This window comes from Carcharhinus amblyrhynchos, chromosome 26, assembly GCF_965287045.1.
Source record: "Carcharhinus amblyrhynchos chromosome 26, sCarAmb.v2.hapA, whole genome shotgun sequence".
Classification (NCBI taxonomy): Eukaryota; Metazoa; Chordata; class Chondrichthyes; order Carcharhiniformes; family Carcharhinidae; genus Carcharhinus; species Carcharhinus amblyrhynchos.
Genome location: NC_137349.1, coordinates 42364387 through 42492065, shown reverse-complemented (window position 1 = coordinate 42492065; position 127679 = coordinate 42364387). Strand labels below are relative to the sequence as shown.

At 48.3% G+C, this 127679-nt stretch overlaps 2 protein-coding genes across 3 annotated transcripts in view; both read right to left on the bottom strand.

Annotated features, from left to right (window-relative positions):
* The window catches only part of LOC145358616 (solute carrier family 46 member 2-like), a 21914-nt gene extending 10179 nt beyond the window's left edge, over positions 1 to 11735 (bottom strand). The window contains exon 1 of the mRNA XM_080212825.1: positions 10680 to 11735. Within this exon, the coding sequence (XP_080068951.1) occupies positions 10680 to 11715 (1036 nt within the window). The 5' untranslated portion in view covers positions 11716 to 11735. The remainder of the gene's footprint in view (positions 1 to 10679) is intronic.
* A 20272-nt stretch (positions 11736 to 32007) lies between these two features.
* LOC145358495 (PALM2-AKAP2 fusion protein-like) lies at positions 32008 to 118644 on the bottom strand. Of its 2 annotated transcripts, XM_080212609.1 has the most exons (5): positions 118406 to 118644; positions 44821 to 46993; positions 42029 to 42117; positions 35134 to 35172; positions 32008 to 32581 (listed from the first exon to the last, which is right to left on the bottom strand). In XM_080212609.1, exons 1-5 carry the CDS (start codon positions 118463 to 118465, stop codon positions 32492 to 32494), a joined length of 2451 nt encoding a protein of 816 aa, XP_080068735.1. In that variant the 5' UTR covers positions 118466 to 118644; the 3' UTR covers positions 32008 to 32491. The 2 variants fall into 2 exon arrangements, with proteins under 2 accessions (XP_080068735.1, XP_080068736.1); XM_080212610.1 differs by lacking the exon at positions 35134 to 35172.
* Between the last annotated feature and the right edge of the window lie 9035 nt (positions 118645 to 127679).

Sequence of the window (127679 nt, the reverse complement as noted above, 5' to 3'; positions counted from 1 at the left end):
TGGGTGCAATGCCCCGTCCCACTGCGCTGGCCAATTGCATAGCGGGGCAGGAAAATTCAGCAGGAGGCAAAAAATCAGGATTGTGTCTGGGCCCAGCCAGTCTCAATCTCCCTGTTTCCTGGCTTCACCAGCCCCGCGCAGGGGGTGGGTATGAGACTAATTTAAATATTTATAACTTCAGCACGCAATCGTGCAGCCTCACTTCCCTCAGCTGCCTCGCTGGGGTGGGGTCGGGGGGGGGAACCAGAAGCCAGAGAGACTTCCCCAGAAGATCCAGGGATGGGGGAGGGTTCGCCTCAGGCAGTGACAGCCTGGCACCCTGACACTGCCCACCAGGCATGTGTAGTACTAAGGCGGTGGGGCCTGGGGTCCTCACAGGGGGTGGTCACTCAGGGGTGGGGCCACACAGGGGAGGGGGGAGCCAGCGATCGGGGGTTGGGGCTGGTGATCAGGTGTTGGGGGGGGGGGCTCTGTTGGAGGGAGTGTGTTTGGGAGTGGTGTGTGGGCGGCTTTGAGGGGTGTTGTGGGTGTGGAGGGAGGGCACTGTCTGTGTGGGGGGGGGGGGGGGAGTGGTTGATGTATCTCCTGTATATGATATAGACTGGTGTGCAGTATAGGGGTGATCAGGGCGTGTGCCCAGCAATCTACAGCAGATTTACCCCCCACCATCAAAACATCCAGAGAGTCTGGGGGAAATTGCATGGCTAACTCGCTGGGAAAACCAGAGTGAGACTCTGCGGCTTTCAGACGGGAATGTTTGGGGGTGAACTCCTCCGTATGTCCCAGGGCTCAAACCCACCAACACCTCCCAGTGCTGGAGGAAACACCAGTGGGACTCTGTGCAGTTACACATGGTCCTGAGGCCAAGGCTGGGGGTGGGGCCACGGGGACAGGACTGACTACAATCCTCACCTTATCCTCATTGCTGTTTAACAGCCGCTGCCATGGGAACGATGCAATGTTGTAATGTTGGTAACCACAGAAACAGCCCTTCCCTTAACCACACTCTGGGCACCGGGAAACTCCGTTCCAACGTTCAAACTCGGATCAAGTTCCAATCTTTCCGAGGTGGAGTTTGATTCCGGATTGCGGGGATTGTGGGGATGAGCAGAGCTGGATATTCGGGGAGGAGTTTGATGGAGACGGAGAAAATTCCCCATCGAGCCTGTGGGAGCAGAGAAACCCTCACCCCCCTCACCCCCCTCACCCCCCTCACCCCCTCACCCTCACCCCCCTCACCCCCCTCACCCCCTCACCCTCACCCCCTCACCCCCCTCACCCCCCACCCCCTCACCCCCACCCCCTCACCCTCACCCCCCCTCACCCCCCTCACCCCCCTCACCCCCCACCCTCACCCCCCTCACCCTCACCCCCCTCACCCCCCTCACCCCCCTCACCCTCACCCCCTCACCCCCTCACCCCCACCCCCCTCACCCTCACCCCCACCCCCCCCCTCACCCCCCACCCCCCTCACCCCCCACCCTCACCCCCCTCACCCCCCACCCCCCCCCCCTCACCCCCCCTCACCCTCACCCCCCTCACCCCCCTCACCCTCACCCCCCTCACCCCCCTCACCCTCACCCCCCTCACCCCCTCACCCTCACCCCCCTCACCCTCACCCCCCTCACCCCCCTCACCCTCACCCCCCTCACCCTCACCCTCACCCCCTCACCCTCACACCCCCTCACCCTCACACCCCGCCTCACCCTCAACCCCCTCACCCTCACACCCCCTCACCCTCACCCTCAACCCCCTCACCCTCACCCCCCCACCCTCACCCCCCTCACCCTCACCCCCTCATCCCCCACCTCCACACCCCTTCACCCTCACCCCCTCACCCCCACCCCCTCACTGTCCACTCCCTCCAACCTCCTCAACCCCTCACCCCCACCCCCCTCACTCCCACCCCCCCACTCCCAATCTCCTCATCCCACCCCCTCACCCCACCCCCTCACTGTCCAACCCCACCTCCCTCACCCCCATCCCCTCACCCCCCTCACTCACACCCCCCCTCACCCCACCCTCCTCTCAACCACCCCCTCACCTCCCTGACTCTCCAAACCCCCATCCCTCCACCCCCCTCACCCTCCAACACCCCCCACCCCCTCACACTCCAACACCCCCACCTCCCTCACCCTCCAACACCCCCCACCCCCTCACCCTCCAATCTCCCCAACCCACCCCCACTTTCACTCACTCACTCAGTCACACCCACACACATTCGCACTCAGTCTCTCTCTCTTTCTCACACACACTCCCACACTCACTCTCACTCTTACACTCACTCACCCTCTTTCTTTCTCACACTCACTCATTCACTCACTCTCACACTCACTCACGCACACATTCACTCACACACATGGGACAGCACAGTGGCAGAGTGGTTAGCACTGCTGCCTCACAGCGCCAGGGATCTGGGTTCGATTCCCAGCTCGGGTCACTGTCTGTGTGGAGTTTGCACATTCTCCCCATGTCTGCATGGGTTTCCTCCAGGCGCTCCTGTTTCCCCCCACAGTCTGAAAGACGTGCTGGTTAGGGTTCATTGGCCGTATTAAAGTCACCCTCAGTGTACCCAAACAGGCACCAAAGTCTGGCAGCTAGGGGATTCTCACAGTAACGTCATTGCAGTGTTAATGTGAGCCTAGTGGTGACACTGGTAATAAATAAACTTTACGCTCACTCACACTCGCTCAGGATGAACTCCCACGTCCTTCCAATCACTTGGTAATTCTGACTGAGTCAGAGTGACTTTGCAGAGAGTCAGAGAGATATTTAATACACTGATTATAAACAGAGGCTGCTCCCCCCACCTCCCCACTGCAAACCCCCTACCTCCCCCTCCCCCGTCCCCCCTCCCCACTGCAAACCCCCGCCTCCCTCTCACCACTCCGCCTCACTCCCACTCCCCACTCTCCCCTCTCCCCCTCCCAGCTCCCGCAGGCTGGTTTCTGGGTTGTAGGTACGTGTAGATATAAATTGTTGATGTTATTCTCGTCCTTGTGTTTAAAACCTTGCTTCTGTAACCTTCAGCCTCACAACCTCTCCGAACTCTGACCTTTTGTACAATACCCATAAGAACATAAGAAATAGGAGCAGGAGTCGGCCATCTGGCCCTTCGAGCCTGCCCCACCATTCAATAAGATCATGGCTGATCTGCCGTGGCTCAGTTCCACTTTCCCGCCCTCTCCCCATAACCCTTAATCCCCTCTCTTATCAAAAACCCATCAACCCGCGTCTTAAAAATATTTAGCGAGGCAGCCTCCACCACTTCAACAGGCAGAGAATTCCAGAGATTCACCACCCTTTGAGTGAAGAAGTTCCTCCTCAACTCCATTCTAAACCGCCTCCCCTTTATCTTGAGGCTGTGCCCCCTAGTCCTACTGTCTTTTTTGAGCGGGAAGAGTCTCTCCACCTCTATCCTATCCATCCCATTCATCATCTTATACGTCTCAATGAGATCTCCCCTCATTCTTCTAAACTCTAACGAGTACAAGCCTAGTTTATTCAGCCTCTCCTCATAGCTCAACCCCCTCAACGCCGGTATCAGCCTAGTAAACCTCCTCTGCACTCCCTCCAAGGCCAAAATATCCTTGCGCAGGTGCGGCGCCCAAAACTGCACACAGTACTCCAGCTGCGGCCTCACCAATGCCCTATACAGCTGCAGCAAGACCTCCCTACTTTTATATTCAATCCCCCTCGCTATGAAGGCCAGCATCCCATTCGCCTTCCTGACCACCTGCTACCCAGACCCCCCCTCCTCATTTCTCAGACCCCCAGCACCTATCGGGGAAAATCTACACTGAGAGTGGCCTTCCTGGGTATGGGGGTGTGAGGCAGTGGGGGGGTACAAAACTGTGTGCCACAGAATCATCCCTGAACCCCAATCAATCCCAAAACTGCTGTCCTTGGGGAAGAGAGGCTGAGAGGAGAATTGATCGAGGAATGCAATGCCACGAGGAGAAATTGCTAAGGTGTGAGCATTGAGCTTGAGATTCAGGGTCATTGGCAAAACAAACACAGGAACACAAGGAGAATCTTCTTCACACAGCAAATGATTAGGATTTGGGATGCACTGCCTGAGAGATTGGGGCAAGACGGACAAATAGAAGCTTTCAACAGAGAATTGAAACAGAATCGGGAATGTGCAGAGTAGGGAGAAGGAAGTGGGGCGGGGAGCAGTGGGAATGACACGAGTTGAGTTGTTCATTCAGAGAGCTAGTATAGAGATGATAGGCCAAATGACCTCCTTCAGCGCTGTACATAAGAACATAAGAAATAGGAGCAGGAGTAGGCCATCTAGCCCTTCGAGCCTGCCCTGCCATTCAATAAGATCATGGCTGATCTGTCGTGGCTCAGTTCCACATTCCCGCCCTCTCCCCATAACCCTTAATCCCCTCGCTTATCAAAAACCCATCAACCCGCGTCTTAAAAATATTTAGCGAGGCAGCCTCCACCACTTCAACGGGCAGAGAATTCCAGAGATTCACCACCCTTTGAGTGAAGAAGTTCCTCCTCAACTCCGTTCTAAACTGCACCCCCTTTATCTTGAGGCTGTGCCCCCTAGTCCTACTGTCCTTTCTGAGCCGGAAGAGTCTCTCCACCTCTATCCTATCCATCCCATTCATCATCTTATACGTCTCAATGAGATCTCCCCTCATTCTTCTAAACTCTAACGAGTACAAGCCTAGTTTATTCAGCCTCTCCTCATAGCTCAACCCCCTCAACTCCGGTATCAGCCTAGTAAACCTCCTCTGCACTCCCTCCAAGGCCAAAATATCCTTGCGTAAGTGCGGCAACCAAAACTGCACACAGTACTCCAGCTGCGGCCTCACCAATGCCCTATACAGCCGCAGCAAGACCTCCCTACTTTTATATTCAATCCCCCTCGCTATGAAGGCTGTAACAATTCTGTAATTCAGTAAATTGACCCTACAAGTCTATTCAACGAGATCACAGCTCAATTATCTCAATTTCATCTGGTCAAACTCCCCGTATCCCTTAATGTCTAAAAATCTAGTAGTCTCCATCCTGAATCGATACGATGACCGAGCGTCAGCAACTCCCTGGGGTGGGGAATTCACAACCCTTCACCTGAAGACACCCCTCCTCATCTCAATCCTAGATCACCTGCTATTCTGAGCATTTTAGATTCCCCAGTGAGAGGAATGCATCTGCCCACCATCAGCCCTGTCAAACTAGAATGAATAAGAAGTCTCACAACACCAGGTTAAAGTCCAAACAGTTTATTTGATAGTAATCCCACAAGTCTTCGGAAACGATGTCCCTTCAGAACCTTCCACACACCTGACGAAGGATTTGGACTGTGGGAGGAAACAGAAATACCCGGAAGAAACCCGTGCAGACACGAGGAGAATGTGCAAACTCCACACAGACAGTGACCCGAGCCAAGGGCTACTATCAAATAAACTTGTTGGACTTTAACCTGGTGTTGTGAGACTTCTTACTGAGTTTACCCCAGTCCAATGCCGGCAACTCCACATCAAGATTAGAATGAGGCCACCTCTCACCCAAACAATGTTGACCTCGTCCGCTCAATCCCTCTGCCTCGGGAATCAGTCTAATGTATTCCTCCCAGAACAAGTTCTTTCTCATAAGGAGAGCATAATTTAACACAGTGCTCTGAAGTTGCAATAAGATATCTTTATTCTTAAACTCCAATCCCCAATGGTTCTTACAAAAGCTAACTCACCATCTGTGTCCCTAATTGCTGGCTGTATGTTAACTTTCTGTGATTCATGTACAAGGGCACACAGGTCCCCTCTGAATGACTCCTCTTACAATTCAAACAAAAATTTCTTTTAATTTTCCTGATAATTTCACACCTTTGCCACATTTTATTCCATCTACCATGTTCCACCCACCCACACAACCTGTTTCTTCACAGCCTCCTTCTGTCCCCCTCACCACTTACTTTCTGACATCGCGTTATCTTGTGAGTAGACTAGGATACGTTAGACACAGCCCACTCACCTCAACTCATTTCAACATTGGTAGATTGTAAATAGCTGAGGGCCAGAACTGATCTTTGCGACACTCCTAATCTTCCCGACCTGAGACTGCCCTGATTATTCCTACTCTCCTCTTCCTATCCATTAACCAATTCTCAGGCCATATTTCCCCCCCATTCCATCGGTCAGAATTTTGCACAATAACCTCTTGTGTGGCACTTTATCGAATATTTATTTGAAAATTTCACTACATCCACTGGTGGCTACCCTGCTAGTTCAACCCTCAAAAAAACACAACCATTTATCAAACAGAATTGTCCTTTCTCAAATTCCTTCTGTTTTTCCTTAATCATATAACGATTTTCTAAATGCTGCATTATCACATCCCCAGTTACAGATTCTCACATAATTCCTGTTGCTGCTGTCAGGGTATCTGGCCCAGAGTTCCCTATTTTCCCTCTCCCTTCAACAGCGAGGTTACACTTCCAACCCATTGGAAACATTCCTTCCCAGATCCCGGATTCATTTACTTCTTTATCCACCTCTTCGGAAATTTGGACGGCACAGTGGGTTAGCACTGCTGCTTCACAGCTCCAGGGTCCTGGGTTCGATTCCCGGCTCGGGTCACTGTCTGTGTGGAGTTTGCACATTCTCCTCGTGTCTGTGTGGGTTTCCTTTGGGCGCTCCAATTTCCTCCCACAGTCCAAAGATGTGTGGGTTAGGTCGATTGGCCGTGCGAAGAAATTGCCCCTTAGTGTCCAGGGATGTGTAGGTTAGAGGGATTAGTGGGTATAATATGTAGGGATATGGGGGTAGGGCCTGGGTGGGATTGTGTTCGGTGCAGACTCGATGGGCCGAAGGGCCTCTTTCTGCACTGTAGGGTTCGATGATCCCTGGATACAGAGGGGACAGTTTTTCTATCCCAGCTGCCACCAAAACTCCTGTGGGTGAGGGGTGGGCCATGCAAAGGTCCATGACCCTGGAGGGAATTTTCTGGGTGAACTTGGCCCTGCCCTCTAGAACGTCCAGGGGATTTGATAGCTTTTATTCCCATTAATTTGTCCAGTTTTTCTCTTTATCCCAACACTGATTTCCTCCTTCTCGCTAAACCTTTCGCTGCTCATTTCTGAATTTTATTTTCAACCATGAGGACAGAGGTACAAGTATTTGTTTAACGTCTCTGTCATTTCCATACTCCCCGTTTCCCCCGGAATCATAGAATCCCTACAGCCCTGAAGGAGGCCATTCAGCCCATTGAGTCTGTACTGACCACAATCCCACCCGGGCCTTATTCCTGTAACCCCTCATATTTACCCTGCTAACCCCCCTAACACTAAGGGGCAATTTAGCACGGCCAATCAACCTAACCCACACATCTTTGGAGTGTGGGAGGAAACCGGAGCACCCAGAGGAAACCCACGCAGACACGGGGAGAATGTGCAAACTCCACACAGTGACCCTGAGACTGGAATTGAACCTGGGCCCCTGATGCTGTGATCCTGGCTGCTTTTGTTTTACAATGTCACATTTTATCCGTTGTGTATAGAATGATGAAGGGCTGAGATTAGGGAGGTGTGGGAGCTTTTATTTCACTTGGCAAGTCAATAGCCAAGGGAATCCTTCTCCTTATTGAGATGAGGGGAGACCTGATAGACGTCTACAAGATTGAGTGAGATAGAACATAGAACATAGAACATAGAACATTACAGCGCGGAACAGGCCCTTCGGCCCACAATGTTGCGCAGACCAGTCTTATTTTTAAAAAAAAACATTGACCCACTAATCTAAACCAATCCCTTTTCGTCCATAAACCTATCCACCAATCTCTTAAACGCCCCCAAACTAGGCGCATTTACAACTGCAGCAGATGGACAGAGTGGATAGTCAGAGGCTCTTTCCTAGGGTAGAAAAGTCAAGGACTTGGGGGCACAGGTTTAAGCTGCTTGGGGAAAAGTTTAGAGGAGACGTAAGGGACAAGCTTTTTACACAGAGGGTGGTGAATGTCTGGAACCCGCTGCCCAGGGAGGGGGTGGGAGCGGGTACAATAGCAGTGTTTAAGGGGCAACCAGACAAATACATGAATAGGATGGGGATGGAAGGATACGGACTCTCTGTACGGTTTTGGTTTGGTAAGGAGTCTCACTACATCACTTCTTACTGTGTTTACCCCAGTCCAACACCAGCATCTCTATATCAGTTTTAGTTTAGGCAGACGTCATGATTGGTGCAGGTTTGGAGGGCCGAAGGGCCTGTTCTTTTTCCTTTGCTCTCATTCTTTCATGCGGATGTGGGCATCGCTAACAAGGCCAGCATCTTTGCCCATTCCTAATTGCCCCTGGACTGAGTGGGTTGCTCGGACATTTCAGAGGACAGATAAGAGTCACCCACATTCAGTCTGGAGTCACGAGTGGTTTATTAATTAGTGTCGTAATTCCATTAACAAGGCAATGAGGCCATTCAGCCCATTGAGTCTGCACCAACCACAATCTCGCCCAGGCCCTATCCTCATAACCCCATGCATTTACCCTAGCTAGTCCCCCTGATACTAAGGGGCAATTTAGCGTGGACAATCCGCCTAACCCGCACATCTTTGGACTGTGGGAAGAAACCAGAGCACCCAGAGGAAACCCACACAGACACGGGGAGAATGTGCAAACTCTACACAGACAGCTGGGGATTGAATCTGGGTCTCTGGTGGTCTAAGGCAGCAGTGCTAATCACTGTGCCAGCATGCCGCCCACTAAATAAATTTTAAAAGTTTATTTATTTTGTCACAAGTAAGGCTTACATTAACACTGCAATGAAGTTACTGTGAAAATCCCCGAGTCGCCACACTCCAGTGTCTGTTCGGGTACACTGAGGGGGAATTTAGCACGGCCAATGCACTTAAGCAGCACATCTTTTGGACTGTAGGAGGAAACCGGAGCACCCGGAGGAAACCCATGCAGACACAGGGAGAACGTGCAAACTCCACACAGACAGTGACCAAGCTGGGAATTGAACCTGGGTCCCTGGCGCTGTGAGATAGCAGTGCTAACCCACTGTGCTACTGTGCTGTCCCCCAGTCAGACTAGGTAAGGATGGCATATTTGAATGTGATGCGTTGTTACAACAATCGACAATGGTTTCACTGTTACTTTTATTGCGACTAATTTTTTATTCCAGATTAATTAATTGAATTTAAATTCCACCAGCTGCCACGATGAACCCTAGTCTCCAGTACATGAACCTGGGGATAACAAGTCCAGTGACATTGCCACAACACCACTTCCCTCCAAAATAGTTTCACAGGATATTTAATGAGGGAAAGACAGGCTTTCTGTTTCTGAGGCTTGTTCTGCAAGGTTTAGGTGGAAATTATTAAATGCCATCACAAAATGACTTCAGATTTTGAAACTGTGTTGGAGTTTTTAAACTCTGAGTTTCCTTGTCGCTGGTAGTTCCAGACCTGTAATTAGTGACTGTTTTAGGAATATTGAACTAATTCTGCAAGATCTGAATCTACTCGAAATACCTCTCAAAATCCCAAAACCTCAGCCAGATAATGACTCAGCCAAATGATGACCATTTGACCAACATGTGAAGCTGTGATCTCACATTGGTTTTCTGATTTATTCTCTGAGTGTGTGAACGTACAGAAAGTCCAACTCCCAGTGGCTGATATTACAAATCAGCTGTGTGAAATAACCTCCTCAAGACATAGAACATAGAACATAGAAAAATTACAGCACAAACAGGCCCTTCGGCCCACAAGTTGTGCTGATCATACCCTACCTACTAGGCCTACCTATAACCCTCTATCCCATTAAATCCCATGTACTCATCCAGAAGTCTTTTAAAACATCTGGAAACAATTCCCAAACCACTGCAAGACTTTGGAACTAATCTCACTCATTCAGTGAGGAAGAATATCACGAGAGACAGGAGCGCCTCGTCACCACTCGAACATAGGAGAGGTAGATTCTCAGCTCTGAAGAACATCTGTTGGATTTTGACAATATTCCAGCTGTGTCTCACTGCTAACCCACAAATTACACAATTCACTGACCTCAGTGCGGATGTACACATAGTAACGTAAGCACTTTGCCAGTAAAGCATATCTGTGGTTCAGATATTCCCATGTTTTGAACCCAGGCAAGTATACAAATTATCCACTGTTCCCGATCTTGTTATTTCAAAATATTTGAACGGGGTTGGTGCTGCTGCCTCACAGCACCAGGGACCCAGGTTCAGTTCCAGCCATTCCCGACGTCACTGTCTGTGTGAAATTTGCACATTCTCCCCATGTCTGTGTGGGTTTCCTCTGGATGCTCTGGTCTCCTCCCACAGAAGTCATGATGTGGAGATGCCGGCGTTGGACTGGGGTAAACACAGTAAGGAGTCTGAGACCGTCCTTGTGAGTTTACTATCAAATAAATCGGTTGGACTTAAACCTGGTGTTGTCAGACGTCTTACTGTCTCCTCCCACAGTCCAAAGATGTGCTGGTTGGATGGATTGGCTGTGCTAAATTGCCCCTTAGTGTTGGGGGATTAGTGGGGTGAACACATGGACTTACGGGGATAGGGCCTGTGTGGGATTGTTGTCGGCTTGATGGGCCTGTTTCTACACTGTCGGGATTCGATGGAATGGAGACTTTAGCAGGCCCTGGACGAAAGCAGAATCAGGAGAGATTTAGCAGTGGGATCATTAGAATGAAGTCAGTCACTTACCAATGAAATACAAGGAGCTTTGCTTCACAAAGACCATGGTGATGAACCCAGATGTGTTGGAGACGATTCCCATCAGTATCAGGGAGATGTCAGTCATGCATTTGGAGAGGACCAGGACTCCCAGGAAGCTGGTCAGAAACATGACGTAACAAGCTGCTTTTCCATAGCCCACCCAGACTGCGTCCCAGCTCAGCGGGGGCTTCAGGACAAAGATGGAGATGATATTCTCCCCACCAGTTACTCCAAAATCATACAGCAGGTAGCAGATAAAAAGCAGGACCATCTGGGTGCTGTACCTCCTCGGGCTGAGATTCCTCACTCCCGGGAGAAGCTGGCTTTGTGGGCAGACTGTGGGGTATCTGAGGATGAAAGCTGAGTACAGCAAACTCAGTGAATACAGAGCTAGACACAAGGAGATCGGCAGGAGCCCATGCTGATTGTTCACCTTCACCAGGAAGAAGTGACCAGAGACCAGACTCCCCAACAATCCAGCCATTCCCGACGCCACCTCCAACATGTTTAACCTCAGACTGCGCTTTCCTGCTTCAGACCGCAAGGCAGTGATAGCATTAATACCACTCCAATAAGCTGGGAACCCTCCAGTCAATCCATTGATCAGGGCTGACCCGTACATCACACTGACAGGCAGCTGGAAAAGATGTGTGAACAGCAGCAAGGATCTTCCCAGTAAGTAACCCAGTAACGGCACCACCAACAGAATCTTCTGTCCTCTGCGATCTGCCCAGCAGCCCAACAGCACAGTGCTCAGTAAGGGAGTCAGCGAGTAGATCATATTGTAGATCATATAAAACTGGGCTATTTTCTTCTGAGCTAGGTCACTGTTAACCAGCGAGCTCCCGTTTAACCGGTCAGACACCACCATCAACAGAGCTGTGTCAAACAAAGCATTGGCCACATTGGTCACAACCACCACTGGCTCCACATAGCTCAACACAACATCCATGCCTCCACTGATCCGGGTCAGACTGTCTGGAGCAGTCCCTGTGTGGAGCAGTCTCTGTCTGGAGCAGTCCATCTGCAATAGTCTCTGTCTGGAGCAGTCTCTGTCTGGAGCCGTCCCTGTCTGGAGCAGTCCGTCTGCAATAGTCTCTGTCTGGAGCAGTCTCTGTCTGGAGCCGTCCCTGTCTGGAGCAGTCCGTCTGCAATAGTCTCTGTCTGGAGCAGTCTCTGTCTGGAGCAGCCTTTGTCTGGAGCCGTCCCTGTCTGGAGCAGTCTGTCTGCAATAGTCTCTGTCTGGAGTAGTCTCTGTCTGGAGCAGTCAGCCTGGAGCAGTCCCTGTTTCTAACTCTCAGTGACAGAGCTGTAACTCAAGTTTTATTGAATTTTGCAAGTGAGGGAACTCCCACTTGTCAATTTAATTTAGTCACGGATGAGGAACAGGTTTGGTATGAGGAATTGTGAGACTGAAAAAGGAACTTGTACCAAACTCCACAAAAACCCTCAGGGAGGTTTCGAGAGTGAATTTACCAAGCTTGGTAAACTAGATACTTTTACTGATCAGATGTGAGAGACTTTTCACATTCTCAGTAAGAGTGCTGTAATTATTTATTAATTGTTAGAATCCCAGTAGAGATCGATAACTTTCACAGATAATTTTCCCAAATGGAATAACCAAAGGGGAGGATTTTACATTTGCGAACTACTGGAACAAACACGCTGAAATCCACCTTGATCACAAATATCCCTGAACAGGGAAATGACTCATTGAGAAGAAGCAAAGGGAGTTTTTATTTAATGAATGTGATAGAGATACACCTACAGCCCCTATATCAGTGCTGACCGGTATGATGTCCAGTGTTATTCTGGCTCTTCCACAGGCTCACTCTCATGGACACACAGTGTCCTTCCAAAATCCTTCCTCTCAGCCTAACACTTCCAGAACTGACTCCCAGCGGCAAGGTCCACCTCAGCCACTTCTTATCCCTTCAATCTCAAATAGAAAACAAAATCCTACAAATCTCTACCAGAGCAGCTGCTTTGGTCTTCCACACAGCAACTTTGTGGCTCTTGTTCTCCCAAAGCTTTGCTGTGAGTTATTGTGTACATCACGGAGATGGGGATGAAGAGGAGGAGGAGTTTCATCCCTCAGATGGTTGCTGGTGTTTGGAATTCTCTCCCTCAGGGAACAGTGAATGCTGGGTCATCAGACAGATAGTTGATTGTCAAGGGATTACTACAATCCATTATTATTTGATTTATTATTGTTACATGTATTAACATAGAACATAGAACATAGAACATAGAACACTACAGCACAAACAGGCCCTTCGGCCCACAAGTTGCGCCGATGACATCTATACCTACCGAGCCATAGGCCTCTCTATAACCCCCAATCCCATTAGATCCCATATATTCATCCAGAAGTCCCTTAAAAGACCCCAGCGAGTTTGCCTCTACCACCACCGAAGGCAGCCGATTCCATTCACTCACCACCCTCTGAGTGAAAAACTTACCCCTAACATCTCCTCTGTACCTGCTTCCCAGCACCTTAAACCTGTGTCCTCTCGTAGCGACCATTTCAGCCCTGGGAAATAGCCTCTGAGAATCCACCCCATCTATTCCTCTCAACCTCTATCAGGTCGCCTCTCAACCTTTGTCTCTCCAGGGAGAAGAGTCCCAGCTCCCTCAACCTATCTTCATAAGGCATGCCTCCCAATCCAGGCAACATCCTTCTGTTCCTCAACACAGCTAAGACTCCTACCCTTGATATTGTATTCCTTCATCCCATTGGTCCTGCCAAAATGGACCACTACACATTTATCCGTGTTGAAGTCCATCTGCCACTTCTCCGCCCAGTCTTGCATCCTATCTATGTCCTGCTGCAACTTCTGACATCTCTCCAGACCATCCACAACACCACCAACCTTCATATCATCTACGAACTTACTAACCCATCCCTCCACTTCCTCATCCAGGTCATTTATGAAAATGACAAACAGCAAGGGTCCTAGAACAGATCCCTGGGGCACTCCACTGGTGACCGACCTCTATGCAGAAAAAGACCCATCCACAACCACACTCTGCCTTCTGCAGGCAAGCCAGTTCTGGATCCACAAGGCCAAAGCCCCCTGGATCCCATGCCCCCTCTCCTTCTCAAGAAGTCTTGCATGGGGGACCTTATCAAACGCCTTGCTGAAGTCCATGTAAACCATGTCCACCGCTCTTCCTTCGTCAATGTGTTCAGTCACATTCTCAAAGAACTCAACTAGGCTCGTAAGGCACGACCTGCCCTTGACAAAACCATGTTGACTATTTCTGATCATTCTAAACTTCTCTAAATGCTCATAAATCTTGTCCCTCAGAATCCTCTCCATCAACTTACCGACCACTGAGGTCAGACTCACCGGTCGGTAATTTCCCGGGCTATCCCTGTTCCCTTTCTTGAAAATAGGAACCACATCCTCAATCCTCCAATCCTCCGGAACCTCTCCCGTCTCCATCGACGATGCAAAGATCATCGCCAGGGGCTCTGCAATCACTTCCCTCACCTCCCACAGAAACCTGGGGTACATCCCATCCGGTCCCGGTGACTTGTCTATCTTGATAGAGTTTAAAAGTTCCAACACATCCTCTTGCTTAACATCCACATACTCAATCTTTTCAGTCAGCCGCAAACCTGTAGTACAACCTCCCAGATCACTTTCCACCGTGAATACTGAGGCAAAGTACTCATTAAGCACCTCTGCCATTTCTCCTGGTTCCACACAGACTTTTCCCCCTTCACCTTTTATAGGTCCTATCCCTTCTCTTCTCATCCTTTTACTCTTCACATATTTGTAGAACACTTTGGGATTCTCCTTAATCTTACCCGCCAAGGCCTTCTCATGACCCCTTCCTGCTCTCCTAATTTCCTTTTTAAGCTCCTTTCTACAAGCCTTATACTCCTCTAGATCCTTAACATCTCTTAGCTCTCTGAACCTTTTATACGCCTTTCCTTTCTTCCTGACTAGGTTCACCACAGCCTTCGTGCACCACGGTTCCTGCGCCCTACCAAAACCTCCTTGTCTCATCGGAACGTTATCGTGCAGAGCTCCAGTCAAACATTCCTTGAAAATCCCCCACCTTCCTTCGGTACTTTTCCCCAAGAACGCCTCCTTCAGTTTACTCGTCCAATTATCTGCCTGATGTCTTCATATTTCCCCTTACTCCAGACAAACACCTTCCTAGCCTGCCTGATCCTATCTCTTTCCAATGCTATCGTGAAGGAGATAGAATTATGATCTCCATCCCCGAGATGCTCTCCCACCGAGAGATCCGACACCTGTCCTGGTTCATTAGCCAGCACCAGGTCAAGTACAGCCTCTCCTCTCGTAGGCTTATCCACGTACTGTGTCAGGAAACCCTCCTGAACACACCTAACAACCTCCTCCCCATCCAAACCCCTTACCCTAGGGATATTCCAGTCGAGGTTTGGGAAATTAAAGTCTCCCATCACGACAACTCTGTTATTACTACATCTCTCTAGGATCTGTTTCCCTATCTGCACCTCCACTTCCCTGTCACTATTGGACGGCCTATAGAATACACCCAGCAAAGTTATCGACCCTTTGCTGTTCCTAACTTCCACCCACAGAGACTCTGTAGACAGTCCCTCCACGGCATCCTCCTTCTCTGCAGCCATGACACTGTCCCTGATCAACAGTGCCACTCCACCACCTCTTTTGCTTCCCTCCCTGTCCTTCCTGAAGCATCTGAATCCTGGCACCTGAAGTACCCAGTCCTGTCCCTGAGACATCCAAGTCTCTGTAATGGCCACCACATCACATTCCCAAGCAGCAATCCACACCCTGAGCTCATCTACCTTATTCACTACACTCCTGGCGTTAAAATAGATGCTGTGACAAGTATTGTTTCTTTGTGTTATACAGACAAAGCATACCGTACATAGAGAAGGAAACGAGAGGTTGCTGAATGTACTGTTACAGACACGGCAAGAGTGTAGAGAAAGATCAACTTAATGCGAGGTGGGTCCATTCAAAAGTCTGGTGGCAGCAGGGAAGAAGCTGTTCTTGAGTCAGTTGGTACGGGACCTCAGGTTTTTATATCTTTTTCCCAATAGAAGAATGTAGAAGAGAGAATGTCCGGAATGCGTTGGATCTTTGATTATGCTGGCTGCTTTTCCGAGCAATGGGAAGTGTAGACAGAGTTAATGGATGGGAGTTTGGTTTGCGTGATAGACAAGGCTACGTTCAATACTCTTTGTAGCTTCTTGCGGTCTTGGGCAGAGCAGGAGCTCAGACCAAGCTGTGATACAACCAGAAAGAATGCTTTCTATGGGGCATCTGTAAAAGTTGGTGAGAGTCAGAGCTAACATGCCAAATTTCCTTAATTTTCTGAGAAAGTAGAAGCCTTCGTGGGGAGATTATAGCAGAATCTTTAGTAAGTTATAATGAGATACGGCAGATTCAACATAGTTTTGTGGTTAACTTGTGGTTTCAGAATAGAACATAGAACATACAGGCCCTTCGGCCCTCAATGTTGTGCCGAGCTATGTCCAAACCCAAGATCAAGCTATCCCACTCCCTATCATTCTGGAGTGCTCCATGTGCCTATCCAATAACCGTTTGAAAGTTCCTAAAGTGTCCGACTCCACTATCACAGCAGGCAGTGCATTCCACACCCCAACCACTCTCTGAGTGAAGAATCTACCTCGGACATCCCTCCTATATCTCACACCATCAACCTTATAGTTATGCCCCCTAATAACAGCTACATCCACCCGAGGAAATAGTCTCAGAACGTCCGCTCTATCAATCCCCCTCATCATCTTATAAACCTCTATTAAGTCGCCTCTCATCCTCCTCCGCTCCAAAGAGAAAAGCCCCAGCTCCCTCAACCTTTCCTCATAAGACCTACCCTCCAAACCAGGCAGCATCCTGGTAAATCTCCTCTGCACTCTCTCCAATGCTTCCACATCCTTCTTATAGTGAGGTGACCAGAACTGAACACAATATTCCAAATGTGGTCTCACCAAGGTCCGGTATAGTTGCAGCATAACCCCACGGCTCTAAAACTCAAACCCCCTGTTAATAAACGCTAACACACTATAAGCCTTCTTCACGGCTCTATCCACTTGAGTGGCAACCTTCAGAGATGTGTGGATATGAACCCCTTCCACCACCACCCTCTGTCTTCTATGAGACAGCCAGTTACTTATTTAATCGGCCAAATTTCCTTTGATCCCACACCTCCTCACTTTCTCCATGAGCCTACCATGGGGAACCTTATCAAACGCCTTACTAAAATCCATGTATACAACATCAACTGCTCTACCTTCATCTACACACTTAGTTACCTGCTCAAAGAATTCAACCAAATTTGAGAGACAGGACTTACCCCTCACAAAACCGTGCTGACTATCCCGGATTAAGCTGCATCTTTCCAAACGGTCATAAATCCTATCTCTCAGAACCCTTTCCATTAACTTACCGACCACCAAAGTAAGACTAACTGGTCTATAATTACCAGGGTCATTCCTATTTCCTTTCTTGAAGAGAGGAACAACATTCGTCACTCTCCAATCCTCTGGCACTATCCCCATGGACAGTGAGGACCCAAAGATCAAATCTAAAGGCTCCGCAATCTCATCCCTTGCCTCCCAAAGTATCCTAGGATGTATCCCATCTGGCCAAGGGGACTTATCGATCCTCAGGTTTTTCAAAATTGCTAATACATCTTCCCTCAGAACATAGAACATAGAACATTACAGCGCAGAACAGGCCCTTCGGCCCACGATGTTGCGCCGACCAGTTACAAAAACAATGACCCACTAGCCTATACCAATCCCTTTTCGTCCATAAACCTATAATTTGGAGGAAAAAGGCTATCACTATCCACCCTATCTAAACCTCTAATCATCTTATATGTTTCAATAAGATCCCCTCTTAGCCGCCTTCTTTCCAACGAAAACAACCCTAAATCCCTCAGTCTCTCCTCATAGGACCTCCCCACCATACCAGGCAACATCCTAGTAAACCTCCTCTGCACCCTCTCCAACGCCTCCACATCCTTCTTGTAATGCGGGGACCAGAACTGCACACAGTACTCCAAGTGCGGCCGCACTAGAGTAGTGTACAGTAGTGTACATCTACCTCCTTGATCCTATCAGCCTGTATCACACACTCATCCTCAAAAACATGGCCTCTCCTTAGTGAACACTGAAGAAAAGTATTCATTCAATGCCTCACCTATCTCTTCTGACTCCATGCACAAGTTCCCACTACTATCCTTGACCGGCCCTAACCTCACCCTGGACATTCTTTTATTTCTCACATAAGAGTAAAAAGCCTTGGGGTTTTCTTTTATCCGACCCACCAAGGACTTCTCATGCCCCCTCCTAGCTCTCCTAAGCCCTTTGTATCAAGCAAGGTGGGGAGAGGGGAAGCTGTAGATGTGGATTTCCAAAATGCTTCTGATAAGGTGCCACATTGTAGTCTCTACACAAGACAGGAGCTCATAGTGTCAGGGGTAACATATTAGCATGGATAAAGGATTGATGGTGGCGCGGTGACACAGTGGTTCGCACTGCTGCCTCACAGCGCCAGGAACCCTGGGTAAGATGTTCTTTTGGAGCAGCTTTGATGGGCTGAATGGCCTCCTTCTACACAGTAGGGATTCTGCTAACAGGGAGCAGAGGGTAGGGATTAATGGATCTTTTTGGAATTAGCACGTTGTAACCAACGGGGTGCCACGAGAATCATTGCTGGACTCTCAACTATTTCCAATTTCTATCAATGATGTGGATAAGGAATCGAAGTTTGGTACCAAGGCAGTTCAGCGAGCGTCTCACAACGAGGTACATTCCCCAGCAACAGGCGTCATGGCAACTGGAACAGGAAAAGTTATTGGTTGTCCAGCAATCGGTTCCCCATTGGTGATGAAGCAGACTGTGATTGGCTGCTCCTGATGTTAATAGGCGGCTCAGAGAGGCTGCTGGGAGCTTCGTTTGCCTGAATTTAAATATCCGCATCCTCATTGAAAGGTCAACCCACCAGAATCACACCAGACCAAAAGGGCACAGGGTGGACAGTGAGACTTGGCAGCGTTCAGGGTCAGGACGTGACGGGGAGATGGTGACCTGAGCTTCTCTCGTGGCCATGAGCCCCATCCTTCATGGCATCGTGCCCACAGCCACTCCGACTCCCCACCCAGCTGCTCAGGCAAATTCCCACTTAGCTGCTAACGGATCCCATCCATGCCTATAGCCATGGAGTGTAACTCTGATGCTCATCAGGCCCAGTGTCCTGCACTACCGTCTTCACAACAACCACCATCTTTCCAGCGTTCAACCCTGTCCGAATCCCACCAGACCGTGATCTCGAGTCTCCTCTCGAACTCAAGGCGTGTGTCTGTGTGCTGGCGGAGGGTGTGGGTGATGACACTACACCCAGCGGGTACTCAGATCCGAGGGGCTGCTGCCATTCCCCACCGCTATCTACCAGACACATTAGAGGGTGAAGGACAGGTTCTCATTGGCTTGGGGGACACTGGGCTCCCCCAGGTAAACGGTGCCGTTATGGTCTGAGCCAGCCAGCTGTGCTGCATGGCCCTCAAAACTGCTCCAAAATTCCTCTGAGTTCTGGGTAATGGGGGACAGGCAGGAAATTGGAGTTCCAATAGCGTCAGGCAAGCCCAGTGTACTGAGTGGGAGAGCAGGTTTGAGGGGCTGAATTCCTGCTTCTTTTTCTTATGTTCTGCCGTTAGATTTTTAAAGGTTTCAGTTTGAGTTCCACTTTTAAGACAACCAAGGCGTGTCACTGAGTTGGAATTCTGAATTTAACCTTAAATTAAAGGAGACATTTTAAAACATAACCATCTGGTAGAGTCCAGTGTTTACAATATAATCTGCTGCTTACAACATCTGTATCTTTGTTGCCCATTTCCAGCTGCCTTGGTGAATCTGAACAGCTGGAAGCCGTGTTGATGTAATGCCAGATGTGTCAGCAGTGACCCTTGGTGAGCGACTGTCACACCCCAGTCAAACTGGGGGGAGCTGCTCCGTTCCTTCCCTAAACCAGTTGGGTTTTTCCAACAATCTGGTGACTCTCGCCCACACCACCTTCTTCGTTCCACAGTTTCAAACTGGTTCGTAATCTACCTCGCTGAGATTTGAACTCCTGGTCTCAAGGTTAGCCTGGTAACATAATCACCGAGCTACCCGCACATCTGTAATACTACAGTCAGGTAAACACAGCCCAAAATCTCCCTGGGATCAGGAAAACAAGATCTTGGGAAAATTCTTCCCGTTGTCTTTGGCAGGAAATGGGACACAGGAACAGGAAGAGGAGGCCATTCAGCCCCTCGAGTTGTTCCGACATTTCATTAGATCAGGGATGCTCTGTAGCTGAACATGGTTTACTTATTCGAGTTGTGTAGCCCTTGAAATATCTGACTAGCAAATTTCAATCAATTCCAGTTTTAAAATGTTTCAAACTGAGCAGTTTTTTCAGAAGAGAGCTGTAGACATCCCCCAGCGGAACTGCTGATTTTCAGCTTGTTCCAACACTAACCACCCAAAAGAGGAAATAGTTTCTCTTGGAAATTTATCGGCTGTTCCTTCACTGTCACTGGGTCAAAACCTGAAACTCCCTGACAGCACTGTGGGTGTACCTACACCACGCGGACTGCAGCGATTCTAGCAGAGAGCTCACCACCACCTTCTCAAGGGCAACTAGGGGTGGACAATAAATGCTGACCCAAACCACATCCCATAACGGAGTTTCAGAAAGGAAGAGGATTGGGTTACAGATATAGACACAAGTTGTGGGTTTTGACGTTTGGACTGAGTTGGGAGTGAGGAAGGGAGTGGAGGGGGACGGGGGACGGGGGGGGGTGGCGAGAGAGAGTGACCTGGGGTCAGGGTGTGAATCACGTCAATTCCACAGCCAGTGGAGTGACTCTGTTAAAAAATAACCTGTGAAAGAAATGACCCGGGGAGGAGCCGGGGAACATCTGGGCCGACTGTGGGAGGAGCTGGGGAACATCTGGGCCGGTTGTGGGAGGAGCTGGAGAACATCTGGGCCGGTTGTGGGAGGAGCTGGGGAACATCTGGGCCGGTTGTGGGAGGAGCTGGGGAACATCTGGGCCGGTTGTGGGAGGAGCTGGGGAACATCTGGGCCGGTTGTGGGAGGAGCTGGGGAACATCTGGGCCGGTTGTGGGAGGAGCTGGGGAACATCTGGGCCGGTTGTGGGAGGAGCTGGAGAACATCTGGGCCGGCTGTGGGAGGAGCTGGGGAACATCTGGGCCGACTGTGGGAGGAGCTGGGGAACATCTGGGCCGGTTGTGGGAGGAGCTGGGGAACATCTGGGCCGGCTGTGGGAGGAGCTGGGGAACATCTGGGCCGACTGTGGGAGGAGCTGGGGAACATCTGGGCCGGTTGTGGGAGGAGCTGGGGAACATCTGGGCCGGCTGTGGGAGGAGCTGGGGAACATCTGGGCCGACTGTGGGAGGAGCCGGGGAACATCTGGGCCGACTGTGGGAGGAGCTGGGGAACATCTGGGCCAGTTGTGGGAGGAGCTGGGGAACATCTGGGCCGACTGTGGGAGGAGCTGGGGAACATCTGGGCCGACTGTGGGAGGAGCTGAGGAACATCTGGGCCGACTGTGGGAGGAGCTGGGGAACATCTGGGCCGACTGTGGGAGGAGCTGGGGAACATCTGGGCTGGTTGAAGGACCTGGGGTGAGACGCTGAGCTGGGACATGTTAGAAAGAATCAAAATCCCAACTGACAAATCAAATCCCACTGCACCATTCCTGGATTTTGTTGCATCCCAGGATTAGCAAAAAGCTGTCTCATTCCAATATATTTAACACAAGAGTCTTTAAACAGAAGTTATGTCGGGGAGCTGAATCCTGCTGATACACCAGCTACAACTGGGCATTGGTAAAAGTGAGTGAGTGTAGAGTGAGTGAGTGGGGTTGTTTTCGTTAGAAAGAGGGGATCTTATTGAAACATATAAGATGATTAGAGGTTTAGATAGGGTGGACAGTGATAGCCTTTTTCCTCGGATGGAGAAAGCTAGCACGAGGGGGCATGGCTTTAAATTAAGGGGGGGTAGTTATAGGACTGATGTCAGGGGTAGGTTCTTTACCCAGAGGGTGGTGAGGGATTGGAATGCCCTGCCTGCTGCAGTTGTAAATGCGCCTAGTTTGGGGGCGTTAGAGATCCGTGGATAGGTTTATGGACGAAAAGGGATTGGTTTAGGTTAGAGGGTCATTGTTTTTTTAACTGGTCGGCGCAACATCGTGGGCCGAAGGGCCTGTTCTGCGCTGTAATGTTCTATGTTCTATGAAGTGAGTGAGTGAAATGAGTGAGTGAGTGAGTGAGTGAGTGAGTGAGTGAGTGAGTGAGTGAGTGAGTGAGTGAGTGAGTGAGTGAGCGAGCGAGCGAGCGAGCGAGCGAGTGAGTGAGTGAGTGAGCGAGCGAGTGAGTGAGTGAGCGAGTGAGCGAGTGAGTGAGTGAGTGAGTGAGTGAAGTGAGTGAGTGAGTGAGTGAAGGGCCCTCCGTGAAGTTGGCGATGTGGTGTTGAGCAGTGAGGATGCTGGGTGTGTGAGGCTCTGCACTGGGGACTCATTCACCGCTTCCCCATGGCCCAGATTGAGTGATGAAGCTCCTCCTCCCTGTGTCCCTCGCCATGGTGACTGGGATGTCCCTCGCCATGGCGACTGGGATGTCCCTCGCCATGGCGACTGGGATGTCCCTCGCCATGGCGACTGGGATGTCCCTCGCCATGGCGACTGGGATGCCCCTCGCCATGGTGACTGGGATGAGTTGCTGGCAGGTCAGGAAAATGGTGCCCTAACTGGATAATTCGGGATCCAGGGTTAAAACAGGCATCTGCTGCTCCCATCACCCAGTCCTCTCCTCTCACTCACCCCCTCACACCCCCTCCTCCCCTGACCCCTCCCTGCCAGCCCCTAACCCTCTCCCACCCCTCCCTTCCCCCACCCCCACCCCACCCCTCCCTTCCCCCACCCCCACCCCACCCCTCCCTTCCCCCACCCCCACCCCACCCCTCCCTTCCCCCATCACCATCACCAACCCCTCCCTTCCCCTATCCTCTCCCCTCCCTCACCCTCTCCCTCTTCCCCACCCCAATCCCCGCCTCCACCCCACCTCTCCTCCCCCTCCCCCTCCCCATCCCTCACTTTCTCCAGACCCCTGGTGATTTGGAATATCCTCCCCAAGGCCAGGTCCCCCCCCGGGCCTACCTGACCCAAACCAACAATGTTAAAGCTAATTGGTTGTGAGGAGTGGGCGAAGTTTCATTGACCAATCCCAGGATTGCTCCGGAATCTCCCGGTGAAAGTCAGAGAGCCAGTGCAGTCTCGATGGGCCGAGTGGCCCCCTCCTGCACTCCCGGGGTTAACGGGTTCACTCTGCGTTGCCCCACTGACCCTCACCCCCCCACAATACCTGGAGACCATCCCCGGCCTGGGGGACACTGACCCCCACTGGGCCAGCCTCAGTACTGCAGCTGCCCGTCTCCAGCGTCCACAACACTGGACGGTCAACTTGGCAGCGTGGCACGTTCCACACCGAGACAGAGTGAGTTCAATCGTCACCCAGTCCGGCGTAAACCACTGCAGGTGAACTGATTGTATCAGGTGGACAAGCTCACACTGCAGGAGAGAAGAATCAGAATGATTTAATTCTAGAGAGAGAGAACTAATGTCCAGCAGAACTGACCCATTCACTTTGTGGAGATGCCGGTGTTGGACTGGGGTAAACACAGTAAGAAATCTGACAACACCAGGTTAGAGTCCAACAGGTTTATTTGATAGTAAACCCACAAGCTTTGCCCCTTCATCAGGTGGCCAAGAAGCCAGAACTCTCCATTCACCTGGCGAAGGGGCAAAGCTTGTGGGTTTACTATCAAATAAACCTGTTGGACTTTAACCTGGTGTTGTCAGACTTCTTACTGTGTTCACTTTGATTAGAGCCCAGTAAGCAGGAACACAGCCTGGGCTGCAAGCACAGACTCACAGGTTTGTGTGAGTGAAGGCAGGAGCTGTTAAAATTGAGTTACAAACAGTACAAGCCCGATTCATTCTAAGGTAACTTTGAGAGACTCTTTTCTGGGGATGAGACTCATGTCATCAGGGGCAGGAGGGGGCCGTTCAGCCCTTTTGAGTCTGAGTAAATCCAGATGTGTGGCGTCTATGACGGGAAATGATGAATCTTTCGGTCACACAGCTCTCCACCCAGCCACAGAAGAGAGAGACGGAATGAGAGAGTAACGGAAAAGAAGATGATAGCGGGCAGGCTCAGAATTTCCTCCCGGGAGCAGCAGGAATGTGTCTGATCTCCTCACTGCATCAGTAAACACGATAGTAACTTCGAAATTCAATCTCCAAGAAGCAGAACTCTTGGGCTAAAGGGAAAGTATGGGGTGAAGCCCAGGACAGTTGGATGAACAGCAATGATCATTACGAATGGCCTCGAAGGACTGGATGACCTCCTCCTGCACCCGTTGCTCAGGGTGGGGTGAGCCACTTCTCCAGATCTGGTTTACAGAGTGCTGGATAATCGGTGAGAGGATCCAGCTAATCGGCTGGCGAGCTACTTACTGGCTCCTTGTCTCAGCTCGTACTCTGCAGAGAACTGGAAATTCCACAGATCATCCCTGCAGGGAACTCCAGTAAGAGTGAACGGTTACAAAGAAAGCAGTGAGACTGCACAGAAGGAATGTGGAAGAAAACTTGTAATAAACCTCCTGATGTTAACAGGAAGAGTTTTTAACGTTAGAGATAAGGGATGTGAAATGGAACTGTGGAATCTTTTGAAAATTGTTACAGGTGAGGCTATCATTGATCAGAAGGATATTGTAGAATAGAACCATACAATCCTCACAGTGCAGAAAGAGGCCACTCAGCCCATCGAGACTGCACCAAATCTCTAAATCAGCAAAACACCCCACTGTCCTATCCCCAACACCCCAAGCATTTTGCATCGTAATCTACCTAACCTGGTACATCTCTGAACAGTCACAAGAAAACTTTATCTCTGTTTTCACACTGGAGGAAGCAAAAATATCAATAGTACAAACCGAGAACAAATTTAGCGAAAGTGACGTAGGGAAGCACAGGATGTTGGAAATGCCGGCAGGCTTTAATAGTGGATAAATCTCCAGGTCCGGATGAATTGTGCTCTAGACTGCTGTGGGAGGCAAGAGAGATTGCAGGGGCGCTGACCCAAGTTTTTAACTCCTCTCTGGCCATCGGGGAGGTCATGGTGTGGAGATGCCGGTGTTGGATTGGGGTAAACGCCGTAAGAAGTCTCACAACATCAGGTTAAAGAACAAGTTTATTTGGTAGCAAACGCCACCAAATAAACCTGTTGGACTTTATCCTGGATACAAAGATACAAAGATACAAAGAACAACACAGCACGGGAAACAGGCCCTTCGGCCCAACGAGCCCGCGCCGCCGTCCCATTGTCTCAGTGACCTATTCATGATTTTAGTCTACGCCTAATGTGCGAGGATCAGGGAGGTCCAATATAGGGACAATTTGTTACCCAATCAATCAGCCTAAAAGCACATCTTTGGGATGTGGGAGGAAACCGGAGCACCCGGAGGAAACCCACGCAACCACGGGGAGAACGCGCAAACTCCCACAGACACAGGCCCAAATCCATGTGTCCGCACAGCAACAGAGATAGTCTCTGAGCTGTCATGTTGCCCTCGAGATGGTCCAGTTTAAGCACACTAACGACATGAAGCAATAGGCAACTCCCGAAGCAACATCCAAGAGCAGCCCACTACAACCTGCCGCATGCATGCCCCTTGCTGGTCAACAAGGTGGACTTAAATGCCTGTGGAGACAAAAAATTCATTATTAAACAGGCAAAGACTGTAACATCCCTGGGGCAAAAACGGAATCCCAAGCCTACAATGTTTAGTAAGGCCTGCTATATCCCCCTATATGTAGACCGCTCACGTGGCTGTCTAAGTGACTCTTAAACAACCCTAGCGTGCCTGCTTCCACCACCTTACTCGGCAGTGCATTCCACACCCCCACTACCCTTTGCGTGAAAAACTGCCCTCTAATATTTGTCTTATACCTAGCCCCCCTCACCCTAAGCCCGTGACCCCTCGTTCTATCCATTTCTAATAGCGGAAAAAGCTTACCACCATTTACTCTATCTATCCCCTTCATAATCTTATAAACCTCTATTAGATCCCCCCTCAGCCGACGTCTCTCAAGGGAAAACAGCCCAAGTTCGTTCAATCTTTCCTCGTAAGACAGCCCTTCCATACCAGGCAGCATCCTGGTAAATCTCCTCTGCACTCTCTGGAGTTGTGAGACTTCTTATCGGGGAAATGCCAGAGGACTGGAAAACAGCTAATGTGGTTCTGCTATTTAAGAAAGACTGTAGAAATAAACAAGAGAACTACAGACCAGTGAGCTTCATGTCAATGATAGGGAAACTGTTAGAGAAACTTCTGAAGAAGGGCATCTATCGCCACTTAGAGAGGCAAGGCTTGATCAGGGATAGTCAGCACGGCTTCATCAGAGGGAGGTCATGCTTAACAAATTTGATTGAATTTTTTTGAGGTGGTGACCAAGTGTGTAGATGAGGCTAGTGCAGTTGATATCGTCTATATGGATTTCAGCAGAGGCTTTGACAAGGTCCCACATGGGAGACTTGTAAAGAAGGTAAATGCACATGGAATACAGGATAATTTGATAAAGTGGATTCAAAATTGGCTCAGTTTTATGAGTCAGAGGGTGATGACAGAAGGCTGCTTTAGTGACTAGAAGCCAGTGTTCAGTGGCGTATCACAGGGATCTGTGCTGAGTCCCCTATTATTCGCCATTTATATAAATAACATAGCTGACTGTGTAGGGGTGGGGGGTAGGATTAGTAAGTTTGCAGATGACAAAGATTTGCTGGGTGGTTAACAGTGAGGTTGAGTGCCTTGGGCTACAAGAAGATATAGACAGAATGGTCAAATGGGCAGATAAGTAGCAGATGGAATTTAACCCTGAGAAGTGTGAGATGATGCACTTTGGAAGGAACATTTTGACAATAAAGCTCTCAATGAATAGCATGACACTAGGAAGCTCTGTGGAGCAAAAGGGACCTTGGTGTGTTTGTCCGTAGGTCTCTGAAGGCAGGAGGGCACGTTAGGGTGGTGGGACACTTGTCTTTATCAATCGGGATGTAGATTACAAAAACAGGGAAGTCATGTTGGAGTTGTATAGAATTTTGGTGAGGCTGCAGCTGGAGAACTGGGTGCAGTTCTGGTCTCCACATTAATAGGAAGGATGTGATTGGACTGGAGGCAGTGCAGAGGAGATTGACCGGGGTGCTGCCTGGGATAGAGCATTTTTATATCGTTTAGGGAAGGAAATCTGCCATCCTTACCTGGTCTGGCCTACATGTGACTCCAGAACCACAGCGATGTGGCCTAGCAAGTCACTCAGTTCGAGGGCAACTAGGGATGGGTAATAAATGCTGACCCAGCCAGCAATGCCCACCTCCGTGAATGAATTTAAAAAGTTACGAAGAGAGGTTGCGTCGGCTTGGGTAGTTTTCGTTGGACCAGAGAAGACTGAAGCTGACCTGATAAAGGTGTACAAGGCAATGAGAGACATGGACAGTGGATAAGGAGTAACTACTCCCTTAGTTGAAGGGTAGGTCACAGGGGGACTCGGTTCAAGGTGAGGGGCAGGAGGTTTGGGGGGGGAATGTGAAAAAAATCTTTTTACCCAGAGGGTGGTGATGGTCTGGAAGGTGCTGCCTGGGAGAATCCCCTTTAAAAAGTGCTCGGATGAGAGCTCGGCACACCACAACATTCAGGGCTATGGCCAAGTGCTGACAGATGGGATTAGGTGGGAGTTCAGGTGTTGGTACAGACTCGATGGGCTGAAGGGTCTCTTCTACACTGTACGATTCTACAATTATCAATAAAAGTAACAGTTTCTAACTCAAGGGTTAAAAGGAGCAGTTGAGATGATTGTAAATGCCGTGGTCATCTCTAGATTCAGCGATTGTGCCTCTGGATTGTAAAATTGACCGTTTAAGCACACAATCCCACAGGAGTCAGAAAAGGAGAGCCTCGCCAGAGAGATCCCCATTTTCCAATTCTCCCACCAGTGACATAACACGGGAATATTGGGGTTTGATAAGGTGGACATTGAACACACGTTCCCCCTTGTGATACAGTTAGGAACAAGAGGTCATAGCTATAGAGTAAGAGGAGGGAGGTTCAAAACTCACTGACCCCAGTGGAGGCAGAATCAATAGATTCAAGATAGAAAAGTGAGATAAAGGGAGCAGACAGGAAAGTGGAATCGAGACCAGAATAAGATCAATTATGTTCATGTAATTGGGCACTGGTTCATGGACACTGGTGAGGCCGCAGCTGGAGTACTGTGTGCAGTTTTGGGCGCCGCACTTACGCAAGGATATTTTGGCCTTGGAGGGAGTGCAGAGGAGGTTTACTAGGCTGATGCCGGAGTTGAGGGAGTTGAGTTATGAGGAGAGGCTGAATAAACTAGGCTTGTACTCGTTAGAGTTTAGAAGAACGAGGGGAGATCTCATTGAGACGTATAAGATGATGAATGGGATAGAACATAGAACATAGAACACTACAGCGCAGAACAGGCCCTTCGGCCCACGATGTTGCGCCGACCAGTTACAAAACAATGACCCACTAACCTAAACCAATCCCTTTCCATCCATAAACCTATCCACGGATCTCTTAAACGCCCTCAAACTAGGCGCATTTACAACTGCAGCAGGCAGGGCATTCCAATCCCTCACCACCCTCTGGGTAAAGAACCTACCCCTGACATCCGTCCTATAACTACCACCCCTTAATTTAAAGCCATGCCCCCTCGTGCTAGCTTTCTCCATCAGAGGAAAAAGGCTATCACTATCCACCCTATCTAAACCTCTAATCATCTTATATGTTTCAATAAGATCCCCTCTTAGCCACCTTCTTTCCAGCGAAAACAACCCCAAATCCCTCAGCCTCTCCTCATAGGACCTCCCCTCCATACCAGGCAACATCCTGGTAAACCTCCTCTGCACCCTCTCCAAAGCCTCCACATCCTTCCTGTAATGTGGGGACCAGAACTGCACACAATACTCCAAGTGCGGCCGCACCAGAGTTGTGTACAGTTGCAACATGACGCTGCGGCTCCTAAATTCAATCCCCCTACCAATAAACACCAAGACACCGTACGCCTTCTTAACAACCTTATCTACTTGACTCCCAACTTTCAGGGATCTATGTACACATACACCTAGATCCCTCTGCTCCTCCACACTATTCAAAGTCCTCCCGTTAGCCCTATACTCGACACATCTGTTGCTCCTACCAAAGTGAATTACCTCAGAAAGGACAGTAGGACTAGGGGGCACAGCCTCAAGATAAAGGGGGGGCGGTTTAGAACGGAGTTGAGGAGGAACTTCACTCAAAGGGTGGTGAATCTCTGGAATTCTCTGCCCGTTGAAGTGGTGGAGGCTGCCTCGCTAAATATTTTTAAGACGCGGGTTGATGGGTTCTTGATAAGAGAGGGGATTAAGGGTTATGGGGAGAGGGCCGGAAGGTGGAACTGAGCCACGACAGATCAGCCATGATCTTATTGAATGGCGGGGCAGGCTCGAAGGGCTAGATGGCCTACTCCTGCTCCTATTTCTTATGTTGTTATGTTGAATGGCAGAGCAGGCTCGGAGGGCTGGATTACCAACCCCTGCTCCTAATTCCCTGTTCCTCCCCATGAGCATCTGGAATGTGGCCTCTCTAATTGAGTAATCAGAGGCTAGTCCAATGAGAAGCGGAGTTTCTAAACCTGCTGTAAACTCTACCCTGTTCCCAAAACTTCACCTCGGTTGTATCCTTTGACATTGCTCACAGTAATCTATCATCTGGTAACTACACCTTCCCGGTTCTCTAATGCTGCCTCTCCCTGACTCTCTGGTATGACAGTAAGGTTCCTGTATCAGAAGGGACCCTTTAACACAAGCACTCTCCATTGAGGACTGATCACACAAGGCCCCTCCTCCTAGTTGGATATTGTTGCCCCCTGTAGCTCCTGAGCCCCTTTTCCTGCCTTCTCAAGTGTTAAGGCCACCTCAACATCTTTTTAAAGTCCAAATTGGGTTCTGCCAACAGCTTCTTTTGGATGGTTGGGTCATTTATGCCACACACCAATCTGTCTCGCAACATTTCATTTCAAGGTGGCCCAAATTCACAGTATTCAATTTCTGCATCCCAGCCAAGAACTCAGTGACAGGTTCCCGAGGGATTCTCCCAGCCATGTTGGAGGGGTATTGCTGGAGGAGATTGATAGGCTGGTGGATCGGGCAGATACGTGGCAAATGGAGTTTAATCCGGATAAATGTGAGGTGATGCATTTTGGCCGGAATAACGTAGGGGGAAGTTATATGATAAAGGGTAAGCCCGTAAGGAGTATAGAATCGCAGTGAGACCTGGGGGTGCAAGTGCACAAGTCTTTGAAGGTGGCAGTGTAAGTGGAGAGTGTGGTGAAGAAAGCCAATGGTATGTCAGCCTTTATAGGAAGGGGTATAGAATATAAGAGCTGGAGTCAGATGTTGCAGTTGTATAGAATGTTGGTTAGGCCGCATTTGGAGTACTGTGTACAGTTCTGGTCACCTTACTACCGGAAGGACGTGGAGACCCTGGAGACAGTGCAGAGGAGGTTTACCAGGATGTTGCCTGGTATGGAAGGACTGGGGTATGAGGAAAGATTGAAGAAATTGGGGCTGTTTTCCCTTGAAAGACGGCGACTGAGGGGGGATCTAATAGAGGTATATAAGATTATGAAGGGTATAGATAGAGTAAACAGAGGTAAGCTATTTCCTATGTTAGGGGGACACAGTATGAGGGGCCATGGACTTAAGGTGAGGGGGGAGAGGTATAACACGGATATTAGAGGGAGGTTTTTCACACAGAGGGTAGTGGGGGTATGGAATGCTCTGCCAAGTAAGGTGGTGGAGGCAAACACGCTAGAGTCATTTAAGAGTAACTTAGATAGGCACATGAGTGGGTTGGAGATGGGTGGATATAGGAGATTGTTTTAAATAAGGGTCATTAGCATTGGGGCGTCCCTGGTAAGGTAAATGGATATGATACAATAATAATGTTTTTTTTCCTTTTCATTCACAGGTTTTAAGTTGGTCCACCTCGTGTCCAACGAGGGGCATACAGACAATGGGTCGTACTGGGGCTGCTCTTGGTTGTTCGAGATTGGCCTTATGCTTCATGTCGTTAGTGTGTGCCTAAACTGGACCAGATACTGGGCAAGACGACAGCTCAGTGACTATCACTGATTGCTGTGCAGACACATGGATTTGGGCCGGTGTCTGTGGGAGTTTGTGCATTCTCCCCGTGCTTGCGTGGGTTTTCTCCGGGCGCTCCGGTTTCCTCCCACACCCCAAAGATGTGCTGTTAGGCTGATTGGCAGGAATAAATTGTCCCTAAATTAGATTCTCTCAACGTGGATGGCCATAAAACATTAGATAGGGGTCGTGGGTGGAGAGGGGGACTGGTGGCGTTGAGATGGCGGCGCGGGCTCGTTGGGCCTGTTTCCCAGGCTGTTTTTGTTCTTTGATTACAGAGCGCGATGGACGATAGTTGTTTCTCACCAGGTCTACTAGCTCATTAATAGTTTGGCATCGGGGCATGTGGATTGGCCAGGCTTTTTATCATGCTGAAAGTTGGAGCCCTGTGTGCCGTCAAAATATGACTTCATGTTTTTCTCCTCCTTCAGTGTTGTTAGTCTGGAAGAAATGATGTGTGAGCTCAATGTATTGGCCCAGTCTTCCCCACAGTGTCACAAGGCTCAAGTTTACCAGAGTAGATTCTTATGGAGATTGTCCAGAGGGAGAGAAGAGAAGGAGATAAAAAAAACCATTTTCTCCTTGAAACCAATGTAGTAATTTAACCAATGACCCTTCATTATATTCCACAGGTCTACTTGTTTTAACTTTCCAAAATTCTTTCAATGCCAAAGACTGCGAATCAGCAAACATAACCCCACCAATTAGCAGGGAGAGAGAAAGAGAGAGCGAGCAGGTAACAACAGGTCAGTGAACTGAACATCAGTCACTGGCAAAATGCTAGAATCTATTGTGCGGGACACATTAATGTGATTGAGGATGTGAGGGCTGATATGAGATGGGGGAAATCGAAGGGAAATTAAGTCTGACAATCCTGGGAGGATTTTTCAAGATGCAACAATTAAGATTGGTAAGGGAACCCCAGAGGATGTGAATTTTTTTGCTACCTCACACACACACACACAAACACAGTGTGAATATGTCCAGCAAGTGCACTTTATTGCAGATACTGATTTTTTGATGAGATTCTGTTTTAAATAATGGCACACAAGCAAAATTTTGCTTCGCTGCGAAGAACTGATATTGGAACGGTTAGCAAAAGATTTTCACTGATCATTTTCATCAAGCAACCCAGGCCTCGGGCCTACTTTTCAAGTACATTTATTATTACACTCATTTCAACAAAAGAAAGGCAACTGAGATCCACGATGTCAGGGAACTAGTGAGGAAAGCCAGCCAAACAGTAACCCACCATCTCATTCACAGCTACCAGAGTCATCATCTTATCAAGGCTGGAAGCAAAGGAAGGCTGTGGTCTGAGCTCAAATCCACAGCCAGGGAATCTATACAATTGTATATACAAATATTCAGAGTCAAATCAGTCCAGAGTGCAAGAGAGAACTTCATTTCTATTCACCAGGCAGTGCTTTTCAGAATATTATTATAGATCTATCTACAGTGGGAAAACTTCAGGTCATTCCTCCAGGTGGTTGTAGAACACTCCTGCCTCCCAGCGCTGTGCCATCGCACTCTTGCGCCGAGTTACTCTGGTAGATTCCAGCACCTGGAGCCAAAAAAAAAACACAAGTCAGAGAACTGGAAATTATCAGAAAACTGACACCCATCATAGAACATAGAACACTACAGCACAAACAGGCCAGTCAGCCCACAAGCTTTGCTGATCATATCCATACCTACCTGGCCTATCTATAATCCCCAATCCCATTAGATCCCATATACTCATCCAGAAGTCCCTTAAAAGACCCCAGCGAGTTTGCCTCTACCACCACCGACAGCAGCCGATTCCACTCACTCACCACCCTCTGAGTGAAAAACTTACCCCTGACATCTCCTCTGTACCTGCTCCCCAGCACCTTAAACCTGTGTCTTCTCGTAGCGATCATTTCAGCCCTGGGAAATAGCCTCCGAGAATCCACCCTTTCTATTCCTCTCAACATTTTATAAACCTCTATCAGGTCGCCTCTCAACCTTCGTCTCTCCAGGGAGAAGAGTCCCAGCTCCCTCAACCTATCTTCATAAGGCATGCCTCCCAATCCAGGCAACATCATGAGTCCAAACAGACAAAGCCAATAAATGTAATGATTATCCCTCTGTGAAAGAGACAACATTACACAGGCTGTGGAGTGTGTGAGTGAGAGATTGGGCTGGATTTCCCCTATTGAGGCAGGTGCTTCACGTTGGGAAGTGTTCAGTTTGCTGCCAACTCAGAGATAGATCACAGGCTCTTACAGGGGGGCAGCTGAGTGCTAAGACGGCCTGGTTCATTGGCCTGCCTTGGTCCTCTCAGACTTTGCCCCAGTTACGTGAAAAGTGGTTGGGATCTCCAGCCTCACCCGGACACCCTCTCACCTCCCAACCCTTTCCCACACCACCTCATGGTCCTTCAAGCTCACTCACACAACATGCTCTAGGTACACAACCAATGAGGCAGATAATAATTACTGGAAATGTTGAAATACTGAGAGAAAAAAAAAACACTTTCAAGAAAACACTGCCACTCATATAACCACATGAAAGTGTCAATCAGGATTGTTATAGTCACAGTAACAGAAGCTATACCTATTTCATTGCTCCTTACCTTGTCCAAATACAGACATTAACAAAATAAATCACAGAAACGTATTATAACTTTGTGAAATGTCAATCAAGCAAAGGAAATATTCCACTTCAGTTTGACCAAGCAGACAGCATTGTGTTAGAGCTCAGCCAAGCATTCATAATGCACCCCACTGAGAACTATATCGCCAGAAACAGATGGCCAGACATCTGCTTTTCCTTCAATGTTCATGATAACATTTCAAAGCCATGAGCTCTATCTAGGTGAACAAGTGTAGCAGGTGGAGGAAATGAAGGAATATCACACCCTGTAATTCCACTCTGCGTCACACATTATCCTGACCTGGGATCACATAAGAACATAAGAAATAGGAGTAGGAGTAGGCCATCTAGCCCCTCGAGCCTGCCCCGCCATTCAATAAGATCATGGCTGATCTGAAGTGGCTCAGTTCCACTTTCCCACTTTCTCCCCATAACCCTTAATCCCCTTGCCTACCAAAAACCTATCTACCCGCGTCTTAAATATATTTAGCGAGGCAGCCTCCACCACTTCAACGGGCAGAGAATTCCAGAGATTTCTTTCAGTGAAGAAGTTCCTCCTCAACTCTGTTCTAAACTGCACCCCCCCCTTATCTTGAGGCTGTGCCCTCTAGTCCTGCTGTCCTTTCTGAGCGGGAAGAATCTCTCTACCTCTATCCTATCCATCCCATTCATCATCTTATACGTCTCAATGAGATCTCCCCTCATCCTTCTAAACTCTAACGAGTACAAGCCTAGTTTATTCAGCCTCTCCTCATAGCTCAACCCCCTCAACTCCGGTATCAGCCTAGTAAACCTCCTCTGCACTCCCTCCAGGGCCAAAATATCCTTGCGTAAGTGTGGTGACCAAAACTGCACACAGTACTCCAGCTGCGGCCTCACCAATGCCCTATACAGCCGCAGCAAGACCTCCCTACTTTTATATTCAATCCCCCTCGCTATGAAGGCCAGCATCCCATTCGCCTTCCTGACCACCTGCTGCACCTGCAAGCTGGGTTTTTGTGACTCATGCACAAGGACCCCGAGGTCCCTCTGCACCGTAGCATGCTGCAGCTTTTCACCCTGTAAGTAATAGTCCTTCCTACCATTCTTCCTACCAAAGTGGACCACCTCACACTTGCCAACATTAAATTCCATTGCCAGGTCCTCGCCCACTCGCTCAGCCTATCCAGATCCCTCTGCAGACATCCTTCACTGCCGCTGGGTGAAAACCGGGAATTTTCTTTCTAACGTCACCGTGAGTTTACTTACACTGAACGACAGCTTCCTAGGGGAAGTTGAGGATGGGGAACAAATGTTGGCCTGGTCGAGGCTCAGGAAGGAATGAAAAAGCCAAAACTATCGCCATTGCGGATGGTCTAGTAAAAGCAGCAATGTTAGTGAGACAATCCTCTACTCAGAGTTTCAATCCACTCCTCAAAGCAACAGCCAAGCAGTTAGTAACATGGAGTTAAAACAGCCAGCTGCAGCTGCTAAAACACAAGAACAGAAGGTGACTACCTCAATGTTGATTTCATCAGAGGCCTCGATACCAGCGTACTGGAGTTGGAAACAAAACTTGCATCAGGAATAAAGTAATATAAATCAAACAAACTGTTAACCCCTGCTGCCTGAATTCATTTCACAATTCTCATTCCTGACGATGATTTATCTTCATCTTGGCCACCAGGTCTGTCGCTATTCTGCTGTCTCAGTGAGACTGTCACTCAGTCGCTAACCTCTGCACTCAGCACCATTCAGTTTGACCTGGTGATCATTACAAGAACACAAGGTGATGGTGCTAGCTACTGTACAGCATGTGAGGTTTTACACTTAAAAATATCAGCGCTAAGTTATAATGTAGGCCAATTTTACTCAAGGGAGAGAGAGGGAGTCAAGAAAGAGATACAGACCAGAGGAGGACGGAGAAGGGGTGACACAGCGCAGATCTCAGAGGGGTAAAGGTGTCAACACTGATTTCTAACCGAGGACCAATCCTTCACAAACGAGGCTGGCAGGTTATTCACGAGAAACATTATCAATCAACGTTGATAATGTTCACATTTGTTTCCCCAGTTCGGAGCAGGAGAACTGACCATTACGATCTCTTAATGAAATGTCAGAATTACACCAGTATTCACAGCACATGCACAGATGGAAATTACAGAAGTGCTGGCCACAATCTCCCAATCTCCACCAGGGAGGTACCAGAGAACTGGAGAATGAGACAAAAGAACAAAGAACAATACAGCACAAGAAACAGGCCCTTCGGCCCTCCAATCCTGCACCGCTCATTGGTCCAACTAGACCATTCATTTGTATCCCTCCATTCCCAGTCTGCTCATGTGACTATCCGGGTAAGTCTCAAACGATCCCAGCGTGTCCGCCTCCACCACCCTGCCTGGCAGCGCATTCCAGGCCCCCACCACCCTCTGTGTAAAATACATCCCCCTGATATCAGAGTTATACCTCACCCCCCTCACCCTGACCCTGTGACCCCTCGTGTTCGTCACCTCCGACCTGGGAAAAAGCTTCCCACTGTTCACCCTTTCCATACCCTTCATAATTTTATACACCTCGATTAGGTCGCCCCTCATTCTCTGTCTTTGGTGTCATCAGCAAATTTACTAATCCACCCAACTATACCCTCATCCAGATCATTTATAAAAATTACAAACAGCAGTGGCCCCAAAACAGATCCCTGAGGCACACCACTCGTAACTGAACTCCATGATGAATACTTTCCATCAACCACCACCCTCTGTCTCCTATCTGATAGCCAATTCCTGATCCAATTACCTAAATCACCCTCAATCCCATACATCTGCATTTTCTGCAGAAGCCTTCCATGGTGAACCTTATCAAACGCCTTACTAAAATCCATATACACCACGTCCACTGCCTTACCCCCATCCACCTCTTTGGTCACTTTTTCAAAAAACTCAATAAGGTTAGTAAGGCACGACCTACCCTCCACAAAACGCTGCTGACTATCTCCACTCAATTCATTACTCTCTAAGTAACTATAAATCCTATCCCTAATAATTTTTTCTAATACTTTGCCCACAACAGAAGTAAGACTCACTGGTCTATAATTCCCGGGGAAGTCTCTGTTCCCCTTCTTAAACAATGGGACAACACTCACTATCCTCCAATCTTCTGGCACTATACCCGTGACCAACGACGACCTGAAGATCAGAGCCAGAGGCTCTACAATCGCCTCTCTTGCCTCCCAGAAAATCCTAGGGTTAATCCCGTCTGGCCCAGGGGACTTATCTATTTTCAAACCCTCAAGAATATCTAGCACATCCTCCTTATCTACTACAATACTATCCAGTTTACAACCCTGTAACCCAGTGTTCTCCACAACTACATTTACGTCTCCCTGCGTGAACACTGAAGATAAATATTTGTTCAGTGCCTCTCCAATCTCTTCCGGTTCCACACATAACTTCCCACTGCTGTCTCTAACTGGCCCTAATCTTGCCCTAACCAATCTTCTATTCTTAACATATCTAAAGAAAGCCTTAGGATTCTCCTTAATCCTATCAGCCAAAGTCTTCTCATGTCCTCTTTTAGCCCTTCTTAATTCCCTCTTTAACTCCCTCCTGGCTAATCTATAGCTTTCCAGTGCACTACCTGAGCCCTCAAGCCTCATCCTGACATAAGCCTCCTTTTCCCTTTTAACTAGCGAATCAACTTTTTCAGTGCACCACGGTTCCCTTACTCGACCATTTCCTCCTTGCCTGACAGGGACATACATATCAAGGACTCGCAGTAGCTGCTCCTTGAATAAACTCCACATTTCGGATGTTCCCAGCCCCTGTAGTTTCCTAGTCCAACCTATGCTCCCTAATTCACTCCTAATAGCCTCATAATTACCCTTCCCCCAGCTAAAACTACTGACCCGAGGTTCATGCCTATCCCTTTCCATCACTAAGGTGAACGTAACCGAATTGTGGTCACTATCACCAAAATGCACACCAACTTCCAAGTCTAGCACCTGGTCTGGCTCATTTCCCAGCACCAAATCCAATATAGCCTCACCTCTAGTTGGCCTATCAACATACTGAGTCAAAAAACCTTCCTGCACGCTTTGTGTAAAAACTGACCCCTCTAACGAGCTAGAGCTATAACAATTCCAATCAATATTAGTAAAGTTAAAATCCCCCATAACAATTACCCTATTACTTTCACTCCTGTCCAGGATCGTCTCCGCAATCCTTTCCTCTACCTCTTTTAGGAGGTCTATAAAAGACTCCCAACAGGGTGACCTCTCCTCTCCTATTTCTAATCTCAGCCCATACTACCTCAACAGACAAGTCCTTATCAAACTTCCTCTCTGACACCATGATACAATCCTTGACTAATAATGCTACTCCTCCCAATTTTTCAGCCTATCTATATCCTGCTGTATTGTCTTCTTCGTGTCCTCCGCAAACTTGCTGATCACACCAGTTACACCTTCTTCCAGATCATTGATATACATCACAAGTAGCAGAGGTCCCAGTACGGAGCCCTGCGGAACATCACTGGTCACAGACCTCCAGCCAGAAAAAGACCCTTCCACTGCTACCCTCTGTCTCCTGTCGCCAAGCCAGTTCTCTACCCATCTAACCACCTCTCCTTGTATCCAATGAGCCTTAACCTTCTTCACCAACCTGCCATGAGGGACTTTGTCAAATGCCTTACTGAAATCCATATAGATGACATCCACGACCCTTCCTTCATCAACCGTTTTTGTCACCTCCTCAAAAAACTTCACCAAATTTGTGAGGCACGACCTCCCTCTTACAAAACCATGCTGTCTGTCACTAATGAGATTGTTCCATTCTAAACGTGCAAGTCCTATCTCTAAGAATCCTCTCCAACAACTTCCCTATCACGGACGGCGAGCTCACCGGCCTATAATTACCCGGGTTATCCTTGCTACCCTTCTTAAATAACGGGACCACATTCGCTATCCTCTAATCCTCAGGGACCTCACCCGTGTCCAATGAAGAGACAAAGATTTCAGTCAAAGGCCCAGCAATTTCATCTCTTGTCTCCCTGAGCAGTCTAGGATAGATGCCATCAGGCCCTGGGGATTTGTCAGTTTTAATGTTCCCTAAAAAACCCAACACTTCCTCCCTTGTAATGGAAATTCTCTCTAATGGGTCAACACCTCCCTCTGAGACACTCCCAGTCAACACGACCCTCTCCTTTGTGAATACTGATGCAAAATACTGATCTCCCCTATTCCCTTGGGTTCTAAGCATAATTCCCTCCTTTGTCCCTGAGAGATCTGATTTTTTCCTTGACAACACTTATGTTCCTAACGTATGAATAAAATGCCTTAGGATTCTCCTTAATCCTGTCTGCCAAGGACATTTTGTGACCCCTTTTTGCCCTTCTAACTCCCCATCTGAGTTCTTTCCTACTTTCTCTGTATTCCTCCAGAGCTCCATCTGTTTACAGCTGCCTGGACCTAACGTACGCCTCTCTTTTCTTTTTGATCAGACCCTCAATTTCCCTGGTTATCCACGGCTCCCGAATCCTACCTTTCCTATCCTTCCTTTTGACAGGCACCTGCCTGTCCTACACTCCTATCAACTGCTCCTTAAAAGACTCCCACATGCCAGATGTGGATTTACCCTCAAACAGCCTCTCCCAATCAACGGCCACCAAATCCTGCGATAGTTAGCCTTCCCCCAATTCAGCACCTTACCCGTTGGACAGCACTCATCCTTGTCCATTACTATCCTAAAGTTAACAGAATTGTGATCACTATTTGCCGCATGTTCCCCTATTGAAACTTTGACGACCTGACTGAGCTTATTCCCCAGTACTAGGTCCAGTATAGCCCCCTCTCTAGTCGGGCTAACTACATACTGTTCCAAAGAACCTTCCAGTACACATTTTACAAAGTCCTCCCTGTCCAGACTCCCAACCCTAAGCACTTTCCAGTCTATCTGAGGGAAATTAAAGTCTCCCACTACAACAACCCTACTTTTTCTGCAGCTATCCAGAACCTCCTTACATATCCGTTCCTCCACTTCCCACAGGCTGTTGGGAGGCCTGTAGTACACCCCCAGCGTAGTGACTGCACACTTCCTGTTTCTGAGTTCTACCCACAGTGACTCGCTACATGACCCCTCTAACTTGTCCACCCTCTGCACCGCTGTGATATGCTCCCTAACTAATATCCCCCACCTCTTTTAGCCCCTCCTCTGTCTCGCCTAAAACACTTATATGCCGGAATATTCAATTGGAAGCGTTGGGCTTTGGTTCAAAAAAAAAGGTTGTAAAGGTCAGTCTCCAAAATCACACGGCAGCCAGTGAAACGTCAGCAGTTTCTAAAAACAGTTATAATTCAGGACAGAATGAGTCAGATCAAAAAATGTGGGTTTCTAAAGGGGAAAAATGAAAGGGTCAATGAGGATGTTGCTAATAATGTGGTGGTGTACGTGGAGTTTCAGAAGGTATTTGATCTAGTGCCTCACAACAGATTTACGAGAAAAGTTATAGCTCACGGTATATAAGGGGGAATAGAACATAGAACATTACAGCGCAGAACAGGCCCTTCGGCCCACGATGTTGCACTGACCAATTAAGAGAAAAGCAATGACCCTCTAACCTAAACCAATCCCTTTCCATCCATAAACCTATCCACGGATCTCTTAAACGCCCCCAAACTAGGCGCATCTACAACTGCAGCAGGCAGGGCATTCCAATCCCTCACCACCCTCTGGGTAAAGAACCTACCCCTGACATCCGTCCTATAACTACCCCCCCTTAATTTAAAGCCATGCCCCCTCGTGCTAGCTTTCTCCATCCAAGGAAAAAGGCTATCACTGTCCACCCTATCTAAACCTCTAATCATCTTATATGTTTCAATAAGATCCCCTCTTAGCCGCCTTCTTCCTAACGAAAACAACCCCAAATCCCTCAGTCTCTCCTCATAGGACCTCCCCTGCATACCAGGCAACATCCTGGTAAACCTCCTCTGCACCCTCTCCAAAGCCTCCACATCCTTCCTATAATGTGGGGACCAGAACTGCACACAATACTCCAAGTGCGGCCGCACCAGAGTTTTGTACAGTTGCAACATGACGCTGCGGCTCCTAAATTCAATCTCCCTACCAATAAACGCCAAGACACCATATGCCTCCCTAACAACCTTATTGACTTGATTTCCAACTTTCAGGGATCTATGCACACATACACCTAGATCCCTCTGTTTGTCAACACTATTCAGAGTCCTCCCGTTAGCCCTATAATAGCAACATGGATACAAAATTGGCTGAATGATAGGAAGCAGAGAGTAACGACCAATGGATATTTTTCAGACGGGAGGACGGTTTGTAATGGAGTTCCCCAGGGATTGGCATTGGGATCTTGCTTTTCCTGATATATATTAATGACCTAGATCTTGGTGTCAGGGGACAATTTTAAAGCTTGTGGATGACACAAAACTTGGAAGTAAACTAAACTGTGAGGAGGACAATATAGAACTTCAAAAGGACACAGACAAGGTTATGGACTGGGCAGATAGGTGGCAGATGAAGTTCAATGTGGAGAAGTGTGAGGTGGTGCATTTTGATGGGAAGAACGTGGAGGACACAGTGTAAAATAAAGGGTAAAATTCGTAAAGGAGAGTCAGTGAGTGGTTTGGGGTCTGGAATGCCCTGAGGAGCAAATCACACCAACTAGGTTGTACACCTCAGAATGCAGATTAAGGGGATCTGTGATGCACAGAACCATTTCGGAAAGACAGGACTCTAGGATTAGAGATCAGTCTAAAAACCAGAGCCAGGCTTTCTGGGGAGGCGGGGGGGGGGATCATTTCTCACACAAAGAGGGGGAGAGATTTGGAATTCTTCTGCAAAAGGAAATGATGGCAAATCAAATGGTAATTTAAAATGTCAGGTTTTTGTCAACGATATAGAGAGGTATGGGGGTAAAGACAAATATACGGGGCTACGTCACAGAGAAATCATGATCTTACTGAAACATTGAACAGATTCAAGGGGCTGAGTGGCCTACTTCTGTTCCTATGTATTTAAACCACAATCATAGAATATCTACAGTGCAGAAAAGGCTATTCGGTCCATCGAGTCTATACTGGCCCTCCAAAAGAGTATTGTATCTGGGCCCAATCCCCTCCCTCATCACCCTGCACACTGATCAGATTTTGGAGTGACACAAACGGAAGCAATCTCACTCTATCCTCTTCACCACCACCAGTTACTTCTAGTGTGAAGGAAATGGGTTCCTCCAGACCTTATCTCCAATCACAGGTCTCCCTCAGCATCTGCCCTCTGAACATTTATTGATGTTTGGAATTATATTCCTAGCTGTTCCATCAAACCAGGGCCACGAACGCCTTTTCAATTTGAAATATCTGCACGAGTTTCCACCTCCACTTTCAACTTACTGACGAGTCGTCCTTTTTCACCGACGATTTGGCTTTTTGCTGTCCCTGTTTCTGAAGCGTTCCCAGGAGGTTGGGGGATTGTTCTCCATCTGAAACCACATCAAACGGTAATTTAAAATGTTAGATTGATAGATTTTATTAAAGATGTAAAGGGGTTTGGGGGTAAAGGCAAATATATAGGGCCAGGTCACAGGGTAATCACACTGGCTGTCCAGGAAACACTGGATTGCAAGTGGAATTTAGACTGTCTGCTCTGGAGGCTCTGGCTGCAGAGAGTTCGAATAAAAGTGAAAATACACCACGTGGAAATAACAACAAGCAACACAGGTACACACACACCCAACACGGGTACATGCCAGTACACGCACCCAACACGGGCACACGCCAGTACACGCATCCAACACGAGTACACGCACCCAACACGGGCACACGCCAGTACGCACACACACACGCCCAACACGGGTACACGCCAGTACACGCATCCAACACGAGTACACGCCAGTACACGCACCCAACACGGGCACACGCCAGTACACACACACACACCCAACACGAGTACACGCCAGTACACACACCCAACACGAGTACACGCCAGTACACGCACCCAACATGGGCACACGCCAGTACACACACACACACCCAACACGGGTACACGCCAGTACACGCATCCAACACGAGTACACACCAGTACACGCACCCAACACGGGCACACGCCAGTACACACACACACACACCCAACACGGGTACATGCCAGTACACGCACGCACCCAACACGGGCACACACCAGTACACACATCCAACACAAGTACACGCCAGTACATGCACCCAACACGGGCACACGCCAGTACATGCACGCACCCAACACGGGCACACACCAGTACACGCACGCACCCAACACAGGCACACGCCAGTACACACATGCACGCAACACGGGCACACGCCAGTACACCCACACACCCAACATGAGTACACGCCAGTACATGCACACACCCAACATGAGTACACGCCAGTACACCCACACACCGAACATGAGTACACGCCAGTACATGCACACACCCAACATGAGTACACGCCAGTACACCCACACACCCAACATGAGTACACGCCAGTACACCCACACACCCAACATGAGTACACGCCAGTACACCCACACACCCAACATGAGTACATGCCAGTACACGCACACACCCAACATGAGTACACGCCAGTACACCCACACACACAACACGAGTACACGCCAGTACACCCACACACCCAACACGAGTACACGCCAGTACAAAGCTCGCTGCTGGGGCTGGCCAGCGACTGGGAGGCTGGCAGTGTGGGGCAATTGCATTGATGCCAATATCCACTCTGACAGATTGGCACATGCGCAGTGGCCACTCAGTGCTGTGTTGCCAGTCTCTCCAGAGGGAATAGATCGTGCCCACTGATTTTCAGTGTGATTCACGCTAGGGCACTCCGCAGTGCACAGAGTGTGGGAGATTCATTTTGAAAATCCTGCGGAAAAACCCCAGTGTATTTACTCCAGCTTTTATGCAAATATGGTACTTTTTTGGGGAGAATCTCAGGCACAATCTCTCACTAAAGATAACAACCTTAATCCCAAAATTAAACTAAAGTCAGAAATGGATAAATGAAGCAGTCAGTTGGGACAAGAGCTGCTTGGAGATGTGACAAAGCCCCGTGTGGAAACCCAGTGTGGAGTTTTGGGGGGGGGGGGTTTTGCACCTTGTTACTGAGCACCCTTTCACAGAACTTCCCTCTAGTCCTTCCCGGCTTGCTGCTGCCCCAGTGGGGCAAAAACTACCCATAAAAATCTAGTGATCCCATCGCGGGAATTTCTCTTTGACCAATCACAGTTCAAATCCCAGTGGCTAGCAGCCAATCACATTGAAGGATTCTAACAGACAGCAACTGAACTTTTAACTTAAATTTTAGGTAAGTAAATAAAAATTTGGACTGGGTTAGGAAAGAAACTAAAATAAAGGAGAGCAAAATCATACACTGATGGGCAGATTTGATTTTCCACAAGTATAAATTAGCTTTGTATGGTCAGTGTGTTTTTAGCAGTAATTATATAGTTACTCTGGTTACAACGCCATTACTAGCTACACCTCATTCAACAAGGTGCAGCTGGGTTGGGGTGGAGCCAGGGAGAGTTTCATTCCTGTGGGTTTATTGCTTTTTTTAAAAATATTGGGGCTCCCTTTAAAAAGTGTCATAAACTTGGTGGGAAACACCAGCGTGCAGCTGGAGAGCTACATCCTGCTATTCCTGTCCCAGGGCGGCACGTTAGCACAGTGGGTTAGCACTGCTGCTTCACAGCTCCAGGGTCCTGGGTTCGATTCCCAACTCAGGTCACTGTGTGTGTGTGTGTGTGTGTGTGTGTGTGTGTGTGTGTGTGTGTGGAGTTTGCACATTCTCCTCATGTCTGCGTGGGTTTCCTCCCACAGTCCAAAGATGTGTGGGTTAGGTTGATTGGACATGCTAAGAAATTGCCCCTTAGTGTCCAGGGATGTGTAGGTTAGAGGGATTAGTGGGTATAATATGTAGGGATATGGGGGTAGGGCCTGGGTGGGATTGTGTTCCGTGCAGACTCGATGGGCCGAAGGGCCTCTTTCTGCCCTGTAGGGTTCTATGATTCAACTGATACTTAATCAAAAAAATTGGCATTTCCACCCATAGAAATCACAAACAGCAACCTCTGCGTTCCAGGAGCTGCCGTCAGTTTCACTGCAATAATAACATTGACAGTTTCCCCATCGCGAGATCCACGCCAATACACTTACTCGAAGGAAGGCTCCCAGCAGACTGCTCCCTCAGTCTCCGAGCCCGGAGCTCCTCTTCCCGACGCTGTTCTTCCTCAATTTCCCGCTCAATCAGGAAGGTAATCTGGCTCTTCAAAGGTCGCATGATGTAGGGTTCTTCATTGAGAGTTGCCCGGTTTTCTGGTGGCTTAGTCGCTGTACTCCACGTGGCAGGTTCTGGCGTGGAACTGCTTTTACTAAAGAGCTGATATTCCGGACTCTCCCGTAGGATGACTTTACACTCTGCTGGATTGACTTGGATCGTGTTCCTTTCTTCTGGAAGATCGCACACATCAAGAGATTCCTGTGAGACGGAAGCGGTCACCTTGAGCTGCCTGCCTTGCTGTGGCACAACCGGCACATCATCCACCTGTTGCTCAAAGACCATCTTGCGTTTTTCCACCTCCTCGGGGATTCCTTTATCGTACAGGCCTTTAACCTTCCCCTCCTGTTTCAGCTTCTCTTCCCGCTTGGAATCCATTTCAATTTCTCTCTGAACAAAGAACATCATTCGGTTTTTGTCTTTCGATTTGGAGAAAGGAGATGTTGGCGGTAGCGGAGATAATAGCGGTTTGGTTCTAATGGGCACCATTTCCTCAGAGCCTCCCAGCTTCCTGATTCCTCTCTCTTTGCGAAGACTCTCTTCCCTTTCCATTGCCAGTCGGATTTCCCTCTCAATGGGGGTTTCAAGCATAACTTTCTGCTCAGAGGGTTCAGAAGTGCCGCTGTTATCAGTTCCGGTGTTTAGCATCTCAGCTGACGCTCCTCCGTCACTGGTGTAGCCACAACTGTAGTCGTTGCACTTTTCCCCCAATCCAGAATCCAGGTCATCTATTGATGAGTGCACAGAGAGATTCCGCTGGCTCTCACCATTTTCCAAAGCTGCAACCTTTTCAGCGATGAAGGTGCTCTTACCGGCAGTGGAAGGACCCCTCTCTCGGTCAGGTAGCTCATTGACTGTGACAGCCTTTACACTGACCACTGGGTTTGTGTCCAAGGTGCGGCTGTCCTTGGAGGGAAGAGATTGACTTGACTGAGACAGTCTGGAAGAATGGTCCCAGGCTCTGGAGGGTTGGCCAGTCAGCCTTGGACTCATGGGGACGTCTTGCCATGACTTTTCCATGGCGAGGAACTGTTGCCGAGCTGCTGTGAAGTTTATCTGTTCAGTGTTGATGTCTTCGTGATGAGTGACGGAGGACTCATTGGGGGAAGAGGATGCGCTAGTTTCTGTCTCTGACGTACAAGTTTCATCTTGTTTGTGTGCGGAATCCCCCCCAGAGTGTTTCTCCTCCGTATCTAATCGTTCTGCCGAGCCCCAGCGCTCTGCAATGGTGGCGTTCTTCTTCATGGCTTGATTTCTAATGATCTGCCTCCTCTCCTTTGCAAGCACTTCATCATCAGCTGTGTCTTGAGTGATTACCGCCTGGTATTTACCTTCCTCATCGTCAGGGAACAGTCTGGTTGGCTTTTTCTCCGCATGGTAGGTTCGAAGGTCGTAGTTGGCTTCTCTCTTTATGGTGGCTAATGTTGTGGTGGGAGTCTGTCCTTCCTCGCCCTCTGCCTGGGTGCAAATCATCGTACCCACTCCACCATTAACCAAAACGTCCTGTTTATTGGGGTCTGGGTGCTGGATAACAGAAACTTTCTGTGCGTGAATTGTAACATCACTGTTACACTCAACCTCAGGTACAGAATCTTCTGCGTTCACCATTTCTATCAGTCTGACTGGACTGTGAGAAAGTAAACGTGTGCTATTTTCGCAGCTTGGAGAAGAGTAGTCAACTTTAACACTGGGCCCGTTCCTCTGCCTTCCCTCCATTTCTCCCAGTGACCCCTGAGTTTCAGTAAGCTCCTGGGGCTCCTCGGGAAGAACAGGTTCCTCCTCCTCTCCCTCCTTCAACACAAACCCATTCTCCGTCTGCTCCTCCGGCCAATCGCTGACTCCTGCGGGAACCGGGCTTGTATCTGTGGGAGGAGCTCCGTCTTGCCCCGAATCCTTGTCCTGCACGGGAAGAACTTCCGGAGTTTGACCTGGCTCAGTATCGGAATTTGACAGACTCCCGTGCAGGGGGTCCTCGGAGACTGTGGCTCTTGGCTCAGACTCGACACTGGTCACCTCAGTCACTTCCACTGGGATCTCCAAAGCTGGTGGCTTCTGTTAAAGAGAAAAAGGGTATTTCACACTGAGGGGTCGTACAGACAGCCTATCACAACACTGAATCAGGAAGAGAAGTGTGTGGAATCACAGCATGGACAACAGTGAAACCAAATATTATTAAATATGTATTAGGGAGCTGCTGTAACATAATTCCCATAATGATAGCACCTGATAGTAGGAGTTAAACCACCAGGGGTACTTGACTGACGGAACTGAGCCTGTCCAGAATGGAGTACACTAAACGTACCGGGTTGATTGGGGGGATATTTCCTGTGATGTAACAGCAGGAAAGCTCTGGGTTTGATCATGGCTCTGCGCTAAGAGACAGGTTACATAGACAGGTTACATTACAGTGCAGTACAGGCCCTTCGGCCCTCGATGTTGCGCCGACCAGTGGAACCAATCTAATGACCCTCTAACCTGAACTATTCCAATGTTATCCATATGCCTATCCACTGACCATTTGAATGCCCTTAAAGTTGGCGAGTCCACAACTGCTGCAGACAGGGCCCTTACTACCCTCTGAGTAAAGAACCTACCTCTGACATCCATCCTATAATTACCACCCCTCAATTTAAAGCTATGTCCCCTCGTGTTAGCCATCACCATCCGAGGTAAAAGGCTCTCACTGTCCACCCTATCTAACCCTCTGATCATCCTGTATGCCTCAATCAGGTCACCTTGTAACCTTCTTCTCTCTAACGAAAATAACCTTTTTTGGTTGAAGGTTGAAATGTAAGTAAGTGTGGTGTCCGTGCACACGTGCATCTCCATCACCGACCCCCTCAGCCGACACCAATGGCCACTCACTTACTGGTGGCAACATCTGAGTTCCGCAGTGCCACTGGTTCAAGGCCTCGAGAAGGTACACTGTCTGCTGTGGCCTAAGCCAGCACTTCCTCCAACCTCCAGGCAGAGGGACAGAAACAAACAGAACGAGCTTCAACTGGCACCAGGGTCAGTGTGGGCACACGTACACAGCAAGTAGGGACCGTGATGGGACCCACACAGGGACCTGCCCAACATTCAGCCTCAACAGGTTAAGTGAAACTGTTGGAGAATCTTCACTGAATAGATTATTTACAAAACAAAGCAAATCATTGAATATTTCCCGAGCTCCATCACTAACGGACATTGCAACTCAAATATACACACAGGGAGATAATGGAAACTCAATAAGAAAGCCACCTTGACAGAAATTTGTATATTTTAATTTCAATACTGCCTCAGCAATAATTTAAATTGAGAGTGACTAGCTGTGGCTTATTTACAGTTGTTAAAACACACACGAGGGACAGGATGCTTTGGTATGTTTAGGGAACGGTGGCATCAGGGTAATATCACTGGATGAATAATCCAGAAGCCCAATGTCAGGTTCTGGGGACACAGGTTCAAATCTCACCCAACAGCGAGTGGAATTTAAATTCAATTAATGAATAATTCTGGAATTGAAAAGCTCATCTCGGTGACGGTGACTATAAAGTGACCAGATTGTCAGAAAATAAAACACATGGTTTCTCTTTTGAGGGAGTTTCCATCCTTACCGAGTCTGGCATCGCAGCCACAGCAACGTCCTGTGAAACAATCTCACAAACCACTCCGTCCGAGGGACAGTTATAAAGAACATAAGAAATAGGAGCAGGAGTCGGCCATCTAGCCCTTCGAGCCTGCCCCGCCATTCAATAAGATCATGGCTGATCTGAAGTGGATCAGTTCCACTTTCCCACTTTCTCCCCATAACCCTTAATTCCCCTGTCTATCAGAAACCTATCTACCCATGACTTAAATATATTCAGCGAGGTAGCCTCCACCACTTCAACGGGCAGAGAATTCCAGAGATTCACCACCCTTTGAGTGAAGAAGTTCCTCCTCAACTCTGTTCTAAACTGCACCCCCTTTATCTTGAGGCTGTGCCCTCTAGTCCTGCTATCCTTTCTAAGCGGGAAGAATCTCTCTACCTCTACCCTATCCATCCCCTTCATCATCTTATACGTCTCTATAAGATCCCCCCTCATCCTTCTAAACTCCAATGAGTACACACCCAGTCTATTTAGTCTCTCTTCACAGTCCAACCCCCTCATCTCCGGTATCAGCCTAGTGAACCTCCTCTGCACTCCCTCCAAGGCCAATATATCCTTGCGCAAGTGCGGCGACCAAAACCGCACACAGTACTCCAGCTCCAGCTGCAGTTGGGGATGGTAATGAATCCAGCAGCACCTACATCCCAACAGTTCATTAACAATCAGCTGGCAGGCTCAGATGAAGTCTTTCCACACAGGTCATCACAGAGCCTGTCGCTGTGTGTTGTCGCTGTGACTACCAACAGCCCAAACCCAGCAGTGAAGAGCCAGCTCCAGACTCACCGACAGGCAGTGAAATAGCAACGGGCAGTTTCAGCTGCGAGGGAAGGGCCAACTGGCTGGACTCATCTCATTTACAAAGAGAAATTTAACTGAGGAAATGATTGAAGGGTGAAACTGTCTGGATATCATTCATTGCCCATCCCTAATTGCCCAGAGGCAGTGGTGAGTCAACCACATTGCTGTGGGTCTGGAGTCACATGTAGGCCAGACCAGGCAATGACGGTAGGTCCTTAGAGCCCAGGCAGGGTAGTGGTTAGCACTGCTGCTTTACAGTAAGAAGTCTCACAACACCAGGTTAAAGTCCAACGGGTTTATTTGGTAGCAAAAGCCACTAGCTTTCGGAGCGCTGCCCCTTCATCAGGTAAGTGGGAGTTCTGTTCACAAACAGGACATATAAACACAAACTCAATTTACAGAATAATGATTGGAATGTGAATCTTTACAGGTAATCAAGTCTTAAAGGCACAAACAATGTGAGTGGAGAGAGGGTTAAGCACAGGTTACAGAGATGTGTGTTGTCTCCAGACAGGACAGTTAGTGAGATTTTGCAAACCCAGGCAAGTCGTGGGGGTTACAGATAGTGTGACATGAATCCAAGATCCCGGGTGAGGCCGTCCTCATGTGTGCGGAACTTGGCTTCACAACGCCAGGGACCCGGGTTTGAGTCCCAGTTTGGGTGACTGTCTGTTCTCCCCGTCTCTGCGTGGGTTTCCTCCAGATGCTCCGGTTTAATCCCACAGTCCAAAGATGTGCAGATTAGGTGGATTGACCATGCTAGATTACCCCTTGGTGTCAGGGGATTAGTTAGGATAAATGTATGGGGTTGAGGGGATAGGGCCAGGTCGGTGTAGACTCGATGGACTGAATGGCCTCCTTCTAGGGGTTCTATGGTCACCTTCCCTAAAGGACATTAGTGAACCAGATGGGTTTTTTCCGACAATTAACAATGGTCATCAGCAGATTCTTAATTCCAGATTTTTTTTATAGAATTCAAATTCCACCGTGACAGGATTCGAACCCAGATCCCCAGAATATCAGCTGAGTTTCTGGACTAGTCTAGTGACATTACCACTAGGCCATTGCTTCCCCCGAAATGGAAAGGAAGGTCAGTAGACCACATCAAAGTAATTGGTAGAAAGATTCGAGAAGATTGGAGGAGCATTTCTTCCCCCCAGAGGGATCTAGAAGTCGTTGCCTGTAGGGACGGTGTAGATTGAAACTTGCATCTTATTGAAATAACACTCGGATATACACATGTACACAGTGGCTTAATGGTTACAATGCTGCCTCACAGCGCCAGGAATCCGGGTTTGATTCCCGGCTCGGATCCCTGTCCATGGGGAATCTGTACAGGTTTCCTTTGGCTGCTCCGGTTTCCTCCCACAGTCTGAAAGATGTGCTGGTTAGGGTGCATCGGCCGTGCTAAATTCTCCCTCAGTGTTACCCGAACAGGTGCCAGAGTGTGGCGACTAGGGGATTTTCACAGTGACTTCATTGCAGAGTTAACGTAAGCCTTACTGTGACTAATAAATACACTTTATCAGAGAGCTCCAGACAAAAGGCTTTGGAGAGGGTGCAGAGGAGGTTTACCAGGATGTTGCCTGGTATGGAGGGGAGGTCCTATGAGGAGAGACTGAGGGATTTGGGGTTGTTTTCACTGGAAAGAAGGCGGCTAAGAGGGGATCTTATAGAAACATATAAGATGATTAGAGGTTTAGATAGGGTGGATAGTGATAGCCTTTTTCCTCGGATGGAGAAAGCTAGCACGAGGGGGCATGGCTTTAAATTAAGGGGGGGTAGCTACAGGACGGATGTCAGGGGTAGGTTCTTTACCCAGAGGGTGGTGAGGGATTGGAATGCCCTGCCTGCTGCAGTTGTAAATGCGCCTAGTTTGGGGGCGTTTAAGAGATCCGTGGATAGGTTTATGGATGGAAAGGGATTGGTTTAGGTTAGAGGGTCATTGTTTTTTAACTGGTCGGCGCAATATCGTGGGCCGAAGGGCCTGTTCTGCGCTGTAATGTTCTATGTTCTATGACTAGGATAGTAGGATTACGCTGGAAGGCTCCCTGTTGACGGGCACAGAGTGGGAATGGGCTGAATGGCCTCCTTCAGAACCACACAGTTCAATTATTCAATGGATAGGAGGCCAAGTGGAGGAAGACGAGGCGGGAGGGGGGGGGGGAAGAGTGTGTGCGTGTGTGTGTGCGGTACAGCAACGCACACGGAGCTCAGCCTCTCCCAGGCCTGACGATGCTAACTCCCAAACACTAACAGTGTGTCTCCTGTACTCTCTGCCCTACCAGGCTGGAATGTCAGGTGGCAGGAGACTGGCAACTCCTGCCACCAGTCCCTGGCACTCAGTGTGTAGGATTCCTGGTCTTATAAGAGAACTAAAACGAAAGGGAAATATCCTCAGCCTGACTCAGCTGCTGCACTCCGTGGGAGATGAACACCATTTAAATCCATCACTGAGCCAGACCTTCCTGCTCAGCAACAACAACCTGCATTTTTATAGCACCTCTATTGTAATCAAAGGTTTCCGGATCCTTCACAGCGATACTCCTGAATAAAGTGTGACCCTCAGCCACAAAAGGAGATAATGAGGCCAAGCGAGCAAAAGCTCGGGCAGAGAGGTCACTTCTAAAGGAATGTCTTAAAGGAGGAGAGAGAAATGGAGAAATTTATGGAGAGATTTGCAGAGCATAGAGCCCAGACAGCTGATAGTCCAGTGACAAAGAGTCATCTGGACTCGAAACATTCGCTCTATTTTCTCTCTCCGCAGAAGCTGTCAGATCTGCTGAGATTTTCCAGCATTTTCTGTTTTCGTTTCAGATTCCAGGTTCCGCAGTATTTTGCCTTTAGATTAAAATTGGTGATGTTCAAGGAGCAGATTGCAGAGATCGGAGAGGTGGATAGGGGGAAGCTCAGAGAGAGATCCGAAACATTGAAATAATGATCATATCAAAGCACTGACCAGTGATTGGAAAGGAGACGGGTGATCAGGGCTCGTTCTGGGTGAACTGTGGTTTATAGAGGATTGGCCAGGAGAGTATTGCAATATCCTACTCCTGGTCTAGCAAAGGCTTTAGTGAGAGTTTCACCAGCAGCTGAGCTGAGACACGGATGATCTTATGCAGGTGAAATAGGCATCTCTTTACTCAGAGGGTAGTAAGGGCGTGGAATGCCCTGCCTGCAGCAGTTGTGGACTTGCCAACTTTAAGGGGATTCAAATGGTCAGTGGATAGGCATATGGATAACATTGGTTTAGGTTAGAGGGTCATTAGATTGGTTCTACTGGTCAGCACAACATCGAGGGCCGAAGGGCCTGTACTGCGCTGGAATGTTCTATCTCAGTGTTGACACGGATATGAAGTTTGAACGTCAACTTCAGCTGAGAAGTCACGCTGAAGTTACACCCGGATTGGTGCAGAGAGAGGGACATCGTCAATCGCTAAGAGAATCTGACCATCTCCCCATGACAGGATCCCCCAATGTCAACAACCTGGAGGTCACCATTGACCAGAAACTGAACGGAACCAGTCACAGAACTGGAGCTGCCACAGAGAGGAGAGCAAATATGAGCAGAATAGCGAGAGAGGAACCTGCAGTGGATAAACTGGTGACAGCAGCAACTGCAATGGATTTTTCTTCTAACCAGGGGAGGCAGAGGGAACAACACCACCCCACAAGAAAAAGCATCAAAGCTTGAGAAACCTCCTGAGTTCAAGCTTCCTTCACTCCTTCCAACACTCTTTAGAGATTTCAGTTATAATTTTTAAATATTATACATTATGCTCTGTGGTTGTAAGAGCAGTAAAAAGTCTGACATCACCAGGTTTTAGTCCAACCGATTTATTTGATAATAGACTCACAAGCTTTCGAGGTTTTTCTCTTCGTCAGGTGAATGGAGAGGGAAACCTCGAAAGCTTGTGAGTCTATTATCAAATAAATCGGTTGGACTAAAACCTGGTGTTGTCAGACTTTTTACTGTGTTTACACCAGTCCAACGCCGGCATACCCACATTGTAAGAGCAGGTCAGAGGCTGGGAATCCTGCAGTGAGTAACTCATCTCCTGACCACCCCCAAAGTCTGTCCACCATCTACACAGCAACAGTAAGGAGTGTGATGGAATAGTCTCCACTTGCCTGGATAGGTGCAGCTCCAACACCACTCACTGAGCTCAACACCATCCAGGATAAAACTATCCGCTTGATTGGCACCCCTTCCATCTCCTTATACATTCACTCTCTCCACCACTGACACACAGTCTGTGCCATTTACAAACAATTCACCAAAGCCCCCGAGACAGCACCTTCCAAATCTTCAACCAGTTGCATCCAGAAGCAGCAGATACCTGGGATCATCCGCACATTCCCTCCAAGTTACTCACTGTCCTAACTGGGAACATCTCCCCATTCATTGACACCGGGTGAAGATCCTGGAACTCCCTCTCTCTAACGCAGTCACATGGACTGCAGTGGTCCAAGAAGCAGTTTACCATCACCTTCTCAAGGGCAATAAATGCTGGCTTAGCCAGCGAAACCCCACAAAAGAATAAACTAAAGCAGAGTTTGTGCTGAGGATCTAAATGAATGGCTTCAAGTCTTTCCATTTCTGTTCATCCAAAACCAAATGTCTGACAAACCATGTGAGGAGGCAGTGCTGGGATGGATGGAGGGGACGCTGAGGTAGAGGCGAGTGTTATGAGTGTGTGTATGAAAACTAACATTGCTTTCAGAGCATGTCTCCAAGCAGAAACCTGTAGTTGAGAAATAGGAAGGGGTTAAGGGTTGATCTTTGAAGCAATGGTGCAGGAAAATAAAGCACTGGAGGGAATTCTGTGTCAAAGACAGGATAAACAAGGATGGAAATGGGTAAGAGCAGATGCAGCCAGCCGGCCAACGAGGTTTCAGAGGAGGATGGTACAGCCAGCGTGTCAACGGTCAAGAAGGGAAAGTTTACCTTTGTCATAGTCACGTAGGAGGTTGTTTCTGATTCTGGTTTCTCCGTTGTAGTGTAGGGTGGATTGGAGTGATTCAGACATGGAGATCTGGATAGATTGGCACAGATTGCAGAGGGTTCCAAGGAGCTTAGTGGAAAAGCAGTTGGGAATTGGGGCTGGAACTCGTGAGGCCAGTAATGTTAGTGGTGGATTTGTTTGCAAGGAGGGGGTTTGAGATGATGAAAGATCTAGAGGAATGAGGAGCAGTAACTGAGGAGGAGATCAGTAACAATATCAGCTAAGATTGGGGCAGGATGGGTGCACAATTTAATGAGGAAAGCAAACATTTACGAAAGTCTGAGGTCACGTGCCAACCAACTCAAGAACAGCTTCTATCCTGCTGCCGTCAGACTTCTGAATGGACCTATCTCGCATTAAGTTGATCTTTCTCTACACCCTAGCTATGACTGTAACACTACATTCTCTTGTTTCGTTTTCTATGAACGGTATGCTTTGTCTGTATAGCGTGCAAGAAACAATACTTTTCACGGTGATAATACAGGTGACAATAATCAATCAAACCAAATACTGCTGTATATTTGCAGTTGGGGCTGTTCTGTTGACGGTTGAGGACTGAGACACGTTTGGTGACCGTCGGGAGCATTTGGGACTTTGTAGCAAACCCGACCAGAGACTGGGGGTGGGGAGCCCAAAACAGCAGGACCCCCACTGCTCAGGACTGAATCACTCTGCCACCTTAACCAGCACAGCAATAAAGTCTAATGCCGGGAAAGTCCTTATCAACAGTTCAAGGGCAGATGTAACGTTGGACGTGTGACAAGCTTGTGAATGAAACCCAACTCAGACTGGGTCTACTGGTGCCACACCTAACTGAGAGGTTACCCAACTGCTATCAAACTGACACCGCAACAACATGTTTACCAGAAGTTGCAATAAAATATAAAACTTTATAGGGAATTGAATCGCTCTGTACCAGCCTCACTGAACCCATAAACCTTCAGATTCCAAAGGTTTATGCAGCTCAGGCATATAAAACAATCCAAAATGAATCCACACCGCTGGTTTCAGTGGCTCACAGAAAGGTACAATATAAACGGGGAGCAGAATTCAACACATTACCAACATCAACAGCTGCGATCGGGGGCAAACCCATTCTTTGAAGGGGGAAGGGGGCCTGTAGAATACCGTCTGGAGCAGTAAACAGGCATCACGGTAGCACAGTGGGTTAGCACTGCTGCTTCACAGCTCCTGGGAGCCGGGTTCGATTCCCAGCTCGGGTCACTGTCTGTGTGGAGTTTGGACATTCTCCTCGTGTCTGCGTGGGTTTCCTCCGGGTGCTCCGGTTTCCTCCCACAGTCCAAAGATGTGCGGGTTAGGTTGATTGGCCGTGCTAAGAAATTGCCCCTTAGTGTCCAGGGATGTGTAGGTTAGAGGGATTAGTGGGTATAATATGTAGGGATATGGGGGTAGGGCCTGGATGGGATTGTGGTCAGTGCAGACTCGATGGGCTGAATGGCCTCTTTCTGCACTGTAGGGATCTATGATTCTATGATGATAAACCTGCCTCAAGCTCCAATACCAAGGGGCAGGAACAGATTCATGACACAGTACAACCCTCCATCTCCTGCTCCACTCAATGTGCTTAAAGACATACCAATTTGGTGATCTTACAGTCACTGATTCACATGTCACCCAGAAAGAGAGTTAGAATCATGGAGTCGTGGAGTGCAGATGGAGGCCATTCGGACCATTGAGTCGGTACCTACCACAATCCCACCCACGCCCTATCCCTGTAACCCCACCTATGTATCCTACTAATCCACCTGATACAAGGATCAATTTAGCATGGCCAATCAACCTAACCCACAAGACCACGGGATATAGGAGCAGAATTACGCAATTTGGCTCAGAGTCTTCTCTGCCATTCAATCGTGGCTGATAGGATTCTCATCCCCATTCTCCTGCTTTCTCCCCATAACCCACGATCCGCTTATCGATCAAGAACCTATCTCTGTCTTAAAGACACTCAGTGACCTGCCCTCCACAGCCTTCTGCAGCAAAGAGTTCCACAGATTCCCCACTCTCTGGCTGAAGAAATTTCTCTTCATCTGTTTTAAAGGAGTGTCCCTTCACTCTGAGGTTGTGCCCTCGAGTTCTGGTCTCTCCCATTAGTGGAAACATCCTCTCCACGTCCCCTCTATCCAAGCCTCTCAGTATTCTGTAAGTTTCAATTAGACCCCCACCCCAACTCATCCTCTAAACTCCATCGAGTGTAGACCCCGACTTCTCAACCGCTCCTCACACAACAAACCCTTCATTCCTGAGATCATTCCTGTCAACTTCCTCTGGATCCCATCCAAGGCCAACATCTCCCTCCTTAGGCACTGGGTCCAAAACTGCTCACAATATTCCCAATGGGGTCTCACCAGAGCCTTATACAGCCTCAGCAGTACATCCCTGCTCTTGGACTCTAACCCACACATCTTTGGAGTGTGGGAGGAAACCGGAACGCCCGAAGGAAACCCATGCAGACACGGGGAGAATGTGCAAACTCCACACAGATAACGACCCAAGGCCAGAATTCAACCCAGGTCCCTGGCGCTGAGAGGCAGCGGTGCGAACCCCTGTGTTACCCACTTTACATACAATATACAAATGATCCGATAAAATCTCACTGAAAATTGTTATCAATTGCTCACTGCAAAATAATAAATATATCTGCTCCTTGAGACTCTAAACATTAACTCTGTTTCTCTTCCCACAGATACTGTCTGACCTGCTGATCTGTTTTTATTTCAGATTCCCAGCAGCGGCAGGATTTTATCTTTATATAAATTCCCTTCGACACGAGCCTCACTCACTTTGACTCTGTGAAAATGACACTTGCATGTCCCACTTGGATGGCTGCAGACATTGACTAAGAGACCTATCCTGCAGGAGAGAGGGGATGAAGGGGAGGAGTCGAGGATATTTGGGAAAACTGCCTATTGTCTGGAATTGAGAGTTCGGAATGGCACTCTCCACAGTGGGCTGAGTCACCAGCCCCATTTTACTAGCGAGAGTTAACCCTCTGAGCAACTGACTCAAACTTCACATCAACATCACAACTGGAACTAACAAACTTCCCACACTGAATAGGAAACAATCTCCAAACACTGCAGTTCCTCAGTCAGCACAGTAAGAAGTCTGACAACACCAGGTTTAAGTCCAACCGATTTATTTGATAGTAAACTCACAAGCTTTTGGGGTTTCCCTCTTCGTCAGGCAAATGGAGAGTTCTGGCCTCAGACAGAGCATATAAAGCACAGACAGTTTACAGATTACTGATTAGAATGCGAATCTTTACACCTAACCTGCTGTTCAAGTCCTAAAGTGGCCGACAATGTGAGTGGAAGGAGCACTGATCACAGGTTAGAACATAAGAACATAAGAAATAGGAGCAGGAGTAGGCCATCTAGCCCTTCGAGCCTGCCCCGTCATTCAATAAGATCATAGCTAATCTGTCGTGGATCAGTTCCACATTCCCGCTCTCTCCCCATAACCCTTAATTCCCTTGTCTATCAAAAACCTATCTACCCGTGACTTAAATATATTTAGCGAGGCAGCCTCCACCACTTCAACGGGCAGAGAATTCCAGAGATTCACCACCCTTTGAGTGAAGAAGTTCCTCCTCAACTCTGATCTAACCTGCCCCCCCTTATCTTGAGGCTGTGCCCTCTAGTCCTGCTGTCCTTTCTAAGCGGGAAGAATCTCTCTACCTCTACCCTATCCATCCCTTTCATTATCTTATACGTCTCTATAAGATCCCCCCTCATCCTTCTAAACTCCAACGAGTACACACCCAGTCTATTTAGTCTCTCTTCATAGTCCAACCCCCTCATCTCCGGTATCAGCCTAGCGAACCTCCTCTGCACTCCCTCCAAGGCCAAAATATCCTTGCGCAAGTGCGGCGACCAAAACTGCAAAGGTTAGAGAGACGTGTATTGTCTCCAGACAGTACAGTAAGCGAGGTTTAGCAAACCCAGGCAAGTCACAGGGGTTATATTGTCTCCATCTTTAAGACTTGAACAGCAGGTTAGGTGTAAAGACTCACATTCTAATCAGTAATCTGTAAACTGTCTGTGCTTTATATGCTCTGTCTGAGGCCAGAACTCTCCACTCACCTGACAAAGGGGCTAACCCTGAAAGCTTGTAAGTTTACTATCAGATAAAGTGGTTGGATTTTAACCTGGTGTTGTCAGACTTCTTACTGTGTTTACCCCAGTCCAACGCCGGCATCTCCACATCAGTTCCTCGGTGAGACAGAGGGAGTTTCATTCTACATCAATTTCAATCTCACTGCTTTGAACAAACTGCTACAATAATGCACAGACACTTCCTTCTTTGCTTTGGGAAGCAGGAGATCATTTCCTCATCTTGCATTCCTGGCTTCGGTTAGCTGGACTCTGGATTTGGGCTGGAGTCAGGCTCCATTCCAGGTAGGAACGGAGACAGACAATGGTGAGCAGATTAGGAGCGCTGCTCCATTCTCTGGGACGTCGGCCAATTCTCTGCATGGTCGTTAGGCCCTCATCAGCACCCACAATCCGCGCCCCTCTGGTCCCCCACTGCCCGCCATCCTCCCCGAACTTGCACCCTACTGACATTCTGACTCACGATGAACACAGAACACGAGATGTATAATAACAGCAGGAAGTCTTTGGAATGCACAGAAAATATTGGAGCAAATCCGGTTTCTCAATCTTTGGAGACTGGACATGGCACTGAAGGTGTGCCTTAGGATCCTGTGGAACAAGAGAGAGTGTGGAAGTGAGGAGGAATACGCAAGAGAGAGACAGCACCACAGTGAGGCACAGCACGAGAGAGAGAGAGAGAGAGAGGAAAAGAGAGAGAGAAAGAGAGAGTGAGAACAAGGTGGGGCGTGGGATAGAGACAGCGAGAGAGAGAGTGGGGCAGAGAGGGAGAGTGCAAGAACAAGGTGAAGTGCATGAGAATTACAGAATATCTATAGTGCAGGAAGAGACCATTCGCCCCATCGAATCTGCTCCTACAACAATCCCACCCAGGCCCTATCCCCATACATTTACCCCACTAGTCCCTCTGATATTAAGGGGAAAATTTAGCTTGGTCAATGCACCCAACCAGCATATCTTTGGACCGTGTGAGGAAACCAGAGCACCCAGAGGAAACCCACACAGATATGGGGAGAATGTGCAAACTCCACACAAACAGTGACCCGAGCCAGGAAATGAACCGGGGTCCCTGGTGCTGTGAGGCAGCAGCGCTAACCCACGGTGCCACCGAGAGAGCGAGAGAGAGAGAAAAAGAGCGAGCCAGCGAGAGAGAGAGAGAGAGAGTGAGAGAGAAAGAAAGAGAGTACAAGAGCGAGAGAGAGAGAGAGAGAATGTGCAGGTGCCAGCGGGAGCGAGAATGAGGGAATGAGGCAGTGTGCGTGAGAGAGAGAGAATTTGTTGCTTTGCAATTTGATTTTTATCAGCTATCACTAACTTTTACAGTTTTGAAGGACTTTTAAACATTTTGAATTTATCTGTTTTGCTGCAGGCTCTCACATCCTCTGCCTTTTCTTTTTGTCTTTTATTTCTATCTTTATTTCTATCTTTATTTCCCTCTCTCGTGTCTGCTCACTCAGGTCCCCAGCCCCCTGCCACACAGCACCTACCCCTGCGAGGGTGCACCCTGTCCAGCTTATACAGCTCCCATCTTACCCTGAATCAGTCCCCACACCCCAGGAATCCAAATCCCTCCCTCCCACACCAAACAGCATTGGGTTAAACCTCACACTGCGGACTCGCTGAAAGGCACTCTATCCAAATTGGGAGTTTTAAATTGACTGCTGCTTTTTCCAACCCTCGATCCTACCTTCCCCTCAGTTCCAGACCCCTCTCACCCTCAATCTCTGATCTCTACTCATCCTGATGCAGTAGCCTCATCATTCCTCTCCTGCCCTGCCAGTCTCTCACCTGCCTCCACGCTTAGCTATTCCAAGCGCACTGGTCTCATAAGAGCACAACTAGGAGCAGGAGTGGGCTATCTGGTCGCTCGAGCCTGCCCCGCCGTTCAATAAGATCATGGCTGATCTTTTTATGGACTCAGTTCCACTTACACTCCTCACCATAACCCTTAATTCCTGTCCAAAAATCTATCTATCCTGGCCTTAAAAACATTCAATGAGGGAGCCTCAACTGGGCAGGGAACTCCACAGATTCACAACCCTTTGGGTGAAGAAGTTCCTCCTCAACTCAGTCCCAAATCTGCTCCCCCTTATTTTGAGGTCATTCCCTCTAGTTCTAGTTTCACCTGCCAGTGGAAACAACTTCCCTGCTTCTACCTTATCGATTCCCTTCATCCTCTTATATGTTTCTATTTGAGTTTTACAGACTTGCCACTTTACAAATGAGCTCTCAATCCTGCTCGCCGATTAGTAAACAGTCACATTCACCAACGACGAGGTTGGGCAAAGCAGGGGCCAGCCAATGACGGGGCAGGGATGGAGTGAGAGAGGAAGCAGTGAACAGGAAGTGTGTTGGGGTTGGGTGCGGTCTGTGTGTCTGTTGTCAGCGTGGGGAGAAACAACAGCCTCACTGTCAAAGCGCTGGAAACTTTTCAAACAATGGTGGGTGGAATGAGACGGCAATAAACTCCAGGGTGGTGATACCGAACAGTTATTAAAACACTGAAAAGGGATGTGTTTAAGAAGGGATTAAAGACGTGATGATAGGTAGGATAACACGGACAGAACATTTGATACACTCTCCTTTATCATTTCCTCCTCTCAGTCTATATAAAACTGGGCAGTTCACAGGATTATACAGAGCGTGGTCAGAGTGGCTCACTGGGTCTTACCATTGAGTCAAGAGATTGTGACCTCCAATCCCAGTGTCAGCCAATATTCCAGACTAACTTTCTAGTACAAAGGAAGCTCCCACATGCTGTCCATTTGATAACGCATTAATCCAACATTGCCTTGGGCCAATGGATTCTGCAGCTATCAGTTGGAAGAACAGGCTGGGAGCGATCGACACGAATGAGAGAGATTATCTGGTCGTTATCACATTGTCGCTTGCTGTGCGCACATTGTCATGTGACAAAGATGGTGGACAACGAGCACACTTCAAAACTAATTCATTGGCTGTAAACGCCATTCTGAAAGATCCAGCGAAACACAAACTGGTCTTCTTTAAGATGCTGTAATTCTGAGGAATTGTCAAAATATTTTAGCAAAGGGAGGTTTATAGGGTCATAGAAACAGATAGTGCAAAAACGGCCCGTCAGCCCATCAAGTCTGCACCGACAACTACCATTAAAATCACAGTAATCCCGTTTTCCAGCACTTCTCCCGTATCCTTGAACGTTACGATATTTCAAATGCTCATCCAAATAGAGGTTGTAAGGTTTCCAAGCCTCCACCACCTTCCCAGGCAGCACATTCCAGATTCCCACCACCCCCAGCGAAAAAAAAGTTTTCTCAAATCCCCTCTGAATCTCCTTCCCCTCACCCTAAATCTACACCCCCTCGTGATTGACGCCTCAACCGAGGGGAACAGCTGCTCCCTACACACCCCATCCATACTCTTCAATCACGTCCTTCTCTGTCTCTCTGCTCTAAAGAAGGCAATCCAAGCTGAGATGTCTTACGCTGGGGTGTCCTCACACATAACATCAGCGCGGTTCATGACATTATAAGCGCACTGTCCGAGTTGGCAAATGTTGGAGATGGAGTTGGAGGGGGAGGGGCTGTTTGAGTAGCCTCAGGCCCAACAGGAGTTGACAACTCTGAGCATAGAACATAGAACATTACAGCGCAGAACAGGCCCTTCGGCCCACGATGTTGCGCCGACCAGTTAAAAAACAATGACCCACTAACCTAAACCAATCCCTTTTCGTCCATAAACCTATCCACGGATCTCTTAAACGCCCCCAAACTAGGCGCATTTACAACTGCAGCAGGCAGGGCATTCCAATCCCTCACCACCCTCTGGGTAAAGAACCTACCCCTGACATCCGTCCTATAACTACCCCCCCTTAATTTAAAGCCATGCCCCCTCGTGCTAGCTTTCTCCATCCGAGGAAAAAGGCTATCACTGTCCACCCTATCTAAACCTCTAATCATCTTATATGTTTCAATAAGGTCCCCTCTTAGCCGCCTTATTTCCAGCGAAAACAACCCCAAATCCCTCAGTCTCTCCTCATAGGACCTCCCCTCCATACCAGGCAACATCCTGGTAAACCTCCTCTGCACCCTCTCCAAAGCCTCCACATCCTTCCTGTAATGTGGGGACCAGAACTGCACACAGTACTCCAAGTGCGGCCGCACCAGAGTTGTGTACAGTTGCAACATGACGCTGCGGCTCCTAAATTCAATCCCCCTACCAATAAACGCCAAGACACCGTATGCCTTCTTAGCATGCTCATTGCTAAGCAGAACAATGTGAATTCTTAAAGAAATGGCCAGTTATAAAATGGCTGGGCGGCAGGAACTCGAGTAAGCTTACAGATCAAACTGATATCATCACCTTCCTGACATAAGCAGCTGGTGGAAGATTGATGGGCTGAATGGCCTCGTTCTGTGAGGTAGGATTGTCTGAGTAACATTTCCTCATAGAGCTGAGTCAGTGTGAAGCCCAGGTCTTGCACAGTTCAGGGCTCCCAGGGCATGAGTCCCTCACTCAGACAGCACAGCAACCTCAGGCAGCTTTCACTGCCAGTCTGATAAAAAAGAGCCCAAAAGGAGATTAGAAAAGAGCTGGTGTACTGGCCTTCATTAATCGAGGGATTGAGTTTAGGAGTCGGGAGGTAATGCTGCAACTTTATAAGACCCTTGTCAGACCTCACTTGGAGTACTGTGCACAGTTCTGGTCGCCTCACTACAGGAAGGATGTGGAAGCTATTGAGAGGGTGCAGAGGAGATTTACAAGGATGTTGCCTGGATTGGGAGGCATGCCTTATGAAGATAGGCTGAGGGAGCTAGGTCTCTTCTCCCTGGAGAGACGAAGGTTGAGAGGTGACCTGATAGAGGTTTATAAGATGTTGAGAGGAATAGATAGGGTGGATTCTCGGAGGCTATTTCCCAGGGCTGAAATGGTCGCTACGAGAGGACACAGGTTTACGGTGCTGGGAAGCAGGTACAGAGGAGATGTTAGGGGTAAGTTTTTCACTCAGAGGGTGGTGAGTGAGTGGAATCGGCTGCCGTCAGTGGTGGTAGAGGCGAACTCGCTGGGGTCTTTTAAAAGACTTCTGGATGAGTATATGGGATTTAATGTGATTGAGGGTTATAGAGAGGCCTGGTAGGTAGGGATATGATTGGTGCAACTTGTGGGCCGAAGGGCCTGTTTGTGCTGTAGTGTTCTATGTTCTAAATGTAAAACAACCCCCCAATTCTGCTGAGTTCTTCCAGGACACTGTCGTTACATCTTTAATTCCTGGAAACTCCAGGGTAATTCTGGAGGGTTGGCAACTCCCGGTGTGAGGGGGTAAAGCAAGAGAGAGTAATTATACATCAGCAACCCATACCAGGATCACACAAAACGCTGGTTTTCCCGATCATTGAAGCTTGCAAAGTTTGGAGCTGGCAGAGGTGCAGGTTAAACGGATCTGCCAGTTTGGACCATCTTTGCTCGTCACCTTTGAAGCTGGAAATCGGAGAGACTCTGAATTTTCAGGGAATCGAAATGAGGAGACTGAGAGCGAGGAGGTTAGCTCTCAGGGAGAGAAGGACTGTAGACAGTATGAGAGGGAGGTTAGACGGGTGATGGAAAAGAGGAGCACCCAGACCGAGGGGCTGAGGTGTGTCTATTTTAACGCCAGGAGTGTAGTGAATAAGGTAGATGGGCTTAGGGCGTGGATTGCTGCTTGGGAATGTGATGTGGTGGCCATTACGGAGACTTGGATGTCTCAGGGACAGGACTGGGTACTTCAGGTGCCGGGATTCAGATGCTTCAGGAAGGACAGGGAGGGTGGCAAAAGAGGTGGTGGAGTGGCACTGTTGATCAGGGACAGTGTCATGGCTGCAGAGAAGGAGGATGCCGTGGAGGGACTGTCTACGGAGTCTCTGTGGGTGGAAGTTAGGAACAGCAAAGGGTCGATAACTTTGCTGGGTGTTTTCTATAGGCCGCCCAATAGTGACAGGGAAGTTGAGGTGCAGATAGGGAAACAGATCCTAGAGAGATGTAGTAATAACAGAGTTGTCGTGATGGGAGACTTTAATTTCCCAAACATCGACTGGAATATCCCTAGGGTAAGGGGTTTGGATGGGGAGGAGGTTGTTAGGTGCGTTCAGGAGGGTTTCCTGACACAGTACGTGGATAAGCCTGCGAGAGGAGAGGCTGTACTTGACCCGGTGCTGGCTAATGAACCAGGACAGGTGTGGGATCTCTCGGTGGGAGAGCATCTCGGGGATGGAGATCATAATTCTATCTCCTTCACGATAGCATTGGAAAGAGATAGGATCAGGCAGGCTAGGAAGGTGTTTGTCTGGAGTAAGGGGAAATATGATGACATCAGGCAGATAATTGGACGAGTAAACTGGAAGGAGGCGTTCTTGGAGAAAAGTACAGAAGAAAGGTGGCGGATATTCAAGGAATGTTTGACTGGAGCTCTGCACGATAACGTTCCGATGAGACAAGGAGGTTTTGGTAGGGCGCGGGAACCGTGGTGCACGAAGGTTGTGGTGAACCTAGTCAGGAAGAAAGGAAAGGTGTATAAAAGGTTCAGAGAGCTAAGAGATGTTAAGGATCTAGAGGAGTATAAGGCTTGTAGAAAGGAGCTTAAAAAGGAAATTAGGAGAGCCAGAAGGGGACATGAGAAGACCTTGGCGGGTAAGATTAAGGAGAATCCCAAAGTGTTCTACAAATATGTGAAAAGTAAAAGGATGAGAAGAGAAGGGATAGGACCTATAAAAGGTGAAGGGGGAAAAGTCTGTGTGGAACCGGAAGAAATGGCAGAGGTGCTTAATGAGTACTTTGCCTCGGTATTCACGGTGGAAAGTGATCTGGGAGGTTGTACTACAGGTTTGTGGCAGACTGAAAAGATTGAGTATGTGGATATTAAGGAAGAGGATGTGTTGGAACTTTTAAACTCTATCAAGATAGACAAGTCGCCGGGACTGGATGGGATGTACCCCAGGTTTCTGTGGGAGGTGAGGGAAGTAATTGCAGAGCCCCTGGTGATGATCTTTGCATCGTCAATGGAGACGGGAGAGGTTCCGGAGGATTGGAGGATTGAGGATGTGGTTCCTATTTTCATGAAAGGGAACAGGGATAGCCCGGGAAATTACCGACCGGTGAGTCTGACCTCAGTGGTTGGTAAGTTGATAGAGAGGCTTCTGAGGGACAAGATTTATGAGCATTTAGAGAAGTTTAGAATGATCAGAAATAGTCAGCATGGCTTTGTCAAGGGCAGGTCGTGCCTTACGAGCCTAGTTGAGTTCTTTGAGAATGTGACTGAACACATTGACGAAGGAAGAGCGGTGGACGTGGTTTACATGGACTTCAGCAAGGTGTTTGATAAGGTCCCCCATGCAAGACTTCTTGAGAGGGTGAGAGGGCATGGGATCCAAGGGGCTTTGGCCTTGTGGATCCAGAACTGGCTTGCCTGCAGAAGGCAGAGAGTGATTGTGGATGGGTCTTTTTCTGCATGGAGGTCGATCACCAGTGGAGTGCCCCAGGGATCTGTTCTAGGACCCTTGCTGTTTGTCATTTTCATAAATGACCTGGATGAGGAAGTGGAGGGATGGGTTAGTAAGTTCGCTGACGATACGAAGGTTGGTGGTGTTGTGGATAGTCTGGAGGGATGTCAGAAGTTGCAGCGTGACATAGATAGGATGCAAGACTGGGCGGAGAAGTGGCAGATGGACTTCAACGCAGATAAATGTGTTGTGGTCCATTCTGGCAGGACCAATGGGATGAAGGAATACAATATCAAGGGTAGGAGTCTTAGCTGGGTTGAGGAGCAGAAGGATCTTGGGGTCCAGGTCCATAGGACTCTTAAATCGGCCTTGCAGGTGGAAGAGGTGGTCAAGAAGGCGTATGGTGTACTGGCCTTCATTAATCAAGGGATTGAGTTTAGGAGTCGGGAGGTAATGCTGCAACTTTTTAAGACCCTTGTCAGACCCCACTTGGAGTACTGTGCGCAATTCTGGTCGCCTCACTACAGGAAGGATGTGGAAGCTATTGAGAGGGTGCAGAGGAGATTTACAAGGATGTTGCCTGGATTGGGAGGCATGCCTTATGAGGATAGGCTGAGGGAGCTGGGACTCTGCTCCCTGGAGAGACGAAGGTTGAGAGGCGACCTGATAGAGGTTTATAAGATGTTGAGAGGAATAGATAGGGTGGATTCTCAGAGGCTATTTCCCAGGGCTGAAATGGTTGCTATGAGAGGACACAGGTTTAAGGTGCTGGGGAGCAGGTACAGAGGAGATGTTAGGGGTAAGTTTTTCACTCAGAGGGTGGTGAGTGAGTGGAATCGGCTGCCGTCGGTGGTGGTAGAGGCGAACTCACTGGGGTCTTTTAAAAGACTTCTGGATGAGTATATGGGATCTAATGGGATTGGGGGTTATAGATAGGCCTGGTAGGTAGGGATATGATCGGCGCAACTTGTGGGCCGAAGGGCCTGTTTGTGCTGTAGTGTTCTATGTTTTCCTTACGTCAGATGCCAGCGCACGTTTAGGATGTTACACAACATTTTGGTTAATAGAGATGGTTCTAACAGCAGCCAGCTGACTGGGAGGACACTGATCTTTTCAGAGGATCGTGTGCACTAATTTCCCTGCTCCCTTATCTCTGCAGAGCTGAGGAGGACAACAATAATCTCTCCCTCGACATCAACAAAATGGATGAGGTTGTCACCCACTTCAGGAAGTGTAGTGGAAAACATACCCCTGCCTACACCAATGGGGATCAAGAGCTTCAGATTTTTAGGTGTTGAGATCACCAACCTGTCCTGATCCCCCTGTGATTATACTATAGTTAAGAAAGCCACCAACGCCTCCACTTGCTAAGGAAATTTGGCATGTCCGCTACGACTCTGACCAACTTTTACAGATGCCCCATAGAAAGCATTCTTTCTGGTTGGATCACAGCTCGGTCTGGGCTCCTGCTCTGCCCAAGAACACAAGAAACTACAATAGGTCATGAATGTAACCCAATCCATCACACAAACCAACCTCCCATCCACTGACTCTGTCTACACTTCCCAGTATCTCAGAAAAGCAGCCAGCATAATTAAGGACCCCACACACCTTAGATATTCTCGCTTCCACCTTCTATCCCTGGGGAAAAGATACGAAAGTCTGAGGTTATGTACCAACTGATTTAAGAACAGCTTCTTCCCTGCTGCTATCAGACTTTTGATGGACCTACCTCGCATTAAGTTGATCTTTCTCTACACCCTAGCTATGACTGTAACACTACATTCTGCACTCTCTCGTTTCCTTCACTATGAACGGTATGTTTTGTCTGTATAGTGTGCAAGAAACAATATTTTTCACTGTTTTAATACATGTGACAATAATAAATCAAATCAAAAAATGTGGGAGTCTTGGTGAAGACTTCACTAACACTCTAGCCAGCAGTAATCCTCAAACTTAGCAGTGTGCATCAACCTATCCCTTACCACACCCACTCATCCCTCCTGCCCCCCAACTCCGGCCTACTCCCCCTCCACTACCCGCTGCCCCCTCCCCTCCACACCAGTCCACCTCCCCCATCCCCAGGAGCCCATTCTCCCTCCGTACCCAACAACCCTCCACCCACTCCCCCTCCACACCTCCCCCACCCCCCTCATACCCAGCACAACCCCCACACACCTTAGGCCAACACACACCGCACAACATAAACTGCTCCTAATCGGCATTTGAGAACAAAAGCTGCAAGTTCCACTTCACTGCCTCAAAATATTAATTACGGGAATCAACAACTGACCCACTCTCTGCTCCAGAACCAAAAACGTTCAAACAGGCTCTCTCTTAACACGCAACCAGCTAACTGGAACTTAGTGGAGAGAGATGGGGAGGCGGGGGTGGAGTGTGTGGGGCTCAGAGGAAAATTGGACTTGCACAGCAGGCATTTGGTTCCTGTTTTCAATAGTAAAAATGGAAAAACTTGAGCAGGTCTGGCAGAATCTGTAACGAGAGTTTATGCTTCAGAGTCGAACATGACTCTTCCTTTGAGCTGGAGAGAGAGAGAGAGAGTTGGAAATGAGATGTGTTTAATGATGTTGAGAAGTGGGGGAGGGTCAGGGAAACAAAAGGGAGAGTCAGGGTTAGGTTCCAGGGCAGACGGAGATTAAATGACAAAAGATGCCATGGAACAAAAGGCAAATAGAGTGGTAACGGTGATAATAAAAGAACAAAGTCTGGAGGCAGAGTGAGTATAGACGGCAGAATTAAGATCAGCTCCCTCGCAAAACAGAATTCTGACCCCAGTACTTTCTCTGTTTTCATTTCACCAATCTGAGCTATAAAGGTGTTGACAGTACACAGAGCGTGTTGTCTACACGTTAAACCCATTCTCAGCACAGACGGAGGGGGCTGCCTGCGTATCTTCACAAACAATATTCCTTCAGGAGAGGAGGAAAGTGATATCCTTTAAAGTTTATTTATTAGCCACAAGTAAGGTTTACATTAACGCTACAATGAAGTTACTGTGAACTTCAGGCACCCGTTCGGGTCAATTCACCCAACCAGCACGTCTTTCAGAAGCCCACGCACCTGCAGGAAACCCACGCAGACATGGGGAGAATGTGCAAACTCCACGCAGACAGTGACCCGAGCCGGGAATCGAACCCTGGTCCCTGGCGCTGTGAAGCAGCAATGCTAGTCACTGTGGTGCCGTGCCACCCCTTACACAATTGAAAGCTAACCCACATCCTCCCAGTAACTCTCCAACACACAGAACACAGCCTGTATGTAAACATTCCTATAGCGAGTTATTTGTTACAAACCTACTTACGTCAACCAGCGGATCCTGAAATTCTAGAGGAGGAAAGAACAGTTTGCAGATGAATTTGCAGAGTCCTCAGGCAGTCTGACGGCAGTGTTGAAGTTTGTGTTTTATCTGTCTCAACACGGAGTTTGCCTTTGGACTGTGTACACCTCTGATAAGCAGGAGAGCAGCGAGAATTCCTGGAATTTACACAGCTAGATTGCGCCATTGGCCAGCTCAGTCCAGTTAAACTCGCTCCAGTCACTGCACGTCAAGACAGACAGTCTCCAAAAGTCCAAATTAGTAAAGTCTGCTCTTCCCTCCCTCAGTCCATCTTTTATTTTTTTTAAGCACTGTACACGATGTGTTTTGAAAGGTGAGGGAGAATTTGGCAAACTTCATTACGCCCAAACCAAACTGGGCAACGAGAGCAGAAACATTCTGCCGAGACTCCAGGAATTGGTCAGAGTTCCAGAAAACACCTTTCTCCAAGTTCCAAATATGAAATATCATCGAGTACAGGTGTAACACAGAGAATCCTGAGGCCATGCAGCTTTTCACTGCCAATACACAGCTCTCTGTTCAAACTATATTGGATTACAAACTCCGCACGGACACTTAATCTCTCAGCAGAGCCAGCCTGCCTCACCAGGGCACGACTGCTTCTGCCTCCAACCTGCAGGACCAGGCTGGGAATGATTAAACTGGTCCTGTTACAACAGGGTGCCACCTTCACCCTGTCCGACTGCAGCTTATTCTACACACAGCTGAATCTCCAACGTTATGTCATCGAACACAAACACATTCTCAACTCCTCACACCAGCTTATCAAATTGTTTTTTTTTAAATGATAAATCCTACCTTGGCTTTGGGGAGAAAACAGCTGATAGAAAGATAAATTCCCAGCGCAAAGCTCATCAGAACAGATTTAAGAGAAATTTCACCCAAAGGATTGTGAATCTGTGGAATTCACTGCCCAGTGGAGCAGTTGGGCTGCCTTGTTGAATGTTCTTTAAGGCAAAGATAGACCAATTTTTGACCAGTTAAGGAATTAGATGGGTGGATATAGGAGAACCTTTAAATAAGGGTCATTAGCACTGGGGTGTCCCTAGAAATATAAATGGGTATAGTATGATAATAATGTTTTTCTCTTTTCATTCACAGGTTTTAAGTCGGTCCGCCTCGTGTCCAACGAGGGGCATACACGTGATGGGTCGTACTGGGGCTGCTCTTGGTTGTTCGAGATTGGCCTAGTGCTTCATGTCGTTAGTGTGTGCCTAAACTGGACAGATACTGGGCAAGACGACAGCTCAGTGACTATCACTGGTTGCTGTGCAGACACATGGATTTGGGCCGGTGTCTGTGGGAGTTTGCGCATTCTCCCCGTGCTTGCGTGGGTTTTCTCCGGGTGCTCTGGTTTCCTCCCACACCCCAAAGATGTGCTGGTAGGCTGATTGGCAGGAATAAATTGTCCCTAAATCAGTTTTCCCTCAATCTGGATGGCCATAAAACATTAGACAGGGGTCGTGGGTAGAGAGGTGGTGTTGAGATGGCGGCACGGGCTCGTTGGGCCGAAGGGCCTGTTTCCCAGGCTGATTTTGTTCTTTGTTAATTAAGGGTTATGGTGGGCGGTGTAAGTGGAGCTGAGTCCACAAAAAGATCAGCGATGATCTTATTGAATGGCGGAGCAGGCTCGAGGGGCTGGATGGCCTCCTCCTGCTCCTAGTTCTTACAGCTTTTCCTTCTGTGGAATAACAAGGTCACATCAATGCAGACTCTGACTTTGAACAGTGTGTTGGAACTGGATTTACAGATTGGCAGCCAGTGCTCACAGCCTCACAAATCTGAGTACAAGGGTCGCTCGCCAATCCAGGAGAGCCAGAAATTATTTATGTAGCACCATTGACAGAGTGAAATGCTCCCTGGAGCAGCACAGGAGCAGAAGCAAACAGATTGACACGGAGCTATATGAGGAAATATTCGATCTGATAACCAAAGCTTGGTCAAAGAGGGAGGGTTTGAAGAGTGTCTTAAAAGGAGGAACGTGAGGTAGAGAAGAGGAAAGATTTAGGGGAGGAATTCTACTTTGGATCTCGGCAGCTGATGACACAGCCACCGTTAAAATCAGCGATGTGCAGAGATTAGGTTTGAGGAACACCAAGGGTTGTGTGGCTGGAGGATATCACAGTGATAGGAAGGTGGGGGGGGCCAAGAAGGAATTTGTAGATAGGAATGAGAATTTCATATTGAAGGTGTTAGCCAGGAACTAACAGGTCAGAGAGGAAACAGGAGAACAAGACAAGCAAGCCATTGGGAATCAAGTAGATAGGGTTGTTAGGAAGGCATACGGTGTCTTGGCGTTTATTGGTAGGGGGATTGAATTTAGGAGCCGCAGCGTCATGTTGCAACTGTACAAAACTCTGGTGCGGCCGCACTTGGAGTATTGTGTGCCGTTCTGGTCCCCACATTACAGGAAGGATGTGGAGGCTTTGGAGAGGGTGCAGAGGAGGTTTACCAGGATGTTGCCTGGTATGGAGGGGAGGTCCTATGAGGAGAGACTGAGGGATTTGGGGTTGTTTTCGTTAGAAAGAAGGAGGCTAAGAGAGGATCTTATTGAAACATATAAGATGATTAGAGGTTTAGATAGGGTGGATAGTGATAGCCTTTTTCCTCGGATGGAGAAAGCTAGCATGAGGGGGCATGGCTTTAAATTAAGGGGGGGTAGTTATAGGACGGATGTCAGGGGTAGGTTCTTTACCCAGAGGGTGGTGAGGGATTGGAATGCCCTGCCTGCTGCAGTTGTAAATGCGCCTAGTTTGGGGGCGTTTAAGAGATCCGTGGATAGGTTTATGGATGGAAAGGGATTGGTTTAGGTTAGTGGGTCATTGTTTTTTAACTGGTCGGCGCAATATCGTGGGCCGAAGGGCCTGTTCTGCGCTGTAATGTTCTATGTTCTAAGCTAGGAGCCAGAAAGCAGAGCTTTGGGCTGCTGGTTACAGAGCGTAATGATGCAGATCATTCAAATTAACGAGGCAAGAGAACACAAAGGCATAGGTGAGAGTTTCAACAGCCAACCAGCTGAGACGGGCAGATGTTGGCGGTCTTTGCAACCCGGGGGAAGCTCAGCCCATTGACTTAGATTCAGACAGCAGCCAAGGAGGGGGATAGAGTCAACCACGAGGGACAACGCTTGAGGCAGGAACGAAAGACAATGGCGCTGGTCTTTCAGTATTGCACGATGGACAAACAGTCTGACAAATCAAGGGTGAGCAAGCAATGGAGAGAGCAGCTCAGAAGGGGAGCTAGGAGCTGTCCGTCAACATGTGGAAACTAACAGTGTATCTTCAGATGGTGTTGGTGAGGTGTAATAAACCTTCAGAGGCAGAAATCCCCTTCACCAAAATCCGTTTATTTATAACAGCAGTACCCAGAGAGCTCGCAGTCAGCAGTCTACCTCCGGGAGTGCCAGAGGAACTGACACGCCTGGTTAAATACAAGGAAAAGACTCCCTGATTGGTCAATTGATGGGCCATATCCCAAAAGGCCAACCTCAATGGCCTGACTGAAGTGAGGGGCAGCGAGTCGATGAGAAACAGGAAGTCCCGAGGATGGGTCCTTGGGGTCACCAGAGGAAGGGAGGAGAATTCATTGCAGGCGATCCTCCGGATGAATAAGAGTGGAAGCAGGTGAGAGGAGGTGTACTCCCAGATGGACAGCGGCGCAGAGGGGGCCAGCAGCGCCAAGAGGGCCACGGGGAGTGTGGAGGGGGCCAGGGGGGCCCAGGGGGCCATGGGGAGTGTGGAGGGGGGCCCAGGGGGCCACGGGGAGCGTGGTCACTTGCGTCAAAGTCTGCAGACAGCCCGAGAGAGGAATTCAAATGGGATTTTCATTCACCCTCTTCCAGCCTGTCACAGGCTGGCTGGAGGGATTGAGACATTGGGCTCATGCAAAGAGAAAGGTCCATTTCTCCAAGAAGGGAGAAGGCTGGTGCTGCAATGAGCACGCACTGGTGGGCGGCACGGTAGCACAGTGGGTTGGCACTGCTGCTTCACAGCTCCAGGGTCCTGGGTTCGATTCCCGGCTCGGGTCACTGCCTGTGTGGAGTTTGCACATTCTCCTCGTGTCTACCTGGGTTTCCTCCGGGTACTCTGGTTTCCTCCCACAGTCCAAAGATGTGCGGGTTAGGTTGATTGGCCGTGCGAAGAAAATTGCCCCTTAGTGTCCAGGGATGTGTAGGTTAGAGGGATTAGTGGGTATAGTATGTAGGGATATGGGGGTAGGGCCTGGGTGGGATTGTGTTCGGTGCAGACTCGATGGGCCGAAGGGCCTCTTTCTGCACTGTAGGGTTCTATGATTCTATGTTCACTCTTCTCAACAAGGTGCTGGAGATCTGGTGGAGGTTCTCAGTGATATGTAAGTCCTCATGCCCCAACCCTGAGCTCAGGATCTGACTGGTGAGTACCCACCGATCCACACCCAATACAATGCTGGGGCTGGCATGCTCTGAGATAAATATATTTGAGTGCCCATCCCAGCAACACCATCCAGCCTTACCGTCAGTCACCCTCCCTGTGGAACCCGGCAGATTGCTGGACAGCGAGAGTGCTTTCTAAGGGAAATTCACATATTGCAATCTCCACGGAGGCTCGCTGTGAAATGGGGAGGAGGATTCAATAAATACAAAAAGCCTTTTGGTCACAGGGTGAACTAAACTTGTGATTACTTTTAAACTATTCACATTATCCACAAGTAATAATTTCACAACCTAAGCTAATATATGTCTGATGATATCTTTAGCTAATTGGATAACTGATGAGTTGGCAAAGACCTTACAACTGACCTCAAGGCATTCATTCAGACTTTGAGATGGATCAGAGCATTCCAGAACTTCACACAGTCAAAGGTAACAGTGACAGATTCAGCTGCCAACTGAACACTGATCTCTGCTTCGAGAGCTCAGATTAACAGCTCCAAATCCTGTCTTTATTTGCCAGCTTCTGTCTGCTGCTGCTAAACTGGGTTTAATCATCCTGAACAGGTTTATCTAACAGCTCTGAGCTACTGACAGAAACAGTAACACCAGCTCAGTGATAATTTTGCAGTGAGGAGCTTGCTCTCTGCTCCCAATGTTTGCAAAGTTATTTGATCACAAGTTGCAAGATATTTTTTCGTTCACTCACCTGCATTAATTGCATCGCTGGCATTCCCAGCGTTTGTTGCCCATCCCCAATTGCCCGCAAGAGGGGGTGAGCTGCCTTCTTGGGACCGCTGCAGTCCTGCGGTGTAGGTACACCCACAGTGCTGTTAGGGAGTCAGCTCCAGGGTTATTAAACTGATCCTGTTACGAAGGAACGGCTCAGAGGGAGAGCTGTGGGTGATAGGGTTCCCACGTGGCTGCTGCCCTTGTTCTAGCTGGTAGAGATTGTGGGTTTGGAAGGTGCTGTTGAAGGAACCTTGGTGAGTCACTGCAGTGAATCCTGACCTTGTGTACTCTGTATGCCTATTACTTAAATCTTATAAACCTCGTTCATAGAACATAGAACATAGAACATAGAACATAGAACATTACAGCGCAGAACAGGCCCTTCGGCCCACGATGTTGCGCCGACCAGTTACAAAAACTATGACCCACTAGCCTATACCAATCCCTTTTCGTCCATAAACCTATCCAGAGATCTCTTAAACGCCCCCAAACTAGACGCATTTACAACTGCAGCAGGCAGGGCATTCCAATCCCTCACCACCCTCTGGGTAAAGAACCTACCCCTGACATCCGTCCTACAACTACCCCCCCTTAATTTAAAGCCATGCCCCCTCGTGCTAGCTTTCTCCATCCGAGGAAAAAGGCTATCACTATCCACCCTATCTAAACCTCTAATCATCTTATATGTTTCAATAAGATCCCCTCTTAGCCGCCTTCTTTCCAACGAAAACAACCCTAAATCCCTCAGTCTCTCCTCATAGGACCTCCCCTCCATACCAGGCAACATCCTGGTAAACCTCCTCTGCACCCTCTCCAACGCCTCCACATCTTTCCTGTAATGTGGGGACCAGAACTGCACACAGTACTCCAAGTGCGGCCGCACCAGAGTTGTGTACAGTTGCAACATGACGCTGCGACTCCTAAATTCAATCCCCCTACCAATAAACGCCAAGACACCGTACGCCTTCTTAACAACCTTATCTACTTGATTCCCAACTTTCAGGGATCTATGTACACACACACCTAGATCCCTCTGTTCATCCACACTATTCAAAGTCCTCCCTTTAGCCCTATACTCGAAAAAAAAAGCGTTCACATGAATGAAGCAGGCCTGCCTCATCCACCCTGTAAATCCTGCTCACAGACAGTCGGGTAACTTGTATCTAAAGAGTTTCCCAGAATAGTCAACAGCAGCTGGACACTGGGATACACACGGATCCTCCAGGTGTAAGTATAGGATAATGTCCCATCATCACTGGGTAATTCTGTCCACCCCAACAGGACAGATCCATCAGAGGTGGCAGCACAGTGGTGTACAGTGAGGAGGGGTGGTATACAGTGAGGAGGGGGTTGCCCTGGGTGGTATACAGTGAGGAGGGGGTTGCCCTGGGTGGTATACAGTGAGGAGGGGGTTGCCCTGGGTGGTATACAGTGAGGAGGGGGTTGCCCTGGGTGGTATACAGTGAGGAGGGGGTTGCCCTGGGTGGTATACAGTGAGGAAGGGGTTGCCCTGGGTGGTATACAGTGAGGAGGGGGTTGCCCTGGGTGGTGTACAGTGAGGAGGGGGTTGCCCTGGGTGGTGTACAGTGAGGAGGGGGTTGCCCTGGGTGGTGTACAGTGAGGAGGGGGTTGCCCTGGGTGGTGTACAGTGAGGAGGGGGTTGCCCTGGGTGGTGTACAGTGAGGAGGGGGTTGCCCTGGGTGGTGTACAGTGAGGAGGGGGTTGCCCTGGGTGGTGTACAGTGAGGAGGGGTGGTATACAGTGAGGAGGGGGTTGCCCTGGGTGGTATACAGTGAGGAGGGGGTTGCCCTGGGTGGTGTACAGTGAGGAGGGGGTTGCCCTGGGTGGTGTACAGTGAGGAGGGGTGGTATACAGTGAGGAGGGGGTTGCCCTGGGTGGTATACAGTGAGGAGGGGGTTGCCCTGGGTGGTGTACAGTGAGGAGGGGGTTGCCCTGGGTGGTGTACAGTGAGGAGGGGGTTGCCCTGGGTGGTGTACAGTGAGGAGGGGGTTGCCCTGGGTGGTGTACAGTGAGGAGGGGGTTGCCCTGGGTGGTGTACAGTGAGGAGGGGGTTGCCCTGGGTGGTGTACAGTGAGGAGGGGGTTGCCCTGGGTGGTGTACAGTGAGGAGGGGTGGTATACAGTGAGGAGGGGGTTGCCCTGGGTGGTATACAGTGAGGAGGGGGTTGCCCTGGGTGGTGTACAGTGAGGAGGGGGTTGCCCTGGGTGGTGTACAGTGAGGAGGGGTGGTATACAGTGAGGAGGGGGTTGCCCTGGGTGGTATACAGTGAGGAGGGGGTTGCCCTGGGTGGTATACAGTGAGGAGGGGGTTGCCCTGGGTGGTATACAGTGAGGAGGGGGTTGCCCTGGGTGGTGTACAGTGAGGAAGGGGTTGCCCTGGGTGGTGTACAGTGAGGAGGGGGTTGCCCTGGGTGGTGTACAGTGAGGAGGGGGTTGCCCTGGGTGGTGTACAGTGAGGAGGGGGTTGCCCTGGGTGGTGTACAGTGAGGAGGGGGTTGCCCTGGGTGGTGTACAGTGAGGAGGGGGTTGCCCTGGGTGGTGTACAGTGAGGAGGGGGTTGCCCTGGGTGGTGTACAGTGAGGAGGGGTGGTATACAGTGAGGAGGGGGTTGCCCTGGGTGGTGTACAGTGAGGAGAGGGTTACCCTGGGTGGTATACAGTGAGGAGGGGTGGTATACAGTGAGGAGGAGGTTGCCCTGGGTGGTGTACAGTGAGGAGGGGTTACCCTGGGTGGTATACAGTGAGGAGGAGTGGTATACAGTGAGGAGGAGTGGTATACAGTGAGGAGGAGTGGTATACAGTGAGGAGGAGTGGTATACAGTGAGGAGGAGTGGTATACAGTGAGGAGGAGGTTGCCCTGGGTGGTATACAGTGAGGAGGGGTGGTATACAGTGAGGAGGGGTGGTATACAGTGAGGAGGGGTGGTATACAGTGAGGAGGGGTGGTATACAGTGAGGAGGGGTGGTATACAGTGAGGAGGGGTGGTATACAGTGAGGAGGGGTGGTATACAGTGAGGAGGGGTGGTATACAGTGAGGAGGGGGTTGCCCTGGGTGGTATACAGTGAGGAGGGGTGGTATACAGTGAGGAGGAGGTTGCCCTGGGAATCCACAACATTCACTCTGGACCCCATGAAGTTTCACGACACCTGGTCGTGAAAGGGGAAGGAAAGGATATTCCTGGTCTGGAGGGCATTAGCTATGAGGAGAGTTTGGATGAACTCGGTTTGTTCTCACTGGAACGATGGAGGTTGAGGGGTGACCAGATAGAGGTTTACAAGATTATGAGAGGCATGGACAGAGTGGATAGTCAGATGCTCTTTCCTCAGATAGAGAACTCAAGTACTGGGGATATAGGTTTAAGGTGCGTGGGGAAAAGTTTAGAGGGGATGTGCGAGGCAAGGTTTTTTTTACACAGAGGGTGGTGAATGTCTGGAACACACTGCCCGGGGAGGGGGTGGGAGCAGGTACAATAGCGGCGTTTAAGGATTATCTGGACAAACACACGAATAGGATGGGAATGGAAGGATTCCGTAAGTGCACACAGTTTTAGTTTAGCAGACATTACAATCGGTGCAGGTTTGGGGGGCTGAGGGGCCTGTTCCTGTTCCTGTGCCGTTCTTTGTAATTTCCTGCTAATTCCCAAATACCGTCCCCTCACAGCTGAAGAACCAGAACTCTTCCATAATGAACACCACTTGGATTGAGTGATCGAAGGGTCTTCACATACGGATCACACAAAGTTAGCACCCAGGGACAGCGAGTAATTAGCACAGGCAAATAGAATGTCAGCATTAATTGTAGGGGAGATGGGGTATACAGTATTGAGGTCTTACTACAACTGTACAGGACGTCCCAACTGGCATGAATGTTGTCTCCTTACTGGGGAAGGATTTGGAGGCAATCAGTGAGGGTTGTTTCCTGGGATAACAGGGTTGTCTTGTGAAGGATGAGTGAACAGGCTGGGCCAATGCTGATTGGAGTTTAGAAGAATGAGAGGTGATCATGGTAGATGTGGAGAGGATTTTCCCCCTTGCAGGAGAATGTAGACAGACAGGGGGAGGAGCGAGGGTCAGCAGGATAGTGAAGCTGAGACTAAGGTGGAATCAATCATGATTTGACTGAATGGCCGATGCCTTGTTTCTATTTCCTTATAGAAGAAAGGCACAGAATGTCCATCACCAGGAGTAGCTCAGTGGTACCACAGACCGAGCCGGCCAGCTCCTAAAGGGCATAACTGCTAGACTGGGACTGCCACAAATGGTGCAGGAACCAAGAGGGAAAAACACACTTGAACATAAGAAATAGGAGCAGGAGTAGGCCATCTGGCCCTTCGAGCCTGCCCCGCCATTCAATAAGATCGTGGCTGATCTGTCGTGGCTCAGTTCCACATTCCCGCCCTCTCCCCATAACCCTTAATCCCCTCTCTTATCAAAAACCCATCAACCCGCGTCTTAAAAATATTTAGCGAGGCAGCCTCCACCACTTCAACGGGCAGAGAATTCCAGAGATTCACCACCCTTTGAGAGAAGAAGTTCCTCCTCAACTCCGTTCTAAACCGCCCCCCCTTTATCTTGAGGCTGTGCCCCCTAGTCCTACTGTCCTTTCTGAGCGGGAAGAGTCTCTCCACCTCTATCCTATCCATCCCATTCATCATCTTATATGTCTCAATGAGATCTCCCCTCATTCTTCTAAACTCTAACGAGTACAAGCCTAGTTTATTCAGCCTCTCCTCATAGTTCAACCCCCTCAACTCCAGAATCAGCCTAGTAAACCTCCTCTGCACTCCCTCCAAGGCCAAAATATCCTTGCGTAAGTGCGGTGACCAAAACTGCACACAGTACTCCAGCTGCGGCCTCACCAATGCCCTATACAGCCGCAGCAAGACCTCCCTACTTTTATATTCAATCCCCCTCGCTATGAAGGCCAGCATCCCATTCGCCTTCCTGACCACCTGCTGCACCTGCAGGCTGGGTTTTTGCGACTCATGCACAAGGACCCCGAGGTCCCTCTGCACCGTTGCCTGCTGCAGTTTTTCACCACGTAAGTAGTAGTCCTCCTCCTCACTATGCCTGCTGCAGATACGTCTCGCCATGACAGTGTTGGCAGGAGTGGGCACTGCACAGACACATTTCCACACTGAGGATACCCTCCACCACTGGGCTAATTAGGATAGACTTCAAAGAGATCTGGCAACTCCAGACTGGGCATACAGGAAGCACCGTGGACCACCAGCAATAGCAGAATTTTACTCAACTACAATCTGTAACCTCATTGCCCAGCGTATCCCTCACATTACCATTATTATAAGCTAAAAAAAATCAATTCTGATTCAGTGAGGAGTGCCCCAGACATAAAATGGGCAGCACGGTAGCACAGTGGGTTAGCACTGCTGCTTCACAGCTCCAGGGTCCTGGGTTCGATTCCCGGCTCGGGTCACTGTCTGTGTGGAGTTTGCACATTCTCCTCATGTCTGCGTGGGTTTCCTCCGGGTGCTCCGGTTTCCTCCCACAGTCCAAAGATGTGCGGGTTAGGTTGATTGGCCATGCTAAGAAATTGCCCCTTAGTGTCCAGGGATGTGTAGGTTAGAGGGATTAGTGGGTATAATATGTAGGGATATGGGGGTAGGGTCTGGGTGGGATTGTGTTCGGTGCAGACTCGATGGGCCTCTTTCTGCACTGGAGGGTTCTATGTTCTAAAATGGAGATGCCAAACTGGTGAAATTACAGCACAAAACTACAATCTACATGAAAGAGCAGAAGCAGCGAGTAACAGGCACAGCTCTGCTCACAATCAATCAGATCCTGCAGTCCTGCCACATCTAGGTGTGAACGGTGGTGGACAATTAAACAGTCAGACAGAGAGGGAGGCTTCATCGACATTTCCATAAGAACATCAGAGACAGGAGCTGCACTCGAGCTTGTTCCACGAGCTTTAGCTCCACTTTCCCATTCTGTCCCCATAATCCCGAGACCAAAATCTCCCAGCCATCCACATTTACAATGATGGAACATCCACAAACTTTTCTACAATTTCTAAAGTTCACATTTCTGAGTGAAGAAATTTATTTTCATCTCAGCCTTAAATGTTTGCCCCTTTATTTTGGATTCGGTACAAAGTGAAACAACCCCTCAGTGTCTACTCAATCAAACCCCCCGAATGTGTCAAAGACATCACCTCTTAATTATTTAACTCCAGACAACGTGGACCCAGTTTATTCAGCTTCTTGTTATGGTCTCCAAAGTGACTGATAACTTTTAAAAAGACATTCAAACTGCCAGTTAATAGCTGACAGGTTGGCATAATAAGCTTTTATCTTTTAAAACTCTTACTGTATCAAAAGATAATGCACTACTGGTGAAACACTGTGGAGCAGGGTTCTACTGCTGCACTCTCCTCAAAACCAGAGATTCCTTCCCGAGACCTGGGAAGGTAGGGGAGATTGGAAACCTTACAATCTTTAAAAAAATATTTGGTTGAGCACTTTAAACATAACATTCAAAGATACAAGATAAAAGCAGGAAAATGGGATTAGTGTAACTCACTCACCTTTGACCAAACCTTCACTGACTTCTCTGAATATCTGAGTTCTAATCTTTGATATATGATAACGCTGCCATATAGATACCAGTGACCGCTGCAAATGCTACAAAGAGATTGCGGGGAAAGTCGGCTGTGGACTTATGACTCACAGTGGGTACAAATTCCACAGCCTCTGATCTCCTGGGTCGTTGACACCAGCCCCGCTGCAGTAAAGGTGAAGGGTGCAGACAGGAGGCGCCAAGCTGTCTGCCCCACACTCACATCTGTTTCCACCCCAATGCCAATGGCCTCACTGAGGAACAGCAAGATGCAAATAGCAAAAGGAGAACATGGAACGCTGTGGGGAGGGCGGAAATGACGGGATTGATTCAGAGTTCAGGTATCCTTTAACAACTCTTTGTAACTCCTCCTACACCCTGCCGCCATCAGATTTTTAAATGGACCTACCTCGCATTAAGATGATCTTTCTCTTTACCCTAGCAATGATTGTAACATTACACTCTGCACTCTCTCCTTTCCTTCTCCCCTATGTACTCTATGAATGGTATGCTTTGACTGTATAGCGCGCAAGAAACAATACTTTTCAGTGTGTGTTAATACACGTGTCAATAATAAATCAAATCCAAACCCACCCATTCCCTTCCAAAGTCAGGGTGATGTTGAGATGAGTGGGCGGCAGCAGGACATCACAGGTGGAATCTTCCGGTCGTGCCCACCATGGGAATCGTGGCGGGCAGGGCCAGACCATGTACAGCTTCACTGACCTTGGGAATGAATCCAGAGAACCCTGTCCGAGGGCAATGGACCTTTGCATGGTCCACTCCCCACCTGTTACATCCCAGTGGGGGGGGCAGGACAGGAGATTTCCCCCATGTATTTGTTGGTAACTTATACTCGAAACCACAAAACAGAATATTTCACTTGTTCTTTTAGTGCAATCACAAGCAAACTTTACAGATATACTTTACACCATTTAACTGGAATTCACCCGTAACCAGTCCAAGGTGATTCTTTGCTCAAGGGTTTATTTCTGCTCTTTTCCTACCTTATCCTGCAAACTTTTAATCCCTGAACTTTCACAATGCAGCTTTTTTCCCCCCCCAGAGAATCTTCCTGGAACTAACTGGATTCACAAGTTAGGTGAATCTTCCAGGCTTGTTTTAACTCAGTAACACAGCACAGAAAAGGCCCTTAGGCCCATCGGGTCTGCACCAACAATAATTACCATTAAAGTCACACTAATCCCATTTTCCAGGATCCTTGAATGTTACAATGTTTCTAATGTTCATCCAAATACTTTCAAAGGTTTCCAGCCTCCACCATCACCCCAGGCAGTGCTTTCCAGATTCCCACCAACTCTGAGAGAAAAAGATTTTTCTCAAACCCCCTCTGAATCTCCTGTGTCCCTTTCACCCCCCGTAATTGACCCGTCAACCCAGAGAAGCAGCTGTTTCATCCTTTACAAGGGTTGCCCCAATCTCTGCGTCTTTACATCCCCACCCCAAAAAACATTCAAAGTGTTGATGACCCTCCCAGCAGGAATCTCACCCATCTTCCCACTGAGGGCAACAAATGTTTCTGGAAAATTTTACCCGAAACACCTCTCCAGGCAATAAATTGCCAAAGCTGGCATTGTGCCAGTTCTGGCTTTTTCCTGGCATTTAATATCCCCTTTATAGAAAATATTACACTTCAACAACTGGGAGCTCTGCTTTCCTCCCTCTCTGGCTGCCAGTGACCACTGTGCCATCCACCCCATCCCTTCAATATACCGACACTGCCCCCCATCCCCGAATCGGCACCCATCGCCCCCACCCCCTCAGCTCCGGGTGCCCAGATTGGAAACTCTAACTTTTTCCACGCACGTTTGACCCAACCTTCACCGACTCCTCTGAATATCTCCCTGTGTGGGGTTGGGTGGGTTTTAATCTTTGATCTAAGATAAGTTTGCATCTTAAATGTCAGTCACTGCTGCAAATGCCATGAGGAGATTGTGGGAACAGTTGGCTGTGGACTTAAGACCCGCAGTGGGTGCAGATTCCACCACCTCTAACCCCCCCCCGGGGTAACCTGTCATTGACACCAGCCCTGCTGCAGTCAAGGTGAAGGGTGCAGACAGGAGGCACCGAGCTGTCTGCCCCACACTCACATCGTTTCCACCTCAGTGCCAACGACCTCACTGAGGAGCAAAGATGTAACTGGCAAAGGGAGAATGTGTGACAGAAGTTGGTGTGGTTGGGTATCCTTTAACAACTCTTTGTAAATCCCCCCTCCCCCTATAACCCTGCTGCCATCTGACCTTTGGATGGACCTATCTTGTATTAGAACAAAGAACAAGAAAATTACCCCCCCACCAAGCCTGCACCAACCATGCTGCCCGATTGAACTGAAACACCCTACCTTTCCAGGGAAACCAGAAGAAGAAAGAAAATTTAAGTTGATTGACGCTATATCCCAGCTTTAACTTTAACACTACATTTTGCACTTTCTCCTTTCCTTCCCACTAATGTACTCTATGAACGGTATGCTTTGCACAAGAAACAATTTTTTTTAAACTGTATCCCACATGTGAGAATAATAAATCAAATCAAACCCCTCCCTCACTGAAATTCCACTCAAAGTCAGGGTAAGGTTGACATGAGCAGGAACATCACAGGCAGAATCTTCCCGTCACCCCCACCACGGGGATCGTAGCGGACAGGGGACCTTGCGGGGGATTTTCCAGTCTTGGGGCAAGTGTTACTGCAGATTAACACAGGGGGCACCCCAAGGACACGGCCAGTAATGAGGCCACAAGGAGTAAATAGTCGGGGTGGGGGGAACCAAGTCCTTACAAAGTTCATTGTCTTCACCCCTGTACTCTGGAATGGGGGCAAGCAGAAATTCCATGGGCTTTCTCACACACACACTCGTAATCGGACACATAAACCAGACTGCTGTTTTCCTCCTCACTGCATCGTCCACTTTTCCAGCAGCCAGGAGTTCACACCATCCTCTACATACTGGGGATCTAAGTGACAGGCTGTGCCCATCGGTTGATGGCTTTAAAGGTTTACTAACAATGTAGGGAATTTGGGATAAAGATGGAAAGGTCTGGCACTACCTGTGGACACAGAACCAGGAGACGATGGCTGGGATTTTCCAGTCCCTCCTACGCTGCAGCTTCTCCTGTGCTGGAGTCAGTGAGTTACTGAAATCTCTGTCCACAGCAGCGGGACTGGAAGATGTGTCAGGGCTGGAAAATTCCAGCCGACATTTCAAGTCCAACATGATTCCTCTTGGGAACTCTGTTTTCATTCCAGATTTCCAGAGTCTGCAGTATTTCGGGAAGTGAAGCAGTGTCCAGCAATACTCAACCTGACAGGGGATTTCCCTGAGATTACAGAACCGTTCATTTTAGCCCCTTGATGTGGACTCGGACTGGGGCTCCCCGCATTCTCACCCCCACCCCACCACCCTCTCCCCAATCCTCACCCCCACCCCTCCCCTAATCCTCCTCCCAAGCACTGGGTAATATTCAACATTTCATGATACACAAACCCCAGTGAGTGTGTTCTATGTTCTATGTGACTGACACCTCACTCTAACACACACCCTGCTCACAGCTCATACAGGGAGGGTACTAGACCAGGTGCCTGCTCCTAGTTGTAAAATGAGCTTTAATTTTCAACTGAGAACACAGAACAAACGCCAGACTCCTGAAAGGTCAGACCGAACAGTTGTTAGAAAGGAGAAACAGAAAGACTTTAAAATCCTGGAAATGACTATCCCATATTGCTGCATTTCACACTGAGTTTCATGTTTTACTGACTAAAACACCTCGCATTTCCCAGTATAAACCCCACATGTCTGGGACAGGTCGGAAGAAATAAACGGACAAGATATTCAACCTTTGTACAGTTGCTGCAAAAACACTCCCTTACCTTGTTCAGGTGTACAGGGTGCTGTTCTCTCACACACACACACACACAGCTCCAACTCTGGACAGTCTCTGCTCACAATCCCAGATCGCTACATTTTACAGTGAAGTTCAGGAGTGTTTGAATGTGACTCGGGGCCACACCCATCCCTGGAGAGAGGGAGGGAGGGGACGCCAGCACAGGATATCAATGTTTAAGGAAAGAATCCGAGGGAAGTTGGATTTTGGTTTTATTGAAGTGTTTCAGAAGCAGAAAAGCAACACAGGCAAAAAGAATCATTGCCCAAACCCTCAGGGCAGCTTTTCACCTTCACAATCCGGAGACATTGCACAGAAACTACTGGGTTCCCAAACTACTGCCTCCACCTGGATAATAAACTTCACAAACAGTGAGATTCAAGCTCACATAAAAGGCAAGGAACAAACAGGGTAAAACCTCCCCTAATCTACAAACACTGCGGCACTCCCTCAGCACTGACTCTCTGACAGTGCGGCACTCCCTCAGCACTGACCCTCTGACAGTGCGGCGCTCCCTCAGCACTGACCCTCTGACAGTGCGGCACTCCCTCAGCACTGACCCTCTGACAGTGCGGCACTCCCTCAGCACTGACCCTCTGACAGTGCGGCACTCCCTCAGCACTGACCCTCTGACAGTGCGGCGCTCCCTCAGCACTGACCCTCTGACAGTGCGGCGCTCCCTCAGCACTGACCCTCTGACAGTGCGGCACTCCCTCAGCACTGACCCTCAGACAGTGCGGCACTCCCTCAGCACTGACCCTCTGACAGTGCGGCACTCCCTCAGCACTGACCCTCTGACAGTGCGGCACTCCCTCAGCACTGACCCTCTGACAGTGCGGCACTCCCTCAGCACTGACCCTCTGACAGTGCGGCACTCCCTCAGCACTGACCCTCTGACAGTGCGGCACTCCCTCAGCACTGACCCTCTGACAGTGCGGCACTCCCTCAGCACTGACCCTCTGACAGTGCGGCACTCCCTCAGCACTGACCCCTCTGACAGTGCGGCACTCCCTCAGCACTGACCCTCTGACAGTGCGGCGCTCCCTCAGCACTGACCCTCTGACAGTGCGGCACTCCCTCAGCACTGACCCTCAGACAGTGCGGCACTCCCTCAGCACTGACCCTCTGACAGTGCGGCACTCCCTCAGCACTGACCCTCTGACAGTGCGGCACTCCCTCAGCACTGACCCTCTGACAGTGCGGCACTCCCTCAGCACTGACCCTCTGACAGTGCGGCACTCCCTCAGCACTGACCCTCTGACAGTGCGGCACTCCCTCAGCACTGACCCTCTGACAGTGCGGCACTCCCTCAGCACTGACCCTCTGACAGTGCGGCACTCCCTCAGCACTGACCCTCTGACAGTGCGGCACTCCCTCAGCACTGACCCCTCTGACAGTGCGGCGCTCCCTCAGCACTGACCCTCTGACAGTGCGGCGCTCCCTCAGCACTGACCCTCTGACAGTGCGGCGCTCCCTCAGCACTGACCCCCTGACAGTGCGGCGCTCCCTCAGCACTGACCCTCTGACAGTGCGGCACTCCCTCAGTACTGACCCTCTGACAGTGCGGCACTCCCTCAGCACTGACCCTCTGACAGTGCGGCACTCCCTCAGTACTGACCCTCTGACAGAGCGGCACTCCCTCAGCACTGACCCTCTGACAGTGCGGCACTCCCTCAGCACTGACCCTCTGACAGTGCGGCACTCCCTCAGCACTGACCCTCTGACAGTGCGGCACTCCCTCAGCACTGACCCCCTGACAGTGCGGCGCTCCCTCAGCACTGACCCTCTGACAGTGCGGCACTCCCTCAGCACTGACCCTCTGACAGTGCGGCACTCCCTCAGCACTGACCCTCTGACAGTGCGGCACTCCCTCAGTACTGACCCTCTGACAGTGCGGCACTCCCTCAGCACTGACCCTCTGACAGTGTGGCACTCCCTCAGTACTGACCCTCTGACAGAGCGGCACTCCCTCAGCACTGACCCTCTGACAGTGCGGCACTCCCTCAGTACTGACCCTCTGACAGTGCGGCACTCCCTCAGCACTGACCCTCTGACAGTGCGGCACTCCCTCAGCACTGACCCTCTGACAGTGCGGCACTCCCTCAGCACTGACCCCCTGACAGTGCGGCACTCCCTCAGCACTGACCCTCTGACAGTGCGGCACTCCCTCAGCACTGACCCTCTGACAGTGCGGCACTCCCTCAGCACTGACCCTCTGACAGTGCGGCACTCCCTCAGCACTGACCCTCTGACAGTGCGGCACTCCCTCAGTACTGACCCTCTGACAGTGCAGCACTCCCTCAGCACTGACCCTCTGACAGTGCGGCACTCCCTCAGCACTGACCCTCTGACAGTGCGGCACTCCCTCAGCACTGACCCTCTGACAGTGTCTCAGGAGAATATCCCATGTCTCTGCTTACGTACCTTCTCACCCTGTCCTGTCCTTGGTCACGCTCTCTAAGGTCTCTGTGCTGCTCAGTACATTATTTGCTGCATTGTCTCGTATCTCCTCCCCAGATATATAATTTCTCAGGATAGAACTCCATTCGGCAGTTTACTATCTATCTAATCCAGCTCAGTCTTGCAGACTGTCGATTTCTTCCATAACATTAACCACACTCATATTTTAATAATCTAGAAACTTCCCCATGATGCTGCCAAATTCAAATTGAATTCATTGATGTAAACAGGAAAAAAACGAGGGATCCAGAATGGATCCTGCAGAACCCACTGGAACCAGTCTTTCAGTTACAAACTTCCCCTTTTGTCGCACCCCTGAGCCCACTTTCACTCCAACCCTGACACATTGCCTCAGATTCCTGACAGCTGCATTCACCCATCAGTCTGACACGTGGGCCCAGCTCGATGCTTTACTAACAATCCATACATTAAACATCTTTGTTTCAGCCTCAAATATTCCATCCAGTTAGTAAGACATCGCCTTTTATTAACAAACAGTAAACGATGATTTATACCGTCCCTCACAATCTTTCCCAATAATGTCCCCAGCGTTGATATCAGGGGTGGCACGGTGATTAACACTGATGCATCACAACACCTGATGCAATTCCAGCCTTGGGTCACTGTCTGTGTGGAGTTTGCATGTTCTCCTCGTGTCTGCGTGGGTTTCCTCCGGGTGCTTCAGTTTCCTCCCACAGTGTAGGTTAGGGGGGGATTAGCTGGATAAATACATGGGAAAGGACCTGGGTGGGATCCTCTATTGGGGAGTCTGTGCAGACGCAATGGACTCCCCCTGCACCATAGGAATTCTATAGTCAGGCTAACCACTCTGTAATTATCCCTTCCTCTCTTTTTAAACACTGGGATAACATTCACAGTCCTCCAGTCCTGTGCCGGTGTGCCTGTACTTGGAGAGGATTGGGAATGATGGTCAGAGCCTCTGGTGGTGTGCCTGTACACGGAGAGATTGGGAATGATGGTCAGGGCCTCTGGTGGTGTGCCTGTACACAGAGAGATTGGGAATGATGGTCAGAGCCTCTGGTGGTGTGCCTGTACACGGAGAGATTGGGAATGATGGTCAGGGCCTCTGGTGGTGTGCCTGTACACGGAGAGATTGGGAATGATGGTCAGAGCCTCTGGTGGTGTGCCTGTACACGGAGAGATTGGGAATGATGGTCAGAGCCTCTGGTGGTGTGCCTGTACACGGAGAGATTGGGAATGATGGTCAGAGCCTCTGGTGGTGTGCCTGTACACGGAGAGATTGGGAATGATGGTCAGAGCCTCTGGTGGTGTGCCTGTACACGGAGAGATTGGGAATGATGGTCAGAGCCTCTGCTATTTCTGTCTTTTATTCCCCGGATGTGGAGATGCCGGTGTTGGACTGCGGTAAGCACAGTAAGAAGACTCACAACACCAGGTTAAACAGGTTTATTTGGCCGCACTAACTTTCGGATCCTCGTCAGTTCACAAACAGGGTATATAAAGACACAAACTCAACTTACAAGATAATGGTTGGAATGTGAGTCTTTCCAGGTAACCAAGTCTTAAAGTTACAGACAATGTGAGTGGAGAGAGGGTTAAGCACAGGTTAAAGAGATGTGTACTGTCTCCAGACAGTACAGTAAGTGAGATTTTACAAACCCAGGCAAGTCACGGGGGTTACAGATAGGGCGACATGAACCCAAGATCCCGGTTGAGGCCGTCCTCATGTGTGCGGAACTTGGCTATCAGTCTCTGTTCAGCGACTCTGCGCTGTCGTGTGTCGTGAAGGCCACCTTGGAGAATGTTTACCCAGAGATCAGAGGCTGAATGCCCGTGACCACTGAAGTGTTCCACAACTGGAAGGGAACAGTCTTGCCTGGTGATTGTTGAGCGATGTTCGTTCATCCGTTGTCATAGCGTCTGCATGGTCTCCCCAATGTACCATGCTTCAGGACATCCTTTCCTGCAGCGTATCAATGTTGACCGAGGTGTTGTGGTCACTGTTCTCCTGAAGACTGGGTAGTTTGCTGCGGACAATGGTCTGTTTGAGGTTGTGTGGTTGTCTGAAAGCAAGAAGTGGGGGTGTGGGGATGGCCCTGGCGAGATGTTCGTCTTCATCATTGACATGTTGAAGACTCCGGAGAAGATGTTGTAGCTTCTGCAGTCCGGGGAAGTACTGGACGATGAAGGGTACTCTGTCCACTGTGTCCCGTGTTTGTCTTCTGAGGAGGTTGGTGCCATTTTCACTGTGGCGCATCGGAACTGTCGATCGATGAGTTGAGCGCCATATCCTGTTCTTGTGAGGGTATCTTTCAGACTCACATTCCAACCATTATTTTGTACATTGAGTTTTTGTCATTATATGCCTTGTTTGCCTTCACCTGATGAAGGAGTCTGAGACTCCGAAAGCTTGTGCTACCCAATAAACCTGTTGGACTTTAACCTGGCGTTATGAGACTTCTTACATTTATCCCCCTAACAGCCTTGGGAACATTTCACCCAAGTCCAGTCATTTATCCACTTTCATTAATACAAAACTCTAATATTTCCTCTCTCACTATATTTATCCTATCCATTATTTCACACATCCTTCTCCTCCTCCTCTTCAACCACAATGTTTATGTTCTCATCACCGCTTGTGAATACAGATGCAAAGTATTCATTAAGAACCATGCTCACCTTTTCCATCCAAACAAATCACCAGGAATTGCGATGCTTAAGATGACCCGGCAGATAAGACATACACATTTTTCCAACCCCAAAAAGTCATGTTTTCACGTGGTGTTTAAATACATCGCACCCCCACCCCCCACCCCATCTTCCAAACCTGGACCTGGTATCTTGTGTACATCCAGCCTCAGATCTCTGCACTGTATCTGGATGTTTTATTATAGTTTACAGCCTGGCAGAAGCGATCAAGCAGAGGGTACAGACTGTGTTGCTTTGCAAAGCAGAAGTTGAGAGCATTTCCATGATTAGTATCAGATGCCAGGCAAACTCATGCCAGCGTTTAACTTTTAACCTTAGCGCGTACACTGACCCCCTTTTTGGAGGGATTTTTCAAGGCTTCAAAGGTTGGTGTATACGCCAATATCTACACTTCCTTTGTGGTCCCCATTAGATATTACTCTTTCTCTGGTTATCCTCCTGTTCTTTATCTAACTCTGAATTTTTCTCAGTGTTACAGATCAGTATTTTTTCATGCTAATTCTATGCCTTCTCAATCGCTTTTTTTAATTTCACCCCTGCATTTTCTCCACTCCTCTCAACTTTTTGCCACATTTAGATTACCCCGTGTGACATAAACTTCCCTTGTTTATCTCATCCTACTCTATACGGTTCTTGACAGCCCGGGCTCCAGGTTTGCTAATCCCGCTGTGTTTCTTTCGGGAGTGTCTGTGTTCACTATATGGAGAAGGGTGACTTAGGGAGAGAAAGCAGGGAGGGGATTGTGATATAATTCAGCAGATTAGCACTGAGAAGGGAGGAGGTGTTAGCAGTTTTAGCAAGTTTAAAAGTAGGTAAATCCCCAGGCCCAGATGAGATATATCTGTGTGAGGCAAAGGCAGGGGATTGCAATGGCTCTGAAGGAACCTTCCCCTTTACTAGAGGGGTCAATAACCAGGGGGAGGAGAGTTAAAGTAAGGGACAGGAGATTTAGAGGGGATTTGAGGAAAACCTTTTCATCCGGAGGGCAGTGGGAATCTGCAACTCACTGCCTGAAAGGGTGGTAAAGGTGGGAACCATCACAGTATTTAAGAAGCATTTAGATGAGCACTTGAAATGCGACAGCGTACATGGCTATGGACCAAGTGGTGGAAAATGGGATTGGAATAGACAGCTGTTTGCCGGCCTGTGCAGATATTATGGGCTGAAGGGTGTCTTTTTACTTTATAAAACTCGATGACTATATGTCCTGAATCCCCAACATCTCCTCCTTCAGTGCCTCCCCATTGCTCTGACACTGACTCACTGATTTCAAATAACTGTTTTAGTCCACTTCAGTTCAATCACATTTCAGTTTAGTAAAACTGGCCTTCCCCAATTAACAAATTTTACTCCTAAATTCATCAGATAGAATTAGATCATTCAGCTCACTGAGAACAAGAACATAAGAACTAGGAGCAGGATTAGGCCAACTGGCCCCTCGAGCCTGCGCTGCTGTTCAATAAGATCATGGCTGATCTTCTTATAGACTCAGCTCCACTTACCCGCCCGCTCACCATAACCCTTAATTCCTTTACTGTTCAATAATGTATCTATCCTTGCCTTAAAAACATTCAGTGAGGGAGCCTCAACTGGACAGGGATTTCCACAGATTCACAACCCTTTGGGTGAAGAAGTTCCTCCTCAACTCAGTCCTAAATCTGCTCCCCCTTATTTTGAGGCCATTCCCCCTAGTTCTAGTTCCACCCGCCAGTGGAAACAACTTCCCTGCTTCTATCTTATCATTCCCTTCATAATCTTACATGTTTCTATAAGATCTCCCCTCATTCTTCTGAATTCCAATGAGTATAGCCCCTGTCTACTCAGTCTCTCCTCACAAGCCAACCCTCTCAACTCCAGAATCAACCTAGTGAATCTCCTCTGCACCCCCTCCAGTGCCAGTATATCCTTTCTCAAGTAAGGAGACCAAAACTGTACACAGTACTCCAGGTGTGGCCTCACCAGCACCTTATACAGCTGTAACATAACCTCGCTGTTTTTAAAGTCCATCCCTCTAGCAATGAAGGACAAAATTCCATTACTTACCTGCTGCATCTGAGATTCAGATTGAGATTCAGGGCACTGTACAGGGCACTGGTGAGGCCGCAGCTGGAGTACTGTGTGCAGTTTTGGTCGCCGCACTTACGCAAGGATATTTTGGCCTTGGAGGGAGTGCAGAGGAGGTTTACTAGGCTGATGCTGGAGTTGAGGGGGTTGAGCTATGAGGAGAGGCTGAATAAACTAGGATTGTACTCGTTAGAGTTTAGAAGAATGAGGGGAGATCTCATTGAGACGTATAAGATGATGAATGGGATGGATAGGATAGAGGTGGAGAGGCTTTTCCCGCTCAGAAAGGATAGTAGGACTAGGGGGCACAGCCTCAAGATAAAGGGGGGGGGGTTTAGAACGGAGTTGGGGAGGAACTTCTTCACTCAAAGGGTGGTGAATCTCTGGAATTCTCTGCCCGTTAAAGTGGTGGAGGCTGCCTCGCTAAATATATTTAAGACGCGGGTTGATGCGTTTTTGATAAGAGAGGGGATTAAGAGTTATGGGGAGAGGGCGGGAATGTGGAACTGAGACACGACAGATCAGCCATGATCTTATTGAATGGCAGGGCAGGCTCGAAGGGCTAGATGGCCTACTCCTGCTCCTATTTCTTATGTTCTTATGTTCTTAAGTTCTTATTCCTGCACAAGGACACCCAGATCCCTCTGCACACCAGCATGCTGCAATTTTTTATCATTTAAATAATAGTCCATTTTGCTGTTATTCCTACCAAAATGGATGTCCTCACATTTAACAACATTGTACTCCATCTGCCAGACCCTCACCCTCTCACTCTGATTATCTATATCCCTTTGCAGACTTTTAGCATCCACTGCACACTTTGCTCTGACACTCAGCTTAGTGTCCTCTGCCGATTTTGACACACTACACTTGGTCCCCAACTCCAAATCATCTATGTAAATTGTAAACAATTGCGGTCCCAAAACTGATCCCTGAGGCACACCACTAGTCACTGATCGCCAACCAGAAAAACACCCATTTACCCCCACTCTTTGCTTTCTGTTAGTTAACCAATCCTCTATCCATGCTAATACATTACCCATAACACCGTGCACCTTTATCTTATGTAGCAGTTTTTGGCGCTGTACCTTGTCAAATGCCCTCTGGAAATCCAGATCCACCACATCCACAGGTTCCCCACTGTCCACTGCACATGTAACTGTGTCCACTCTGCCATTCGATCATGGCTAATATGCTCCTCATCCCCATTTTCCTGCCTTCTCCGCGTAACCCTTCAACCCATTACCAATTAAAAATCTGTCTAACTCCTCCCTAAATTTACTCACTGTCCCAGCACCCACCGCAGTTTGGGACAGTGAATTCCACAGATTCACAACCCTTTGGGAGTAGTAATTTCTCCTCAACTCTGTTTTAAATTTGCTATCCTTTACCCTAACACTATGACCTCTCATCCTAGAATGCCCCACCAGAGGAAGCATCCACTCCATGTCTACTTTATCTGTACCTTTTATCATCCTGTAAACCTCAACTTGATCTCCCCTCATTCGTCTAAATTCCAGAGAGTATAGAACATAGAACATTCCAGCGCAGTACAGGCCCTTCGGCCCTCGATGTTGCGCCGACCAGTGGAACCAATCTAATGACCCTCTAAAGTAAACTATTCCAGTGTTATCCATATGCCTATCCACTGACCATTTGAACGCCCTTAAAGTTGGCAAGTCCACAACTGCTGCAGGCAGGGCATTCCACAATCTTACTACCCTCTGAGTAAAGAACCTACCTCTGACATCTGTCCTATAATTACCCCCCCTCAATTTAAAGCTACATCCCCTCGTGTAGGCCTAAACTGTTCAATCTCTCTTCGTACAACAAACCCCTCATCTCTGGAATTAGTCTAGTGCATCTCCATGTCTATATTTGTTCTTTTTCATTACTATTGGAAATGAACATTATGATCACCATGTCAAGGTGCTGTCCCATTGATAGCCCATCCACCTAAGAACATAAGAAATAGGAGCAGGAGTAGGCCATCTAGCCCTTCGAGCCTGCCCCGCCATTCAATAAGATCATGGCTGATCTGAAGTGGATCAGTTCAGCTTCATTCACCTGAAACTACTTCTAGAACTTTCCATTCTCTCCTTGGGCCTGCTGAATACTGGCTAAAAGAAGGTTTTCCTGAATACCTTTTAAGAACTCTGCACTCTATGTATTTCACACTCATTCTATCCCAGTTAATATTCGGGAAGTTGAAATCACTTTCTATTGCTTCTGTATTGTCCTGCACTTTGCTACATTTTGCCCACAGGTTGGCTGTACTGACACAGCGGCTGGTTAAACTGTATCCAAGGAGATATCCTCAGAACATCGTCAACAACTTGTCTTGGACAATTCCATCCCCACGACTGATGTGTTCCCTTGGTTATGCTTCCTGGAATTTTTCCCTGTAAGCATGTGGACTATTGTAATCAGCCTGGATGATTTATTCACTAATCTCAGGGTCTATCCCGGAAAACTCCCATTCCAGAAATAAACATCTTCTCCGCTTCACATTAGCGGGAACTCTCCGAGGATCAGGAAGGCTGCTATTGTTAAAGAATGGAGATATTGGAAATTCTGTTCTCCGGAAAGCTTGCACAGGTGTTGTGTTGTGGACAGGGATCAGTGCTGGAATCTCAGCTATTTACAATTTATACCAATGGCTTGGACAGAGGGATGGATGGGCTGGTATTGAAACAAAAATAGGCAGGAAAGGAAGTTGTGAAGAGGACATAGGGAGGCTTCAAAGAGTATAGCTAGGTTGACTGAGTGGACAAAGATACTGGCAAATGGGGTACAGCACAGTAAGAAGTCTCACAATGCCAGGTTAAAGTCCAACCAATTTATTTGATAGTAAACTCACAAGCTTTCAGGGTTTGTCCCTTTATCAGATGAAATTTCATCAGTGTATTTCACCTGATGAAGGGGCAAACCCCAAAAGCTTGTGAGTTTACTACCAAATAAATTGGTTGGACTTTAACCTGGTGTTGTGCGATTTCTTACTGTGTTTACCCCAGTCCAACGCCAGCATCTCCACATCAAATGGGGTACAGAGCAGGAAATTGTGAAATTGTTCATTTTGGCAGGAAAAATATAGAAGAAACATATCATCTTAATGGTGAGCGATTACAGGGTTCTGAGATACAGAGGGACCTGGGTGTCTTAGTGCATTAATCAGAAAAGACCATGGTTAGCACTGCTGCCTCACCGCGCCAGGGACCTGGATTTGATTCCCAGCTTGGGTCAGTATCTGTGTGGAGTTTGCACGTCCTCCCCGTGTCTGCATGGGTTTTCTCCAGGTGCTCTTGCTTCCTCTCACAGTCCGAACAATATGCTGGTTAGGTGCATTGGCTAAATTCTCCCTCAGTGTACCCGAACAGGAGTATAGTGACTAGAGGATTTTCACAGTAACTTCATTACAGAATTAATGCAAGGTTACTTGTGACATTAATAAATAAACTTTGAACTAGTCTACAGGGACAGTGAGTAATTAGCAAAGCCAGTAGAATGGTATTGTTTATTGGGAGAGGAAATGAATATGAGAGTATGGAAATCATGCTTCAGTTAGACAGGGCATCTGGGATATTACACACAGCACTGGTCACCTTATTTAAGGAAAGATGTAAATGTGTTGGATACAGCATCCTCTGTATTTTGTTAATATTAGTTTGTTCTCTAGTTTGTCCCTTGACATGAAGATCTGTGTTGCACACATTTCATGAACTTATTCCCGATATTATTACTGCAAATGTGGCTAGGAATTCAAGAGGAGGCTGGATATAGCCGTTGGAGAAAATGGGATTAGTGGTTATGGGGAGAAAGCAGGATTAGGCTATTGAGTTGGACAATCAGCCATGATCGTAATGAGTGTCGGAGCAGGTTCAAAGGCCCAAAAAGCCGCCTCCTGCTTCTGTCTTCTATGTTTCTGTGTTTCTATATTTGTCCAGTCTACATGAAGTTACCCTCATTATATTTCTGCTTCACACTGTAACTATTGTTACAGCTCTGTAAACAACTCCCATCAATGGTTTCTGCCATCTGCTGTTTCTTAGCTTCACCCAAACTGATTCTGGTTTCTGGGTTTCCTGAGTTAACATTCCATCGCTCTATTGTCTTTAACATAACTTCCCCTCTTCTCAATCTATTTCTCTGGTAATGAATCCCAGTGCTTTGTTTGTAGTTTTTTCTGCAGCAATATTAACTTGAAGTTGCCACTTTTAGTGATTTGTGTAGCTGTAACCTTAGATCACATTGTGCCTTAACCCCCATTTAAACTCTGTTCTCTCGAAATCCTCCCTCAGAAAATGGTCTCAGTGACAGAACTATTTCATCAGACATCAGACAGCACCACAGACTGAACAATATCAATTACAAAGTCAGAATGTAACATCGATTGTTGCTGTCTAACAATGAATGCCAATTCAGAGAACGTAAGAAATAGGAGCAGGAGTAGGCCATCTAGCCCTTCGAGCCTGCCCCGCCATTCAATAAGATCATGGCTGATCTGTCGTGGCTCAGTTCCACATTCCTGTCCTCTCCCCATAACCCTTAATCCCCTCTCTTATCAAAAACCCATCAACCCGCGTCTTAAAAATATTTAGCGAGGCAGCCTCCACCACTTCAACGGGCAGAGAATTCCAGAGATTCACCACCCTTTGAGTGAAGAAGTTCCTCCTCAACTCCGTTCTAAACCGCCCCCCCTTTATCTTGAGGCTGTGCCCCCTAGTCCTACTGTCCTTTCTGAGCGGGAAGAGTCTCTCCACCTCTATCCTATCCATCCCATTCATCATCTTATACGTCTCAATGAGATCTCCCCTCAGTCTTCTAAACTCTAACGAGTACAAGCCTAGTTTATTCAGCCTCTCCTCATAGCTCAACCCCCTCAACTCCGGAATCAGCCTAGTAAACCTCCTCTGCACTCCCTCCAAGGCCAAAATATCTTTACATATCTTTACATTCCATTTTGGATCATAGAGTCATCCTTTCCGATATACTCATATTTCTCCCTATGGTTCTCAGTGTTGTTTGTTTATCGCCACAGCTCCCTGTTACTAACCATTCAACACACTGAACTTCTTATTCACGAATTGCAAATCATCCCAGAACTCATCAGGAAGTTCTGGTCATTTCCCCAGTTGGTGCCAAACTTTTTTCCAGGAAATAAACTGTCCAGTTTTGGAAGGATGTAGAAACTGGTCTCTTTAAAAGGGTGCACGAAAGTTACAGCAAAGACTATTGTTGGAACAATTAATTGTGCTTTTGGAAAGAGTTCGGATTGTCTTTTGTAACAAAGCTGGAATTTCACTGCCCTGCCCACTGTGGGAATCGAGGGGTGGGCAATGAGAGGGAAATTTGACCATGGGTGGGATTTCATGGTTTTGGGATGTGCAAAGTTGTAAAATCCCACCCCTGATTGGGTTGAAGTCCCACTCCGAGTACCTTAGCCCATTGTGCAGATTGAGACTGAGTAGTGTTACACTGAGAGAGTGCTACATTGTTGACGGTGCTGTATTTGAGACAACAAAGCTCTGCCCACCCTCTCAGCTGGGTGTAAAAGATCATAGTTTGAAGAACAGGGGCATTTTCCTTCGATTCCTGGTTGATAATTATCCCTCACACAAGTGTCCTGTCCTGTTCCTGGAAATTTCCTCAGCACCCCCCCCACCTCCGTCACTCGTTTCAATTCAAACAAGCAATAATTTGACTGTAAAACACTTTGGAATGTTCTGAGTTTGCAAAAGACGCAATATAAACTCAGGCCCTTGTTTTGGGCTATCACTTTTTAAGCAGTTTGTGTGATTTGAGGAAAACTAAGTATCTCCGTCAAACCGGAGCTAACTGACAGCATTAGTGATCGGGATGGTGGCGAGGAGAATCATTAGCAGAGGAGGCAGTGAATCCAATAGAGACACGGCTTAATGCAGCCACATTGCAACCAGCTCACTGAGCAGGAATCAAACACAGAAAGAGATCAATGTCACTTATCCCATGGCAGAGGGATTAGTTACAGTAATAAAAAGCACCAAGCTAATTCCCCTGTGTAAACACAGCAGGGGCAAACAAATATACGCTCTACAACTTATACACCTCAGTTTATACATTGACTGGATTTCATTCTCTAAAACTGCAGAAGGTGAAAGGTTGTCTACACAAACCAGCCTTACACAACCAGATTAAACCATTTATAACTCAGTTAAAAAATTCATCCAGTCAACACACAGATAGTCCGTCTGCGGGAAACACTCACGGAAAGCTTCACTGAGGCTGGATTTAATCTCCAAACAATGTCACTGGCCATCACACAAATTCGTAAGAACATAAGAAATAGGAGCAGGAGTAGGCCATCTAGCCCTTCGAGCCTGACCCGCCATTCAATAAGATCATGGCTGATCTGAAGTGGATCAGTTCCACTTTCCCGCTTTCTCCCCATAACCCTTAATTCCCCTGTCTATCAGAAACCTATCTACCTGTGACTTAAATATATTTAGCGAGGTAGCCTCCACCACTTCAACGGGCAGAGAATTCCAGAGATTCACCACCCTTTGAGTGAAGAAGTTCCTCCTCAACTCCAATCTAAACTGTCCCCCCCCTTATCTTGAGGCTGTGCCCTCTAGTCCTGCTATCCTTTCTAAGCGGGAAGAATCTCTCTACTTCTACCCTATCCATCCCTTTCATTATCTTATATGTCTCTATAAGATCTCCCCTCATCCTTCTAAACTCCAACAAGTCCAGACCCAGTCTATTCAATCTCTCTTCTTAGGCTAACCCCCTCATCTCCGGTATCAGCCCAGTGAACCTTCAATCACTGTTTGAAAGTTCTAAATCCATTCCTAACCCCCATCGATCTGTATTCTCGTTCTCCCTGTCTTCTCGATGGAGGAGATCCTTGCGACAGCTTCTGAAGGTTCATCTTGCACCTCTGGCACCATCCTGGAGGGTTGGCCACCTGTCACTGACCGAATACTGCTGTGGCTTCATTCTTAATGAGAAAGATGTCTCTCAAGGCTTGGAATCTTCTCAACACTTCTGCTGAAACCCATTTAACATGGCCCAGAGTCAAGTTGGAGAGGACACATTAAAAACACTGCACTACATAATCAGCATCGACAAACCAGGGAGTTCCCCTGCTGTTACTGGGATTGGGAATCCTCCAAGGGCCAGGAAAACGAGGACCTCACATTGAAACAGGATTAGGCTATTGTGTTGGAGGATCAGCCATGAATGAGGGGAGATTTGATAGAGGTGTATAAGATTGTGATGGGTACAGATAGAGTGAATGCAAGCAGGCTTTTTCCACTGAGGCTAGAGGAGAAAAAAAACCAGAGGGCATGGGTAAAGGGTGAAGGGGGAAAAGTTTAAAGGGAATATTAGGGGGGGATTCTTCACGCAGAGAGTGGTGGGAGTGTGGAATGAGATAAAGTGGTAAATGCGGGGTCACTTTTAACATTTGAGGATGGGTTGATGGATGAGAGGGGTGTGGAGGGATATGGTCCAGGTGCAGGTCAGTGGGACTAGGTAAAAAATGGTTGGGCACAAACAAGGAGGGCCAAAAGGCCTGTTTCTGAGCTGTAATTTTCTATGGTTCTATGATCGTAATGAATGGCAGAGCAGGCTCGAAAGACCAAACAGCCGCTTCCTGCTCCGATCTTCTACATTTCTAAGAAGACAAACTCCTTAGAAGTGGCAACTCAGTGAAACTGTTATCATGTTACAACTGTACAAAACTCTGGTGCGGCCGCACTTGGAGTATTGCGTACAGTTCTGCTCGCTGCATTATAAGAAAGATGTGGAAGCATTGGAAAGGGTGCAGAGGAGGTTTACCAGGATGTTGCCTGGTATGGTGGGAAGGTCTTATGAGGAAAGGCTGAGGGACTTGAGGTTATTTTCATTAGAGAGAAGAAGGTTAAGAGGTGACCTAATTGAGGCATACAAGATGATCAGAGGGTTAGATAGGGTGGACAGTGAGAGCCTTTTTCCTCGGATGGTGATGGCTAACACAAGGGGACATAGCTTTAAATTGAGGGGTGGTAATTATAGGACGGATGTCAGAGGTAGGTTCTTTACTCAGTGGGTAGTAAGGGTGTGGAATGCCCTGCCTGCAGCAGTTGTGGACTCGCCAACTTTAAGGGCGTTCAAATGGTCAGTGGATAGGCATATGGATAACATTGGAATAGTTTAGGTTAGAGGGTCATTAGATTGGTTCCACTGGTCGGCGCAACATCGAGGGCCGAAGGGCCTGTACTGCGCTGGAATGTTCTATGTTTGTCTCCAGTATTTATTTTGTAGTTTTCTATTTCCATTTTGTGGCAGTTTGCTGCTTATTCCTGTCCTATTCACCCCCGTGCTTATTCTATCCTTGGGTTCCCCCCCCGCCACCACCCCGAGTCCACCTCTCCATCTATTTACTTGCAGTTTATTCCGTTTCTGACACTGTGTCCTGTTGTGTGTGTTCTCACCGTCTGTCTGATCACTCAACGCTGCCAAATATTTCCTCTGCCCTGGATACAGATTTGACCCGAATATTAATCCCTCAGTTTCTCTTTTGAAATGCTGCGGAACCAGTTGTGAAATTCTGCAACTTTTGATTTCTATTTTAGAATTTTATCTTGTACGTTACCTATATTGTTCCTGGTCTGGGAGTGGCTGCTGTTACTGGCAAAGGCATCCAAAGTTCAATTTCACTTTCGCGAATCACTTTGGTGCAGAGAAATTCTAAATAAGGTCCTCTTTAAAACCTGTCCAAGAACCTGAGTCACTGAGTGCTGTTTTATCTCCGATTCCCTTCCTCAAACTTTCTCAGGATGGACTGAGTCCGTCCCTGTGCCTCAGAAGGGAAGCGGGGAGAGCAGGAGAGCAATAGTAATCGGGGACGGGATGGTTAGAGGGACAGATAGGAGGTTCTGCGGCAGCAAAAGAGACTCGCGGATGGTATGTTGCCTCCCGGGTGCAAGAGTCCGTGATGTCTCGGACCGTGTTTTCAAGATCCTTAAGGGGAAGGGGGATCCGTCGCAGGTCACGGTGCACATCGGTACCAATGATATAGGTAGAATAAGGGATGGGGATTTAAAACAGGAATTTAGGGAGCTAGGATGGAAGCTGAGAGCCAGGACAAAGCATGTTGTCATCTCTGGTTTGTTGCCAGTGCCACGTGCTAGTGAGTTAAGGAACAGAGAGAGAGTGCAGATTAACATGTAGCTGCAGGGATGGTGTAGGAGAGAGGGTTTCATTTATACGGATAATTGGAGCACATTCTGGGGAAGGTGGGAGCTGTACAAACAGGACCGTTTGCACCTGAACCAGAGGGGCAGTAATATCCTGGGAGGGAAATCTGCTATGGCTCTTCGGGGGAGTTTAAACTAATTTGTCAGGGGGGTGGGAAAATGAGATGTAGTCCAAAAGCCAGTGTTGAGGGTCGTGTGGTACTGAGGAAGGTCGCAGGAGTGTACAGGCAGACAGGATGGTGGGTTGAAGTGTATCTACTTCAATGCAAGGAGCTTCAGGAATAAAGTAGGTGAACTTGGAGCGTGGATTGGTACTTGGGACTATGATGTTGTGGCCATTACGGAGACATGGTTAGAAAAGGGACAGGAATGGTTGTTGGCAGTTCCGGGGTATAGATGTTTCAGTAAGAGTAGGGAAGGTGGTAAAAGAGGTGGAGGAGTAGCATTGTTAATCAAGGATAGTTTAACAGCTGCTGAAAGGTATCTCAAGGGGGATCTGCCCACTGAGGTAATATGGGCTGAAGTTAGAAATAGGAAAGGATCGGTCACGTTGTTAGGAGTTTTCTATAGGCCCCCAAATAGTAATAGAGATGTGGAGGAGGAAATGGCAGATTATGGATAGGTGTGGAGGTCACAGGGTAGTTATCATGGGCGACTTTAACTTTCCAAATATTGACTGGAACCTTTATAGGTCGGATAGTTCAGATGGGGCAGTTTTTGTACAGTGAGTGCAGGAGAGTTTCCTGACACAATATGTGGATAAGCCGACAAGCGATGGGGCCACATTGGACTTGGTACTGGGTAATGAACCGGGCCAAGTGTTAGATTTGTTTGTGGGGGAGCACTTTGGTGATAGTGACCACAGTTCAGTGTCCTTCATTATTGCAATGGAGAGGGATAGGGTCACACGGCAGGGCAAGGTTTATAATTGGGGCCGGGGTAATTATGATGTGATTAGGCAAGAATTAGGGAGTAGAAGGTCGATAAGCCACAGGCAGATATTAGGACAAGGGTAGGTGACCAAACATTTGGTCAAAGAGTGTTGTATTGATCTGGCTTCCAGCATTGCTATTCCACACAGCCTTTGGGATTAAATTGAAACAGAAATTCCAGTGAAGCTCCCCTATATCCTTGTGTGGATGTGCCCCTGTAAGGTGTACTGATGGGGTTGACTCATAACTGCCCCTCTGAAATGACTGAGCAAGGCACTCAGTTCAAGCACAATTAGGGATGGACAACAAACATTGACCTTGTCAGTGAAGCCCAAATCCCATCGCAATGAAAGGAAAATTAGCCCAAATCCAGAGAGCATGGCTCTACATAGCCCTGAGCAAGAGGAACCTTCAACGGAGGGAGTCCAATTGGCCAAAATTGCAGAGTTAGGTAACCTTGGCACTGCTTCTCCGACCGTGACCCTTGTTTAGGCATTGGCAAGTTAGCATCGGAACTGCCAGTGTTTGGACTCCTCACTGCCACCCATAACTATTGATGCTTCAAACTGTTAGGGACATTGTCAGCAGGGTTGCTAGCAACTTTTCTATCTTCCCCCCTCCAGTGCTCCATATCTGATGCACTCAATTCTAATCTTCCATTCTTACACCCATCCAGAAACAACATTGGCCCATCCCATGCCTCGCACGAGTAGGGTGGCACGGTGGTTAGCGCTGCTGCTTCACAGTGCCAGGAACCCCAGCTCAATTCTGGCCTCGGGTCATTGTCTGTGTGGAGTTTGCACATTCTCCCTGTGTCTGCGTGGGTTTCCTCCAGGTGCTCCGGTTTCCTCCCAAAGATGTACGGGTTAGGTTGACTGGCCGTGCTAAATTGACCTTAGTGTCAGGAGATTAGCAGGATAAATATGTGGGGTTACAGGGATAGGGCCTGGGTAGGATTGCGGTCGGTGCACACTCGATGGGCCGAATGGCCTCCTTCTGTAGGAATTCTATGACTATATAACAGACCGCAGCAGGACGGGGAAACCCACAGCTTCGGCATTTATGAGCTGGAAATTGTATAATGTTCAGAAGCAAAGCAGGACTTTGTGTCATGGGCTCTTTTAACAACAAATGAACAAGGTGACAGTCTGAAAAAATTATTGCCAGAACCCAATTTGGGTGTGAAGAGGGTCATTGAGATCGTTCTATCGCTGGAGAATAGAGAGAAAGGAGCTCAGTAACTACAGGGGGCGTCAGACAGTGTCCTCTGATTGGGACAGGGACCTCACACAACATTCATCCCTCAGCTGAGAGCAACAGTAGAATATCACCGAGTCCCTGACAGCGGGACAGCCTGAGTCACCTCACCAGGCACTCGAGGGAGGTCAGGGACAGGCTCCTCGGGAACATATTCCAGAAGGTTGGAGATGCCAGACTATTGCAAACGCTGCAGAAGATCAGAACCCCAGGCTGTGATATAGGGACAGTCGAAACAGGCGCTGTTTCAAGGAAAGGACAAAGTCACCAGACCGTACCGTGCAGGTATACCCACAACCGGGATCAGGAACAACCCAATTCAATCACACCTCCCTGATAAAGATTTCCCCCATAAGAGAAGAGTAAATGCCCATCTGTTAAAATGGATATGGGTGCTGGAGTCTCCGGTATCCATGATCATCTCCAGCTGGTACTCAGCTCCTAAACTTAGAAAGCACAAAGGCCAGGCTGGTCACTCACACAAGGAACCATTACAGACGATGGACACCATGGTGACTTCAGTGACTTACAGGTAGCAATGGTGTGGAGATGCCGGTGTTGGGCTGGGAAGGGCACGGTAAGAAGTCTCACAACACCAGCTGAAAATCCAACAGGTTTATTTGGTAGCACGAGCTTTCGGAACATTACTCCTTCATCGGGTGAGGGGCAGCGTTCCGAAAGCTCGTGCTACCAAACAGACCTGTTGGACATAAGAACATAAGAAATAGGAGCAGGAGTAGGCCATCTAGCCCTTCGAGCCTGCCCCGCCATTCAATAAGATCATGGCTGATCTGTCGTGGCTCAGTTCCACTTTCCCGCCCTCTCCCCATAACCCTTAATTCCTCTCGCTTATCAAAAACCCATCAACCCGCTTCTTAAAAATATTTAGCGAGGCAGCCTCCACCACTTCAACGGGCAGAGAATTCCAGAGATTCACCACCCTTTGAGTGAAGAAGTTCCTCCTCAACTCCGTTCTAAACCGCCCCCCCTTTATCTTGAGGCTGTGCCCCCTAGTCCTACTGTCCTTTCTGAGCGGGAAGAGTCTCTCCACCTCTATCCTATCCATCCCATTCATCATCTTATACGTCTCAATGAGATCTCCCCTCATTCTTCTAAACTCTAACGAGTACAAGCCTAGTTTATTCAGCCTCTCCTCATAGCTCAACCCCCTCAACTCCGGCATCAGCCTAGTAAACCTCCTCTGCACTCCCTCCAAGGCCAAAATATCCTTGGACTTTAAGCTGGTGTTGTGAGACTCCTTACAGGCAGCATTCAGCCTGACTCCCACTCAACACTGTGCAGGGACAAGGACCTGCCCTCACAGGGAGAGACTGGCTCCAGCACCTTGGACCAAACTGATAGGTGAAGTATATCCCCCAGCAAAAGAAACCTCGACAGCATCAACAAGTGAAGCAGTTCATCCCTGACAGGACGTCCATCCGACAGGGAGCGGGAGGGGATTATTCCTGTGAGAAAGGGTCTCCCCAAGAGTTCCATTCCACTCCCATTGAGTTCAGCAATCAGCAGGCGGACTGGATGTGTAATGGACTGTATTGATGCCCTGCCACCTTTTTTATCAGTCGTTACTTCTCTGTTGTGTATTTAATTTGAAATTTAAAGGGAGAGCAATGTGGGGTAGTGGCCCTTTAAGGGGCAGTTCCCTGAACCAGCTGGTCCAGTCAGGAGCGGAGTTGGGGACTGGGTTCGTCCCAAGAGTTAACGTCTTGGATCCAAGTGTTCAAGACCTTTCTCCTTGCTCTGTATTGTGTACAGTTGGTCGGCTAATTAATCTTTATTAGTTCACTGCCTAAACTTCAGGCCTCACCTCACTACAACCACCCAAACAGATAATCTTTCTTCGATGCCACCCTGCTGCCCTTCGAAAGCACAGTGGCTAGCACGACTGCCTCACAGCGCCAGGGACACGGGTTCAGTTCCGGCCTCGGGTGGCTGTCTGGAGTTTGCACATCTTCCCCATGTCTGCGTGGGTTTCCTCCAGTTTCTTCCCACAGTTCAAAGACTGCCTTTGATGGATTGGCCACGCTAAATTGCTGCCGTGGTGGGGTTTGAACTGAAGTTTCCACGTGAAGGACCATCATGCAACCACAGCTCCAGATTACCCCAATTAGATCACCACAATCTTCGATAACCAGGGGAACAGTTTCCACACCCACTATCTGACCTTCTCCAAGGGCTCCTTCCTGAGGTGTGGTGTTTAGAACATAGAACATAGAACATAGAACACTACAGCACAAACAGGCCCTTCGGCCCACAAGTTGCGCCGATCACATCATCACCTACCAACCTACAGACCTATCTATAACCCTCAATCTCATTAAACCCCATATACTCATCCAGAAGTCTTTTAAAAGACCCCAGCGAGTTCGCCTCCACCACCACTGACGGCAGCCGATTCCATTCACTCACCACCCTCTGAGTGAAAAACTTACATAGAACATAGAACATAGAACATAGAACATTACAGCGCAGAACAGGCCCTTCGGCCCACGATGTTGCGCCGACCAGTTACAAAAACAATGACCCACTAGCCTATACCAATCCCTTTTCGTCCATAAACCTATCCAGAGATCTCTTAAACGCCCCCAAACTAGACGCATTTACAACTGCAGCAGGCAGGGCATTCCAATCCCTCACCACCCGCTGGGTAAAGAACCTACCCCTGACATCCGTCCTGTAGCTACCCCCCCTTAATTTAAAGCCATGCCCCCTCGTGCTAGCTTTCTCCATCCGAGGAAAAAGGCTATCACTATCCACCCTATCTAAACCTCTAATCATCTTATATGTTTCAATAAGATCCCCTCTTAGCCGCCTTCTTTCCAACGAAAACAACCCTAAATCCCTCAGTCTCTCCTCATAGGACCTCCCCTCCATACCAGGCAACATCCTAGTAAACCTCCTCTGCACCCTCTCCAACGCCTCCACATCCTTCTTGTAATGCGGGGACCAGAACTGCACATCACTTCTAACATCACTTCTGAACCTCCCTCCCCGCACCTTAAATCTGTGTCCTCTCGTAGCGACCATTTCAAACCGGGGAAATAGCCTCTGAGAGTCCACCCTATCTATTCCTCTCAACATTTTGTAAACTTCTATCAGGTCGCCTCTCAACCTTTGTCTCTCCAGGGAAAAGAGTCCCAGCTCCCTCAACCTAACTTCATAAGGCATGCCTCCCAGTCCAGGCAACATCCTTGTAAATCTCCTCTGTACCCTCTCAATAGCTTCTACATCTTTCCTATAGTGAGGCGACCAGAACTGCGCACAATACTCTAAATGAGGCCTGACAAGGGTCTTATAAAGTTGCAGCATTACCTCCCGACTCCTAAACTCAATCCCTCGATTAATGAAGGCCAGTACACCATACGCCTTCTTGACCACATCCTCCACCTGCGAGGCCGAATGACTGAACTCAGTCATTAATATTGTCCGACTAAGGTTTGTATAACCGCATGGTCACTCTGTCCCCTTTGTGTCCCCTCAGTGGCACAGGCTAACCTTCCATTCACTTTCTTCCCTCTCCAATCGGTCTGGGATTTGTCGATACCCAGATCTCTCTGCTTCCTAATCTCCCCCCATTAACAAAATATTCCAAATTCCAGGAAGTATTCCATTCCAGTTCTGATGAGAAGTCATTGATGTGATTAATTAATGCTGTTTCTCACACAGACGCTCTTGGACCTGTTGAATATTTCAAGTATTTTAGGTTTTAGTTTTAGATTTCCATCTGCAGTATTTTCCTTTCATTCTACACTGGTCACTGTTTGATATCTCCTATGCAAATCTCTTTAACAACACAATTCATTGTGTCTTTTATCAATATTGCTGCTGAACCTTCCCCAATCTACTTGACCTTTCCAAAGCTTCAAATATCTATCTCCCAGCCATGCCCAGTGTTGCAGCCAAGTCTCTTAGCAACACTAGGGGCAGCACGTTAGCACAGTGGGTTAGCACTGGTGCTTCACAGCTCCAGGGTCCTGGGTTCGATTCCCAGCTCGGGTCACTGTCTGTGTGGAGTTTGCACATTCTCCTCGTGTCTGCATGGGTTTCCTCCGGGTGCTCCAGTTTCCTCCTCACAGTCCAAAGATGTGCGGGTTAGGTTGATTGGCCGTGCTGAGAAATTGCCCCTTAGGGATGTGTAGGTTAGAGGGATTAGTGGTGGGATGTGGGGATAGGGCCTGGGTGGGATTGTGTTTGGTGCAGACTCGAAGGGTCTCTTTCTGCCCTGTAGGGTTTTATGATCTGTGAACACCAAATCACACCCTGCCTGATCAATGTGTACTTCTGACACACAGTTCGATTTCTTACACTATGCGCGAGAACAGTTTCTGGGTGACCACGGATATCTTTATTTCATGTTGATGTCGGCTCAGCTCACGGTGCTGTGAGGGAGGGAGTTCCAGGATTTTGACAGTGGAGGAGCAGGGATATATTTCCAAGTCAGGAAGGTGAGTGACTTGGAGGGAACCTGCAAGTGATGGTGTTCCCTTTTGTCTGCTACCCTTCTCCTTCTAAGTAGTACAGGTTGGGGCTTTAAAGGTCAAAAGAACCTTGGTGCGTTGTTGCAGGGAACCTTGTAGATGGTACATACACCTGCCAATGTGTTTGGGTGGTGGAGGGAGTGAATATTTATGGAAGCTCCTCTGTCCGGGATGTTTTTTGAGTGTTGTTGGAGCTGCACCCACCCAGGCAAGGGGGAGAGTATTCCATAACCTTTTAAATAAGGGTCATTAGCATTGGGGCGTCCCTGGTAATGTAAATGGGTATAGTATGATAATAATGTTTTTTTTTTCCTCTTTCATTCACAGGTTTTAAGTCGGTCCACCTCGTGTCCAACGAGGGGCATACACGTGATGGGTCGTACTGGGGCTGCTCTTGGTTGTTCGAGATTGGCCTAGTGCTTCATGTCGTTAGTGTGTGCCTAAACTGGGCCAGATACTGGGCAAGACGACAGCTCAGTGACTATCACTGATTGCTGTGCAGACACATGGATTTGGGCCGGTGTCTGTGGGAGTTTGCGCATTCTCCCCGTGCTTGCGTGGGTTTTCTCCGGGTGCTCCGGTTTCCTCCCACACCCCAAAGATGTGCGGTTAGGCTGATTGGCAGGAATAAATTGTCCCTAAATCAGTTTCCCTCAATCTGGATGGCCATAAAACATTAGATAGGGGTCGTGGGTAGAGAGGGGGACTGGTGGTGTTGAGATGGCGGCGCGGGCTCGCTGGGCCATAGGGCCTGTTTCCCGGGCTGATTTGATTTTGTTCTTTTGTTCTTTGTTCCTTGTGCCTTGTCGACAGGCTTTGTGGAGTCAGATTCCCTGTTCTTGTCGCTGTGTTATTTATACGGCTAAGTTTCTGAGCAAAGGTAAACCCCAGGATGTTAATAGTAGCCCTGAGGTATTTCTCTCACTTTTTCATTTCTAACACTATTGCTTGCTAATATTTCTACACCGCTGTACAGGAAATTTAAAGTGATTTTATTTCTTATCACTCCTGATATATTTTGACAAGCTTTTATTATCATCACTTCCTTATAGCCTGTTATCTTCATCTCCTTTAATACATTGGCCTTTTTCCTTATGGCTTCTCTTCTATCTCTCAGTAATTATTATGTTTATCTTGAATGCTTTATTAGTTGAAGTTTTACTTACAGTCCTATTTACCATCGCCCCAGCTCAGATCACACAAACACACCAACTAGGAGCAAGAAAAGGAACCTCGGGCCTGCTCCACATTCAATAGGTCCTTGTTAACCAATTATAGTTCAGGAGTAGTCCTCCCAGCAATTGTCCCAGGTCCACCCAGAGTTTCACAATGTTTATCACGGCTGCCTCACAGCGCCAGGGACCCCCCCATTTGATTCCCAGCTTGGGTGGAGTCAGCACGTTCTCCCCATGTCTGCGTGGGTTTCCTCCGGGTGCTCCGGTTTCCTCCCACAGATTGAAAGATGTGCCGTTTGGGGTGCATTGGCCAGAGTAAATTCTCCCTCAGTGTACCCGAACAGACGCCAGAGTGTAGAGACTAGGGGATTTTCACTGTAACTTCATTGCAGTGTTAATGTAAACCTCCTGGTGACATGAGTAAATAAACTTCCAGCAATAGTTATTCCATTTCCCAAAAATAGTGTCACTGTCATAAGCGACCAAACCCTCTCACCAATCTTATATCTGCACATTCTGACTGTTTGACTTTCTGCCAAACACAATTTACTGAATTATCTAGAGATGAATTCTCCTGAGCTCCTGCAATATAATCCACTATCTAATTCCTGACATGCCTTCAGCTGGAAATTTCCCCTCTTTTTCCTTACATCAGCCAGAGGCAGCTGCCTGGACCCTGGGGTCAAAAGGTTGTTGATCTAAATCCACTTCTGGGCTTGAAAACAACAACCTGGACTCACACTTGGTTCTGGGGAGCGCTTACAATATCAGTGCAATGAAGGTAGAGCAGTTGGTGTCGTATACATGGATTTTAGTGAGGCGTTTGATAAGGTCCCCCATGGTAGGCTCATGAAGAAGATAAGGAGGTGTGGGATAGAGGGAAATGTGGCCGATTGGATAAGTAACTGGCTGTCTCATAGAAGACAGAGGGTGATGGTGGAGGGAAAATTTTCAGACTGGAGGCCAGTTACCAGCGGTGTACCACAGGGATCAGTGCTGGGTCCTCTGCTATTTGTGATTTTTATCAATGGCTTGGAGGAGGGGGCTGAAGGGTGGGTCAGTAAATTTGCTGATGACACCAAGATTGGTGGAGTAGTGGATGAGGTGGGGGGCTCTTGTAGGCTGCAAAGAGACGTTGATAGGATGCAGAGCTGGGCCGAAAAGTGGCAGATGGAGTTTAACCCTGATAAGTGCGAGGTGATTCATTTTGGTAGGAAAAACTTGAATGTGGATTACAGGGTCAACGGCAGGGTTCTGAGGAATGTGGAGGAACAGAGAGATCTTGGGGTTCATATCCACAGATCTCTGAAGGTTGCCACTCAAGTGGATAGAGCCGTGAAGAAGGCTTATAGTGTGTTAGCGTTTATTAACAGGGGGTTTGAGTTTAAGAGCTGTGGGGTTATGCTGCGACTATACCGGGCCTTGGTGAGACCACATTTGGAATATTGTGTTCAGTTCTGGTCACCTCACTATAAGAAGGATGTGGAAGCATTGGAGAGAGTGCAGAGGAGATTTACCAGGATGCTGCCTGGTTTGGAGGGTAGGTCTTATGAGGAAAGGTTGAGGGAGCTGGGGCTTTTCTCTTTGGAGTGGAGGAGGATGAGAGGTGACTTAATAGAGGTTTATAAGATGATGAGGGGGATAGATAGAGTGGACGTGCAGAGGCTGTTTCCTCGGGTGGATGTAGCTGTTACTAGGGGGCATAACTATAAGGTTCATGGTGGGAGATATAGGAGGGATGTCCGAGGTAGATTCTTTACTCAGAGAGTGGTTAGAGTGTGGAATGCACTGCCTGCTGTGATAGTGGAGTCGGACACTTTAGGAACTTTCAAGCGGTTATTGGATAGGCACATGGAGCACTCCAGAATGATAGGGAGTGGGACAGCTTGATCTTGGGTTTGGACATAGCTCAGCACAACATTGAGGGCCGAAGGGCCTGTACTGTGCTGTACTGTTCTGTGTTCTATGTACTTGGAAATGCTGGAATAGTGCTGGAAAACAGGTTGACTCTGCTTGGGGGCTGGACCTGAAGGGGCAGGGCCTTCGCTGGCTCTTTAGCGGGAACTTGAGGATGGGGGGGACTTTTGGCACTGGTTCCCACTTTGAGGAAGGCTGTGGGCCTGATGCAGAGCTTGGTTCGGGGAGTCTTCAACCTCATTTTGTGACTTGATGTCTTTCAGTCAACCCCTCTCACTCACAACGTAAACCATTTCCTTCACAAAAGTGACCATTCCGGAATTCCACCGCCCACCCGTTCCCGTTCCCTGGGGGACGACGGGAATGGCTGTTGACCTCGGGACGGAATTTCCAGTCTCGCTCGAGCGAGGTCGTAAAATCCCGTGTTGGGGAGGATTGTGATCGGAATCGCCTTTCCCGCCGGAGACGGCAGTTGGTCATCTTTTTGGCACAAGAAAATCCGAGGAATTTCCTTCGGCATCCCGGCCATTATTTATCCCTCTTTAACATCTCTCAATAATTGACCTGCTGATTTTTGCCATGAGTGTGTGGGATCTTGCTGTGTGCAAATTGGCTGCAAACATTTCCAACTTGAATTTACACTTCAAAGAGAGGAATTTATTAACAGTGCAATGCTTTGAGTATCCTTCCCATGGACAGTGGGCACTGGGGAACTTTTTGGCGCATCTGTCCATTGAGGAATCTCCTCAGTAAACCCATGTTTGGCTGGATCTGTAGTTGAGGCAACGGGGGGGGCAGATTGTGAGGCAAGTCCTCACGACCTGTGGGGATTTGCAGTCTGACCTAATGAAAACCCAACTTAAACACTCCCAAATTCTATACCGATTCCTTATAACGTCAAGAATGCGACTACATTATTCTCATCTGATAATCGGGGGAGAGTTTAACCTCATTCCTATCTTCATTCCAAAACACTGAGTCAAAAAGGCACAGAAATCTCACCTGACAGTAAAAAGCTAGATACTGTTGGGTGGAACGCAGTGAAACTTGAACTGTAGTTCTGTACCCGGGATCATCAGCTTCACAACATTGCCAAAGTTCACTCAGAGCTCAGCTTTCTATTTCCCTGTGTTGTGCAAGCTTCAGTGAACTGACTGCTGCCGGTACTGGGAGTGATCCCAATGTCACAGAGCAGGGAAGCAGGTTGTATCTGTAAAGATCTGGGCAATGGGCTGACCCACTGGACTGAGAGAACAGCTTCAGACTACACCCTGAGTTTACAATACAGAGGCTTTCGGGGGGGACTGTTAGAGAGAGTGAAATCAGATAAAATATTAAACTGAGAAAATGGGAAATATTCCCCGACACAGACCAGCTACAGGAGTTTCATCAACATCCTGCTCAATATTTATCCTTCTACCAAAATCCCTAACATAGATTATCTTCTTCTATTTAGTGTTTTTGCAAAATTGCCATGCGCAAATCAGCTGCCATGTTACCCTAACTTCCAGAGTAACCAGCGCTGTATTGCACACTGGGGGAGCAGTGTGTTGTATGTTGGGTTTGGTTAGATGTGCTTTGGATATTGAGTTTGTGTAGTTGTGTCTTGTATGTTGAGTTTGGGTAGTTATGTGTTTTGTGTTAGGTTTGTGTAATTGCATGTTGTATGTTGGATTTGGATAGTTACATGTTGTATGTTGGGTTTGGGTAGTTGCATATTGTATGTTGGATTTGGATAGTTACATGTTGTATGTTGGGTTTAGGTAGTTACGTGTTGTATGTTGATTTTGGGTAGTTACATGTTGTATGTTGTAAGTAACGGTGTGTATGATATTGGATTTGGGCAGGATTGCGTTTCGTGCCAATTTCAGAGCCTGCCCTCCTTTCCTGTTAGGGTGCGAATGAAGTTGCCACTCGAAATATTTTGACTTCCCACCAAAAGGAAGCTTGGCAGGAGAGTGTGAAATCCACCCCATTGTTCCGATTGATGCATCGTTCCAGTAACTCTGTGCACCCTCTCCTGAACCATCAAATCTTTCCTGGGCTCCAGGGTCTAGGTGTCGCCTTCCCAAAGATTCAGCACAACTCTGCTCATTGTGATCAATGCCTGTATTTATGTAGCCAAGGATCCGTATGCTTCACTAACCAGTCTCTCAGTACGTATTACCACCTTTAAAGATCATTGCACGTGAATCTCCAGCCCCTCCACAATCATCCTTAACACCGGTGCCCCACAAGGTTATGTTCTCAGCCCCCTACTATACTCCTTATACATCCATGACCGTGTGGCCAAATTCCCCTCTAACTCGATTTTCAAATTTGCTGATGACACCATCGTAGTGGGTCGGATCCCAAACAATGATGAGACAGAGTACAGGAATGAGATAGAGAGTCCGGTGAACTGGTGCGGCAACAATAATCTCTCCCTCAATGTCAACAAAACGAAGGAAATTGTCATCAACTTCAGGAAGTGTAAAGGAGAACATGCCCCTGTCTACATCAATGGGGATGAAGTAGAAACCTGTCCTGGTCCCCCTGTGTTGACACTATAGGTAAGAAAGCCCATCAATGCCTCTACTTTCTCAGAAGACTGAGGAAATTTGATATGTCCACGATGACTCTCACCAATATTTGCAGATGCGCCATAGAAAACATTCTTTCTGGTTGAAATAAAAACAGAAAGTGCTAAAAAAAAACTCTGCAGATCTGTGGAGAGAGAAAGAGAAGTAATGTTTCTGGTCCAATGAGACTCTTCCTCGAGACTGGAGTGAGGTGGGAATGTGAGGGTTTGATGTTGAAAAAGGGGAGGAGGGTCAGGCAGAGGAAAGGAGAAGCTCAGGGATAGGGTAGAGTGCGGGGGAGATTAAATGACAAATATCTAATGGAACAAAAGGCAAAGGGAGTGGGAATGATAGTATTAGAGACACGAAGGAGGGGTCCAGAGTAGGCGTGGATAGCAGAATAAAGGTCAGTACTGTCTGAAAGTAAAATAGCAGAATAAAACTGAGTGCAGTCTGAAAGCAAAACCATAATTAAAGAATACAGATTTTCACTTTGGGGGAATATTCAGAACGGAGGACAGAGTTCATGCCTCAAATTGTTGAATTTAATGTTAAATCCTGAGGGTGAAATTTGCCCAATCAGAGGATGAGCAGTCGTTGCTCTGGTTTGCATTAGACTTCACTGGAACATTGTAATGGGTCACGGACAGAAGTCAGAGCAAGAGGCTGAGTTAAAATGGCAAGCGATAGGAAGGTTAGGGTCATACACGCGGACAAAGTGAAGATGTCCTGCAAAGTGGTTACCCAGCCTATGGTTAGCTTCCCCCATGGTGAGCGGACTGCACTGGGAGCAGCAAACACGGGACACCAAACTGGAGGAGGTGAAAGTGAAATGTTGCTGTAAAGAGTCTGGGGTCTTGAGGAGGGGAGGAAGGAGAGGGCCAAGCTTCGTCACTTCTGCAATTGTCAGGGGAAGTGCAATGGGAGGGGGACAGGGCGGTGAGGGTGATAGGGGAGTGGATCAGGGTGTCACGGAGGGAGCAGTCTCTGTGGAATGCTGACAGGGAAAGTGAGGGTAAGGTGTGTTTGATGGTGACATCGTGCTGCAGTTGGTGGAAATGGCAGAGAATGATCCTCGAAACGTGAAGACTGATGGGATAAGAAGTGCGGAGAGGAGAGTAGACCCTGTCCTGGTTCTGGAAGGGAAGGGTAGGGGTGGAGGCAGAGGGAAATGGCTCAGATACAGTTGAGGGCCTTTTACAAATCCCCACTTATTTCATTAATTAATTCTAACCTTTCCGCACGCCCATTATTCCTCTCCCGATCATTGCTTATAAAAAACTTTATCCAGCACTGCTGTTCGACTGAGCGGCTGACAGGAATTTCCCCATAGCCTTTTCACACCTCTGGCTTCTATCTGAGGAATGTTGTAAACCTTCCCGCGATCTTCACCTCTACTTCCGTTAGCGTTCTGGGATAGCTGGTTCAGGTGGTTCCTCCACTCCGAGGAGAAGCAGTTCTATAATCTGTGTCTCAACCCCCAGTGCAGTCATTACCTCTTCACTTTGACCCACAGTTCGCCCAGATTGTGAGCTCAGTCAAGGGGCTGAGATGAGGTGATGGTGTACAAGGTTACACTGAGCACTGTTTGTGATGAAGAACGTCAAAGCCTTCAGAGTCAAATACAAATCCAATGTAGTGAACAACCTCTCTCAGGCTGAGATATCGGCCAACCCGGGGAGTGGGCACGGTAGCTGGCTGATTCAATGGTATCAATAACACCCTTGGATGGGTTGACTATAAGGACACGACCCCCACCAAGCCCACCATGCGATTGTCTCCCCTCATAATAATCTATCAAAGTGAAGTTGATGTACCTTCTTGGAAGTGAACTTGTTCTTCCTACTCGCTCTGAGCTTCTGTATGACTTCAATCCCACACTGTGGTCACCTCTTGATGTTCTCGGAAATAGAACGGCTGCCTTTCCACACTCTGGCCTCCATTCTATAATCGGGTTATGTTCTCTATACAATAGCAATAGCACTTGTGAAATAGTTCAGTGTAGACTCCCGTTGCCTGTACTCACTCGGAGGATATGCACTGTTGTTTTATTTGGACTGATCTGAGGGGTTTTCCCAGTGAGGAGCTACACTTGGCAGCAGCTCCCATTGGAAACATGGCCACGTGGGTCAGGAACTACAGGCATGCCAGCTGGAATTTCCAAAGGCCCACTCACTCTCGCTGAACTCTGTTAAATACCTGGACAATGAGAATACTCGTACCTCGGAGTCAGAAGGTTTTGTGTCCAAGCTGACTTCAGGGGCCTGTGCGAGTAATCTAGACTGATCCTCCCGGGAGTGAAGGGGGACCTTAAATCAAGTCCCTCGAGCAGCGATGAACAAGCTGGGCTAGTAAGCGGGCAGTGTGAGTGGCCTCCCTTCATCTCATTAATGCCAGACTTGTTCACTAACCATCACCCCATGAATAAGATTAAATATATTTAGTACGTGCCGAATATTTCACGGCCAGTTACAGAAAATGCTTCATCGTTCAATATTAATTGAAGTATCAACTTCAAATGGGAAAAATAAAAAGAAATATTGACACTTTGGATACAGAGGCAGCGCACGGCTCTCACACTCAGTGTCAGCAATCAGCACACACTTCACTCGCCCTCACTCTCCCTCACTCTCACCCTCACTCGCCCTCGCTCTCGCCTTCACTCGCCCTCGCTCGTCTTCACTTGCCCTCACTCTCACCTTCACTCGCTCTCACTCTCCCTCGCTCTCACCTTCACTCGCTCTCACTCTCCCTCGCTCTCACCTTCACTCGCCCTCACTCTCCCTCGCTCTCGCCTTCACTTGCCCTCACTCTCCCTCATTCTCACCCTCACCCTCCCTCGCTCTCGCCTTCACTCTGCCTCGCTCTCGCCCTCACTCACCCTCACCCTCCATGCGAATTGCTTCACTCGCACCTTTATGCAGAAAACCACACAGATGGGGATAAGCAGAATGTGACACCTGAGCAACGGGCAACAAAATGTCTCACGGGACAGACTCAGAACCCAGACGGGTCGCGTGTGGCCCCCAGGCTGTATGTTCCCCGTTGATGTGAGGTGGAATATTAATAACATCAATCAACTGAAGGGAGTTTTGCTGATATTGCTTTCTTAATAATATCACAGTAAGAAACAGAATTGAGGAGCCAATTTTCTCATTTATTCTTTTAAATTTACTCTTGGGACATGGATGATATTGATGAGGCCAAATCTATTCCAATATCTAGTTACCCTAAGGCAATACGAGGTGTGCTGTGAGCAGATTATTTCCCATATTCATCGATATAACATCAGTGGTTACATCAAACACAGTCCAGTCAGGATTTAACAGTTTGACCCAGACACCCCACCCACCCGCTGTTCCAACCACCGTCTGCCCACCCAGGACAGAGCCTGTAGCTCACACACTGAACCCTCAGTCGCCTCAGAACTCAATGTTAGCGTGGGAGGAAACAATCCTCGACACGAAGGCACTGCCCGAGAAGGGGAAGCAGCTCTAATCACCGCTTCGCCACAAGGCGGAAAAATCAAAATACAAACAAAATACTGCGGATGCTGGAACCTGAACCAAAAACACAAAATGCTGGAAAACCTCAGCAGGTCTGACAGCGTCTGTGGAGACGGAACAGAGCCAACGTTTTGAGTCTGGGTGACTCTGTCAGAGCTAAAAAAGTAAAAGATGGCACTGGGTCACAAAAGGGTCAGACAACCAAAAGCTTGGCCCCAAGAGACCAATGGTGGAGCGATGATAACTGGGATACGCAAGTGGCAAGGATTAGAGGAAGGCAGATAATTCGGAGATTTATAGAGGTGAAGGAGATTAGTGAGAAGGGATTGGTAAAGAAGAATGAGAATTTTAAACTCAAGCTGTTACTTGTCTTGGAGTCAATGTCAGTGATGGGGAAATGGGACCTGGTCTGGGTTAGGACACATAGAAACTAGAAGCAGGAATAGACCATTTGGCCCTTCGAGCCTGCTCTGCCATTCATTACAATCCTGGCTGGTTGTCCAACTAATCCTGCTTTCTATCTATAACCTTTGATCCCGTTCACCCCCAGTGCTCTATCCAGCCGCCTCTTGAATACATTCAATATTTTGACATCAACTAATTCCTGTGATAATGAATTCCGCAGGCTCACCGGGTGAAGAAATGTCTCCTCAACTCCATCCTAAATGGTCTACCCCCAATCCTCAGACTGGTTCTGGATCCCCCCACCATCAGGAACATCCTCCCTGCATCTACCCTGTCTAGTCCTGTTAGAATTTTATAAATCTCTATGAGATCCGCCCCCCCCCCCCTCATTTGTCTGAACTCCAATCCTAACCTGGTCAATCTCTCCTCGTACATCAGGTTTGGACGGTTTCAAGTTTATAAAATGAATAATAGTGGAGAGCAGCAATGTGTCTGTCAAAATAGGCAAGCCAAGAGGTAACAAATAAGGGTTCAGTCCCAGATGAGGGAAGGTAACGATATAGTTGAGTATTGCTGGAGAGATGGAAATAGACAGTGATGGGCATGTGGCTGGAAGGTTGATCAGGGAACTGAAGGTAGTTTGTATCTCCCACCTTAACACGAGAGGCCAGATTTCATTATTAAATTCACAGCCACATCAGACAGTCCATACAAAAGAGAATCAGTACATGACTGAAGAAATTACTCCTCTAAATTCTTACCTTATTCTTTGGATCTATTGTTTGACACAGTGCCTGCCAAGGATGAGTATATTTAAACATCTTTGCCTTTGCTTTCTCTTTTCGTCACTTGCTTCTGAAAGGATTTCTGTCCTTTTCTGATCAGAGTCTGCACGTCTCTCTCGAAGTAGCTGCTGAGTAACTCCGGACAGCACCCAGTCTAACAGCTCCTGGTCTTTCCATTCATCCAGCCTGCAGAGTTTACAGAGGGTGATACACTTTTGTACTGGTCTCAGGAATTTACAGCCTATCAGCTTATGTATTTACTCTCCTTCCCATCCTTCTTCTCTCACAGTCTCCTCCCTCCCTCCATATATCACTATGTAGATACCAAACTTGTTCAGTCACTTATTATCTGAAAGAGGAAATGTCAGATGCAACCTAGCAGAAATATTTGAGTTGATCTATCAACACATTCCAACACAGGGTGGGGAACAGTTCAACAGGTGGCACGCAGTAACTCTCACAATGTAAGAACACGTCACAGGTAGAAGATATTGCCAACACAGACAGAACACCTGCAAAAGAAGAGAAAAGGACAGAGAGAGAGAGAGAGTTCCCAATACAGAGAATAATCTACTTCCTCAGGAGGCCAAGAGAATTCAGCATGTCTGCTATGACCCTCACCATTTCTGGATGTATCACAGCTTGGTCTGGGCTCCTGCTCTGCCCAAGACCACAAGAAACTACAAAGGGTTGTGAATGTAACCCAGTCCATCACTCAAACCAGCCTCCCATCCATTGACTCTGTCCACACTTCCCACTGCCTCGGGAAAAGTAGCCAGCATAATTAAGGACCCCAAACATTCTCTCTTCCACCTTCTTCCATCAGAAAAAGATACAAAAGTCTGAGGTCACGTACCAACCAACTCAAGAACAGCTTCTTCCCTGCTGCCATCAGACTTTTGAATGGACCAACCTTGTATTAAGTCGATCTTTCTCTACACCCTAGCTATCAATACATTCTGCACTCTCTCCTTTCCTTGTCCTTTATGTACTCTATGAACAGTATGCTCTATCTGTATAATGTGCAAGAAACAATACTTTTCACTGTATACCAATACATGTGACAATAATAAATCAAATCAAATCAAAAAAGAATAGGACAGAGAGAGGGAGGAGCATTCCCAATAGAGAGAAATCAGATAGAGAAAGATAGAGGGGCTATTCCCAATACAGAGATTAGAAACAGAGAGGAGGGGAGGGAGAGAGAGAGGAGAGAGAAAGAGAGAGAGAAAGAGAGAGAAAGAGAGAGAGAAAGAGAGAGAAAGAGAGAGAGAAAGAAAGAGAACTCCTGATTGAGAGTTGTCAGACAGGATGAAGGGAACACTGCAAACTGAGAGGACATGTCAAAGAGAGTGGCTATTCAGAGCTTGGCTCGTTCTGATGCGTGTTAATGATCCACACTTGGATTTACAGGACATCATTTTAAACTTTGTAGATCACAGGAAACGGGGAAATGCAGTAAAAATGAGGATAGTGGGAATAGATTCATGGAGACAAAATGGGTAGACACTTGGCAAATAAAACGAACACCAGGAAGTGTGATGTGATGGGTTTTGGAGAGCCGAATGAAGAGAAACAATCAAAGTGGACGGTATAATTCGACAGAAGGAGCTGGGGCTGTACGTACATAGCCATTTGCAGGTGATAGATGCTGGCAGGGGAAATGTGTGGTGTGTGGGGTCCCAGCTTAAAGAGAGGATAATCTCCCCATTCATCTCCCAGCAAGCACAGAGATCAGGGTCATTGTGTGTCCTTGCTACCTCTCCTGCAGCTGCAGTTTATTGCTCTGCTATCTAATGTAAAAAGAAACTGAAAGCCAAACAGAAATGGTGTACAGTAAACAACCTGAGCTCAGGAAGTACCAGTTGATGTGTTTTCGAGATTAGGAGCTAATTAAATTTATAGCTTCGATCTGCTACAGATTCTAAATTTTAAAATTCTTTCTCTGAATGTAAGTATCGCTGGCCAGTCCAGCATTTGTTGTCCATCCCTGACTGCTTAAGAAGGTCATGATGAGATGCCTTGTTGGACCACAAAGAGTCATTGAGTTTTACAGCACAGAAAGAGGCCCTTCAGCCCATCATGTCTCTTCCTGCCAGCAAACACTGACCTGTTTTTGGTCCGTAGCTGTGTTTGCTGTGGCATTTCAAGTGCTCATCTAAATGCTTCTTAAATAGTGCAAGGGTTTCTGCCTTTGCCATCCTTTCAGGCAGCTAATTGCAGATTCCCACCACCCTCTGGGGAAAAAGATTTTCCTCAAATCCCTCTAAACCTTCCCTTAAATCTCTGCTCCCTGGTTATTGAACCCTCTAGTAAGGGGGAAATGTTCCTTCCTATCTACCTTCCCTATATCCCTCGTAATCTTATACACCTCAATCAGGTCCCCTCAGCTTTCTCTGCTCTAAGGAGAGAGCAATCCCAGCTTAACCAGCCTCGCTTCATAGCTCCATCCCAGGAATCTCCTCTACACCCTCTCCAGTACAATCACATCCTTGATGTGATGAAGTGGAAATGGTCGAGAGCTTCAAGTTTCTTGGTGTCCAGGTCACCAAAGACCTGTCCTGGTCGCCCCATGCCGACACTATCGTTAAGAAATCAACACCTTTATTTTCTCAGGAGACTGAGAAAATGTGCCATGACCTCTACAATGGTCATCGATTTTTACAGATGCAGCATAGAAAGCATTCTTTCTGGTTGTATCACAGCTTGGTCTGGGCTCCTGCCCTGTCCAAGGAACTCCAAAAGCCCCATCCATCACACAAACCGGCCTCCCATTCATTGACTGTCTACACTTCCCGCTGCCTTGGAAAAGCAGCCAGCTTTATTTAAGGACCCCCACACACCCCGGACATTCTCTCTTCCACCTTCTTCCATCGGGAAAAAGATATAAAAGTCTGGGGTCCCGTACCAACCGATTCAAGAACAGCTTCTTCCCTGCTGCCATCAGAATTTTGAATGGACCTACTTCACATGAAACCGATCTTTCTCTACTCCTGAGCTATGACTGTAACACTACATTCTGCACCCTCTCCTTTCTTCTCCCTTATGTACTCTATGAACGGTATGCTTTGTCTGTATAGTGCGCAAGATACAATACTTTTCACTGTATGCCAACACATGTGACAATAATAAATCAAATCCAATTCCTATAGTCTGGCAACTAAAACTGCACACAGTACTCTGGCTGTGGCCTAATCTGTGTTTTATACAGATGCATCATAACATCCCTGTTCTTATACTCTGTGCCTCGGCTAATGAAGGCAAGTATCCCATAATCCTCTTAACAACCTCATTGACCGTCCATAGTTCATGCAGAGCAGGTACACCCTCAGTGGGAGGGAGTTCCAGGATTTAGACCCAGCAATAGTGAAGAAACGGTGATGTATTCCCCAAGTCAGGATGGTGAGTGACTTCGAGGGGAATTTGTAGCTAAGGGTGTTCCAGTGTGTCTGCTGCCCTTGCCCCTCTGGGTGGTAGAGGTTAGAAGGTGCTGTGATACCCAGTTGGAGCCTCTATTGCTCCTGAATTTCTCTGTACACTGGATATTCCCAGTGATTGTGTATTGAGCTGGTTATTTAGAGGCTGGATGAGGTGGGAACAGAATCATCTGACAAATCTTCAACATTTCTGTTGCATTTTACTGTTCGCATCAGGAACTAGGAACTCAGTGATCCCTAGATGGCTCAGTGGTCATGTTAAGACAAGCAGGGGTCAGCACTGGCCCCCAGCTCCTCTCCAACCCCATATGCTTTTATTTTTGTTTACAGCCTTTCAGTGGAAACTTCCTTCTGGAAGTCCAGATAAATGGGCCGGGATTCTCCCAATGGGCAGGAAAATGGGAATAAATCACAGTTTTTTCAGCGTGATTCCTGAATGAATCTCTGACATTCTGTGCATCGTAGGATGCTAGGAATGTCCTCGCGGGATTCCCTCTGGAAATCTGTAGGCGGATTCCATTCCCACCCGAGTGGCCGGCAGCATAGTGCTGAGTGGGCCACTGCGCACGCGCCGATCTGTCAGAGCGGAGATCGGTGCACGTGCACTGGACCCCCCCATTTCCAGCTTCCCAATCACTAACCTCCATTTGCTGTACGAAGTCTCACAACACCAGGTTAACGTCCAATAGGTTTATTGAGTAGCAAAAGCCACTAGCTTTCGGAGCGCTGCTCCTTCGTCAGGTAAGTGGGAGTTCTGTTCACAAACAGGGCCCATAAAGACACAAACTCAATTTACAGAATAATAGTTGGAATGCGAGTCTTTACAGGTAATCAAATCTCAAAGGTACAGACAATGTGAGTGGAGAGAGGGTTAAGCACAGTTTAAAGAGATGTGTGTTGTCTCCAGACAGGACAGTTAGTGAGATTTTGCAAGACCAGGCAAGTCACGGGGGTTACAGGTAGTGCGACATGAACCCAAGATCCCGGTTGAGACCGTCCTCATGTGTGCGGAACTTGGCTATCAGTCTCTCCTCAGTGACTCTGCGCTGTCGTGTGTCGTGAAGGCCACCTTAGAACATAGAACATAGAACATTACAGCGCGGAACAGGCCCTTCGGCCCACAATGTTGCGCCGACCAGTCTTATTTTTAAAAAAAAACATTGACCCACTAATCTAAACCACTCCTTTTTCGTCCATAAACCTATCCACCAATCTCTTAAACGCCCCCAAACTAGGCGCATTTACAACTGCAGCAGGCAGGGCATTCCAGTCCCTCACCACCCTCTGGGTAAAGAACCTACCCCTGACATCCGTCCTATAACTACCCCCCCTTAATTTAAAGCCATGCCCCCTCGTGCTAGATTTCTCCATCCGAGGAAACAGGCTATCACCATCCACCCTATCTAAACCTCTAATCATCTTATATGTTTCTATAAGATCCCCTCTTAGCCGCCTTCTTTCCAGTGAAAACAACCCCAAATCCCTCAGTCTCTCCTCATAGGACCTCCCCTGCATACCAGGCAACATCCTGGTAAACCTCCTCTGCACCCTCTCCAAAGCCTCCACATCCTTCCTGTAATGTGGGGACCAGAACTGCACACAGTACTCCAAGTGCGGCCGCACCAGAGTTGTGTACAGTTGCAACATGACGCTGCGACTCCTAAATTCAATCCCCCTTGGAGAATGCTTACCCGAAGGTCAGAGGCTGAATGCCCGTGACCACTGAAGTGTTCGCCAACAGGAAGAGAACAGTCTCGCCTGTTGATTGTTGAGTGGTGTTCATTCATCCACTGTCATGTGCTACAGCATCGTATGTCTGCTACGACAATAGATGAATGAACATCGCTCGACAATCACCAGGCAAGACTGTTCCCTTCCTATGGGTGACCACTTTAGTGATCACAGGCATTCGGCCTCTGATCTTCAGGTAAGCATTCTCCAAGGCGGCCTTCACAACACACGACAGCGCAGAGTCGCTGAGCAGAGACTGATAGCCAAGTTCCACACACATGAGGACGGTCTCACCTGGGATCTTGGGTTCATGTCGCACTATCTGTAACCCCCGTGACTTGCCTGGGTTTGCAAAACCTCACTTACTGTACTGTCTGGAGACAACACACATCTCTTTAACCTGTGCTTAACCCTCTCTCCACTCACATTGTCTGTACCTTTAAGACTTGATTACCTGTAAAGACTCACATTCCAACCATTATTCTGTAAATTGAGTTTGTGTCTTTATGGGCCCTGTTTGTGAACAGAACTCCCACTTACCTGACGAAGGAGCAGCGCTCCAAAAGCTAGTGGCTTTTGCTACGAAATAAACCAGTTGGACTTTAACCTGGTGTTGTGAGACTTCTTACTGTGTTTACCCCAGTCCAACGCCGGCATCTCCACATCATGACTCTAATTGCCGGCTCCACATTGCAGGCCTCCTGAACGACCCTCCCCCCACCCCTTGATCACTGGCCTCCCAGATCTCCCCGGGCCAGAACCAAAGCCTCCCCCATGCCTGGCCAACCCCAATCTCCCTGACCCCCCACCCACTATGACCATCCCCAACCCCCCCCGGTAGCCCCAAACACCCCCCATTCCCCCAACCCGGATGGACAGCTCCAATTGCTGTCTTCCCTCCCTCTCCCTGTGATCCCAATGCAGAGCATGTCTCTCTAACCCGCACCGAGTGCCCCCCCAATAGGCCCTACCCCTGATGCCCCACACCCTTGGAGCTGCCCAATGCCTGGTGGGCAGTGCCAAGGTGCCAGTCTGGTCCGTCGGCAGTGCCAGGGTGCCAGGCTGGCACTGCCCAGAGGCAGTCCCGCCTTACCCCTGACGTCCCAGTGGGAGGCGCTACTCTTCTCTCCAGCAGGTCAGGTCACCTTTTCCCCATTGATAGGGAGCAGGAGTAATTCCTGCTGGAAGGAACCACTCCTGGTGGGGGTGGAGATGCTAGCGGACGCGGAGACATCAAAACCGGGCTTGCGAAGGGAATGGAAATTGCCATTTCAATATGCTAATTAGCTCTGTGCCGATTTCCTGACGACGCTGGAAAACCTGGTCCCGGAGATACGCAGAGGTCACAGCACCCAACGGGAAGCCCAGCCTCCTGCACTACTCGCTCAGCGAGCTGGGAGAATCACCTCGGGATAGTTATAGACATTCTTTAATCTACCATATTCATTAACTCCTCAAAATATTCAACTAGGTCCATTCCTTAGCCATTACAAATCCATGTTCTTTCTGATTAATGAGCTCATTTGTCCAAATGCTTAGTCATTCTCTCTTAGTCCATAAATGATGTTAGAGTTTTCCCAGGTCAGTAACTCGTGTATTTATCCCTCAACAGCACTGATCTCCCAAAACAGCCGCGAAAAGAATGCAGCTGCTAGCTTAAGAGGGAGTTTCCCTGCAAACATAGAAACATAGAACAGTACAGCACAGTACAGGCCCTTCGGCCCTCAATGTTGTGCTGAGCTATGTCCAAACCCAAGATCAAGCTATCCCCTCCCTATCATTCTGGAGTGCTCCATGTGCCTATCCAATAACCGCTTGAAAGTTCCTAAAGTGTCCGACTCCACTATCACAGCAGGCAGTGCATTCCACACCCCAACCACTCTCTGGGTGAAGAATCTACCTCGGACATCCCTCCTATATCTCCCATCATGAACCTTATAGTTATGCCCCCCAGTAACAGCTACATCCACCCGAGGAAACAGTCTCTGCACGTCCGCTCTATCTATCCCTCTTATCATCTTATAAACCTCTATTAAGTCGCCTCTCATCCTCCTCTGCTCCAAAGAGAAAAGCCCCAGCTCCCTCAACCTTTCCTCATAAGACCTACCCTCCAAACCAGGCAGCATCCTGGTAAATCTCCTCTGCACTCTCTCCAATGCTTCCACATCCTTCTTATAGTGAGGTGACCAGAACTGAACACAATATTCCAAATGTGGTCTCACCAAGGTCCGGTATAGTTGCAGCATAACCCCACGGCTCTTAAACTCAAACCCCCTGTTAATAAACGCTAACACACTATAAGCCTTCTTCACGGCTCTATCCACTTGAGTGGCAACCTTCAGAGATCTGTGGATATGAACCCCAAGATCTCTCTGTTCCTCCACATTCCTCAGAACCCTGCCGTTGACCCTGCTATCCGCATTCAAGTTTGTCCTACCAAAATGAATTACCTCGCACTTATCAGGGTTAAGCTCCATCTGCCACTTTTTGGCCCAGCTCTGTATCCTATCAATGTCTCTTTGCAGCCTGCAAGAGCCCTCCACCTCATCCACTACTCCACCAATCTTGGTGTCATCAGCAAATTTACTAACCCACCCTTCAGCTCCCTCTTCCAAGTCATTGATAAAAATCACAAATAGCAGAGGACCCAGCACTGATCCCTGTGGTACACCGCTGGTAACTGGCCTTCAGTCTGAAAATCTTCCTTCCACTGCCACCCTCTGTCTTCTATGAGACAGCCAGTTACTTATCCAATCGGCCAAATTTCCTTCTATCCAACACCTCCTTATCTTCTTCATGAGCCTACCATGGGGAACCTTATCAAATGCCTTACCAAAATCCATGTATACAACATCAACTGCTCTACCTTCATCTACACATTTAGTTACCTCCTCAAAGAATTCAATCAAATTTGAGAGACAGGACTTATCCCTCACAAAACCGTGCTGACTATCCCAGATTAAACTGCATCTTTCCAAATGGTCATAAATCCTGTCCCTCAGAACCCTTTCCATTAACTTACCGACCACCGAAGTAAGACTAACTGGTCTATAATTACCAGGGTCATTCCTATTTCCTTTCTTGAAGAGAGGAACAACATTCATCACTCTCCAATCCTCTGGCACTATCCCCATGGACAGTGAGGACCCAAAGATCAAATCTAAAGGCTCCTTTCTGCTCTTGGTGTAGCACCAACACAAGCTCGTTCACTTCTTGCATCACACATACCGCACCTTTAAACATACAAACATGTGAATGAGGAGCAGGACAGGCCATTCAGCCCCTCGAACCTGCTCCACCATTCAATAAATCATGGCTGATCTGATTGAGGCCTCAATGCCACATTCAGCCCCCAGCACTGTTTGGTTCCCTTGTTGGCCGCAGATCTATCTACCTCTGCCTTAAAAATATTCAATGACCCTCGAAGGAAGAGAGTTCCACAAACCCTCTGAAAGGAAACACTTCTCCTCATCTCCAACTTAAATATGAAACCCTCCATTTTCAACAAAGACAGAAAATGCTGGATTAACTCAGCAGGTCTGGCAGTGTCTGTGGAGAGAGAAACAGAGTTAATGTTTCAAGTTGACATAGAATCCCTACAGTGCAGAAGGAGGCCATTTGGCCTATCGAGTCAGTACCACAATCCCACCCAGGCTCTATCCCCATAACCCCACGCATTTACTCCAGCTATCCCCCCGATCCTAAAGTACAATTTAGTACGGCCAATCCGCCTAACCCGCACATCTTTGGAGGAAGCCGGAGCACCCAGAGGAAACCCGTGCAGACATGGGGAGAATGTGCAACTCCACACAGACCCAAGATCCAACTGACCCCAACCAGTAGTCGAACCCGGGTCCCTGGCGCTGTGAGGTAGCAGTGCTAACCACTGTGCCACTGTGCTGCCCAAAGAGAAAATGTATAGTAATGAGAAACGTTAACGAATTACAAACACAAAAACCACTAAAAAGGATCAGAAAAACATTGTAACCAGGGAGAATGAAAGCCCCATTAATTAAATCCAGGTATTATTTGGCAGAAATTGAGGTTAATGGATATGACCTTAAATCTTTAACAGAGACGTG

What these genes read in the sequence shown, in the direction of transcription:
- LOC145358495 (XM_080212609.1), bottom strand. Translation starts at nt 118,465, where the DNA reads ATGTTTAAATATACTCATCCTTGGCAGGCACTGTGTCAAACAATAGAT. An exon ending in CAATAGATCCAAAGAATAAG is followed by an intron (nt 46,994 to 118,405) that starts GTAAGAATTTAG and finishes TCTCTTTAACAG; the next exon opens with AAGCCACCAGCTTTGGAGAT. An exon ending in CTGATGAAATCAACATTGAG is followed by an intron (nt 32,582 to 35,133) that starts GTAGTCACCTTC and finishes TTTTGGCTCCAG; the next exon opens with GTGCTGGAATCTACCAGAGT.